At 43.5% G+C, this 104,337-nt stretch overlaps 3 protein-coding genes across 3 annotated transcripts in view; 2 read left to right on the top strand and 1 right to left on the bottom strand.

Annotated features, from left to right (window-relative positions):
• The first annotated feature begins 7,070 nt into the window (after positions 1-7,070).
• On the top strand, positions 7,071-67,299 carry Ubtd2 (ubiquitin domain containing 2). Its single transcript, XM_038326531.2, has 3 exons — positions 7,071-7,239; positions 51,910-52,146; positions 64,938-67,299. The coding sequence occupies exons 1-3, from the start codon at positions 7,170-7,172 to the stop codon at positions 65,333-65,335; spliced, it is 705 nt and encodes a 234-aa protein (XP_038182459.1). The 5' UTR covers positions 7,071-7,169; the 3' UTR covers positions 65,336-67,299.
• A 6,097-nt stretch (positions 67,300-73,396) lies between these two features.
• Efcab9 (EF-hand calcium binding domain 9) lies at positions 73,397-80,346 on the bottom strand. The gene is made up of 4 exons (XM_038324572.1): positions 80,211-80,346; positions 75,380-75,528; positions 74,118-74,294; positions 73,397-73,588 (listed from the first exon to the last, which is right to left on the bottom strand). Exons 1-4 carry the CDS (start codon positions 80,344-80,346, stop codon positions 73,397-73,399), a joined length of 654 nt encoding a protein of 217 aa, XP_038180500.1.
• A 5,490-nt stretch (positions 80,347-85,836) lies between these two features.
• Positions 85,837-104,337, top strand: part of Stk10 (serine/threonine kinase 10) — a 99,751-nt gene continuing 81,250 nt past the window's right edge. Inside the window, 1 exon segment of the mRNA XM_038326235.2 lies at positions 85,837-86,097. Within this exon segment, the coding sequence (XP_038182163.1) occupies positions 85,942-86,097 (156 nt within the window). The 5' untranslated portion in view covers positions 85,837-85,941.

Raw genomic sequence — 104,337 nt, 5'->3', positions numbered from 1 at the left:
AATCACTGAGTCATTGCTACAGTCCCTGATTTGCATTTTTCTAACAACAAATGATGTTGAATAATTGTCCAAATGTTTACTGACATTTTTTCAGAGAAGTATTTATTAATTAAATTAAATAATTTACATTCAGTATTTGGGAGGGAAAAGTGGGAAGATCAGAAGTTTGCCTACATAGAGAATTTGAGGTTAGGCTAGGCCACATGGAACCCTACCTTAAAAACAGAATAAAATCCTTCAATATTTCAATTATGGGTTTTTTTGTAGAAATTCTTTATCTATTATGGTTATCAAATCTTCATTGCCTATACAGTTTGCATGTTTTCTCCTACTGTGTTACAACTCACCATTTTTTGTATATGTGTATGATGTATGTACGTACTCATGTAGATGCTGGCTCCAATGCATATATGTGATTATGTGTGCGCAGGCCAGAGATCAACACTGAGTGTCTTCCTTTTTGTTGTTGTTTTTCCAGATAGGTTTTCTCTGTCTAACACCCCTGGCAGTCTGGAATTGGCTTTGTAGACCAGGCTGGCCTCAAACTCATAGAGATCACTTACCTCTGACTCCAAAGTGCTGGGATTAAAGGCATGTGCCACCACCGCCCAACTTCTTCCTTAATTTCTCTCCACAATACTTTTTGAGGCAGCGTGCATGATGGCCTATTGTCCTGTTTTGTTGTCGCCAGTTTATCTGGTTTTGTTGTTGTTGTTGTTTGCTGTTTTAAGTCCTTTCTGCGTTTTCCCCTTCTTTTCACTGGGCAGGTGAACCTACGGTTCCGCTTGCTGCTTAAGTGGGGTCTAAGACCCAGCCCTGGGTCATAAGGAGTGATCCCTTTGGTTTCATCTAAGACTCCTATAGTTTTAGCCTTTATTTTTAGATCTTTGATTCATTTTGGATTAAATTTTTTCTCTAGTGTGATACAGGAACTCAACTTCATTCTTTTGCATAAGGAAATCCAATTATCCTTCTGTTGTTTGTTGAAAAGGCTATTCATTCCCCCACTGAATTGTCTTGGCTCCTTTGTGGATGCTCAATTGACCACAAACAACAGAGCTTTCTTCTTGGCATTCAGCTGTTAGTGTAGTTTTAATTAACTTGTATTTCTTTCATTTGAGTTATATGTTTTTTAAAGCTTATTTTAGTTTTGTTGTGTATGTGAGTTGTCTGATTGCTGCTTTTTGCCAAACTTTTAACAGGATGTCTTTGGAGCTTTCTTCTGAGTTTTTGAAGGTTTTCAAATATTAGAAAATTCATCCTTTGTGACTCAAAGTCCAAGTAGTTTCTCCCTGTGGGTCACATATCTTTTGATTTGGATTGTGATGTGTTTCAGTCATGTGAAAAGTTTTTATTCTTTGTAGTCAAGTGAGTCTGTTATTTTTGCTCTCCCTGGTTTTGAGGTAGCTATCGGTACCATTTCCCTGCACCCGAGCTGCAGAATAATTCAGCCGTCCTATCATATAGTCCTGGCCAGACATCTAGTTTTTGTTTGTTTGTTTGTTTTCGAGACAGGCTTTCTCTGTAGCTTTGGAGCCTGTCCTGGAACTAGTTCTTGTAGGCCAGGCTGGCCTCGAACTCACAGAGATCCACCTGCCTCTGCCTCCTGAGTGTTGGGATTAAAGGCATGTGCCACTACTGCCCAGCTGACATCTAGTTTTATATTTTATTTTGTTACTAAAACTGTCATCCAATTGGAATTTGTCCTTATTTGTGAGGTTAGGAGTGAATCTAATTTTAGAATTTTTTCAAATGGTTTTCCACTTATCCCAATATTATTAAAAATTTCACCTTTGGCCGGGCAGTGGTGGCGCACGCCTTTAATTCCAGCAGTTGGGAGGCAGAGGCAGGTGAATCTCAATGAGTTCAAGGTAGCCTCTTCTACAGAGTGAGTTCTAGGATAGTCAGGGCTACACAGAGAACCCTATCTTTTTTTTTTTTTTTTTGGTTTTTCGAGACAGGGTTTCTCTGTAGCTTTGGAGCCTGTCCTGGAACTAGCTCTTGTAGACCAGGCTGGTCTCGAACTCAGAGATACGCCTGCCTCTGCCTCCCGAGTGCTGGGATTAAAGGCGTGCGCCACCGCCGCCCGGCGAGAACCCCTATCTTGAAAACAAAACAAAACAACAACAACAAAAAATTTCACCTTTGGTGCAATCTCTGGTAGATCAACCATACTCTAGTGGGTGGCCTTACACCCAAGACGGTATGAGCAGCACAAATCAGACAGGACAGACCATTACAGCTATAAAAAGATAAAAAGAGGACATGAAGTTGGGAGGGGTAGAGCGTGGATCTGGGAGGAAATTCTCAATACACAAGGAGTGTGAGGTGTACCGTTTTAAATTTTTCTGGTTGAAAAAATATACCAGCTATCAAATTATTGCAACTTGGGTCACAATTCCTGCTCTGTGGAAATGGACATGTTTAGCTTTGACAGTAGAGGGCACTAAAGAGACACTGCAGGAGGCTGTCCCCTTGGCTCACTTTCTAGCTTCTCTGTCGCCAAGTTCCTGGATGTGGATAGCCTCTCCCGAGATTGCCTAGTGGTTGAGAGAGTTTCTTTGGTGAGCAGTCAATGTGGCTGCTCCAGCTCTAGCTCTTCAGTGCTCAAAAGCAACACCATGGAACAACCAGCGACTTGGCGTAGGTCATCTCATAACCAAAAGATTCATTCCGGTGAAGCCTATCCTACCAACAGCGGCTCCGTGGAGGTAGATCTCCAGCCAATCCCAAGTGATGGATTTCCAGCAACATTCACTAATGCAGCTGGAACACCAGGAACTCCTCCGCTACTCAGCAGGCCGTGTTCTTTCTAAGTCTAGATCTCCTCACAGAAGGCTCCTTGTCATGATGTCTCAGACCTACAGTGACTGCTTATTCTCTGCCATTCCTGCTATTTAGAAGTCCCTTTGTCTTCCATAAAGTCAAAACATTGAGGAAGAGGCAGGAGAGGGTCCAGGAGCTAGTCAGAACAAATGGAGATGTGGCGTGTGTTCTATGAATAGACGAAGGGGCCTTGACCGTGGCTTGAGTGTATGTGAGAAAGGACAAAGATGGAGAAAATGGCCTGCAACTTGTAGATTTGGGGCTTATGGAAATGAACGAATAGTGAAGAGAAAAATGTCTCAAGCAAAACACAGCTTGGCGTGGAAGGCGAAGGCTAAAGTTTGTTCTGGACAAAAAGTCCATCTGTGGACCAAACTCCAACAGGAAATGCCTGCTGTGTGGGTTAAAAACAGTGGTTCCTGGGATCCACTCCAGACCAACTGAATCAGAACCTCTGGGAAAAAGGATTGTCACAGGCTTCCCACGAAATTGACTCCATTCCAAGGCTTGCCACTATGGCACCTCATTCCCTCTTCCTTTCTTTCCTTCTTCCACCGCCCCCCCCCCCCCATCTTCTTTCTGGTTCTCCCTGGAAATGGCTGAATAAAGATGGCATTGGGGACATTGCAATCTTAAACACATCACAACACAGATGCCCCAAATACACGAAGCAAAGATGACTAGAATAAGTGAGTTCTGCCACACTGCAATATCCATAACCAAAATGCAAAATCAATCATATTTCTGTACATTTGGCATGAATGATCTGTACAAGAAGATGACAGATCCATTTACGGCAGCATGGCAAAGGGAATTTAGAAGTAAATTTAACAAAAATCAAGACTTGACAGTGAAAACTACAGTTATGGAAAAGAATTTAAGACACAAGTAAGTGGGAAAACATCCACATTCCAAACTGAAGGCTTAACTCCGTTAAAATGGCAGTACTCGGGCACTCCCCATCTAGAGACTCAACACATTTCCCATCAAAATCGCAGCTGCTGTTTTTCCAGAAATGGGCAAGTTGATCCTAAAATTCATACAGAAATCCAAGGCACCCAGAATAAACAAAACAATCTTGGAAAAGAGCAAGCCATGTGCAGTGGCAAATATAAGTAGCTCCAGCTCCTCTGGAGGCTGGGGTGGGAGTGATTTAAGCATGGGAATTTGAGGTTAGCCTGGAAAACATGAGACTGGGAGGTCCTCATCTGAAGGAAAGAAAGAAAGAGAGAGAGAGAGAGAGAGAGAGAGAGAGAGAGAGAGAGAGAGAGAGAGAGGAAAAAATGAAAAGGAACAAAATCAAAACTTATTATAAAGCTACAGCAGCCAAGCTTATTGCACTTAAATAATTATGGCATAAAGACCAGGAGAGAGTTCAGGACTGGTGGTGGGCTACATGGTAAGATGGGATCTCAAAATAGCAACAATACAGAGTTCATAAATAAACTTTAATACATATGGCCAATGAATTTAATTTTCAACATTTTATTACTTTAAAAAATTGTGGGGGGAGTATATTGTTGTGTGTTTACTTATTAGTGTGGTGTATGCCTGTGTGCATTGTTTGTGCATGTGAAGGACAGAGGTTGATATTGGGTGTCTTCCCTCCATTGCTCCTTTTGAGACTGGGCCTCAAGGTAGAGAGAGATTGAGGAAGGCACACTATCAATCTCTGGCCCTTATAGGCACTCACACACGTATCCACACAAACAAAAGCCAAGGCAGACTATCCTTAAGGGATGACACCCAGTTGTTTCCCAGTCTCCACAGACATTCACATACACACATGCACGTAAGCACATGCTTGCACACAGACACACACACACATACACACATAGTTGGGCATGATGGTCCATTAATCCCAGCACTCAAGAGGCAGAGGTAGGCAGATCTCTGTGAATGTGAGGTCAGCCAAGGCTACACAGTGAGACCCTGTCTCAGAAAAAAAAAATAAGAGTATATATACCAGTCATTTATCTACAGAGAATCATGTACCCACAGAGATATAAATGTATATACGTGTTTCTTAGGTATTGATTGGTTTGGGCCAGGCAATGAGTTCAGATGGGTGATGTTAGATATGAAGTAAACAGAAGAGTTTATAGAGTGTCCCTACAGGGCCTGGAGCATTATTATTGGCCCATTTTTACAGGCAAGGAATCTGGGTTTTATGGAAAGTTAAAATCATACAGAGAGTACAAAATGGAAGCCAGATTCCAACCCAGGAAGTTAATCGCAGAGCTGGGCCGTGTTGCGGTTACATGACTCCGCTCCTGGAAACATGTGTCTCTGTTCTAAGAGGCAGGCAGGATGGCGAGCAAGCATTGCTAAGAATCTTTCCACAAGATTGCTCTCTCTTGCTGGTGCCAGTGCACTGCTCAGCAGAAAGCCCTTGGCATTTGGGTGCCTACCATCTGTTTAATAGACATCGTAGACATCATGGTTGCTGTAATGTCGGGAGTGAAATTCAGGACAAAGCAATCTCTTCGCAAATACTCAGGCAGCCGCTCTCCTTTGGGGAAGAGATAAAGTGACAAGTGTCTGACAAGGCAAACATCCAGCAGAGAATGATCAGATAGATGGCTTTGTGACACAGGCCCCGGTGGAAAAGCAAGCTTTGAAAATCCATGACAGCATTCAACTGTATACAGCTTTACAACTTTTTTCCTTTTCTTTCCTTTCCTTTTCTTTGTGTGTGTGTGTGTGTGTGTGTGTGTATGTGTGCGCACACAATGAGGGTAAAGGTAATTCTTCAGCGTTAAGTCCAAAATAGTGGACTTCTATTTCTGAGACATTTCTGTTTTACGCTTTCATATAAATTTAGGGGTTTGTTTTTTTAACCTTCATTTTTGCCTGCCTATCAAATGAAAACCAGGCCCCATATCTTCTTATTTTGGACTCTTTCTGTGAGCTAGATTTCCCAGATGTGAAAAATCCCCACTCAGATGGTATGAACATTTTTAAAGCTGCTGATTGGCATTGCCAAACCTTTGCAAAAAAGATTGAACCAATTTACACTCCCACCAGCAGTGCACGAGAATATATTTAAATGCAAATCCCAAGAAGCAGAATGTTTCTTTCTTAGGTATTTCTCTTAAAAAAATTTTTTTTAATGCTAAGCAAAAGCTGACCCAGGGTTTTATAAAAGGAAAGTCTGGCATAAAAGTGGAGCATAGTTAAAACAGCTTAGGCCAAAAAAAAAAAAAAAAAAAAAAAAAGCTTTAAAGAGCCAAGCAGGCCGATAAAAATGTTAAGGCGCCACAGCAAGAAGCACAACTCCAAAGGGGCCATTAACAGTTTGGCTTAGGTTGGGATGGTAACCGCCAAGAATCTTGGGCGTGGTCGATGTACCAAATTCTAGTTAATAAAAAGCAGAATATTAATACTTCACTTTGTTCTAAAAGACGACTTAGGATGTCTAACGTCAGGATCTAGAGAAGTAGTATTGTCTGTAAAATGAAGCTTGTGGGAACGACACACATCAGTGCCCATTCGCTCCGGGCACGGGACAGCAGGCCTGCGAAAATCTCAGAACATCTCTACCAAGCGGGTACCGTGATGGCAGGGGCTGCGGACCGGGAGGCAAGGGAAGCCCACGCTCGGTGGCCAGCCCGCTGCGTCCACAAATTCAAGGAGAGTAGCAGGGACTTGCTGTCAGGCCGACCCCTTTAATCACACCCCAGTCCGTCCACAACTCAAGTCTCGCACGACTCCTTCTCTATACCCTCTCCCACCCGCCGCACCAAAAGGAGCCCCACCTCTGCGCGGGCCACTTTGTCCTCACTTGGGTTCCTCCCCTTCTTTCCGGCCCTCCTCCACGCGCCCCCTACCATCCCGACCTCGGGTACTCGGCTCCACTCGGCTCCGCTCGGAACGCCCCGCCCCCGCGGCGCCTGTAGCCAATCAGAGAGTGGTCACGCCCCTCGCGGCCGTTCTAGGCGGGCCGGCCGAGCGCAGGCCGAGCCGGGCTGAGGGCGGCGCCGCGGGCGGGGGTGATGGGGCCTGGCTGCCGGGCGGCGGCGGCGGGGTTCGCCTAGATTCGTGGGCGCGGGGAGGCGAGAGGCGAGTGGGTGCTGCGGCCCACCCGGGATGGGCCAAGCCCGGCCTGGCGGGGCCGAGCGGGAGCCGAAGGCGGCACGCGGGCCGGGCCTGCGGACCGGGCGGCCCGGGGGCTGAGGTAGTAGAGGTGGGCGCGGAGGAAGGGGCCGGGCAAGGCGGTGGGAGGAGCGGCGAGGGGGCGGAGGCTGGGCGGTGAGAAAGCGGCGCCTGGCCCGAGGCGGCGGCGCCGGAGCAGGCTGAGGCGGCGGCCGGGACGAGCGCCCTGAGGTGGCGGCCGCGGCCCCATGGGCGGGTGCGTGGGCGCCCAACACGACTCCTCGGGCAGCCTCAACGAGAACTCGGACGGCACTGGAGGTAGGTGGCGCCAGGGGGCAGCCGCGGCCCCCCATTGTTCGCGGCGGCGGCCACCTGTCCCGACCCCGCGCCCCTTTGTGGTTCGTGCTCCGCGTCGGCCCCGCCACGCGCTCCGGGCCCCACGCGGGACCGCGGGCCTAGGCCCGGCTAGGGGCACTCCAGCCCGGAGAAATACTCGGCGGTAGGATGGCGGCTCTCGGGGCCGGGGAGGGGCGGCCGCCCCGAGTGCCCCCCGACGGGCCCCGCCGCACCCCCGGCCCTTCCCGCGTCGGCAGAGTTGGCCGGGCTCAGCTTTCCCGGGTTTCAGATGACAGCTGCCCCGGTTGGTTCCAGTTTCTGGAGCTGGGCTGGGGAAGTCTCAAGTGGCCATGGGCAGTGTTTTAAGGAGGAGGGGGAGACGATCGGCCCGAGGAAAACGTGGCTTGTTGCGGCTGCCAGGGGCGTTAGCCCAGTGTGCCGTCGGGGCGCACTAGTCAAATTCCGATGTGTCTTACGTAAAAGGGAAACGTGCAGGATAAAAGTACCCCAGCATAAGATTAGTGCTTTGAGTAAAAGTTTTCCTGCGCGGATCGCGCTTCTCGGTTACAGTAACCATGATGAGAAGTCTCTTGGACTTAGTAGTTGTAGAGGGGTAGAACAGTAAGATTAATTCTACTTTTAAGTGACCTTAAAAGTGCCGAGCCCATTCAGAATGTGTAGAAGTTAGAACGCTGAAGAAAAGAGCCACCGGAGATGCCAAAGTGAACTTGATTTGATACGGACCTGATAACTGGGTGCCTTCAAGTCGGGTGCTTATTTTTAAGTTACTGAGTTGCTTGGGAATAGGCGGGGTCACACCTTTCCACACCTTAGGACCAGGTGGCCTGCCCTGTCGCTTAAGCTTTGCCCTTGAATCCTGTGCACCCATCTTTGTCGTAGACATTTCCTGGTTTACTTGATGTTTAGCTATGCCACTTTACTAAAATCTCTTCGTGTTCCTTGTCACTAAATGTTGGACAAATAATTTGAGAATTCAGTTTTCGTCTTGAAAAAGTCCATGGACTGCTCCTTTGTAGCGAATTTCATGTCAGAGCCTATTTACTTGGTGAGGTCCTCTGTGACAACAAAGCCAAAGTATATAAAGGGAGTGATTAAAAACACTGGGTAAAGGGCAGATTGGTGGTCAGATGGTGCTAGTTAAGTATGCTACAACTTACTAGCATTCAGTTTAATTAACTTTCACATATGTTACAATTATAATATTTCTCTTTTCTGTACTCAGATTGAACCAGTTTAGCCCATTTGGCAGTGCAATTTAGGATCCACTCACATTACTAGCATGGGCTTTTAGAAGCATGCAATCCTAGCTTTAGATAATTAGTACCAGAGGCATCCAATTAGATAGCTATAGTATCAGTTTCTTTCAGGACTTAAGTTTTCTGGACCATAAACTGCTATGGTTTTGTACAGAAAAGTTTTTAAAAGGGGAGTACCTTCTTTTTTCTTTGGGGAGAGGGCATGGGATAGCTTTGATGTAGCTGGAAGAAGAAGAGTCTGTCTGGGACAAAAGAATTCTTCTGGAATTTAATTTTGGAATTTAATTTTGGAAGTCTTTATTCTCCATTCCTGTCATTAGAGGTGAGAGCTCACTGTGGAGCCAGAAACTTGGGAGGCTGGAGGCTCTTAAGTTCGGTCCAGGCCAGTCTGGACTACATAGCAAAACCTTGTCTCCAAAAACAACAAAAATTTCATGTGGTGTGTGTTGCAGGGTTACATGTTAGCAGTTCTTTTTTGTTGTTTGTTTGAAAGGGAATGACTCTCCTAAGGGTGTTGGCAAAGATCCTTAGCTTTTCAAACACTAGTAGTTTTAATCTGAATGTACTGAGTTACAACATTTTCGTCAACCTGAAGTATATAATGCAGCCTTCAGATATGTTTCATGGCAGTTTATGTTCACAGTGCTATGTGAGCATCACCATTGTGGAATGACAGCTGGTTTGTAATAAATATGATTTTAAATATTTGGATATTGTACTTTCCTTTTTCTTCTGGATCCAGTTTTTTTAATATAGATATTAATTTAGTTTTTGGTTTTTGAGGTAGGATTTCTCTGTAGCCCTGACTGTCCTGGAACTAACTCTGTAAACTAGTTTGGCCTTGAACTTAGATCACCCTGCCTCTGCCTCAGAAGTGCTCCTGCGCCACCACCACCTAGCTGAATCCAAATATTTTTACTATGAGTATATAAATATCAGAAAAACTTACTAGGTAGGTTACTTCTGTGAAGAAATTTGGAGAAGTCTTAAAAAACATTATAAAACTAAGGAGATGGCTTAATTCACATACTAATGTTTGTATTATTGTTTGACTATTGATATTATTTATAGTTCTTTTTCTGGGCTACTTTGTCTAGAATTCAGGCTTGAGATTTAAGCTACTCATGGCTTTTAAAAAATGCTTTATTTTAAACAAGACTTCTACTATGGATTCAAGATTATTTAATAGCTTTCATTCTCCTTTAGTCTGCTATTGTTGGGACTTTCTTTTTTAATGGCATATTCTCTATGATTCTCTGCTTTTTTATGATGACATTGTGAAGCTGGACTTGATACTTAGGACCTGTAGACAAGGGTGTGTGTGTGTTTTTTGGTTTTTCTCTGTAGTTTTGGATCCTGTCCTGGAACTAGCTCTCGTAGACCAGGCTGGCCTCGAACTCACAGAAATCCACCTGCCTCTACCTTCTGAGTGCTGGGATTAAAGACATTCACCACCACTGCCCGGCTGTGTGTGTGTATGTTTGTGTGTATGTGTGTTGCACACATACATGGTGGACATCAAGACTTCTGGTTCTCTCCTTCCACCATGTTGGTCCTAGGGATAGAACTCAGAATCTTTATTCTGCCCCTTTGTGATTTTTTAAAGTAAGTATTTATGGAGACCATCAATGCAATTAATTTGAAGACAGCAAGTGTGCTTGTTTTTTTAGTTCATCTCTTTAGTGAGCTCTTCAGTGATATGCAAAGAGAACTGATCGTCGTGTCTGCAGATTCCTAGGGTCACAAGAAGCCAGCCAAATGCTGGACACGTGTTGTTTTAATCATTACTTCAGAATGTCTAAGCATCATCAAGGAGTTCTTTCAGACACCCATTTATAGCAGCCTTACAGACACCTACTCAATGAGTAACAAAGACTTTGGTATAATAAAATCTACCATTTATCTGGTGTTTATTATGTAATAAGTCCTGTGCTAAGGGATTAATAGATGCATTGAGTCCACAATTCTTTGAGTTGGATGTCAGTCAACTCTATATTGAAGGTGAAGATTGAAGCCCAAAGAAACTAAATAATGTCCTTGACGTCATATAACTTATAAAAGCAGTGAGACCAAAGCTACAGAGAAACCCTGTCTCGAAAAACCAAAAAAAAAAAAAAAAGCAGTGAGAATTTTTTATTCATGGCTAAAATTAAAGAGCCTCCATTCCTCTTTTTTTGTTTTATTTAAGATAATTACCATATAGTATAGCACAAAAGAGGTGTTATTGACCATTCATTCATTCATTCATTTAGGTTTTTCAAGATAAGGTCTCTCTGTGTAGCCCTGGCTATCCAGGAACTCACTCTGTAGACCAGGCTGTGTTCAGACTCAGAGATCCTCCTGCCTCTGCCTCCTGAGTACTGGGAATAAAGGCATGTGCCATCACACTTGGCATTTTGAGTGCAGTTTGCATTGTTATATAGCTTTTATCACTATCCACATCTACATTTTTTTCTTAAGGTAGTATGTCCCTCTTTTTTCAATTTCTGATAATGATTAACAATGTAAACATTGTACAGTGAAGCACAATTAATAAAAACTCAGACAGAAATGGGGGTTCAACCTGAAGACCAGAAAAGCAAAGCAGCCAGCCACTGGCTCTTACCTCGACCTCAGTCCGAAAAATGGTAATTTTTCCTCCAGGAAACCTCAGGATCAGACTGAGACTGAGAGCTGTCTCCTCCTCTAATCCTCTCTAATTCTGGGATTAAGAGCATGTACCACTACCACCTGATTTCTATGGCAAACTAGTGTGGCTACTGGGATTAAAGGTGTGTGTCACCACAGCCTGGTCTGTAAGGCTGCCCAGTGTGGCTGTTTTACTTTTCTGATCTTCAGAAAGCTTTATTTATTAAAATACAAATGAAATGCCACTGCAGTGTACATTATTTTTGTGGCCTTACCTGTTTGGGATGTTTCATATAAATGGAATCTCATAATATTCTTTCCTTTGTGGTTTATTTCACTTAGCATTCTCTTTCCTGGGTTCATCTTGTGTCAGGTGTGTGTGTGTGTGTGTGTGTGTGTGTGTGTGTGAATATATAATTTTTAATAATTGAATAATATATGTATATATGTACGCATTTACCCAGCCATTTATTGGTTTGTATTTTAGTTTCTACATTTTGATGCAAACAATGCATTTGTGAACTTAAATTGCATAAATATCTATTTTTATTTCCTTTTTAAAGAAGTGGAGCTATTGGGGGATTATGACAATTCTATTTATCTTTTTGAGGACCTGCCAGACCTTTTTATGGAGGCCATACTATTTTTCATTCCTACTTGGAATCTTTCTGCAATTTTTCTCCCTCTTCATCAGCACTTTTTATTTTCCATTTTTTTAAAAAAAGAACACAAATCTTGAATTTGTGAAGTGCTATGTCCTTGAGGTGTAGCTTATATTCCCTGATTTCTCTTATTTAGTATCTTTTTATGTACTTGATGACCATTTGCATATTTTGGGGGGGATATGTCTATTCAAGTCCTTTGCCTCTGTGATGCTGGGATATTTATGTAAGATACATCTGTGCAAATATTTTTCCCATTCAGTAGCTAAATTTTTTCATTTGCTGAATAGTGTCTTTTTTCTACAAATATCTGTAATTTTAATAAAGTCTGATTTATTCTTTCATTGCCAATGCTTCTACTTTGAGTTTTAAATATACATCTGTCCCATGATTGTGTGAAATAAATACATAGGTCTGTATGCAGTAATTCATTAGTCCATCAAGGAACATTTACCTTTCTTGTTTGTTGGGTTTTTGTTTTGTTTTGTTTTTTTGAGAAAGGGTTTCTCTGTAGCTTTGGAGCCTGTCCTGAAACTCGCTCTTGTAGACCAGGCTGGTATTGAACTCAGAGATCTGCCTGCCTCTGCCTCCCAAGTGCTGGGATTAAAGGCTTGCACTACCACTGCCCGGCAAACATTTACCTTCTTAGTTAGGAGTAGAAAACCCTCTCAGGCTTACTCCCTTTGATCTGGAAGACTATTAGTAGTGCAGTTCTTTGAGTAACTCACTTCAGCTATTTTCCTCTCAGTGCACTATTGTCTTGCTCATGCTGAGTAAGCTCTATCACTGAACTAGTCTCCAGCACTGGCTGTTTTGAGACAGGGTTTGTTTTTGTAGCCCAGGCTGACCTTGAACTGAAGAGCCTCCTGCACAACCTGAATGTCTGGACTAGAAGCGTAAGTCATCCTCTCCTGGCTTCACTTCAGCTTCTTTAAAAAATACTATTTTTCCTTGCTATGTTTGAGTGTTTTGCCTGCATATATATATATATATATATATATATATATATATATATATATATATATGCATTGCATGTGTGCCTGGTTCTGGTGAAGGCCAGAAAGGGCCTAAATTATCACTGGAACTTGAGTTAATAGACAGATATAAGCCGCCATGTAGCTTAAGTACTGAGCCATCTTTACAGTTCCACTTCAGCTTCTTGATCAAGAGATGAGATGATGGTTATGTTTTCTGGCATCAACAAAAGCATTGGTTCAAAAAGGAATCATGATCTTTTTCTTGAATATTTCAAAAGCCCTTTTTAGGAAAGTACAATATACAGACATGAAACAACTGTGATGTAATGTAGTCAGATATTGTAACTGTCCAGTGACCGCAAGTGGTGAGGGAATGGCAGGGAAACAGAGTGATCTCCGCAGCATGGGGGTGAGAAGAGAAGCTGTTTAAGTGGTCAGAAGTTAGGTGTGGTAGCACACACCTATAATCCCAGTACTTGGGGAGTGGATGGGAAATGATGGCGAGACTGAAACAGTAGTGTGTAGGGGGCTTCTCTGGACTCCTGGGAAGGGCTCACTGTCATCTGACTACTGTGTAGTTACCATTAAGTATTAACTGAACCACTTACTGAGATCACAGCAAGGAAGTCTGCCCGGGGAAGAATTTATGTTCTAATACTTTGTTGCTCAAAAAGTTTGATCTCTGGACCAACAGCATTGGCATTACCTGAGAACATGTTAGACATAGAGTGGAGCATGCTCACATTCCAGGCTACTGGAAAGACTGAGGCAAGATTGCAAGTTGGGGCCAACTTGGACAATTTAGCAAAATTATACCGAAGTCAGGCTCAGGTCTTTATTTTTTGTTTATTTATTGATTTGGGTTTTGGGGTTTTTTTTTGTTTTGTTTTGTTTTGTTTTTTTCCTGAGACAGGGTTTCTCTGTAGCTTTGGAGCCTGTCCTGGAACTAGCTCTTGTAGAGCAGGATGGACTCAAACTCACAGAGATCCGCCTGCCTCTGCCTCCCCAGTGTTGGAATTAAAAGCGTGTGCCACCACCACCCAGCTATTTTTTAATTTATTTTAGGTTATGAAAGGGATTAAATGGAAGGGCTACCAAACATCCTACCACTGAGCCACCCCAGCCCAACTGGTTTTCTAGTCTACTTTTGAATTTAGGAACCTATTAACAGGAGTTCTGATCCACTGGGAATGATAGGTGTGTGTGTTCCTCACTTCGACTGTGTCTATGCTTGCTTTTTTCTTTTGGATGGATCTTTATGGAGGGACTTTTAGTTGAATCTTGGTTTTCCTGCTGTAAGTACAAAGCTCTCATAGCTTGTTCTGGAAGCACTTTACTCATGTAGTAGTTAATGAGAATGATTATTGAGTACTAATCACTAGTAATAAACTTCTGCATTACAGATTAATGAATTAGCTATCTCTTTTGGCTTTAGGCAGTGTGAATTCTTGAAGAGTTGGGTTGATTTAGGTTAAGGAAAATATAGTCAAATTAGTTAGACATGATCAGTTTAGTGATTCATTTTTTGTTTTTTTCTTACCACAGACCATCTGTGTGGTTTGATCTTCATTTGATGATCAAACACCCAATCCTTTGCTGTCGCCTCACTATTCTTGCATGTTTCTGCTTATTGGGCAGTACTACCACCAAGTCCTTAAGATTGACTGATAGTTCACAGACCATAGGTTGACAATTTCTAATGCAGTTGTGCTTAAAAGGTGCATAGATGTTGGCCAAGAGCAGTCAGCATGTGTTATTCTTACATTAGCTACTTGACAAGAATTATGTTATTCATCTATGTGTCTGTCTGTCTGTCTATTTATATATCTATTATTGTGTGGGGGGTGATGTGGAGGTCAGAGGACAACTTCATAGAGTCAGCTTTCTCTGTATTTATGTGGGTTCTATGAAATGAACTCAGGTTGTTTAGACTTGTCAAGTGGTAAACAGCCTTTCCCACTGAGCTAATCTTGCTGGCCCCAAGGTTTTGTTTTGTTTTGTTTTGTTTTTTAAATATATTGACATTAAGCAGAGAGAGGCTAATGTTGAATTTGCATTCGTGTTGTAATACAAAATACCATATTTTTGCATGTGTACAATTTTTAAAAAAATTATATCATAGCTCTCATATCAGTTACTTTTGCATTGCTGTGACATAACTTTGGGGAGGTAGGATTCATTTTGACGGTTGGCTGTTCTGTTACTTTGGATATGAGGTGAGAGTGAACAGCTTTTCTAATGAGATGGTGTAAAGGAAGCTGTTTGCTTCATGGCAGACAGGAAGCAGAGAGGGGAATGGGAAGAAGTGACCTATTGCCACATGCCTCTTAGCCCCATCTCCTGAAGTTTCCACCGCCTCTCAAAATAGGAACACCAGCTGGGACCAAGCATTTATCATAAACCTATAGGGGCATTTCATATTCAAGCCATAAGAGCTGCTTTCAGAAATGGAATTTCTGTTAAGTTAGACATACAAGGAAACCAAAGTATTTAACTGTATGAGCCAGACTTGAGTGTGGAATCTTATTATAAACACTTCCTCACGACTTGGTCCAGGGATATTTTTGTTTTGTGGTGCTGGAGATTCATGACAGGGCCTTGTGCATATGAGGTAAGCATTTTCCAGCTGAAATATAGCTCCAACCTGTGAATGAATGCTAATGGAATGATTTGGGCCTTTTCTGATTGAGTGCTTACCATCCCAGACAAATGGATAGATGACTGACTTTGTGTTTATTGTAAACTGAACGTGAGATCTGCCTTGGCACACTGCTTTGATTGGCTCACAATAGCACCCATACTTATAGGTTATATCTAGTTTATTTAGTTGTGAGTATGTCCTTCACTTAGGGTAGATACTTTATTTCCTAGGAGAGTTACTATGCTTCTTTCAGAATCTCCTGTTTTAGCAAAGACATTGTACACTGCTCAGACTGATAACTAACTCTACTGGCATGTGTCACCACCATTCCTGACTTTTCCTGAAAGTTTTAAGTAAAATAGCAGGCCTCCATTATTCTGACTCTGTGTACATGAAACTATCTGTGTAACCATCTCAGTAATAATCAAGTAGTTTGTGGCTACTGGAGGAGGCATTCATTTAAATGATTAAGGTTTTTAAAATCTCCACAGCAATGAAAACAGTATTAGGAAAGTGCAAAGAATATCAGGAAGCAGGGTCAGAAGGCTTCAAAACAGAGGTGGTATAAGAAGTTGTTATTTTAATGCCAGATGTGATGGAACATACCTTTGATCCTAGCATTCATGAGGTAAAGGCCAGGAATTTGAGACCAACCAGGGTTACATAGTGAGACCCTGTCTTTAAAAAAAAAAAAAAAAAAGAAAAAAAGAAAGTTGGTTTTTAAAGGGGTTTCCATGAGGAAATGGCAGAATGATATTATATTCTCTATGCAGAGGAGACTGATCTAAGGAAAGAATAAGGCATTTTAGGAGAGTTCAGCGCTTGCAAGGGGAGAAATAAATACCTCTTATTTTTTGAAACTCTGTTGCTAAATTTACTGTTAGCTGGTTTGACTAGACTAACTGGCCAGCAAGCCCAAGGGATCCTCCTGTCTCCACCTGCCCAAGGCTGGGATTTTAGAAGTGTGCAGCTTATCTGCTTTTGTGAGTCCAATTCAGGACTTCATGCTTGAACTTTATGTGTTTACTGACTGAGCCATGTCTCCAGTCAAATTTTTATAAAAGACAGTATCTATTTCAACAAATACTTCCTGTTTACAACCTAGATTAAACAAATTATGAATTGTATTTCTTTGGGGAGTATAGGGGTCTTGTTGCCCAGCCTGGTTGTGACTTGATGTGTCATTGAGGATAACCTTGAACTTCTAACACTCCTGTCTCTCTTTTCTGACTGTTGGTGTACCACAACGTTTCATACAGTACTGGGTTTTCAAACCCAGGGCTATGAGCATGCTAGGCAAGCACTACCAACTGAACTACATCCTCATCTCTTTGTATTTCTTTTGTATGGCTTGCATTTTTCCCCTTTTCATTTAAGTGTATGAAAGTAAGCAAGACATGGCACTCCCAACATGCACCTCTGAACAATAAAGTTTCTGCCATGGTACACACCTAAAACTTGGAACTATTTATTTTTGTGTTTTCCAAGATCTAGTCCATAATTAGACTCTCCAGTTTCTCTCCAAATACTTACATATAATTTTTGATTCTCAGTGTTTGATCTGCCTACCTCTGCCTTCTGAGTGCTAGGATTAAAGGTGTGCACCACTATGTCTGGCAGCATTATCTTTTTTAGTCTTACAGATGGGCCACAGTCTGGAATTGTCTGTGACCCTGGTTTTCATTTTCTTGTGCTCTAGGCTCTGTAATTTTCCTTAATGTAGAAATTAGGTAGATCTGATTTTGATAGAGGATTATTAACCTTTTTTGGGGGGGGGGTTTCAAGACAGGGTTTCTGTGGCTTTGGAGCCTGTCCTGGAACTAGCTCTTGTAGACCAGGCTGGCCTTGAACTCACAGAGATCCACCTACTTCTGCCTCCCAAGTGCTGGGATTAAAGGCCTGTGCCACCACCACCTGGGTTTTTAATATTGTTAATGATTAATAAAATCTTGAAATTAGGTAGATCTAATTTTAACAGAAGATTATAATATACTCAGGCTATAGTGGATTCACATTCTTCCCATTTTATCTGTTGTCTTCAGCATTAGGTAAAAAGAAATGATTTAGTTTCATATAAAGTTTAGATCACCCTCATTATGAGATGTATTCAACAGTTGAAATATATGTGGCAGACCATATAGCATCTTGTTTTCCCTGAGCACTGTTTGTTTTCTTGCAGTGTTGGTGCGAGCATAGACTGAGCAGGTGCCTCCGAGCTTTTGGTGGCATTTGATGGAACTTAGATGCTCAAGTGCTGTGTTAGTGTGCTCCCTTGTACAGCCTTACATGTGTGGGTAATTATGTACCACGTTATGATAAGTCATTATAATCAGGAGCATGTTCGCAAAGTTCCCTAAGTTTCACATGTAGAGGTAAAAGAAGCCTTCACTCCAGCTACCCACCTCATGGTGGCTTTTTGTTTGAAGTTCGACTTTGTGGAACTTTGTACTGCAGCCCTGGAGAGTCAGAGGCAGGCAGATCTCTGAGTTCCATAGAGCCGGGTCTACATAGAAAGACCTTGTCTCAAAAAAAGGAAGGAAGGAAGGAAGGAAGGAAGGAAGGAAGGAAGGAAGGAAAAAAAGAACAGTCTTTCAGGCCATGTTGAGGAGCTCTTGCGAGGCTTTTGTTGTTGTTGCCGTTCCCTTGAATTCTTTGGAGTCAGTTTTAAAAAATCAGAACAAGATCTTGGAAAAAAATTTCACATAATTTCAGTTTTTCTTTATTCTGAGGTTGGTATATATAATTAATAAGTTGGATGTTTTATTATATGTTCAGAGTCTCTTAGAATGACTGAATAGTAGTAGGTTAGTTAAGTTTACTCAATTTAGAGAAACATGCTACCATATTTATTTCGATTCTAAGAAGACTGATACTGAGCAAACAAAGGAAAGACTAACACATTAAAATTAGCCATGAGTGGCTATACCATTAAACAGTCTTCTTACAGATTCTGGAAGCTTCTTTACTCCTTTTTCACCCCTGCCCTCAGTTCACTTTCCCCAGGACTTTTGTGAGCAGATAAGGAACAAGCTTTCAGACCTTCTTTTTCTTCCAGAGCAACTTTGGCTTCGTAATGTATTTCGTAAAGTGCAGTTACTTCATTATTCATGGTGTGAACTGGAATGCAACTTGACACTAGGAGACTTATTCTCTCTACCTCTTCCCTGGCTTCGCTCTTCTCAGATGTAAAGTTTTCTAGTTCTTTGCCTATTGAGGAAAATGCTTGTACTACATTTGCCCTCAGAAAGTTCAGACAACTTGTACTTCATGGAAAGGTCCTCATGGATTAGAGGCCTATGACATATTTGTCTGTAGCATAGAGGGGAGGACCAGAGCTAGAAATGTAGCTCAGCGGTAGAGTGCTTACTTAGTATGCTTAAGACCCTGGGTTTAATTCTTAGCACTGAGGACAGAATCAGATGCAATTCCAGAGGTTTTATGGCTGCCATGTTTGCTAAAACCCAGCCATGACTTTTTTTTTTTAAGGGATAATAACTTTATTCCTATATACCTTCTTTTTCAGTTATGTGCACAGTGAACAGATATGTTTATTATTCTTTGCTAAACTTAGCATTTTAACATTATTAAAAATATGAGCATGTAACTCAGAATTGCAGTTTGTTTTTTTTCTCATTTTTTTTATTAAAAATTTCCATCTCCTCCCCTCCTCCTCCCCCTTTCCCTCCCCTCCCTTCCACCCATACCCCCACTCCGCCCCTCTCCAAGACAAAGAGCCATCAGGGTTCCCTTCACTATGTTAAGTCCAAGGTCCTCCCAGCTCCCCCTAAGTCCAGGAAGGTGAGCAACCAAACTGACAAGGCTCACAGTGAGCCCATCCATGCTGTAGAGTTCATCAGCCATGACTTCTGAAGGGTGGGTAAGACTTCAGTGAAACAAAGAAATGTCAGAGGTATGTAGTTGAGATCTCCACCTTCTAACAAGTAAGGAATGGCTTTTTCTTCTCAAGACATTTGTCATTTTGCTTGGAATAGAAATGATGTGGTGCCTTGATTCCCATTCATTTTAGGGTTTTTTTTTGTTTTGTGTTTTGTTTTTGTTGTTGTTTTGAAGCAGGCTACTCACTACGTAGCCTTTGTTGTCTTGGAACTCACTGTATATCAGACTGGTCCCAAACTCATAAAGATCACCTGCTTCTACCTCAAGAGTGCTGAAACTAAAGGGGTGCACACCTGTTTTGGTGTTCCTTTTTTGAGGGTGGGGGTTTGAGACAGGGTCTCACTATATAGCCTTAGTTGGCCTAGAACTCAGATCTGCCTGCCTATGCCACTGACCACACCCAACCCATTGTCCTTATTACATTTATTTCACTGGGCAGGTATAATACTAGCATTCAGAAGGCAGAGGAGAGAAAGATTAAAATTTAAGGCTGACCTGGTTTATATAGTTCACTTTAGGTCAGCTATAACAACATAGCAAGACTGCCTCAAAGCAACAAAAAGCATGTCTCTATGATATATTTTATTTTTTTAATTACATTTTTTGTGTTGTGTAGGAGTGTGTGCATGTGTGTTTTTGTGTTTGCATTTGTATATCTGTGTATGTGTACGAAGATCAGAGAATAGCTTGGTAGAATCCATTCTCTCCTACCATGTGAATCCTGGGCATTGAACTCAGGTCAACTTGGCAACAAGTGTCTTTACCCATTGAGCCTTTTTGCTGTCCTCCCCAAATATATTTTAATTGATTTTTAAAAATACTTATTTCAGGGATATAGTTTAGGGATATAAAGTCCTTACCTAACATGCACAGAGCCCGGTGTAATAGATGTAATAAGGACAGTGCACAAAACTGGGTTTGGTGACGCTGCCTGTAATCCCAGTACTCAGGAGGTGAAAACAAGAGGAGACAGAAGTTGAAGATCATCCTAAGCTATATATTGAGTTTGAGCAGCCTGAGCTACATGAGACCTTGTCTCAAAAAATACATACTCATTTTCCCCAAGAATCCTAGAATCTCTATACGGTTAGCACTTTGCCCTATTTATTGTTTCCCTCATTTCTTTAGGCTCTAGAATAGCTGTATTGAATATATAGGTAATGTAACAGGTGGACAGTTGTGACTTTATTATTTGGGAAAGGAAAAGCCTTCTACTTGGCTTTATTTCATTTGGGTTTTGAAATTATTTTCCTAATTGGCTCTTGAGTTCTTTAGATACCCTCCTCACAGTAATTAAGTCTGGGATAAGTTTGCCCATTTGATGAAGGAAGCAGTGATCGAATTTGCTTAAAGTCTCTCTACTTATTTTATGTTCTGTCTTATATTATCCCGTCTCCTTAGTAAACCTAATGATGATTTGACTTGCTTTAGCTATGATTAGAAAATTAATTGTACTTGTAGCCCACATAGTTCAATGGAGAGGTGGACTCTAGTTAGCTGCCTTTCAGCCAACTCGGTGCTTATGTTAAATGGAGTAGAAATTCAGGCTTCTTATGTACCCTATGCTGAGTATTGTGTAAATAACAATTATGAAAGCACTGCTCAGTAATTCTGAGGCTGAGGATATACCTTAGGTGGTAGAGTGCTCAGTTACCTTGCACAAAGCTCTGGGTTTGATTCCCAAAACCTGACCACTGCATAAAATTGGGTGTGGTAGCACATAATGATAATCTCAGCACTGAGGAGATAGGCAGGAGGCCCAGAAGTTCAAAGTCATCCTCGGTTACATCAGGAGTTGGAGGCCAGCCCAGGATACATGAGACTATTTTTAAGAATAGTTCTCTGAATTTTTATATATTCTTCCATATATTACATATTCACAGACATTTTATGAATACTGGAGATGGGTAGAATCAGGGTAAGTTCTCTTTTGGGAATGGTCTTTTGACATTCTTTACTAAAAAGTCATTTAACTTAGGGAACAGAGCTGGGTTTTTTTTCCCCATTACTTAGTTTATTGATGCAGTGCTGGGAATTCAGCTGTGGCCTCATGTGTGCTTGTCAACTGCTTTACAATGAGCTACATCCCTGACTTCACTTATTTATTTATTTAGGGTTTTTTGAGGTAGGATCTTGTTTGTAGTTCAGGATTGCCAAAGTTTGTGTGTCCAGCCTTCTAACCCCTCAGTGCAAGGATGGGGGCACGTAAAATCAAGCTTGGCCAGCCCTTTTCATTTTAAGTCACATTCTTTCATGTAAGTAGAGAATTGTTTTAAGGGGAAATGTATACAAATAAGACTATATAATATAACTTAGGATTCATAACACTCTAACATACTGTATGATACTTAGTAATATATGTCACAACTTTTGTACTGTTCTTACTTTAAATCTCCTATCTTGCCTATGATTTGCCCAGCAGATACATTGCGTTCACCCATAACACACTTAATGATTTATAAGTAGTAGATACCTGATATTTACTAAGTGAGTGGTTCTTACTGAAGTTATTATTAATACATGCCTTTTTATTGCTTTCTAATATAATTAACAAATATGTGAGATGTGCATTTTGATTTTTCATGTGCAGTCTCTTTTTTTTTTTTACTTTGCCTCTAAGAAAGGTTGATTTCTGTTGCCATCTTATAGGGGAGGAAACTAAGGCATGGAGAAGTTTTGATCTGAAAAAGGAATAATAACATGAATATCTCACATTACCATATAAAAGTACCTCGAGCTGCCTGACCTAGCCCCTGGAGCCCCATGTAGTCCAGTTATAAGTTCTGCTTTTTTTTTTTTTTTGTCTAAGTGTTCTTCCTATATATGGTGGAAATTGGGTTGTCTTTGTTGCTTACAGCAGAAGTATGAGCTTTTTCCTTTGTCACAGTTTACAGTTGAATTGAAGTTAATAAGATATAGATTTTAATGACTCTTCTGCTTACTGTCAGTAGTGGACAGTTGTCTTTAATCTTAAAAACTATTTTTTAAAAAATATTTATTCATTTATTTATTATGTATACAATATTCTGACTACATGTGTGCCTGTAGGCCAGAAGAGGGCACCAGACCTCATTACAGATGGTTGTGAGCCACCATGTGGTTGCTGGGAATTGAACTCAGGACCTTTGGAAGGGCAGGCAATGTTCTTAACCACTGAGCCATTTCTCCAGCCCCCAAAAAACTATTTTCATAAGGTAGAAACTTTGAACTGGGACTGGTGAAATGGCTCAGCAGGTAAAGGCACTTTCTGCCAAACTTATGACTTGTGTTTGGTCTCTGAGACCCACGTGGTAGAAGGAGAGAACTGACTCCCTCAAGTTGTCCCATGAACTTCACATACAACTTGTAGCATGCCCCTCTCTTTTAAAAAAATAATTTAATTAATACAATTTTTAAAATAAAATTTGAACTGAGCAGGTATAGTGGTGCATGACTATAATCACAGTGCTTGAGTGTGGCAGGAGCAGGAGTTTGAGGCCAGCTTTATTACCTAGTTGGAGGCTCGCCTGGGCTACATGAGACTCCATTAAAAAATTAATTTTGAACTGAGATCCAAAGTATATAACTGGATCACATAGAAAGCAGTTCTAATCTTCATCTGCTTTATTCAAGTATTTTTCCTACCATGTCTGCCTTCTGCTGTCACACATAAAATGTTTCCAACTTAAAACTCAATTGATTCAAGTTTGTCTTGAACTGTTGAGGGTGTGTAAATTTACTTAGAACCTTAAAGTATTGTTTAGTCCTTAAGGCTTTATTTAATCTGAAGAAAGTCTTCAAGACTGACTTGTCTCTTTTCATAGAGCAGTAGGATCTCAGGAAGTGGTTTTGTCCTAAGGGAGAAGTGGGAGGAGATGTGCTGGGAGCTTCTGCACCACCCCTGGGCATGTGGATGTTAGGAACTGCCTTCTGATGTCACAGCTGACAAAGAGCAGGGTTATCCTGCTTACTGGAGTTTCTCATGTAGGAGTAGGAGCACAGAGGTCCCTATTGATTCTATGATGTCATAGCTTGTGCTCTATATGCCAGTAACCAATTAGTTTAGTTTCTGCCTGGACCAGTTGCCTGGAAATTTTTTTTTTATTTATTTTTTTCCTTTTGAGACAGGGTCTCATGTATCTCAGATTGGCCTAGAACTCACGCTGTTGCTGAAGATGATCTTAAACTCCTGCCCTTACTTCCCAAGCTGGGCTTATAAACCTGTGCCATGCCTGGAGGCTACCCTGGTCTATTTCTACACAGGTTTATTTCACCTGATACTCATTAGAAAGTTTCTAAGTGTCTGGTTGTCATTATATAGGCCAATTGGACAATCTCTGCTGTGGATCTGGTTTTTCCTCTTTTGTTTTTGTAGTGGTTGCATCATGCCTCAGGTAGATGACTTTCTTAGTGACTCAGAGCAGGTTTTATACACTTTAAATTTCCCTAATTTTAAAATGTAAAGTTAGTATGTGCCTTGCATGTAACAGAATGTCACAGTGAAAAGGAACTTGAGAAAGAAAAGGAACTGGCTGCTTAGGGCCTTGAATAAGTACCAAGTAAGCGGGTAAGTTCTATCAGGAGCTCTTTATGGGAAGGTGGCTCATCTCTTAATGGAATGAATTGAAATAGGGACTATTTGGATGGCACATCAGTTAGCACTGACTACTTTTGCAGGGGAGCTGAGTTCAGTTCCCAGCACCCACATGACAGCTCACAGCTGTAACTACACAGTTATACATCTGTGACTCCACTTCCAGGGAACTCCTTGGATACTAGAAATGCACGCAGTACACATACACACATGCAGGTAAACCCTCATATACATAAAATACAAGTAAATCTTTAAAAAGTGTTTGAAGCTAGGAGACTTCTACACTGGAGCTGGCTGTTGTTAGTGTAGAAAATGGAATCATATCTGTTTGCTTTCCACTTACTAACACTAAAGGTACTGGCGAAAGTTATGCTATAACTTGAATAAGGCAAACAAATAACTGAAAATAACCTTCCTATAGTATATGATCCTTCATCATTCCAAAAAAGAAAATAGAGCAACATAATTTGTACTCTGGTGAAGGTAGACTTTAAAGCTTGGGACAAGAATGAATACTAGAAGTAGTAGATGTAGGACATTTTACTACTTACCAGCATACAGGGGAAGATAAATTTTCAGATAAAATATTTAGAAGAGAAAATTAGAAGAACAAAATCCATTTCCTATACAGAGTTCTGATTTAGTAATAAGTAGGAAATATAAAGCAGTCGGTAGGTTATTTTTGTAGGAAATTTCAGAATGCAATATATAGCATTTTAATTTTTTAATTTTTTAAAAATTTTAATTTTTTCGTGTGTATGGGCATGTATGTACTATAGCACTCATGTGGAAGTCAGAGGATAACTTCATAATTTCATGGAGCCAGTTCTCTTTCCACCTTTATATGGGTTCTAGAGATTGAGTAGGTTGTCAGGCTTGCATGGCAAGCACTTTACCGGCTGAACTATCTTGCCAGCCTGAGTGCTATAAATTTTTAATAGGAAAGTATTGATTAATGATGTCTTTGCATTTACTCTTGATATAGCCTAGAAGCTTATTATAATGTTGCTAAATTAAATCAATACTTGGTAAGATATTCACACTGAACCACTTGCAAGATCATTTTTCTTTTTAGATAAAGAATAATTGAAACTTTGATCCCAATATATAGATACAACATACTATTTATATATAGAGAGAATGCATATAATATAAAATTACCTGTAACCTCTTTCCCTGCTTTATATAAGAACTTCAGGCTAATGTTTTATTGTCATCTTAGGGATTTATTTTATATCTTGGGGGATCTGACACAAAGCCTTCTATTTGCTAAGCAAGCATTCTACCACTGCACTTAGAAACCCATTTCAGAAGGACTGACAAGTGAATACAACATCAAGTAAATGTATTTACCTGTGTTTTTGTTAGGACTCTAATGGACATTGGAATTTCATCTGAAACATAGGAAAAGTTCAGATTCAAGAGCTTTGTAAACTTGCAATGTTTATCTTAGGAAACAATTAGAATTTTTTTTCCTCGGTGGGCTCAGTACAAGTTCTTGGTAATTGGCATGAGCTGTTTGGACAGCAGTTTGTGGTTAGGTCATTTCTAGGTTCCTGTGCCAACCTTAGCATCAGTTGCTGCCTTAAAAACTTAATGGATCTCTGAGACCTTGCAGATGAATTGATAATGCAGGTTTACTTGGGGAGGGTGAATAGAAGTTATCTAAGTCTATAAAACATTTATTCTCGTAAATTTATTCATTTATATGTGTATCTGTGAGGCAGCATAATCTAACAAACTGAACTTTGGAACTCAGATTAAGTCAATCTCATTTAGCTTTGTGGTTCTTAAAAAATTCTTAAAATTTAATGGGACTGTTGGGAGTGTTACTCAGTCAGTAAAGTGCTTTCCTTGCAAGCATGAGATCTAAATTCAGTTCCAAAACGTATAAAAATGCTGTCCGTGTGGTGCTTTCTTGTGATCCTAACTGGAGAGATGGAGATAGGAGGACCCCTGGAACCTGATGGGCTACCCAGTCTAGCCTAGTTGGTTAACTCCAGAATAAAAGATCATCTCAAAGGAGATGCACATGTTCCTGAGGACAACTAAGGTCCTCTAGCCTATTGTACACAGTGTGTAGAGTCTAAAAAAGTTTGATGGACTTTATGTGTTGCTTTTTAAATGTTGGGCACTGTTCTAATAGTTTGAAACACTGCCTCATGCACATCTATAATCTAGCACTTGTGAGGCTGAGATATGAGGATTGCCAGTTGAAATCAACAAAGACAATTGTGTTTGAAGCTGTAATGTCCCTACAGGTTCATGTATTTGATTACCTCCTACTCATTTGGCAGTGCTGTTTGGAGTTTTGTGGAGCCTGACTTGCAGAGGTGGGTCACAGGGCAGGAGGCTTTAAGTCTTATAATCTAGCCCCATTTCTTGTGGCTGCTGCTGCTACTCCCTCCCTCCCTCCCTCCCTCCCTCCCTCCCTCCCTCCCTCCCTCCCTCCCTCCCTCCCTCCCTCCCTCCCCTTCTCTTTCTCTTCTGAGACAGGGTTTCCACAGTTTCTCAGGGTGACCTGGAACTTGCTGTGTAGCCCAGACTAGCTTCTGATTCATGGAAGTCCTCCTGTCTCAGCCTCCCAAGTGCTGGGAATTACAGGCATGAGTCAGCAAACCCAAACTAGTCTCTGTACCTTAATTTTCTATGATTTTATAAGCACTTTGCATATTTCAGCATCTCCAACAGCCATGAATTCCTTCTCATGATGGATTGATAGATGGGCCCAGAAACTGAACCAAAACAAACCTCTTCTCTCTTAAGATGCTCTGTTGGGTATTTTTTCATATCACAAGAAAAGTAACAATTGTATTAAATAATTGTAACAATCCTGTGAAATATGTCTTTGTTCTCACCCCTGCCCAAGTACTTTATATCTTTTAATTTGTTCCCAAAGTTAATCATCTCGCAATAATTTTTTTAGTTCATTTTTGTTTTTTGTTTTGTTTTTCTGAGACAGGGTTTCTCTGTGGAGACCAGGTTGGCTTCTAACTCACAGATACCTGCCTGCCTCTGCCTCCCAAGTGCTGGAACTAAAAGGCATGCACCACTACCACCCAGTGTGTTCGCTTATTTTTAAATGGAAGTCACAGTAAGAATATCATGGGATTTAGTTAGATGGTAATAGCATTCTGCTTAGTAAGTATTCTCTGTTGGATGTTAATTTTTTTGAGAAAACCAAAAATTTGTGGCAAGCTACTACTTATCCATGATGTAATAACTAGAGCACTAAGGGATGTTCCCTTTGGAGCATCCTGCTTATTTCTGAAGAGCTTAGGGTGGTTCAGAGAAGCCAGGCAGACTCAGCACTTTTCAGAATGAGACATGAGTTCTCGTAGTCACTCATCTGTATTTCAGTCTACAGCTAAGGGATTATTGAAAGGTCACAAGTCATCATTTAGAAAAGATATATCTATGTATATATGTGTGAGTTTATGTGCACTGCATATGTGCAGGAGCCCATAGAGGCCAGAAAAGGGTATTGGTTTTCTCCTTCCACCAAGGGATTTCTGGGAATCAAAGTCAGTTTGTCAGCAAACTTGGCAGCAAGGAACTTCACCTGCTGAGCCATCTTAGAACTCAGAATTGCTTTACTGTTGTTGTTTTGATGTTTCCACTCCTCTCCATGCATTTTCTCACTTTCCCCTTGGTTTATTTTACCTATTGTCACAATAGGGTACAGTTTGAGTTTCGTCCCACAAGGGTTCATGTGTTAGGAGTTTGGTCCCAAGTTTGGTGGGACTTTTAAAAGGTAGGGTGTAGTAGGGGGTTGTTATGTGGATTCTGCCCTAGAAAGGGAATGTGGTTTCCCACACAAATTTGTCAAAAAAAAATTGTAAGTAAGTAAATAAATAAATTAATTTTGAAAAAAAGGCCCTGGATTTGTTCTCTGGCTTTTCCAGTATGGTTTCTTTTATGTGCTCCTGCTTTTGACAATTTAAACTGTGATACCAATTCTTTACTTTTGAATCTCCCAAACTGAGTTAAATAAACTTTTTTTCTTTTTCTTTTGTGGCAGGGTGTTATTATGTAGCCCAGGCTATCCTTTAAACTTATTATGTAAATTAGACTAGCCTTGAACTTGTGGTGATCCTCTTTTGTCTCTGCCTTCTGAATTTACAGGTATGAGTTATCATTCCCTGGTAAATAAACTTCTTATAAAGTTAGTTTGCCCCAGGTGTTTTATTATGATGATAAAATGGGTTCATGTGATTATATGTTTAATTTTTTAAAAAGATCTTATTTTTATGTGTATGGGTGTTTTCCTACATGAATATAAGCACCAGATGTGTGCAGTGCCCTCAGAGGTCAGAAGAGGACTTTGAAGCCCCTGGAGCTAGACTTGTACATGGTTGTGGGTTGCCATGTGAGTGCTGGGAGCCAAACCTAGGTCCTCTTGCAAGAACTGCAAGTGCTCTTAACTGCTGAGCCATTGCTCTAGCCTCTGTATGTTTAATTTTGGTGTTTACAAGTTCTCTGTTTTTCTTCCTGTTGATTCTTATTCTATAAATATAGTTTACTGAAATATTTCAAGATATTCCATCCTGGAATATTTCAGTGGGTAGACTAAAAACACCTATTTTGTTGTATGATAGAATGTGCTGTCTTTTAGGTCTTGTCAATTTTTGATGTTTAGATTCTATTTCCTTATTAGTAAATACTATTTTGACATATTAAAATATTAAGAATAGAAGAATAGCCAGGTGTGATGGCACATGCCTTTTATCCTAGCACTTGGGAGGCAGCAGCCAGCAGATCTCTGTTTCAGACCAGCCTGGTCTACATAGTGAGTTCCAGTGCTTATGTCATAGTGAGACCCTTTGTCTCCCTCCCGTCACCACCACCCCTCCAAAAAGAATTATTGAACCCGCCAGCCCTGTTGTAAAGCTGCTTTTCCAGTAAGCAGGTTCACTGACTCACATCTGAATACTAAGGACTTGAGGCAGAGCAGGAGGATCATCACAAATTTGAGGCCTGCCTGGGCTACTTAGTGAGATTAGGCCAGCCAGAACTGCCTAGAGAGACCATATCTCAAAAAAGAACAAAGGAAAACAACATGAAACTATTTTTCTGATGTGGGATTCCCCTCTGTATGCTATGAATATGTTTTATTGCCATTGGTTAATAAAGAAGCTTTTGGCCAGTGGCTTAGCAGAATATAGCCAGACTGGAAAAGATATATAAAGAGAGTAGACAGAGTCAGAGAGAAGCCATGTAGCTGCTGAAGGTGACAGATGTCTGAAACCTTACCAGTAAACCACAAGCCTCTTGGTAAAATACAAAATAATGGAAATGGGTTAATTTAAGATATAAGAGCTAGCTAGCAATATGCTTAAGTGATTGGCCAAGCAGTGTTTTAATTAATACAGTTTCTTTGTGATTATTTTGGGTCTGGGCAGCTGGGAACGAATGAGAGCCTCCGTCTACATTTTTGTCTACAAATATATTGGTATTTTATACTTATTTTTAGTAAGTTTGTCTTAAAGTATTTTTATCTACTGTAAGTGTAGGTGTTGTATCTTTCATTTGATGACTTCATGTATTATATAGTTTCCACCTTCTGTTTTCATATGTATATAAAAAGTGTACCTCTTGTGGATATTATAGGAAGGTATGGTTATCTTGGATGTATAATTTTGGATATGTTGGTTTTTGAGACAGGGTTTTTCTGTAGCCCCGACTGTCCTGGAACTTGCTCTGTAGACCAGACTGGTTTACAATTCAGAGATCTGTTTGCCTCTGCCTCCTGAGTGCTGGGATTAAAAGTATATGCCACCGCCACCCAGTGAAGAGAGGAGCTGCGGGCAGGCCTGCTTCTCATCCCGCCCGGCTCCCGGCTACCTGGCTAGCTTTACATCCAAAATAACAACACACAAATTGTATTCTTTTAAACACTGCCTGGCCCATTAGCTCTAGCTTCTTACTGGATAACTCTCACATTTTGATTAACCCATATTTAGTAATGTGTGTAGCACCACGAGGGGTGGCTTACTGGGAAGATTCTAGCCTACGTCCATCTTTGGTCGGAGCTTCATTGCATCTGACTCACTTCCCTTCTTCCCAGTATTCTGTTCTGTCTACTCCACCCACCTATGTTCTGACCTATCAGGCCAAGCAGTTTCTTTATTAATTAACCAATGAAATCATCAGATAGATAGAAGGCACACCTAAATCAACCCAGCATAATTTGGAATTTGTACTACTTATATTTCATGTAATTGCAGCTCTTCATGTTGTAATGATCCCCAACCATAAAACTATTTTGTTGCCACTTCATAACTGTAATTTTGCTACTGTTATGAATCACAGTGTAACTATCTGATATATAGGATATCTGATATTTGACCCCTCACAAGGGGTCAAGACCCACAGGTTGAGAACCAGAAATACAGCTTGTCTTCTAGCCCCTGATATTTTGTCTTATTCTTGATCTATTTTGTTGGTGAAGCTTTCTACTGTTTCAGATTGGTTGTTAAGCTTTTTACTTCTCAAGTTTCAGTTTGTTTTTATATCAGCAGTATTTTTTGAATTGAAATTTTTGACCATGGGGCCCAGTGAGCTGGGGCATGTATTCAGTAGATAAATCCTTAGTTTATATACTCCCACCATTCTGGGAGTAGAAAATTAACTACAAAAAGTAGATTTGGGCCAATTGAGCAAATATTGTGACAGTTAAAAGTCACCTTGCCTATGTTAACTGATGCAGTATAAAAACCTGTTTACAGCCAGGCAGTGGTGGCACATGCCTTTAATCCCAGCACTTGGGAGGCAGAGGCAGGCGGATCTCTGTGAGTTCGAGGCCAGCCTGGTCTACAAGAGCTAGTTCCAGGACAGGCTCCAAAGCCACAGAGAAACCCTGTCTCGAAAAACCAAAAAAAACAAACAAACAAACAAACAAACAAAAAAAAACAACACTGTTTACTAGATTCCGGTGGGAACTACTAAGGATAGGAATGGAAGGAAGAGAGTCTGAGTGAGGATAGGTATAGTACTATATCATCCAAGCAGAAAACATCACAGAGGGAAGTAGATGCAGGTAAAATAGCGGTATTGTTAAGATTTAGCTAAAACTATGGAGTGTTTAAAAACCCAAAGTGGAGGGAATTGGGAAGAGTGGGAGAGTAGAGAGGAAACGAGGTAGAAATGAAAGGGAAGCATAAGGGTTGTGGAGAGCAAGGATAGTAGAATACACATTAGCACGGGCACAGAAACAAATACAAAACTTAAGCAATATAAAAATGAAGCTAAAACCTTAGAGACATTTATGCGGGGTTGGAAGTTTTAAACCTTTTCAGAAGGTAAAATAGTAATAAATAAAGGCATATCATAGCATTGGCCAGTAGTTCTTCCTTGGTGGGATGGGTTTTTAATTTTTCCTCTCCCTCCCTGTATGCTCCATGAAGGGAACTGTGCTGATGGAGAAAGTGCAACTTGCAGTCCCAGTTTAAGCTCAAACTTTTTTTGTGGATTTCCAGTGTCCCAGTGGAGTTCAAGTACCTTTTGGATTGAGTTTGTATTTGGTTACCAGTAGGTGTCAGCCCTTGCTTGAGTTTCCCCCAGCCCTCAGCATGGCTTTTGTTGTTTTGAGGAGGGGGCTGTATTTTCCCACCCTCTTATTATTCAACACGTGCTGGATGGTGTCACATTTTTTGCCTAGAATCTAAGTCTAAGGTGCTGATATAAAGATACCAATGGTACCTTCTGGACTGGACATGTTCATCTTGTTAAAGATGTCTGTTGGCTCTGTCTTCACATAGTTAAAGATCAGGCCAATTCATGTGTGATAATTGTAGTTCAGGAACATCAGAAATCAATAGTGTTCCATTCTTTTTCTCTCATTTAATGAAAAACTCTCAGTTACTATTGAGCTGCAACCTTTAAAATTTTGGTAATTTAGAACTACCTTAGATCTTAATTCCTACTTTCTTTGAGTTTTAATACTAGCCCTCTAGAGATAGAAGCTTACAGCTTTCTCTGCTCTTTGCTGAATGTCTGTATAGTCCTGGGTGTACACTGTGTTTGGCCTTTTAGAGTCCCACATAGAAGTTTAGGTTTTCTGGATATATCATTTCCTGGTGTTAATTTGGTTTTGTTGTTGTTCTATTTTGTTTTTTTTTTTTCCTTTTTTTTTTTTTGTTTTTTTTTTTTTTTTTTTTTGTTTTTTCGAGACAGGGTTTCCCTGTAGTTTCTAGAGCCTGTCCTGGAACTAGCTCTTGTAGACCAGGCTGGCCTCGAACTCACAGAGATCCGCCTGCCTCTGCCTCCCGAGTGCTGGGATTAAAGGCGTGCACCACCACCGCCCGTTCTATTTTGTTTTTATTCTTTAAAGACAGTCTGGCTATGCAAGCTCAAGCAGGCCTCAAAGTTAATGTCATCCTGCCTCACAGTTGAATGCAGGGATTACAGATGTACACCACTATGCCTGCCAGCTGGCTTCTTATTTGGCCTAAATGTTTCACTATCTCCAACAGGTGCAGTGTTAAACAACTGTTGCATTTTTGTTTCTGAACCTAAGACTTCACACATGTAAGGCAAGTGTTCTATGCTTTTAGCTTCTGCTTATTTTTGACAAATGTCTCCAGAGAAAAAGCTGCTCATACAGGAGTATCTCGGGAAAGACACTAAAGAGATTTCATGAATAGCATTTTCCAAAGAACTTCCAGATAGGCCAAATAATGCCAATTCTGCAAATAGGGCCTAGAAAGAAGTCCAGTCTTGTGGTTCACACCTGTTACCACAGTTTTGATGCAGAGAGTGAGAAGAGGCAGTGAAGGACATGCATGAGACTTGTACCACAGTGCCCACTGACTCAGCTGCTCTGATAAGAAGGACGAAATGTAGTGCAAGCCTCTGGCTGGTCCACTAGTACTGGTTTATTTTGACAGCTTTGCCACTGTCTTCATTGTGTTTATGGAGCAGGGGATTTCTGGAAGTCATTTTATTTTCCTGATATCCCTTAATTGTACTCTAGGGAGATTTAGATACTGATTTATTTATTTTTGTTTTATGATGATGTGTTTGTCTGCATATATGTTATGTATGGTCCAGTGCCCGTAGAGACCAGTAGAGGGTGTCAGATCCTCTGGAATTGCCTGGAGTTAACAGGCAATTCAGCCACTGTAAGATGCCCAATTAACTGCCAAACCTGAGTTCTTCTCAAGAGCAATCATTGCTCTTGAATGCCTAACCCACCTCTTTAGTCTCTAGATAGTGACTTAAAACACCTTGTATATGTGCTTATATCATTAACTACTTATTATGCTCTGCACTCGTTTGTAGAGTTGGACAGCTGTTATTTTCCTTCAGTTTAGTGTTTGTAGTGGTATACATCTATATAGTTAGTCCTCTCAGCTTCTGTGTGTCTGGCAAAGTTTTATTTTCTCTTTGAATCTGTGTTTGTATTATTTATAGTTGTAACATTTGCTTTGTGTTGTTAGTGTAATGCTGTCCTTAGAAATTGAATTGGGAAGGTTTCTTGCTTGTTTTCTAAAAGTGACTGATGGATTGGCATGATTTCTTCCTTACAAAGAGATAAAGTCTACATAGAAATAGATATAATTGTATATCTATATGCCAATAAATATTTACTTATATTTAATTATTTTAAATGTATGAGTGTGCATGTTTGCCTGCATGCAAGAAGAGGGCATCAGACCCCATTATAGATGGTTGTGAGACACCATATGGTTGCTGGGAATAGAACTCAGCACCTCTGGAAGAGCAGCCAGTGGTCTTAACCACTGAGCCATCTCTCTAGCCCGCCTTTAAATAAATATTTATGTATTAAGAGTTTAATCTGGATGGGGTAGCCCGTTCAGGTCTGAAATCCAAGCACTTGAGAGACTGAGGCAGAAGGACTGCCTTGGTAAAGACTAGCCTAGGTTTCATAGTAATTTCTAGGCCATCCCAAACTACAGTTTGAGACCTGTCTCAAAGAAGAAGAAAAACTGAGAAAGGACTGGCAAGAAGGTTTAGTTAGTAAAGTGTTCTTTTGTAAGCATGAGGGCCTGTGTTTACATTCTCAGCACCCATGTAAAAAAGCCAAGCATACAGTACACATCTGTATTCCCATTGCTAGGGAGACAAAGAGGGAGATCCCAAGCTCACTGGGCAGCTAATTTCGCTGTGTCATTGAGCTCCAGGTTTAGTGTGAGATCCTGTCTCTAAAAAATAAGATGGAGCCAGGAGGTGGTTGTGCACACCTTTAATCCCAGCACTTGGGAGGCAGAGACAGGTGGATCTTTGTGAATTCAAGGCCAGCCTGGTCTACACAAGCTAGTTCCAGGACAGGCTCCAAAAACTACAGAAAAACCCTGTATCGAAAAACCAAAAACAAAATAAGATGGGGAGTAACTTAAGAAAGTCACACAATGCCCACCTCTGGCTACCTACCACATGTACACAAACTAGTTAGTATGCTTGAAAGACCTGAGTTTGATCCCTGGCACCCATGCCAAAAGAAGCTGGACATAGTGGTGGCACATTTTTTTAATGCCAACACCAGAAAGGTGGAGACAGATGGATCCTTGGAACTCTGCCCAGCCAGATTGGTCTACTTGTGAGTTCATACCAGAACTGAGAAACTTGGTCTCTGGAAAGAAAGGAGGGAAGGATGAAAAGTTTGTGAATGGTGCCCAAGGAATGGCACCCAAGGTTGTCCTATGGCCACGTGTATGTAGACAGACAGACAGACACACACACACACACACACACACACATACACACATGGTGAAATGTGGGGCCTACTAGGGGTCAAACCAAGGGCCTCTTGCATAGTGCTGAGGACAGAATTGAAGACTTTGGTGCTAGTGCCAGGGAAGTGTTTTAGCACTGAATTATACCAACTGTAGAAGGAACGGCGGGGTTGCATCCCGCTACCCGGCTAGCTTTACCCAAAATAATTACACGGAAACTGTATTCTTTTAAAACACTGCCTGGCCCATAGTTTCAACCTCTTATTGGTTAATTCTCACATCTTCCTTTAACCCATATTTAGTAATCCGTGTAGCACCACGAGGTGTGGCTTACCAGGAGAGATCTTAACCTGCGTCCATCTCAGAGAGGAGAATCATGGCGACTCACTATGGCGACTCACTATGGCGACTGCCTGAAGTGTCTCCCCACTGCCTGCTACCCCCTTTCCCACAATTCTGTTCTGTCTACTCCGCCTACCTAATTTTCTGTCTCTTAAAGGGCCAAAGCAGTTTTCTTTATTAATTAACCAATGAAAGTAACATAGACAGATAACTCTCCTCCATCAACCAACCTAAACTTATTATCTTTTCATTTCAATAGGATCTGTAGTGACACCACGTCTAACATTTCTAGTACTGGCAGTTTTGTCCTAGTCAGCCCAGCAGTTTGTTGACTCTATAAATATTTTTAAAGAATTAGTTTTTGGTTTTATTGATTTTTCATCTATTGATTTTTCTGATTTCTGTTTATTACTTTCTTGTTTAAGCTTGCTTTTAATTTAATTTGCTGTAGTTTTGTTTTTTCTTTTTTTTGTAGTGGTGTGGATCAAATCTAGACTGTATATGAAGGCAAATGTTCTACCTCTGAATTATTTACATAGCTTTAGGCTCTATTACTAATTTGACACTGTTTTGGGGAGCATACCTACATTTTTGGTCTCTTGTAGTTTCATTTTCTTTCCTTCCCACACATTTAAAGATTTTCCTTTAACGTATGGTTAAAATGTATTTGGAACTTTTCCAGGTAACTTTTTTTTTTTTTTTTTTTTTGAGACAAGATCTCCTGTAACTCGGACTGACCTTGAACTTGGTATGTACCCAAAGCTGGCCTTGAACTCCTGATTCTTCTGCTTTTGCTTCCCAGATGCTGGGGCTATAGGTGTATATGCCCAGTTGCAGATACTGTCATTATCAATGTCTAACAGTTCTGTTCTGGCTGTAGAACATATAAGTTGTATGATTTCCACTTTAGTGTTTGACTCAGGGAGGGATCTGTGTTGGTGAATCTATGCCCATGTGATAGGAATTTAGGTTCTCTTGGGTATGGTGGTATGCATGCTTATAATCCAAGCATTTGGGAAGTAGAGACAGGAGGAGGATCTGGAATTCAAGGTCATCCATCCTCTTCTGCACAGCAAATTTTAAGCTGGCCTGGGCTGCATGAGAAGACCCTGCCTGTCTCAACAAACAAAAATCCCTAAGCCCCATAACCAAAAAGAATTCTTATTTTGTAGTTATGTGGAATAATGCTCTATAATGTTGGTTAATAATGTTCCTATTACTGGTTGAGAATACTAGGGTCTCTAAGTATGACTGTGGAATGATCTGTTCCTCCTACCTTAGTTCTGCTGGCTTATCTATGCTAGGTGATATATTTATGACTGTTTGTGTTCTTGATGAATAGACTCAACATTTATCTCTGTAGTGCTCCCTTGCTTTAAGATCTACGTCAGCTGTTAATATAGCCACACTTACACTCTTTTGTTCCCCTAGTGTCAGCATATTTACAGGAGATTCTTGTAGACGGTGTGCAGTATCACATTTATTTCATTCTTATTGGTTTCCTTAAACCATAAACATTTCTTAAATTGATTCTTCCCCCCATTTAAAAAAAAAAACAACAGGACAGTTATTTATTGTTGCGCCACCATGGTGCACTTGTTGTGGAGGTCAGAGGACTTTTTTCAGGAATTGGTTCTTTTTATGGGTTCTAGAAGTCAAGCTTAAGTCACTAGCTTTGGTCACATGTGCTAAGCCTTCTTGTCAGTCCATTTTCCTTTTTTTTTTTTTAAATCTCTGTCTGTCTCTGTCTCTCTCTCTCTCTGTCTCTCTCTCTCTCTCTCTCTCTCTCTCTCTCTGTGTGTGTGTGTGTGTGTGTGTGTGTGTGTGTGTGTGAGTGTGATGCATGCTTGGAGGCCAGAAGAGCACAGCACATTATATCCCTTTAGTGGGGTTGCCAACTTGTTGACCAAAGTGGAGAAGAAAGGGCAGGACCCTCAGTGCCCTGACCACTTTCCAATGACCCAACCTCATAAAGAACACACCACTACTTCAATATCCCATAGCAGGGACACTAGCTGCTCATCCACCATGACTTACACAGCATTGTTAATTTTGCTTTTTACAGTCATATCTATTTTAAGAGTCAGAGGAGAATTTCATTTTTATTTTCTCATGTAATTTGGTTTAACTACTTGTCCTTCGTTTCTGAGCCCTCTGCTGTCATTGTCCATCAGGTCTCAGAACTTTCCTTAACATTTTTTATTGTTGTATTGTTTTGCATCTGTTCTGCTAATAAATTCTCCTAGTTTTCCATCATTTTTGTTTTTCAGCCTGGGACATAAATTTATTTTTATTTTAATTTGAGGTTGACAGTTTGATACTTAGCTATTTAACATTGTCTTACCTTCTGCCCTCTGGTTTCTAAACAAAGTCCACTGACACTTGAGTCATGCTTCAGTATGTAATACAAGACTTTGCTCTGATTGCTTCACAGTCTCTTCAGTTTTGATTTTCAGAAATTTGACTATGCTGTATGTGTTTGCGAGTTTTGAAAAAATTGTATCTATTTATGTGTGTCTGTGCATCAGCCACATGTGTGCCTCGTGCTTATGGAGGCCAGGAAAGGGTGTTATACCCTAGGAAGTTACATACGGTTGTTAGACACCATGTGGTGCTCTGAAGAGCAACCAGTGCTCTTAGCTGCTCAACATCTCCTCAGCCCTACTTGTGATTTTTCAGCTTTCCCTTTGGGGTTAAGTGAGCTTTTTGAAACTAAATGTGTCTCACACATGAGAGATCTCAGCTCACACATGCACAGACATCTTTAAATACTAGTATTGTCTTTTCTGTCTGAATTTCCAGTGCTGTACATTCAGGACTCTTCCCCTATCCCCTGTCCTGTGGCTCAAACCTAACACCTTGTACATGTTAGAAGAGCTTTCTACTACTGAACTACAACCCCAGGTCTTAAAGTGTTCAGTATGCGCGCGCACGCGCGCGCGCGCGTGTGTGTGTGTGTGTGTGTGTGTGTGTGTGTGTGTGTGTGAAGTACAATCCCAAGTCAAAGTTTTTGGTGTGTTTGTGCATGTTCCACCACAGCACATGTATGGAAGGCAGAGGACAGCATTGTGCAGTTGGTTCTCTCCATCCATTGTCATATGGATTCTGGGGGTCAAACTCAGATTGTTAAGTCTGGCAGCAAGTGCTTTTACTTGCTGACTTTTCTCGATGGCCTTTTCCTCCCTCCCTCCCTCCCTCCCTCCCTCCCTCCCTCCCTCCCTCCTCTCCTTTCCCTCCCTCCCTCCCTCCTCTCCTTTCCCTCCTTCCTTCTTTCCTTGTCTGTCTGTCTGCCTGTCTCTCTGTCTCTCTGTCTGTCAGAATCTCACTGAACTCCGTGTAGAGCAGGCTGGTTTCAGATTCACAGGGATCCACCTGTGTTTCTGCTTCCGGAGTGCTGCAATTAAAGGTGTGTGCCACCATACCCAGCCATCCATCAACTTCCCTTGTTCCCATTCCCTTTAAACTACCTCTCCTCTAACTGTTTTCTACTTTATGTGGTAATTTAAATGTCATATAACATGTGCTAGCATGTTTTTTAAAACAAAGATACAGATTGAAAACAGTGATATTTGGATTAACAGTTCTTAACTAGGAAAGAATTTCAGTGATTTTTTTGTTTGTTTTTGTTTTGGCTTGGTTTGGTTTTTTGAGACAGGGTTACCCAGTAGCTGTGGAGCCAGTCCTGGAACCCACTCTGTAGATGAGGCTGGCTTCAAACTTAGAGATCCTCCTGCCTCTGTCTTCCAAATTCTGGGATTAAAGGCATGTGTGCACCACCATCACTCACTAGATTTCAGAATTTAAGAATAACTGAAGTATACTTTGTGAAGTTGGTGAGATGGTGACACCTATGTCTCTCTGTCTCTGTCTCTCTCTCTCTCTCTCTCTCACACACACACACACACACACACACACACACACACACACACAAATGTACACCCAGATACATGGTGATTCTGGTGCATGTTGATAGGCAAGTTCTGAGCATAAAGTTCTACAAGTCTTAGAAGCAGTAAGTTTTCCTTGCCTATACGGTACCATGGGCAATATAAAACCAAGTTCTTTCATAGTGCCTGAATGCTGCTGCTGTGGGCTTCTGTAAGTTGTAGGGAAGCTGAGACATTTCCCTTTGAATAGGACTACACCAGACAGTGTCTCAAGGAGTTTGTTGATGTCATTGTGGCCATCCTTGTTGGAATGGATGTTTTGGACAAGGTCACAGATGCAGTGATAAGTAATGCCAGTGTTCACATGAGAGCTGAGTGTCTCCCAAGACTCCCTAAATTCATCCAATGAGATGAACCTCAGATGATGGATGTCTTTGATCCAAAAAATAATCCAGATTAATTGATTTTTTATAGTGTCCCCCTACCCCAAATTTGACTACTGTATAGTCTCCTGAATTAGTGGTTCTGTGGCTGAGTCCTCCAGCCAGGACTTGTGTCATTGTCTGCTGTGCTGTTCACTGCCTGTGATGTTAGCATCCACTATGACAGTTTGAGAAGCAGTAGACTCCACAGTGGCTACCTACTCAAACGTGGTGTGATCAAATAAGTTTTCTCCTCTTAAATACCAAAGAGGTCTGAGCAGGTAACTTCCCATCCATGGAGCTCTCAGCTAATTACTCTTCCTTGCTAATCCTTTGCCTCAGTGTATGGGTTGCCGTGCTGGTTTGATGGTACTCCATGGTCTGTGCTGACCCCAGTTTGGTGTAGACTCTTCTATTACTGACAAACAGTAACTGGAGGTAGAAAAGATGTCTAATACATTGTGGTTGTGGCAGAATGCATAGCTTGGCTCAGGGGTTGCAGCTTATGTTTGACTAGCAACTGTTTTATCACCTCAGGCCTAAAGCTATAGCCTTCTCAAATAGTGTTGACCTGGAAGCTCTCCATAGCCATGAGATCAGTCCACAGGATGTCTACACCGCCTGCACTCTTCAGGGGTTTTCCAATAGCTCTCTACCATTAGGGGCTGTTTTTGATACCAAGGTTTCCCAATCACTAAGAAACTGGCTTACTCCTGACAGTGTGCTAGTTAGGTCCAGGAAGGACAGTATCTTCCAGTCAAAGGAGTGATGGAGGGGATACTGAAAGCTGCTGACTTTTTGGACTTGTTATAGCTGAGATGAAAAGGCAAAAGATACAGGGAGTATTGGGAAAAAGAATCAGGTAAGTGTCCACGCAGGTTGTCAGAGGAGTTCTCGTCACCTGTTTCTCTGTGTTTCATTACACCCCCTATTACAGTGTTATGATGGTCTAGTTTACCAAAAGCTTCACATCAGTCCTAGCAAATTACCCCATCAGGAAACAGGACTTTCTTATTAGCCAGAGGAAACCAACAAAGTGCATCTTGAAGAGTTCTTATGTTTTCTAGGTTTATTTATTTATTATGTATACAGTGTTCTGTCTGCATGTATGCCTGCAGTCCAGAAGAGGGAGACAGATCTCATACAGAGAGTTGTGAGCCACCATGTGGTTGCTGGGAATTGAACTTAGGACCTTTGGAAGAACAGCCAGTGCTCTTAACCGATGAGCCATCTTTCCAGCATCTCTCTTACGTTTTCTTAATGCTCATCTGATATTTATGCATCACTCCCCATATGCCTTCATGGTGTCATTAAGATGGAACTCTGGAGTATAAAGGTAAAAAGAACCCCCAAGATTTGTTTGTTTGTTTCAAGACAGTTTCTCTGAATAGTTCTGACTGTCCTGGAATTTTCTCTATAGACCAGGCTAACCTCAAACTCAAAGATGAACCCCCCCCAAGATTTCTATCTAAGCCTTGCCTTGAACCATGAAGTTACTGTTGAACTACATATGATTATTCTGATAACTGGAGGACATTCTTACAGAATATAAAATTAAGTAATCCAACTGACTATGTAGGTATTCAAATGCTGATCTCTATGCTTAACAGGTCAAGACCTAGTTGGTGTTTAGCAACTGTGCCAGGTGTTTCCCTGGTCTCGTAACAAATGTTTGAAGATGTAGCATGGAGCTGACTTCAGCCTGCATGCTTCACTCTGATCAGGAGGGAATGGGATGGAGCATTGTAGCCTACACCTGTAAGGATTCTTTCAACTGTGCTCATCCAGTTAAGCCCATCTCTTCTTTCTAGGGGTGATCATAACGCTTAAGTACTATTATTTTTCATTTCCAGATTTATTTATTTGTTTGATTGCTTGTTTGTTTATTGAAACAGGGTCTCACTGTGTAGCCCTGGCTGGTCTCAGACTTGGAGATCTACCTGCCTCTTCCTCCTGAGTGCTAGGATTTAAGGCATGCACCACCACATCTGGCCTCATTTCTAGAATTTATGTAACATGAGGGTTGGCTGTGGGGATTTCTGTTCTGCCCGGTTCCCACATCTGGCAAGTCCCAAAGAAAATCACACAGAGATATCAGTAAGTTATAAAACTAATTGGCCCATTAGCTCGGTCTTCTTATTAGCTCTTATAGCTTATATTAACCCATTATTCTTATCTATGATAGCCACATGGCTCGGTACCTTTCAGCTGGGCAGGTTACATCTTGCTTCTCGGTGGTCTGGGTGGTTTGGGCAGGAGTGCAAGCGGGAGCTTCCTGCTTCCCAGAATACTCCTGTTCTCTTTTTTTCCACCTCTACTTCCTATCTGGTTTTCCCGCCTATACTTCCTGCCTGGCCAATCAGCATTTTATTAAAATACACGATTGACAGAATACAGACAATTCTCCCGCACCAAATTTACATTTGTTTGTTGATGGTAATTTGTTCTCTTCTAAGAACTTTTGGTGCTAGGCATGGTGGCATGTGCCTGTATTCCTAGTTTGATGCAGGAGGATGGTGAGTTCAAGATGGTCTGATATATGTAGTGAGACCTATCTCAAAAAGCCAAAAGAAAGGGGCTGGAGAGATGGCTCAGTGGTTAAGAGCACTGACTGTTCTTCCAGAGGTCGTAAGTTCAATTCCCAGCAACCACATGGTGGCTCACAACCATCTGTAATGAGATCTGGCACCCTCTTCTGGCATGTGGGCATACATGGAGACAGAATGTTGTATACATAATAAATAAGTCTTAAAAAAAACAAACAACAACAAAAAAAACAAAAGAAAGCAGGGAAAAGAGGAAAGGACTTTTCAGTTTGTTTTTAATCTTATAAAACATGATTGTAACTTTTAAAGTCTTTGATCATTTCAACATCTGGATCATCTCAAAACTTTCCATTTGTTTATCGTCTTTTCTCTTGAAAATTGGCCACATATTTCTTTTGTATTGAGCAATACTGGATTGTTTCCTGGACATCTTGAACATTTGAGAGTCTAGGTCTTTATTAAATTTCCTGAAGACTATCCGTTTGCTTTGCTTTGTTTCACAGTTTAACCCTCAACCTAGTTGCTTCAGACTGAGTTCTTTGTGTGTTAGTGGTTCTGATGTATGTCCATTTGCTTTTCAAAGCGTTTGTTAGCTTAATAGCAGCAAATCCTAGTAATTGCTGGTTTGTTTAGATCAGAGCCATTACTGTGCTGCTTTATGGCCAGTGCTCGCAGATCATTGGTGAATCGGAGATCAGGCTTAGTTCACACACAGAATTTTAGGCTGTTCTCCAGCTATTTGTTCTGTGGAATACTGTTGTCTATCTGTCCATCCATTCATCTCTCCACTCCAAAGGCCATTGTTCTGTACCTTTTAACTGGAAAGAGATTCCTCTCAGCTGTTTAGAGCACTACCCTATGCTCCCACTTAACCAACATGGCCTTTTAAGATAACACCATGAAAAAAAGTGATGAAAAGGATAGAGAAGAAACAAACTCACTCTCTTTATGTTGTATTAACTTTTTTCTTTTTCCCGGTTACTTTGTCTCAAAACCAGGTTTTCTCACTTAAGTTTTGGTGACCAACCCTTTGGTGCCTGAACCAGGGTGCAGTGTGTATAAGGCCAGAGGTTGACTTAATCTTATTTTATGATAGGGTCTCTGGCTGGGAGGTGTAACTCGTTTGGAAGAGTACTTATCTAGCATTAACAAAACCCTGGGTTTAATTCCCAGCACTGCACAAACCAGGTATGGTGCTGGACACTTGTAATCCCAGCATTCAGGAGATACAGGCAGGAGAATCAGAAGTTTAAGGTCATCTTTGACAACATAACAAGTTACAGGCCAACCTAGGCTATGTGGGACCCTGTCTTGAAAATGGAAAAGATGGGTTGTCTTACTGAATCTGGGGCTCCCTGTTTTTGCCAAGCTAGCTGCCAGTGTACCCCTGGATCTGCCTGTCTCAGCCCTCCAAGAATTGAGGTTACAGAGGCATACCCCAAACTCTTAAATGGGTGCTGGGGATCCAAATTTAGGTCTTACTCTTGTTCTGAGCCATCTTGCCAGCCCCTCATTTCTTTTTCTAAGAATTCCTTTTTCTGCATTTCCATACTGAAACTGCCAGAGATAAAATCTGAGAGAAAAAAAAATATTTAAAAAAATGGAAGAATGGTTAGCTCAGTGAGAATGATCCTTTATGTTTGGCTTCTGCCTGCCACTCTGATTAGCTTTTCAGAACCTTCAGTTAATTGTGTTTTGCATTTTGTCCCAGATTTCTGCTACAGTCAGTGAGAAAGATGGACTTCAGTATCTTACATTTTGGCCTATACCAAATGTCCAAGGTTATTTTAACAGTAAGAACTGGGAGGAAGAAAAAGTAATCTTGCAATTTGCCAAGTGAAATTAAGCACCCTTTGAAGTATTGTTATTAAGTTATTTAGTCTTTGTTCTAAATAAGCTCCATTGCACAGAGTTTCCCCACAGTTCTCTTCTGTTGCTGGTCTCTTACTGTTGGCCTGTTAGTTTTACTGCTCATTGAACATGAAACTATGTAGGAGCTAAAAACATACATAAATAGAAACATGAAACTGCTTAGAGGTTAGCTGCCTGGCCTGTTGAAAGTTGAACTGTTGTATATGTGCCCTGCCCCCATTTGTTTTGTAATATGCGTGCTGAGTGCAGTGACTTTTGTAAATCCTTTGAGTTCTGACCCCTTTTTGCTGAAAACTTGTGTCCTCACTCTCTCTCCCTACCTTTTACTACTTACTGTCAAAGGAGACCAAGCTGCTCCTTCAGCGCTGGCCTGAGAAGTGGCTTTAGCTCACAGATATGTCATCATCTTAGTTAAAGAACCAGTTCACTGCTCCCACAGAACACTGAAGTGTAAACACAGTTCAGCCAGGTTTTTGCCTCTTTATAACAAGGATCACCTTGTTCCATCCAGTTCAGTAACATTCGTTGTTTCTATCTGAGTTGTCATTTCAGTGGTTTTCACTTTCCATGTTTCTTTCACCATCCTTTTTATGACTATTCATCCTCTCTCTAGAACATAAAGGATTTTGGATTTTCTTTTCTTTTAAAAATTTTATTACATTTATTCTCTCTGTCCCCTCCCTCTCTCTCTTTCTGTCTGTCTGTCTCTCTCTCTCTCTGTACACTTTACACAACTCATTTGTGGAGGTCAGAGGACAAGTTCCAGGAGTCAGTCCTATCTTTCTACCATATGGGTCCCAAGTATCGAACTCAAGTTAGTAGGTTTAGTGATAAATCACCTTTTACCTGCTTAGCCGTCTCATCAGCCTTTCTTGCCTTTAACAATCTCTTCTCAGGAACATTGGCTTTTTCTAGCATACACATACCTCAAAAATCTTTGCTGTAGTTTAGAACTTGAATGTCTTTCTTTAAGTCCCTTATCTTAAAGACTTGAATCCCAGGATGGTGTTTGGGGGAGGTTCTAGGACCTCAAAACCTTTAGGTCTTTCAGGACTTTGATGGCAATAATGAGACCCTGGCAGTCTCCTTATTCTCCTTGCTTCTTTGCTCAGTTAACATCAGCCATGTTTTTCTACCATTGTGGGTCTTCACAGGCACAAAGGATCTAGGCGGAAACCTCCAAAAGTATGAGCTCAAATACCTATTTCTTCATTATCTGTTGATTTTCTTAGGTGTTTTATTACGGTGGCATTGCTGGGTCACCCTCTTCCAGCCGCTACTTGCACAGCCATTTCTACCCTTTTAGGTATTCATTACAATGCCCTGCTTCTTGGTGACAGTATATTTTAGTCAGGTCAGGTCGCTGTAACAGTACTGTAGACTGGGTGACTTCTGAAATTTTTCTCACAATTCTGAAAGTTGGGATCTCTAATATTGAGGTGGTGATTGAGTTGATGTTTAGTAAGGTCCCATTTGGTACCCACTTGGCTGCCTTTTATCTGTCCTCTCATGGTAGTGTTTTCTCTTTCTCCTAATCCCATCCTAGAGTGTCCTGCCTGCATAAACTCATTACCTCCCAAAGACTCTTCCTCCAGATACCAAGCTTTGGGTATTGTGGCTTGACATAGGAATTCGAGGGGATACAAACAGCTGATAACACTAAAGTTATCATTGAGTTGTCACAACCTGGTTTAGTTTTCTGTAGTCCGTGCCTAAAAACAGATGTTTCTGTAAAGCAGTGGTTCTCAGCCTTCATAATGCTGCAACCCTCATGTTGTGATATCCCCCAACCATAAAATTATTTCGTTGTTGCTTCATAACTGTAGTATTGCTACTGTTATGAATCGTAATGTAAATATCTGATATGCAAGATATCTGTGACCATCTCTTCATGTTGAGAACTACTGCTCTAAGAAGCTGTGTCTCCTTTAAATTGGGATTTTCACTTAGAACTAAGCTCTGGAGCTCAGTTATTACCTAGCTCTGCTAAGTTGTCACTCTAGGCATCTAGTTAAAAAGATATAAAATATTTTTGAGCATTTGTAGGTCGTAAGTTTATATTGACATTACCAATCCAGAGTTAATAAGGTTTTCTGTTTTTATGTTTTTTCCTTTCTTTAACTGAAAGTCTTCATCTATAATAACATTAATAAAAACAGCAACAGTTTCATATTCATTGAAGTCTATCTTGAGGAGACTCTGAAACTAGCTTTTCTGGTCTATTGTCGGATTGAGTAAGAAATTTTGTTCAAGGTCCCTCCCCTCTTAGAGACCTATGGACTTGTAGGTTCGTTTCTGCTAGCTCTGGGAGGGCCACAAAATCTGCTGTCAGAGTTCTGCACTGTCCCCTTAGCTTTGAAGTGACTAGAAGGTTTTCCTTCTGTTTTTAATGCCTTTAGTCAGTAGCAGATAGGGTGAATTTTCTGTCCTGGTTCTTACTGCTTTAGATAATTGAAAATTGCTTGAGACTGTAATGTGTCTTTTGATGGTGGTCTCTTTTGTCCTCCCCACCCCCAGGCATTGTACTAGGGAAGCTGATGCTTTCCCCAGGCTTCTGTTTGTTACAGCTAATATTGTCATGGTCATATCTTGGCTTTTTTTTAATTTTGTTTTTTGGAGACAGGGGTTTTCTGTGTAACAGTTCTAGCTATCCTGGAACTCTGTAGATCAGGCTGGCCCCAAACTCACAGATCTGCCTGCCTCTGCCCCCAGTTGCTGGGATTAAAGGAGTCTGCCACCGTCACTCATCTTAATCTTGGTATTTTTATTTTGCCTTTGTATTCTGACCTTTCCTTTCTTTATCTGAGGAGTCCCAAACATTAAGTCAGGAATTTTCAAAGAAAGACCAAAAGGAAGAAAAGATTTCACAATCATGAGGCACTTTTTAAAGATCTGTCTGGGGGGAGGAGAAGGGACATACAGAGGCCACCCTCAGATGTCATTCCTCTGGCCTGGGCTTGCTACGTAGGTCAGCTTGACTGGCTGGTAAGCCCGTCTGTCTCTACCTCTCCAGCACTAGAATTACAAGGATATTATGTTGGTCGTAGCTTTTTATGTGGGCTCTCCATCGAACTCAGGTCCTCGTGTTTGCATAGCAAGGGCTTTACTAACTGACCCATCTTCCAGAATGTCTAAATGAATTTGTGATAAAAATGTTTTTAAAGTCATATGCTACTTAGTTCCATCTGAAAAGCAAGCCTTTAGCTTTTTAGTATTAAATCTGTTACAGAGTGAGGAAACAGTGTTTAACCTTTACAAGGAAAGGGGCTGGAGAAATAGCGTAGCAGTTAAGAACACTTGCTCTTGCAGAGGACCCAGGTTCTGTCCTTAATCACCCAAGTCATTTTCATGTTTCAATGAGATGATAGCTTGAATTAATTTGCCAAAATAGCTTATTTTTTCCAGTTTATTTAACTAAAGATAAGTTGGGCAGTAACTCTGACTTAAGTTATCATGAAGCCTTTTTTGACTTGTTTTGGTACTCTGTTGAACCCAACATGAAACTTTTAAGGTCAGATAGTGGAGTGACTTATATATTAGGACTGGAGAGATAGCTGTATGGTTAAGGACACTGGATCTTCAGCCAGAGGACCTGAGTTCAATTCCCAGTACCTACATGGGAACTCACAACTGTCTGTAACTTCAGTGTCAGGGGTTCCAACACTCTGTTCTAGCCTCTGTGGGTATTGCTCATATGTGATGCACATACATGCAAGCAAAACACTCACATGTGTAAAAATTAAAAAAAAATTAAATCTGACTTTCCACTGGGTGGTGGTGGTGTATGCCTTTAATCCCAGCACTCAGGAGGCAGAGGCAGGTGGATCTCTGTGAGTTCAAGGCCAACTTTGTCTGCAGAGTGAGTTCCAGGACAGCCTGGGCTATTACACAGAGAAACCTGGTCTCAAAAAAATACCACCTCAACCCCCCCCAAAAAACTATGACTTTTCAAATAGTAATGTTTGCCACAGAGATTTGGTCATTTTAATAATGGATGTTCTACACTCAGATGATACATACTATATATGTTTAAGATTCAGAAACCTAGACAGAAATAAGATGAGCCTATTTCATGTCTTTAGGGTGAATACTCATTTTTGTTTTGTTTACTCATGCAAAGGAATTATCATGGAACTCTTGACAGGATATGGTTTAAAACACATTCAGAATGATGATTACCTTAACCAACATAAATGTGTTGTGTGTGTGTGTGTGTGTGTGTGAGAGAGAGAGAGAGAGAGAGAGAGAGAGAGAGAGAGAGAGAGAGAGGAGAGAGACTCTGATACTATGTGAGCAGAAGAAATAAAGCTATCTCACATAGGTAAGGAGGGTAATTCACATACGAAAAGGGTGTTTTTACTTTTTTGTGTTTTTGTTGTTGTTTTTGTATTTGAAAACTGTTGTTTTGGTTTTTTGATTTTGTTTTGTTTTTTGGGTTTTTTTTTTTTTTTTTTTTTTTTGAGACAGGGTTTTGTAGATGGAAGTTTCTGTCCTGCCTGGTCCTGCAGCCATTCAGTCCCAAAGAAATACATAGAGGCTTATAGTAATTATAAGTTCTTTGGCCTGTTAGCTCAAGCTTATTATTAACTAGTGCTTACAAGTTAAGTTAACCCATAATTCTTGTCTGTGTTATGTGGCTTGGTACCTTTTATCAGTGCAGCATTCTTACCTTGCTTCATCCATGCCTGGGTGGCAACTGTGTCTGGCCTTTCCAGAATTTTCTTAGTCTGGTTGTCCCGCCTATACTTCCTGTCTGGCTACTGGCCAATCAGCATTTTATTAAACCAATACAAGTGACAAATCTTTACAGTGTACAAAAGTTTTATCCCACAGCAGTTTCTCAGTGTCACCCTAGCTGTTCTGGAACTTGCTCTGTAGACTAGGGTGGCCTCACTTGTCTCTGCCTCCTGAGTGCTTGGGATTAAAGGTGTGCACCATCATGCCGCATGTCTGGCTAGAGCTTCCTTTTTGAAATGGGGTCTTGCTGTGTTGCTTAGGCTAGACTCAAATTTGCCATCCTCCTGCCTCAGCCTCTTGGGTAATTAGAATTGTATGTAGGTACCACCATACCCAATTTGAGGTTCTTTTTGAATTGCTCATATCAGATAGTGATACTGTAGAGGTTTTGTTGTTGATCTCACAATAACAAGAAACTGCACCAAGTTAGATGCTTAGAATATTTAAAATATATGAGAGTCTAGAACTGCTCAGGTCAACACATTATCCAAGTAGATGGCACAGAATCTGCTCACTTGTTACCATGCCTTTCTTTTTACTTAGGCTCAATGACTGAGATTGAGTATAGATTTTCTACTCAAGTAGAGGCTAATATAGCTGAAAATGAAATCTGCCTTTTCATTTCACCTTGGTGGAACCAGTGGTCAGTCATGGTTATTGGACATATTTTGGACATTCTATTGAGAATGGTGCTTTAATTTTGTCAGTATGTAGCAGAAAGCTATTACTACAGGTTGAATTGTTCACATTTGAATCAAACCTCATAGACACAGATATAATGTTACCCTAAGTAGGCAGTACCTATTTGTTGATTACATATGGAGACTTGGATTCTGTTTCCAGCTATGCTGCCAGATGGATGTGTCCCCTGCTCTGTTATACTTGTCCTTTTAAAACTTGCTTGCTTTGCATTTAATTTAGGGAAGTAAAACATCATCACATATCAGTACTAAAGGTTTATGTGAAAGACTGAAGAGACCAGGGACGTTTGACCTTGAAATCAATGGTCAGACCTAGTAAAATGAATTTATTTCAATTCAGATGTCAAACCAAATGTACTTTACCATATTAGTTAGCCCCATCATAAAGGAATGTAGGCTGGAACAGTGCTTTTTTTTGTTTGTTTTTTGTTTTTCAAGACAGGGTTTCACTGTAGCTTTGGAGCCTGTCCTAGAACTAGCTCTTGTAGACCAGGCTGGCCTTGAACTCACAGCAATCCGCCTGCCTCTGCCTCCCAAGTGCTGGGATTAAAGGTGTGCGCCACCACCACCCTGCTGAAACAGTGAATTTTGATGCATGCCTTCTCTGCTTTCTATCTGCACTGTCATTTATCCCCCTAATCTTTCCCAATATTCTTTATCTTTTCATCATAGTTTAATATCCTGTTTACTTCTGTCTATTAAGCTTTATTATGCCTGGTACTAGAGATAGACCAGAGGTAAAAAGGCAGTAGAAATCAGTATGATCCATAGAAAATAGATCAGTGATTATGTAGGCTGTGGAAATATCTGAGTACAGAGGCTACCTGAGATTTGTTTTAATTCTGTTGCTGTGTAGCATTCTCTTAAGGAGATATATGCCTCTTTCCCTTTTCTTCTTCTTGGGGTCGGCACTAGAATACAGCATTGCTGTAATTGTTGTTTGTGGCTAAGAGCTTATCCATTGACCCAGTATTTACTTGTTTGATTCCTTGTTCCTCAAAGGAAAAAAAAAAGTGAATTGTGAATTTCATCCCTTTGCACCACTTCTTTCTGAACTAGCTCTTGCATGAGTTTTCAGAGAAAGGTATTCCAAGCTCTCTGAGGGGAAGTTGGAGGAAGCATTCCACTAACTTTCTTTCTGAGTTGGGTGTTCTGGTTTGCCTTCTTGGACACAGAAAAGTAGGCTTTTTGGATTTGCTCAGTTTTGACTTCCTGTTTTTTTTTTAATGTCCGAAGATCCTGAGATTCAAGCTATTTCACACTATTTACTTTCCCTTGAGTCTCTGCTGCAGCATTTGTCACTCATTCTGCCCTTGTTGGTTGATAAAACACTTCCTACGCTTCTTGGCTTCTGGTATATGTGTATGTATGTTTATATGTTTTAATGAACAGAATGGAACTTTTATTCAGAAAATTCCCATATTTTCCTGGAGTCGTATGTATGTATATATGTTTTAATGAACAGAATGGAACTTTTATTCAGAAAATTCCCATATTTTCCTGGAGTCGTTCATAGTTACCCATTGTAAACATTTCTTACCAGAATGGTACATTTGTTACAGTTACATTTTGTTGTTGTGTGGGGTTTGTTTTGAGACATGATCTCTTTGTAGTCCTGGCTATCCTGGAACTCTGTTCTGCAGACCAGGCTGGCCTCAACAGAGATTCACCTGCGTCTGCCTCCCAAATGCTGAGATTACAAGCATGTGCCACTACTCTCAGTTTGCAATTATAACCCTCCTTGTAGCTATGGGGAGTGTGTGTGTGTCAATATGCTTGTGTGTATGCATGTTTATGGGGGTAGTGGTGCACATGTGTGCTTGTGGAGGCCACTTGGTCTGCCTCAGGAACCATCTATCTTGCTTTTCTGGGCTAGGTCTCTCATTAGTTTAGAACTCACCAAGTAGACTAGGATAGCTAGCCAGCCAATCCTGAGGGTTTGCTTGTTTCTACCTCCTCAGATCTGGGATCGTAAACATGTGTTGCCCACACCAACTGAGCTATGTTCCCAACCCGCAGTTTAATTCTTTGTCAATGTGTGTGTGTGTGTGTGTGCGCATATGAAGGGAGAGGTCACTGTTGGTGTCTTCCTCAGTTACTCGTCACTTGATTTTTTTTTTTTTTTTTTTTTGAGACAGGGTTTCTCTGTGGCTTTGGAGCCTGTCCTGGAACTAGCCCTTGTAGACCAGGCTGGTCTCGAACTCACAGAGATCCGCCTGTCTCTGCCTCCCGAGTGCTGGGATTAAAGGCGTGCACCACCACCGCCTGGCTCGTCACTTGATTTTTATTTTTTTTTTAAATTGGATCTCATATGGAGTTAACTGCTTTGTCTGAATTGGATGGCCAACTGAGTTCCAGGAATCTGCCTGTCTCTGTCTCCTGCTTGAACCACAGGCATTTTACTGACTAAACCACCTCCTTAGCCCCTTATGACTGTTTTAAATCATCCTTTGGAAATACACTGAATGGAAGAGAGCTATTGACTTACTGAAAATTACGCAGCCTGCTACAGTGGCTCATACCTGTAATCCTAGCACTCAGGAGGCTGAAGCAGGAAGATTGCTCTGAGTTGGAAGGAAGAAAAAATGCAGAAAAGGAAATTTTGCGTCTAGTTATCTCCAGTTGCTCTAGATTGGTTAATAGAATTTCAGCAGAAATCAGTAAAATCAGAAAATAGGCATCTAGCTGTAATTGTGGTAAAAGATCCAAAATGAGAATATAACCACATAACTTTTCTTACAGAAAATAAGGATTTTTTAAATGAATATTGATGTCAGCCTTGTCTCCTTTCAGTTGCTCTAGGTCGTAACCAGCCTTTGAAAAAGGAGAAACCAAAATGGAAAAGCGATTATCCCATGACAGATGGACAACTGCGCAGCAAGAGGGATGAATTTTGGGACACGGCACCAGCCTTTGAAGGGCGGAAAGAGATCTGGGATGCCTTGAAGGCTGCAGCACATGCTTTTGAAAGCAATGATCATGAACTGGCACAGGCAATCATTGATGGTGCAAACATAACACTACCACATGGTAGGTTTGGTGTCCTGATGACAAAGGGGCACAGCCACCTGGGAGGGAGTTTCTTGTTTTTCTTATACATGTTACTCTAATTCTTTTTATTATAGTAAAAGATAGCACTCCTCTTTTTCTCTTCTTTTTATATCTTTCAGCTAGTGACAGTTTGTGTCTTGGTTCATTTTATGTTTCTTAATCTCAGAAAAGAGAACATTTGATAGAGTATTTCTAGTTTCTGTATGACTTAGTTTTCTCTAGACACAAGCCCCTTTCTCTATACAGTATACATCCCTGCCCAGCAGCAGTTGTTGCTGCTGCCTTAACCTCTTTCCTGCCAGAGCTGGGGAGTCTCAATTTAGGTTTTATAAAATGTGGAGACTTCATGGATGCCCCTTTGTCATCCTGCTTTCCCATCATTTAATATAAGCAGACCTAAACTTTGAAGTTTATTATTTTTTTAATTGTTATTTGCAAGAGGGAAGGGCCATAGGAGAGATGGCTCAGTGGTTGCTGCTCTTTCAGAGGATCTGGGTTCAGTTTCCAACCAACCATTTGTCGTTCACAAGTATCTGTAATTTCAGCTCCAGGGAAATCTGATTCCCTCTTCTGGCTTCTGCAAGTAGGTAATACATGTATATGGTGCATAACATGCTTTCATATATAATTACATATGTTTAGGGAAGTACTCATACATATAAAAATAAAATAGAAATCTCTCTCTTTTTTTGTATTTTCAAGACAGGATTTCTCTGTAGCTTTGGAACCTGTCCTAGAACTCGCTCTGTAGACTAGGCTGGCCTTGAACTCACAGAATTCTACCTGTCTCTTCCTTCCGAATGCTGGAATTAAAGGCATGCAGCACCACTACCCGGCTGATGTATTTATTTTTATTTTCCTTGTATGGGTATTTTTGCCAGGTGGGTGCTGGGAAACAAGCCCATGTCTTCTCTAAGATCAGCAACAGCTCTTAACTGCTGAGCCACCTTTTCTGCCCCAGCTTCAAAGTTTTTAAGGGTAGTTTGCTGTGACTGTAGCCATGAGCCTTATAAGAAACCTTTCTTGCTGTAGGAGAGTGACTAAGAACCACCAAAATTTATATGTATCCAGGGACACATAGATGCTAGACTTAATGCACATATCCTTGTATGGTCTCCTTGATTGAAGTATTAAATATTTCATGCTGAGGTTTAGGTATTAGTTTTATATATGTACTCTTTGTCTTTTACTTTGGTGTTTTTCTCTTTAACTTTACAAGTTAGTATCTTTCTAGGTTTTTTTTTTTCTGACCTATATAAGGGATAACCATCAACATTTACTGTTCTCTGTTCATTTTTATGCCACTGTCATTTTCCCCAATGTCTTTTTGTCTTTTTTACTTGTGTCATCTGCAGAATGTCCTTTGACTCTTTGTCCAGTGCGGAATGTTTTACTCATGAGCCTTGCCAACTTTCCAAATCCCCATTATACTCTAATTAGCCATGCTTCTAAAAAGCATTCCTTGTTTTATGACTATCCATTATTTATTATGAGCACTTGTTAGCATGGGCTTATATCACTTAACATTTATCTAACACCCACTTCTCCCACACATGTAAAAACGATCACTTCTATATTTGAAGTGTCTGAGTAGAGTGCCATTTCAACATGTCCACTTAGTCCTAGTTTTCATGGCTATTGCTTAAATTCTTTACTTCCTCCATAACTGCAAATTAGGAGGTGGTGACGTGATCTGCCCCTTCAGCTACCCTATTGTGACAGAGAATGAAGGTTCTATTTTCACTAAGTTATGTTACTTATTTCTGATGCATAATTCCCAAGCAGCATCTGTTGTGTAGGCCTGCAAGTGGCTGTATGGAGAGTCTTATTTATGTATATGATTGATTTAATCCAGAGCCCCAGAACTTTGACTTCCTCATTTTATACTTAACATAGTTACCTATAGCTAATTATGTTCTCCAAATTGTAGCTTCATTTAAAAGTTCATGGAAGGCTGCAGAAATGGCTCAGAGATTAAGAGCACTGGCAGCTCTTCCCAAGGTCCAGAGTTCAATTCCCAGCACCTATATGGAGGCTCACAATCATCTCTAATGAGATCTGGTGCCCTCCTCTGGCATGCAGGCATACATGCAAGCAGAGTATTGCATAGTAAATAAATAAATAAATAAATAAATAAATAAATAAAATCTTTTTTTAAAAAGTACTCCAAGATGGTTTAGCAGGTAAAGGTGTTTATCTGTTTATCATTAAGCTTGATGACATGTGAGTTCATTTCTAGGAACCAATTCAGTGGAAGGAAAGAGAACCAACTACCTCAGGTTGTCTTCTGATATCCATATGTGTGTTGTGGCATAAACACACACAATAAATGTATTAAGTAAATTTATCCGGGCAATGGTGGCGCACGCCTGTAATCCCAGCACTCAGGAAGCAGAGGGAGGTGGATCTCTGTGAGTTCCGCAGCCTCCAAAGCTACAGAGAAACCTGTCTCAAAAACAAAACAACAACAGCAAAAATGTATTAAGTACATTTAATAAATATTTTAAAATGCTTTTGAGTTCATAAAGGCAAGCATCTCTGTTTCTTGTACAGGCACAGTCTGTGCATATCCTATTGAGTGTAGATTTAAATCTGATTTCTTCTTATCTATGTGAACTGTCAAGAAGAGTGTTACTATGCCACATGTGGTGTACACTGCTTTAATCCCAGCACTCAGGCAGAGGCAAGTAGATCTCTGCGAGTATGAGGCCAGCCCCATCTACAGAGTGAGTCCAGTAAATCCAGGGCTACACAGAGAAACCCTGTCTCGAAAAAACAAAAGAAAGAAAGATGCATTCTGCATAAGCATGGAGGAACCATGCTGATGTCTGAGTATTCCTCTCTCAAATGATTTATAACAGACTTGAAGATAATACTGCTTTGTTATTGGTACCCTTGAGTGTTTCCTTGTTTTTCTCTGAAGTTTATCAGTGACAATTCTTGGGTGGACCTGTCAATTATGCCGTCATATATCCCTAATTTACTGTCGGGTACAATTGAGCCATTTAATTGAATGTTTTTAGACCTGCTCAGTGGTAGGTTTGACGTCACTTGTGCTTCTCTAGTAATTAAAGCTATGTGACTTTAAGCAAATCATTTCTGTAACCCTCAGTTCTCTTTGTTATATTGGACTGTGGTAACCATCTGTCTGGTTGAGTTGTTGCATTGGCTCAGTGTGATGTTACTTGTGAGTTGTTTACTGTAATACCTGATCTACCAAAGACTCAATAAACACCAGGACTGATGAGTTTAGTTTTTCACACTGGAAACTAATAGATAAATTCCCTGAACCAACCTTGACTTACAGATCCTAACTTGGCTGTACCCACTGTGGCCTGTTTGCTTTTAGAGGACTCTACTCTTGGCCACACCCCTTCTCATAACCTAGTCCTTTCCCCATAGTTTTTACAGCATTTATTCTAAAAATTGCCTTAAATGCTTTTTTTGTTCTCATGGTTTGCTATTTTGCCATTATATAAAAATTCTAAAAACTTGGCCTTTTTTTTTTAAGTTGTAAGGTAGGTGGGTAGGTGAGTGAACTCATGCTTGAAAGAAAAAATCAGTAGCAATTCCTAGTTTACTCATGAGAAAACTGAAGCAAGGAGAGATTATGACTTTACAGGATAAATCATGGAACTGAGATTTGAACTAGGAGTAACAAAAGCATCTTTGATTCACACTCAGTACACAGTTTCAACTCTTTGAATTTGTAAAGCCATTACGCAAGTCCTCTTCTTTGATATTTTACAAGATTACACAAGTCTAATATTTTTGGTACCTTGTATATTGCCTAAAATACTTGCCTAAAACAAAAGACTTTTAACTAATACTAAAGGGAAAAAGTACATTTTTTAAAAATATACAAATGAACAGGAAATACATGTGTATAGGCCTTTCTGTTTCTCTTAGTTATCTCAGAAGGCCATTAAAAACAGGCAGGGATGCTGACAGTGGTGACATATGCTCTTTTAATCTCAGTGCTCATCAGGCATAAGCAGGTGAATCTCTTGAGTTAAAAGTCAGCCTGGTCAGCCGGGCGGTGGTGGCGCACGCCTTTAATCCCAGCACTCGGGAGGCAGAGGCAGGCGGATCTCTGTGAGTTCGAGGCCAGCCTGGTCTACAAGAGCTAGTTCCAGGACAGGCTCTAAAAAAGCTGCAGAGAAACCCTGTCTCGGAAAAAAAAAAAAAAAAAAAAAAAAAAGTCAGCCTGGTCAACATAGTGAGACGTGAGACTCAGGCCAGCCAAGGCTACATAGAGAGACCCTGTCTCAAAAAGAAAGGTAGGCCATAGGGTTCAGTGGTTAAGAGCACTGGATGTTTTTCCAGAGGACTTTAGTTCAATTTCTCAGTACTCACATGGTGCCTCACAATGCCAACACTCTCTTCTGGCCTCTGTGGACAATGTACACACATGGTAGACCAGCATACATGTAGGTAAAACACCTATACACATAAAATAATAATGAGTAATTTTTAAGGCAATCTAGAGGGACCAAGGGGATGGCTCTTGTTGGCAAGCCCGATGACCTGACTTTGATCCTTGGAGCCCTTGTTAAAGCCAAATGTAGTGGCACACTTCTAGCCTGAATTCTACTTTGGAACAGCAGGAACAAGTGACCCTGCCTTAAAACAAGGTGGAAGGCAAGAAGTGACTCTTTTGAAAGTTGTCCTCTGACCTACACACACACTCAAAATATTTTTTAAATTAAAAACAGAGCAAAAAAGACCCTCCCCCAACATCAAGAAATAGACAAGGGCTAGATGTGATGCATGCCTATAATCCTGGTACTTGGGAGGCTGAAGCAAGAGGATCACTTGTTGAAGGCCAGCCTGAGCTACATAGCAAGAACCTATCTTTAAAAAAAAATCCAGGAAATTTGGTTGCTTTAAAGGTCTAAGGAATAAATGCACAACTATAATACAGATAGTTATTTTTTACACAGATGATTTTTGCTTGGCTGTTGTTGTGTTTAGAAATGAAACAAGCCCTTAATAAGGAGCCTGGTGACTAATTAATCACAAATGTTACATCATTTCTTCTTTCTGTCTTGAAAAAGGACAAAGATGGCTGGCTTAGAGTTACAGAATGTGAATGTGTCTGTTCCTCTGCTGCCATCATTCTTTTTCTTGAATTAGAGTGATAAAGTCTGAAAATAGCTATGTGGGAGGTTGTTACTGAGCCAGGAGGCTTGTCTCTGAAGAACCCTCCTTTCTGTATTGTTCTGGGGTGGGACTGGAGGAAGCAGGGTTTCTCACACCCCAAGGTGCAGCTGTATCAACTACCACTTCCTTAAGGCCTACTGGACTTTCAGTAGATACCAGATCCAAGTGCTTCTATGATATTCCTCTGCCCACTTAACGAAATGAAACCCTGGAACTAAAGATTAACTGTTCCCTGTAGCAGTTCAGCAAAGTGTTAATGTTTAATGCTGTTTTTGACTATCACATGACTCCAGCTCTAGGTGTTCAACTAAGCCACTTTCACCCCTGCTGACTAGGAGTGATGCTAAGCTTGGTTCCTCTAGTTGTCACAGTCCTGCTGGCTGAGTCAGTGGATGACAGAGTTGCTAGGTCTTCTAGAGCCAGGCTCAGTGGATTCCCAGCACCGTGTTTCCGGAGAGAAAACCTGTAGTTTGTTAGCAGCCTTAGAGTCCTAAAGACTGCTCCCAAGGGCTCCTTGAGGTAGATGGCTGAAACTTTATAAAACTGTGATCCATTTACTACACTGTTGTTTGTGAAACACTCTCCCAAGTGCATAATTTTCAAATTTAAAACCCATGGGAGAGAACCAACATTATTGAACATTTTCCATGGACTTTTATATGTATTAGGCAATTTCACATGTTTAGTTAATTTAATCCTTGCAGCAACCTTGTAAAAGTAGGTACTGTAATCTCCATGGAGATAATTATCAGCATGTCCCAAATTAGGCTCTACATCCAGTCTTGGGTATGAGCAGAGACCCTGTCCCTCATCAAATTTCACTACACTTTCAGTTCTTGGTACCCCTCAGGCTCCTGTGTGTATGATCTGAGCCTCTTTGCTTTATATCCTTATTTTAATTCTATGGTTTTGATGTTCTTATCTTTTTAGTCCACTTCACTTAACTGTTGAGGCTTTTCTTGGACATAGAAAGTAGTGGTTATTGAAAAGTAGAATTCCAGCCTCTTGGAGTCCATTAGAACAGAGAAGTTAAAAGTGAGGATATGAATAAAACCCTTGGTGATAGGAGAAAAAAAAAGTTTTTGGAGTTATAAAATGTTGCCCCCCTTATTTACTTTGGGAAGGATAGTTCTTCATGCTATGAGTGTGATATAAATATTTACATTTTTAAACATTATTGAGAACTTACATTAAATGGGGATGATTCATTGTCATGCACATACTATGAAACCATCACTTTCAAAATCAAAACACTTTCTTGTTCTTACACATTGCTTTTATTATCTGCGGGTGGTGTGTGTATGTGTGTGTTACAGTGCGTGTGGAGGTCAAAGGACTTTCAGGAGTTGGTTATTTCCTTCAGCCTGTGGGACCTGCTGATCAGGTTTGGGTTATCAGGCTAGCACGTGCAGTATCTGCCTAGCCATCTGCTCACTCACAGACACTGGTTTTTAACTTTTGAGTGTAACTATGCAAGTCTCAGGTGATGAAAATCTTAACACTGAACCCCCACTCTTACGTGGAAGTGAGAGCGTAAAGGCACTCAGCGAGGACTTTCTTTATAAGGTTGTTGTTCAGCCTCAGGACTCCTGAAACACTAAAGTCTTATACCTAATGGCATATATTAAAGCTACTTTTATTGTTTGGCAACCAGGTTAGTTCATCTTTACAAATTTTTAGAGGCCTGTTTGTCTGTTTGTTTTGGTCTTTTTGAGACAGTCTCATGTAATCCAGACAGATCTTAGATTCAACATCTAAAGGGCTGGCCTGTCTCCACTTATCAAGGGCTAGGATTACAGAGGTAAACCATCATGCCTTGCTGGAATGAAAGCATCCAGAGAAAACAGTTGACCGGGGAAAATAAAACACCTTAACTAATCATCTAGATAAAATGTAAAAACATTCTCAGGAAATTATGTAAGTGATAACAACAAAGTGATGATTTGGCAGCCCTCTGCCTACCATGGGGAGCCTTCAGGGTTTCCTGGCTTGGCGAAATGATGCCTGCCCCTCAGGTATTTATCCTGATGGCCGTCTGTCTCTGCCAGCTCCTACAGTGACTTTGTGAGAGGAAAAAGAAAAGTCTGCAGTGGTTATTAGGTAGTAATGCAAGCGAGCCTGGCTGGAACTTCGGAAATAGTGAGGAATTGCTAAGTGAACTGAGTTTCAATGCCAGAGAATAGTGATTCAAACCTTCTATAAGTTTCTAATGTAGCCAGGCTAATTTTGCCAAGGTGGTAAATCCCCACAACTGTCAACTTTTGGAAAGGTGCCTTCCTCTTAAGCATAAATACACTGGCCTTCTGTAGGAACAGATAGTTGTGTGTGTGTGCATGTGCATATGTAGGTGGAGGCCTAAGGTGTGTCTGTGTTGAATGCCCACCAGTGGTCCCTTCTAGCTTCCTGGATTCTCTAGGAGCTCCAAGTCAAACACACAGCTAAAGATCTAACACTGAAGTTCACATAGGAGGGAGAACATGTGACCTTTGTCTTTCTGGGTGTGGGTCTAATATTTTTCAGTTCCATGCAGATCTACACTTCATATTTTATCTTTTCTTGTTTTTTTGGGGGTTTTTTTTTTGTTTGTTTTTTTTTTTTTTGGTTTTTTTTTTTTTTTTTTTTTTTTTTTTTTTTTTTTTTTTTTTTTTTTTTTTTTTTTTTTTTGGTTTTTCGAGACAGGGTTTCTCTATGGCTTTGGAACCTGTCCTGGAACTAGCTCTTGTAGACCAGGCTGGCCACAAACTCACAGAGATCCACCTGCCTCTGCCTCCTGAGTGCGGGATTAAAGGTGTGCCACCATTGCCCAGCTCGATTTTATCTTTCTTTGCAGTTTTATAGGTACCACACTTTCATTATCCATTCATCAACTGATGGACATCTAGGCTGATTCATGGTCCAATTCTTGGAAATAGAGCAGTGATGAAAATGGATGGGGATGTGTATCTCTTAGTAGGAAATGGACTCCTTTGGGTACATACCAAGCAATGGTCTGTCTGGGACCTGAGGAACCACTGAACTAATTTGCACAGTCAACCCAACTTTTTACATGGGTTCTGGGGATCAAAACTCAGGTCCTTGTGCTTGTGAAACAGGTACTTCACCAACTGGCCATCTTTTCAGCCCTGCACTGGGTTTCTTTAAGCAAACTTTTCCATCTTCCATTGCTTCATTTTTTTGTATTTAACTTCCAATTTTTGTAGACCAGACAGTGACAGAGTGACAGAATATGTTTGCAGCCTTAAAGCACTAAAGCTTCTTTCAGAGAACTTTTGGAGTGCTGTGGGGCTATTGCTGTCACCGCTGTAGGCTTTGACTCACTGGCAAATAGTGTCATGTTATTAGACTGCTTAGCACGCTAGCTTCTTATTTGTCATGGCTTTCATTTTCCTCTAAGTTCATTTATTCCATTTAACTATCTCATTAACATAATACTAAGCTGTGTGTTCTTATCTTTATGTTACAAATTTATTTCTTCAGGAATCCTATTACTGATTATGTCATTGTTGTTTACTAGCTGTGTAACCCTAAGCAAAACTTAATTCATCATCTGTTTCCCCATCTGTAAAATATGTATAGTAAGTAGTCTTACTTTCTGCTCTAGTTGTAAGGATTAAGTATGTGTGTGTAGTTACATATATAACATACTTAGGGATAGGACTGGTAAGCATTTGAAGCATTTTGTGTTTAGTGTATAGATTAAAATTGGCTGCGCAATGACAGCATGGTTGAACATGCTTCTGTGAAAGGGGGAAATCAGGGGCCCCACCCCATGCAAACATCTGTTGATTGCTGAGAGAAGGAGAGTTATAGAATTAGAACCTTCCCTATGATCAGCCCTGAAATCTATAATACAACACTAAAGGTTGAATTTATATATTTATGGGTAATTAAATGAAGGGGGAATATGGAAGGGGTAGGAAAGAGGAAATGATGTGATTATATTTTAATTGTCCTACTAAGAGCCAAGAAACTTAACTATACTATCTGTGGTTGGGTAACTGCCTTCCAGCTACATCCTGTGGTCGCAAAGTATAGATTTTGGACAAACATCTACATATTTCAAAATGATTAATTGAATGGTATTTTTCCATAAAATATATACTGATATATGCTGACCTTATTTTTCATTTAGAAGTAGATTATTTTAATGCCAAAATTGCGTCATAATTTTGCTAAAATTCTCTACCCTTCGGGACCCTGAGAGTACTGTTTCATGCTAAGCAATGATGGCACAGACCTTTAATCCCAGATCTCTGTGAGATTGAGACCAACCTGGTCTACAAAGTAAGTTCCTGAACAGACAGGGCTACACAGAGAAACTCTATCTGAAAAAATTAAAAACAACAACAACAAAAAAAACCAAACAAATAACAAACACAAAGAGCACTGTTTCATTCAACAACAAGAACAATAAACCAAATGTTTTTCAGTACCCTGTCATTTAATCTTTACAAATAGCTTTACTTACGCAGAAAGTAACATATGTGCTAATGCTTTAAAAGTGTATGTATTGGAGGTTAGTGCAGATTGGAGATTACTGCAGATTGGGGTTTATTGCAGATGGGGGTTAGTGCATATTGGAGATTATTGCAGATTAGAGGTTACTGCAGATTGGAGGTTGCTGTAGGTTAGGATTAGTGCAGATAAGGGGTTATTGCAGATTGGGAGTTACTGTTTTCTAAACTTGTCCCTTTCTGCTTCTTCAGTTAGTGCAGATCAGTCAGTCTCCCCAGCCTCGGTATTGTTTGAACTCTGGACTTCAGGCATTGTAGTGTGGCCCATTGTTTAATGAGTGGTGTGGTGTATGTAGCACATCTTTTCATCAGCTTGTCTTTCATCTGCTCATCTTCTTTTTTGGGAGAGTCTTACAAAGGTATTTTAACTTGCTTTTCTGGGTTTTTTGTTTGTATTTGTTGTTTTTACCCTGAAACAAGGTTTCTCTGTGTAGCCCTGACCATCCAGGAACCTTGTAGATAGGGCTGATTTGAAGTCAGAGATCCACCTGCATCTGTTTCCCAAGAGCTGGGATTAAAAGGTGGGCAGTGACATCAACACCTGTCAAGAGTTCTGTGTTTGTATAGCAGTCCTTTGTCAGATATGTCTTGAAATTTTTCTTGCAGTTTGTGTCTTTTTATTCTCTTGATAGTGTCTTTAGCAAAGTCTAAATTTCTAATTCTGATGATTGTACATTTGGTGACATACCTCACAGGTCATTGCCAAAGCAGCAGTGTTTAGATTTTCTTCTTTTGCCTTCTAGGAGTTTATAGTTTTGTGTTTTATATTTAAGTTTGTGTACACTTTTTTGGTGGTGGTAGGATGGGCTCATGTGTGCAATGACAAGGGTAAATTCTGTATTGAGATTAATTTTTTGATGTCTCATTAACCCGGCAGCCTTTGTTGGAAAGCCTGTCGCCTGTCTTTTCTATCCACTCTTCCTTTTGTTTCTTTTACACAGATCAGTTGATGGTGTTTGTGTGAGTTTTATTTCTGGAATTTCAACTGTTTTCATTCATTACGTTTATGTTTGAGTGTTGTTTCTTTTTTTAGGTTTTTTGAGATACCCTGGACAATACACACACACACACACACACACACACACACACACACACACACACATGTACGCACACATTCTAGTCTTAAATTATGGCAATCTTTCACTCTTCCAAGTGTTGGGACTACAGTATGAACTACCCTGCCCAATTGTATGCTATCTTGGTTACTATAAGATTAGCATAAGCCAGTCCTTGTAAGTTAATTTTTTACCTTATGTACAGTTTAGTTTGTCCAGTATCTAGAAAAAAACTCTGAAATTTTTATTGGAGTTGCATTAAAATTGGAAGAACTGGCTGGCATTCCAACAATATTTTCTCAGTGCATAGACTGTCTCAATTTAGTTCTTTGGTTTAACATTTTTTTTACTTTTTGAGACAGGGTTTCTCTGTAGCTTTGGAGCCTGTCCTGGAACTAGCTCTTGTAGACCAGGCTGGTCTCGAACTCACAAAGATCCACCTGCCTCTGCCTCCCGAGTGCTGGGATTAAAGGCGTGCGCCACCACCGCCCGGCTTTGGTTTAACATTTTGTCATTTTCTTATAGGTCTTACACATTTGTTGAGTTTAGCTCTACATGTTTCACTCTGGGTGTGCTAATACATGTGGTTTTGTAATGTCAGATACCACCTGTTGACTTCCATATATGGAACAGTGGTTTTTATGCATTAACCTTAGTGTGAATGCTTATTGCATCCGACATCATTTTTCTTTTTTTAAAAATATTTTATTATGTATACAATATTCTGTCTGTGTGTATGCCTGCAGGCCAGAAGAGGGCACCAGACCCCATTACAGATGGTTGTGAGCCACCATGTGGTTGCTGGGAATTGAACTCAGGACCTTTGGAAGAGCAGGCAATGCTCTTAACCTCTGAGCCATCTCTCCAGCCCCCGACATCATTTTCTTGATTCTTCAGATTTTCTGCATAGATAGTTGTATTAATTATAAGTAAAAACACTTCTTTCTTTCCCAATTTGTAGATATTTTCTTTGTGTTTTCGCAGTGGTAAGAGGTGCTGTCCTACCTAGTTCCTAATCTTAATGGGAAACTACACATTTGTTTCCTTTAAGTTTAGTGTTTTAGAGTTGTTTTTAAATTAGTCTTTATGAAGCAAAGGAATTATCCCTCTAATAGTATTGAGACTTTTTTTTTTTAAATTCTTTTGTAGCCTAAGCTGGCCTTGAACTCGTGATCCTCCCGCCTCTGCCTCCTTCAACAAATCCCACCGGTGTACGCCACCACAACCGGCATATTGAGAGTTTTTATTAGGAAAAAGTACTAGGTCTTGACAAATGGTTTTTCCTCATCTGATATGACTATATGATTTTTCTTGCTTACCCTGATGATGTAAATTAGTTAATATCTGAAGGTTGAATCAGTTTTGAAAACCTAGAATGAATTCTGCCTTGGAGAGTGTTATATAATTCTTTTTCTAGAGTGTTATATTTGATTTACCTAATATTTTTTCTTTCTTTAGCAGTAAGGTAATGTTTGCTCCATAGAATGCATTATGAAGTTTCTCTTCAGTCTTGTGAAAATAGAAGATTGTTATAATTTCTTACTTACATGTTCAGCAGAATTTACTGTTGAGCCCATCAGGAGTTGGTGCTTTTTGTTTTAAAAGGTTATTAGTTATTGATTCAGTTTTTATAGATAAGGCCTATTTGGATTATCTCTCTGTTCTTAAGCTTCGGTACATAATGTGTTTCAGAGAATTGGTCTGTTTCTTCTAGTAGATCAAATTTGTAGGCACGGGGTGTTCATAGTACCCTTACTATTCTTTTAATGGCGAGACGTGTAGCTACACCTGATGCAGTCCCTCAAGTATGGTTTCTTTTGTTCCCACTGCTACAAGCACTGGAGTTTTCCTCTTGATGTTTGCCCTGAGAAAGTGGAGATAACAATGATAAACCCAGCTCTGACAGGTCCTCTTAGCGTTGTCTCTGCACTTCCCTGTAACAGATGGAGGTGAGAGTGCTGTCTGGGTGTGAGACTGGTGGTGCCCTGTGAGCAGAAGCACACTCACTGACACTGTCCCTATCGCCCCTTCTCTGCAGGTGCGCTGACGGAGTGCTACGATGAGCTGGGGAACCGATACCAGCTGCCAGTCTATTGCTTGGCTCCACCAATCAACATGATAGAGGAAAAGAGTGACATAGAGACTCTGGATATCCCTGAGCCACCTCCCAATTCCGGACACGAGTCTCAGCTCCGTCTGCGCCTCTCCACAGGCAAAGACCTCAAGCTCGTGGTGCGCAGCACGGACACGGTATTCCACATGAAGAGGCGCTTACATGCTACAGAGGGGGTGGAGCCAGGCAGCCAGCGGTGGTTCTTCTCTGGCAGGCCTCTCACTGATAAGATGAAACTGGAGGAGCTGAAGATCCCAAAGGACTATGTGGTACAGGTTATCGTGAGCCAGCCTGTGCAAAACCCAACACCAGTGGAGAACTGAGCTGGGCTTGCCTGCGTCCCAGATCCCTTGGCTCCTTTTTATTATCATTTCCTACTCTATGACGTGAAATTTATTTTCACTGCTCTGAATTCCCTATGAATGGATTTAGTTCTGAGGAATTACCAGTGAAAAATTCCATCTGTGATGGAGACCAACAAAAATAATAAAACACACAGAGCCAGCCTCTGGAACTCCTGTAATTACAATTTCTAATTTGAGAGGCAGTTAAGAAATAGATAACCGTTTATTTTAAAACATTTATCAACTATGTAATGGCTGTATTTAAATAATTTGGAATGTACACAGACACCAGACCCATTAAGAACAGCACCAAGCACCTTTTGGATACAGAATTTTTAAAATGTATATGTCAAGTTATATTTCCAGAACATCAATAATTAATAACAGTTACAAAACTTAAACCTTTGTTTTTATTTTTGTTTTAGTAGAACCTAAAAGAGCAGAGGGGATTGTTTCTCTTCTGGGTTTGTATTCTTATTCCACCAGGAAGCAGTGGAGATTGGGAGTTTGTCAATGTTGCCTCCCCTCCCTGAAGTCATGCTCCGTTTCTGGAGCTGACTGACCCCATCTATATTTCTGGGCCATATAACATGGAAATGGAGTGTAGCTGCTTCCATTCCAGAATAAAAAGCAATCCTTTCTTCCTCACCTTGCAGAGGGTGGAAGTTAAATCTTCTCTGCCTGTTCCTGGGAAAACTGTGCCTCTTCTCAGCCTTGGAGAAAACTCCAACTCAAAATTTTCAAGTGTGAAGGTTTACTGGTGTCACTTAACTGATACTGGTGAGAACAAATGGTGGCACCTGGCGCTAGACCTGAGTGCTTTTCACTTCACTCTGATTCTCGTCATCGTGGGCAGCAGTGTTCTTCCTGCACCTTCCCACAAAGTGGTGAATCAACCACCTTATCTGCACATGAGGCTGAGGGACTGGAGCACAGTGAGCCAGCCTTACCTCCTGGAGAAGGCTGGAGAAAGCTACCAAGGGTTGTATTTAATCTGGAGCCTCTTAAAAGCCGATTCTACCAGGCATGGTTGTTGCATGCATTTAATCCCAAACTTGGGAGCAAAAGTAGGCAGATCTCAGAATTTGAGATTAATCTGGAATACAAAGCTAGTTCTAGACCAGCCAGAGCTGCATAATGAAACCCTGTCTTGGGGGGGCGGGGGGAAGGTTGATTCCATGAGCTAATGTGACCGCACTGTATCTTTGGAGTCTGAACTGTGTACAGTAGATGAAAGAGGGCGCTATGCTGTCTCAGTAGGGAAATGCCAAACCTTCAACATCTATTTGGATATAAACACCATGATTTATGTGACAAAATGAAACTGCTAAGGAGTTTAAAATGTAATGTTTAAAGTGGTGTTAAATTTCCTATAGCCTGTTTAAATATATCTATAATTGAACTTACATTTCTGAGAACTTTTAACCATTTCCCTAATTCTGTTCATAAGTTTAAAGTTTGTGACTGCACCTAATTTAGACTTGATGGGGATTGAGTCTAAATTTAGGAGAAGCACACAGCTTTAACAATGAGGAAGGTGCTCACATTCCTGTGTGGAGGCTCCAGGACATCGGAGTGCATCGGCCTACCATCAGAGGGTTGATTCATTTGCCACATTGAGTAACAGTATCTCAAAGTCCATCAACTGGAAAAGAGTGTTTTAAAAATTATTTTTCTAAAGGAAATTTGATGGTGTCATCAATAATCTATGTTTGGTAAAGGTCTTGTTTGTTTCTTGAGGGTTGACCTCTCTAAGAGTTTTTTATTTTAAAGGAACATATACTTTGAATAACGATCCTCCAGGCGTGTTTAACCTAGGTGAGAAAAAAAACATGGTGCTGGTAATTGTCAATAGATTGATGTAAGATTGGATCAATACTTGATGTGTATAATTTTAGTATGTAGGGGTTTTGTGCTTTTTTTAAAAAAAAAGTTCAACTTTTCTCTTTGTCTTTGCCTTTATTCTGAGTAGTTCCTTTTTTTGTTGTTACTTTTTTGTTGTTTGTTGTTGTTCTGTTTTGTTTTTTTCAAGGCAGGGTTTCTGTGTAGACCAGGCTGGCTTTGAACTCACAGAGATCCGCCTGCTTCTACCTCTCGTGGCGTGAGTTTCTAACCATTCCTCTATACAATGGCAGTCTCCCACATCCTATAGGGGAGTGGGAGACTTCTTCCTCTGAAACCGGTAATGAGATCATGACCACCAAACCTAAGATCTGCTGCACCACATACTGCAGGTTACCTAGAGGTGTGCGACTCAGGGAGGGTGACGCACAGTGGTGCTTGTGTGCTGTTGAGGTGATAAGACCAGCTGTGGTTGCACACACCTCTAATCCCAGCACTGGGAGGTAGAGGAGACTCAGTTGGAGGGCAGCTTGGTGTACCTAGTGAGTTCCCGTCTTCAACAACAACAAAATCTGTTCACCTTTATGTCCTCTGCGTTTCTTTGAAGGGCCTTTTGCATTCGGTGGGACACCAGCCTCTCCATTAGTTTTCTCTCGCTACTTCATTGTTATCTGGAGCTTCTGTGTGTGAAAAGAACAGAGCAGGCAATGGCCCCTTTTCCTGAAGATAACTTGGAAATTTTTATTCCTCTTTCTCCATGGTAGGGGGAAGGTAGCCCTCCTAGCAAATAGGCATCACTCAGTTGATTGGGTCCTGTGATGTATTTTACTTAGAAAAGGAATCCAGCTGATCACATCTTCAGAGATAGCTAGTGTCCTATGACTGTTTTGGGGGTCTCTTGTCATGTGGCCTGTTAGCCTGTCGTCTGTTTCTGTAGCGAGCCTGAGTGAGTCCATCAAAGGTTGAACATAGTTGAGTTGGCCTTGCCTAGCCTGAGGCTTGAGGCCTTGGAAGGTATGGAGATGTGAGCTCCAAGCCCTGGGTTAAGAGGTGACTACTTGCCCGGAGGTGGTAGTGGCGCACGCCTTTAATCCCAGCACTCGGGAGGCAGAGGCAGGCGGATCTCTGAGTTCGAGGCCAGCCTGGTCTATAAGAGCTCTAGAAGGACAGGCTCTAGAAACCACAGGGAAACCCTGTCTCGAAAAACAAACAAAAAACAAAAACAAGTGGTGACACCTTGCTCACTTAGTGCCTCTCACAGCTCCTTCCAGCTGACAGTAGTGTGGAGGAATCTGCCTGTGGCCCTGGTCTGAACCCTTCACAGCCAGTGTCTCCACCCATAGTCTACCTGTTTCTCCCCATCACCTGTGCCCTTAGAACACTTGTAGTAGGAACTGGCAGTACAATATGAAAACCACAGACTGGAAAGCTTTGACACACAGGATGGAACCCAGAACCTCACACATGTCATTCTCTTATTGTTGAATCACATACCAGGCCCTGTGTACTCTTAAATGTTTAAAACTAAATTGGGGGGGAGGGGCTGGAGAGATGACTCAGCAGTTGAAAGCACTTGTTCTTGCAGAGGACCCAGGTTTGATTCCCAGCTCACAACTCCATAACTCCAGTTTCAATGCCCTTTTCTGACCTCTGAAGGCAGCAGGCACCCACAAGGTGCTTACACATACACATAAGCAAAACACTCAGGCACTTGAAATAAATCTAAAAACACCCCAAAGCAAAGCAGGCTCAGATTGGTTAGTTTCTTACATGCCTAGTTCCAACACAGTATATAAGTTTACTAATTTGTTTGAATTTTGATTTTTACACAGAATCTCACTTACCAATTAAATAATTCTCAATGCCCTTCCAGTCCTCCCACCTCAGGCCATGGGTGCTGCAAAACTTGTGCTGCTGACCCACAGGAACCTCCAGTTGATGAAGATGCTTTAAAAAGGAATTCTAGCCGGGCGGTGGTGGCGCACGCCTTTAATCCCAGCACTCGGGAGGCAGAGGCAGGCGGATCTCTGTGAGTTCGAGGCCAGCCTGGTCTATAAGAGCTAGTTCCAGGACAGGCTCTAAAAAAGCTGCAGAGAAACCCTGTCTCGAAAAACAAAAAAAAGGAATTCTAAAATCTGATGGGATGTCAGGATAGCTCAGCAGGTACCTAGCCTAAGCGAGTTTGATCCCTAAAATAAGGTGAAGGATCAGCACCAACTACAAATTGTCCTCCGACCTCCACATGTGTGCTGTAACACACAGTGATGTTAAAAAATCCAATGTTCTTCCCAGCACTCGGGAGGCAGAGGCAGGCGGATCTCTGTGAGTTCGAGACCAGCCTGGTCTACAAGAGCTAGTTCCAGGACAGGCTCCAAAGCCACAGAGAAACCCTGTCTCGAAAAACCAAAAAAAAAAAAAAAAAAAAAAAAACAATGTTCTGTTCATTGTACCTTTATAGTGCCCTTGGACTCCCATGGGAGGAAGGACAGGTTAGTAGCTACCTGCTCTCTTTGGCTGTCCTCCCTGTTTAAGTAAAGAACTTGATACTGCGTCTGCTCCAAGAGTTATTTCCCTTTAGACAGCTCAAGAGCATCTCTAGGAGCAGAGACCTCTGGAGTGCCTTCCCAGAATCTAAAGCTGCTGTCTGACAAAAGCCACCTAGGCTATCTCAAAAGAGACCCGCACCTGTAAAGATGAGTTCAGTGGTGAGAGGACCTTTGTCTTGGCCTTTCTCTAGATGCCATTTTTTCACTTTGGAGTGCCTGCCTGCACACTGCATAGTGTCCCTGTCTGCCCGATGCAAACACTGTAGTAATCACAGACTTCTAAAGTTGGAAGGGCTTGGGGAGTGATGAGATTTGCTTGCAATTCCATCAAAGCAGTGCCTTTATCTCTATAGACTGGACTGAAGATGCAGGAGAGATGACTCAGCAGTTAAGAGCACTGACTGCTCTAGAGGACCTAGGTTCAATTCCCAGCACCCTCACGGCATCTTACAACCGTCTATAACTGCAGTTCCCAGGAACCTAACACCCATAGCAAAACAAAAAAAAAAAAAAATGCATATAAAAAAAAGGATTGAAGTGAAATGACCAGTTCTACCTGGGGTTTGGTTTTGCAGGTCCCATTCCCACTGTGTTATCGCACCATGGGGTGTATTTATGACTAGTTGCATTAATCGTGCTCAAAAGCTTGTTAGCCAAATCTCCCATTTGTTAATGATGTTTCACAATAATGGGTTTCATAATCCCCAGTCTGACTTGCAGATAAGGATCTTAGGTAAGCAGTATTCTTGTACATTGATTGAAGGGATTCTCGCCAGCTCTAGCAGGCCTTGCCCTTCCCCCCATTCCCTCTCCCTTGCTGTAAACCCTTAAATTACATTCCTAAAGCTAGCCACCAAGGTCTGTTCCCTTATTTGGTCACTTCTTCCTGAGGCTGACTACCAAAGTCCAGCTATCAAGGTATTGAATAAGTCTAGCAATCAAAAGCTCCCTTTGGCTGTCCTAACACACCCAATCAGAATTAAGTACCTCATTCTAATGCAGGATTTGCCCTTGTACCTTTACAAACCAGCCATCTGTCTATGTGCCATATCTGTCTCCTCTATCCAGAGGCAGTCCTTTGTCCCCTAGGAGAAATACCCCTTACCCCTCTCTCTTGTTCCCTTTCCCTTCTCCCTTGTCGTTTTTGTTTCTTATTCCCTGCCTTCTGTCCCTCTGGAGCAAATAAACCATGATTCTGTGCACTTGGTCTTGTGCAGATTCTAGTCTCTTCATTGGTGGCATAATATCAGTCATTTTGGGGACCCTCAGACCCACTGGTTGCCTTCAGATCAGTTAGAATCCTTAAATCTTGGGTATATGTGATAAATGATTTATATTTTTTTCAGTCTCCAACTGTGTCTCTCAGAAACTTACAATGAGAGATATAGTAATAAAAACATTAAACAGGAGGGATTTCTAAGCCAATTGAATTTGTTAGCTTAAAACTTAAAGAGAAGTCTGATGTAGCATGCCTGATTCCCACATCCAACACATAGGTGCTGAAGCAGGAGCATCACAGGTTGGAGGCCTGCCTGGGCTGGAGAGATGGCTCAGCAGTTAAAAGCACTGACTGCTCTTCCAGGGAATCCAGGTTCAGTTCTCAGCACCCACATGGCAGTTCACAACTATCTTTAACTCCAGGATCCAACACCCTCACAAGACATACATACAGGTAAACCACCAATAAAGTAAATTTTAAAAAAACTACCAAAATCCAGTGAGTTTAGACCCAGGCTGTGAGTACCAACATCCTGGTCCTACTACCTGTGTGATATGTTTGATTAAATTTCTTAATTTCTCTGGGACTCAGTTTCCTCTTTTGTAAACAAAATAGCCTTAACCTTTGACAGGATTAAAGGCATAAATTGTGTGTCTTAAATCACTGCCTCACCTGCACCAAGCACATGATTGTGATGACTTCCCAGACACAATGCAAGCCAATACAAAGCCCTCCAGCGGCTACACTGTTCTCGGGATTCCAGGGTGGACCTGAGTCTTTCTCAATGAGAGCTATTAAGCGCACGCGCACACACACACACACACATACACACACACAAATGTTCTGGCTTGACAGTTAATAAAAAAACAGCCAGAAACAGAATTATAAAAGACAAAATGCAAGATTAGTACATTTAGAGACTTTCCCAGAACTATGGACTTTGATGGATTAGGTCATTGTTTTCATTTTTGGCTGGTGGTGCTGCCTACTTTTGGAGTTTTACAGCCCATATGGTACTTCTATCATGGACTCAATTATGTTAAGGTCTGGGACCCTGTCACAGTTGCTACAATGATGATACAGTCCCTTTGGGTGTGGAGTTCACAAATCTCATGCCAAAGAATCTTTAGATCATTCAAGGTATTGATGTATTGATCTCTATATGGTCTCTACATAGCCCTGGCTGTCCTGGAAGTCATTATGTAGATGAGACTGCCTTCATGTTCACAGAGATCCTTCTGCCTCTGCCTTCCAAGTGCTGGGTGTGTGCCACTTTGCCTGGTTCATGAAAAGTTAAAATGGAAGTGGGCACATAATATTTTGTCCTAGTTAGTTTTCTAAGCATTTCACATGTTGGAGTAATTCGGGCTCTAAGGAACACACAGCCTGAACTGAAGACAGTGAACTCCTGCAGTCCCAGTTAACCCAAGGCTGAGGCAGGAGGATCATTTCATCCTACAAGTTGGAGATCAGCCTGGGTAATAGTGAGTCTCAATGAAGCATAGTCTCAAAGGAAAAGACAGCTTCCATATCCTTTAAAGTCAACTTACCTTGTCACCTTTGGCCCATGAGTCTGGCATCCAGGTGGGCTTAGCCTAGACAGGATCCAAGAGCACTGAGCTGTGGAATATCTCTGAGCACGGCCTGCTAAAAAGCAGAAGCAAAACTGGACCGCATGGATAGAATGGCTGCTCAGACAGAAGTGTAGCTCAGGTATAGAAACTGTTTTGAAAGCTGGGCGGTGGTGGCACACGCCTTTAATTCCAGCAGTTGGGAGACAGAGGCAGGTGGATCTCTGTGAGTTCAAGGCCAGACTAAGCTAGTTCCAGGACAGGCTTTAGAACTACAGCAAAACCCTATCTCAAGAAACGAAAAAAAAAAAAAGTTTTGATAGCTGGGCATAGTAGCACACACCTAGCCGGGCTGTGGTGGCACATAACCTCCCAGCACTTGGGATGCAGAAGCAGGCAGATCTCTGAGTTTGAGGCCAGCCTTGTCTACAGAGCAAGTTCCAGGACAGGGTCCAAAGCTACAAAGAAACTTTGTCTCAGAAAACAAAACAAAAAAGCAGAAACACATACCCTGTAATCCCAGCACTTGGAAGACGGAGGTAGGAGGATTAGAAGCTCAAAGTCATCTTCAACTATATAGTAAATTTGAGGCCAGCCTGGGCTACATGAGACACTGTCTCAAAAGACACTGGGTATGAATGGTGCAAACCTAAATTAAATCCTAGCACTCAGGAGGCAAGATCTCTGTGAGTTTGAGGCTAGCCTGGTCTACATAGCAGTTACAGGCCAGCTAGGTCTACACTGTGATACCCTGTCTCAATGAATAAATAAATAAATGAATGAACAATACAGACATACACAAAGATGTGTATTTTGGTGTTCTTCATTGTGGCCATGTTAATTAGTCACGCTCACTTCTGTATCAAAGGAGACTTCGACTCCTCTGGTTCAGCCCGGTCGAATACATCTTCTTTAGATGCTGGTAATACTTCTCTTTATCTTTCCCTTTCTCTCGCTCTCTCTCTTCCTCTCTCTGTTTCCTCCTTTTCTTCCTGTCAATGGATTTTTCAGTGCAGAAGATTGTGTAGAGCTTAAATTCCTTGTAATTAAGCAACTTTTATTAGGGGAAGAAGAGAAAAAATTATAAAGAAGTTTAGCAAGGTGGTAATCATGTGTTACACGGAGTCTTGGAAACTTAGAGGCATAGGAGTTAGTTACAGGCTGGTTAGTACCCAGGAACAGTGATGTCTGCTGCAGACCATCATGGGAACAGGGTCACCTTGTCACATTCCCATGTCATCCTCCCACTGTGGTCACCTGCTTTCCTTTACACAGGCATAAGTTGCCATCTTCCCTGGAGCTTTTTCAGGATTTTTTCTCACTTAGTTCTATCATAGAGTTTCTTCCTTTCTGCTTATTCAAATCTGTAAACACTTCTCTTGACCCCCATGTTATCCCCACCTTAGTCTGCCTCGATAGTTGTGTGTCTGTGCCACATGCTGTGACAGCTGGTCCTGTCTCTGCCAGGGCACTTGTCTCAGTTGTTTTCCCAGTCCCGGTCCGCTGCCAGCCTCCTCCACACCATCCCTACCAGTGGTACAGGATATGGCCCTCTGCCCCATGATTCTTAAATCTGCACTTACTCGGTCACCTGTGATGTCAAACTCATGGAAAACCTCCCGGAGTTCCTGCTTTTTAATATTGAAGAGAAATCTGTACATTTCAAAATCGGATCCATCTATTTTCAACTCGCCTTTCAAGTCGAGCAAGTCAAAAACTGGCCGGGAATGGCGGTACATGAACTGATCTTCCAGATGGCTCTATTTGGAAAGAAATGTGTAAGAATATTGGTGCTACCCTGCATGGTGTTACACTAAGATTTATATAGCGGGGGAGTGAAGAGACGACTCAAAGGTTAAGAGCATTGACCGCTCTTCCGGAGGTTCTGAGTTCAATTCCCAGCAACCACATGGTGGCTCACAACTGTCTATAATGAGATCCAGTGCCCTCTTCTGGCATGCAGGCACACATGTAGATAGAACATTATATACATAATAATCTTTTTTAAAAAAGATAAGCCGGGTGGTGGCAGCGCATGCCTTTAATCTCAGCACTCAGGAGGCAGAGGCAGGCAGATCTCCATGAGTTCGAGGCCAGCCTGGTCTACAAGAGTTAGTGCTAGGACAGGCTCCAAAGCTACACAGAGAAACCCTGTCTCGAAAAAAAAAAAAAAAAAAAAAATATATATATATATATATATATATATATATATAGTTACCAGCCATTCCCTAGAGAGCTCAAAGTAAAAAGCAAACTCCAAACTCGGGAAAGGACTGTGAAGATGAACAAGGCCCATAGGAGTCCCCATGTTCAAGGGAACCTTCTGTGGTGTCAGTTCTGCTTCACGAACAACCCTGGCTGCCACCGTGCGCTGATGATCTCGGGAAGCTTTGGCCTTGGTGTTCACACAAGGTCTGTTTCCTCAGCAGAAGCTAGCAAATGCATGACTAGTGTTCCATGGCGAGGGTATGGCCCAGAGAACAACGCCCCCTTCCCTTTCTTTTGGCCTCCACAGAAAAGTCTCTGAACCCAAGGATCAGGGCAAGAATGAGTGAGGTACTTGGGATGGAGGACGGGCAGGCCAAGAAAGGTGGGCATGTGGGCAGGGGCAACGTTTTCCTGACAAGGAGAGGCAACGTGGGAGGACTGGAGATGGACTGAGAGAAGCTGGGGTGGCACTAGAATGCCCAGGTTGATTCGGGAACCACAAATGAAGTTCACACTTATTTCCCATCCATCCATGTGTAGTGACAGAAGAGTGTCCCTCGTGCTCTCACTTCAGTGTCACTTTAACAAGACTGGGAACAGCAGCCCTCTCCTCCCCACCCCCAGCCCTGGTACCCACCTGATGCGACAGCACTATGCAAACCAACACATAGAACTGGTCAAAACCAATCTCTCCCATAGCCGTCCAGTCCAGCATGTCGAATATCTTCCTGATATGTGTGATTTTCATGTTAGTCACGTGGTGGAGGAAATGGAAGAATAGCACATCTGGGGGAGAGAGGACCAGATGGGTTGTTCTAGAACAGTCCCAAAATGCTAAACCGAGAGCCACATAAAAAAAATGCAGAAGTGGGGGGCTGGAGAGATGGCTCAGAGGTTAAGAGCACTGACTGCTCTTCCAGAGGTCGTGCGTTCAATTCCCAGCAACCACATGGTGGCTCACAACCATCTGTAATGAGATCTGGTGCCCTCTTCTGGCATGCAAGCATACAGGGGAGGAATGTTGTATACATAATAAATAAATGAATTTTTAAAAAAATGCAGACGTGCCAGAAGCGTACAGTGCTGGAAGGAGAATGGCAACATTTTGTTTCTGGCTTCACACTGAACCTTCCACAATTCCACAAGGATTTAATTGCCCTTGCTGTGGAGACGCAGAGTGCCAAGTCATGGAAGCTGCATGACCATTTGTCATCCACGCCCAGACAATATGGTGGTCAGTGCTTGGCTCCTGACCCCAGTTACGGACGATTTTGCACACACTGCCAGTGACCGACAAGCTGCTGATGAAGAGGTGCTCTTTGTTTGAGGAAGGACAGCTTCATTTTTGCTGTGTTAAAGATGTTGGGCAGGAGAGATGGCTCAGAGGTTAAGAGCACTGGTTGCTCTTCCAGAGGTCCTGAGTTCAATTTCCAGCAACCTCACGGTGGCTCACAACCAACTGTAATGAGATCCGGTGCCCTCTCTGGCCTGCAGGCAAACGTGCAAGCAGAACACTGTGTACATAATAAATAAATAAAATTTAAAAAAGGAATGTTAACACGTGGGTGGGAGAGATGGCTGTCAATAAAGACATTTTTCATGTAAGCCTGGAGACCTGAGTTTGATCTCCAGAACTTATATAAAAGTATAAGGAGAGAATGAACTCCCCAGAGTTGCCCTTTGCACATGTGCGCACACACACACACACACACACACACACACATACACATCATGCACATATAGATACACACATAAAATATTTTTTCAAAGATCCCGCTGTTCTCCTCAGCCTTTCCCATGATTCCTTTCATCAGAATGGTTAGTTTAAAAATCATCCCTCTCCTATGAGAGTCCCTAGAATTTTCATGCTTACTTGGAACAAAGGCTTTCTGACTGTGGAGGAAGGGAGCCTTCTCCATGTGGAGCACTTCTTGAATGCGACATCTCAGCAAACCCTGAGACCCCGACAGGAAAGTGGTAGCCCACCCCCACGGCCAGCACATTAGCTCCTTAGTGATCTCGTCAAACTGCAGCTCCTGTTCTGGGGAATGTGGCCTAGGACAGACTCCACATTGTTCCCAGCTCTGGTGTGATATGGCTGCTGCTGGTCTGTGGTCACTTTTGGGTGGCAGGGTTGGGGCTCATATGTGGGCCAACCTGATGGCAGCTGTGCACTTATTACTATGAAGCCACATCTATTGTGCATTCGTTAACACATATTCAAGCAGAAACATCCAGGGAAAGTACTGTAACTTAAAGAACAGGAAGGTTCTTGTCAGCCCACTTACCAGCCATTACAGCCAGTGTAAGGCGGGAGCAGCACAGTGATGGCTTGTGACCTGGGAATGTAAATCAAATAAGCCCTTTTCTCTTTCCAGTTGAAAGATAGCCTATTGGTACCATGAATGGCAGACACAGGAGCACACACCTGCACCCACATTTATTTCTGTTTTTTCTTTTATAATGTGTCTGCAGTTGCATTTCTGTTATTTCGGTTGTTCCAGAAGCAAAATTGAAATTTTACATGACAATTGAGCATGACAGTAGTGGCACACACCTTTAATCCCAGAACTTTAGAGTCAGAGGCAGGCAGATCTCTGAGTGTGAGGCCAGCCTGGTCTACCAATCCAGTTTCGGGACAGCCAAGGACACAGAGAAACCCTGTCTCAAAAAATAAATAAATAACAAAATAAAGGAGAGGAAAAAAGGGGGGGAGAAAGGAAGGATGAAAGGAAGAAAAAGATCTAGCTATGGGATTTTCAAGTGTGTTTTCCCCTCTATTGTTTGGTTGGTTGGTTTTGTTTTGCTGTTGATATGGGATCTCACTGATGGCCGGCCTAGAATTCTATGGAGAAGACCACGTTGGACTCCGATATGCAGCCATCCTGCCCACCAGCTTCCCCTTTGCCTCTAGATTACCAAAACTATTTCCAGATTTGGGTGCGGCAGCTCATGCCAGTAATCTCCACACTCCTGAGACTGAGGCAGAAGGATCGCTGCCAGTGCAAACCCAGCTTGTTCTACTGAGTCAGACTCTGTCTCAAAACACAAACGGGCTGGAAAGATGGATCAGAAGTTAAGAGCACTGACTATTCTTTCAGAGGATCCAAGTTCAATTCCCAGCACCCACATGGTGGCTCACAATTGTTATAACTTCAGTTCCAGAGGGTCTGATATTCTTTTTTGGTGTCCATGGGTACCAGGCATACATGCAGCCAAACATACACATAAAATATTGTTTTAATTATTTTTATTTTATGTGCATTGGTGTTTTGCCTGCATGTATGTCTGTATGAGGATGTCAGATTTTGGAGTTACAGACAGGTCTGAACTGTCATGTGAGTGCTGGAAATTGAATTCAGGTCTTCTGGAAGAACAGTCAATACCCTTAACCACTAAGCTATCTGTCCAACCCCAACACATAAAATTTTTGAAAATGTTTTAATAAAAAAAACTATCTCTGGGCTCCACTGAGTATATAAAACACTTGGTGGGGCTGGAGAGATGGCTCAGAGATTAAGAGCACTGGCTGCTCTTTCAGAGGTCTCGAGTTCAATTCCCAGAAACCACATAGTGGCTCACACCATCTGTAATGAGATCTGGTGCCCTCTTCTGGTATGCAGGCAAACACGCAGACAGAATATTGTATACATAATAAATAAATAAATTTTTTAAAAAAGCAAAAACACTTCATCAATATGATTTGGAATCCCAGCAGGAAGCAGCCAGGAGCACAATGAGCCTGGGGACACAATGTCGGCTTTGGTCTGTTGACCACTTGGTGGACCCTTCTGTGTGCTCCACCAGGTGTGAACACTCGGAGCAATATCCTATATCCACACAGTGATGGCAGAGTGTCCTGCGGGACATTGTAGCTATGGGATCAATGCTGTCTTGCAGCAAGATGACTCTGGTCGGTCACCCAGGTACCCGAGGCTTACAGTTCTTCTCCCAGGAAGCAAGCCATCAGGCTGTACCGTCCCCCTTTCAGGTCACCGTCCCTACCCTTGATGATCAGAAAGCAGGCTCGGACCTCCCAGTACTGTGTCGTGGTGGGGAGGGGGTTATTTGGTTACTAGAGAGATGAGACTCTTTTCCACGAATGTCCCAGGGAGGCTGTGTGGCTTAGCTTTCTGAGGGACAGCTTGGTGCCCTGCAGCTGTCTTATCTGGGCCAGGGAGGACCGGTATTGCATTTCATGCTAATCTGCATGCACAGAGGAAAGCACGGCACCACACTGTGTAGAAAAGAAGGGTCTTCAGGTCGCTGTTTGCTTTCATTCTTTTCGGTGCTGGGACCTAAGTCCATGCTAAAAATGTCTACTACTGAGCTACAGACTCTCCCCCTCCCCAATACTGTTCATTTGTTTTTGTTTTTGTTTTTTACTGACAGGGTTTCTCTGTGTTGCTTTGGAGCAAGTCCTGGAACTAGCTCTTGTAGACCAGGCTGGCCTCGAACTCACAGAGATTCTCCTGCCTCTGCCTCCCGAGTGCTGGGATTAAAGGCGTGCGCCACCACCACCCAGTTGTTCATTTGTTTTTTAAGACAAGAATTTAAGTGCACACCTTTAACCTCAGCATTCAGGAGGTAGAGGTAGAAGGGTCGCTGTGAGTGCCAAGCTAGGCAAGGATACATAGTGAGACATGTCTCAAAAACAAAACAAACAAACAAACAAAAAGTGTTCTTACTCCACTGTGATATTTTCCTTGTGACATTTTCCTCTGTGAGGTGACAGCAATGGTTGGATTTGTTGAAAGTCTTATTTATAGTGAGGCTTAAAAAGAACCCAGGCTGTTTCACCTGGACTTCTGTTAGCGTGTGGTCTCGGTAACAGAGCTAATGGACATTTTTGGTAACTCACAAACATAGACACAGACAACCCTGCTTAAAACCAGTGAGTCTCAAAACACAACAAAATGACCTGAATGTGGGAGAGGACCCTGTGGGGAGGAGGGGGATGACGGGGGTGGAGAGGACCCTGTGGGGAGGAGGGGGATGATGGGGGGTGGAAGAGGACCCTGTGGGGAGGAGGGGGATGACGGGGGTGGAGAGGACCCTGTGGGGAGGAGGGGGATGACGGGGGTGGAGAGGACCCTGTGGGAGGAGAGGGGTTGACAGGTGGGAGAGGACCCTGTGGGAGGAGGGGGATGACGGGGGTGGAAGAGGACCCTGTGGGGAGGAGAGGGGTTGACGGTTGGGAGAGGACCCTGTGGGAGGAGGGGGATGACGAGTGGGAGAGACATGAGAAGGTAGAAGAAGGAACTGAGCCTCAAGTAGGAGACAACATGCTCATCAAACCACCAAGGAATTGTGGGTAGAGCCCAGCCTGACCCCAGAACCTGTGGTTTCATCCTCTGCACTGAACTGCCATCAGTCTCAGCTGTTGGCAGGTTCTCTCCGGGCATCCTTGACAAGATGAAATAAATGTTAAGGAGATCGTTTTGGGTTCTGTGTGGGAAAGAACTGACCATTCAAAGTGTTCCTTCGGTGTGCGTCCAGAAGGTGAAAATACTCCATCAAGGCCTTCACATTTCTCAAAGACAACAAGCAGTAGATTTTGTCCAGGTAAAGGTACCACAGAAAAGACCCTTGCTTCACTTTCATCTCGGCAGCTTTCAGCCAGAGGGAAGCTCCGGCCACCTAACGCGGAACGGAGAGTTCTGCCTCAGAACTAGAATGTTGGACAGCGTTCCTGAGATGACCCAGCAGGCCTAGAGGAGACAATGGGAGGGAATGAAATGGCTTCTCACAGTTCTCTGCCTTTGACGTGGGTGTTTCCTGGCTGACCTCTAGGGGCCACAGAGCCCAGGGCCAAAGCGGCTCCCAGAGCCACCCTGGACAATATGTGCATGTTAGGAAAGAAAATGGAAGTGCATACAGAGTACTGAAAGAGCCTCGAACAAGTATACTCATATAAAGCCAAAGGGAAGGGATTTGTGTCCACATAAATGTTTAGGTTATATAATATACATATATATGTATATGTATAGTGGTATACTTGTCATACATACACACACATATATGTGTATGAGTGTGTATATATATATATATTATATGGAGAGAGAGACTGTCTTTACTATCAACATCCTAGCCCACCTGGTGTTCACTATGTAGATCAGGATGACCTTGAACTCACAAGATCTGCTTGCCTCTGCCACCCAAAAGTTGGGATTAAAGGCACATACCGCCACTGCCTAGCTAAGGAGTTTTTGTTTGCTTGCTTGTTGTTTTCTGTTTTTCAAAGACAAGGTTTCTCTGTGTAGCTTTGACTGTCCTGGAATTCGCTCTGTAGACTAGGCTGGCCTCGAAATCACAGATCCACCCACCTCTGCCTCTGCCTCTCGGGTGCTGGGATTAAAGACCTGTGCCACCACCACTCAGCTATCTTTTGGTTTTTGAGACAGGGTCTTGCTGTGCCTCAGGCTGCCTGGAGCTCACTGTGTGGCTCAGGCTTTGCTTCCTGGATGCTGGGATTACAGGAGAGCACCATCACGACTGTTGTTGTCTGTGGATGGGCATATTCATAAGGAAACACAGACTCAAAGATATAGGTGCAATTGTGTGATGTTAAGACTTAGTGAAGAAGCCGGGCGGAGGTGTCGCACGCCTTTAATCCCAGCACTCGGGAGGCAGAGGCAGGCGGATCTCTGTGAGTTCGAGACCAGCCTGGTCTACAAGAGCTAGCTCCAGGACAGGCTCTAAAGCTGCAGAGAAACCCTGTCTCGAAAAACAACAAAAAACAAACAAACAAAAGACTTAGTGAAGAACAGAAACTCATTTGTAGGGAGTGTGGCTGGAGGACAGAGAGGATTACCAGATGGTTTTAAGGGATCGGTTGAGTAGATTCTCAGCTTTTATCCCTTTAAACATCCTATTAAAGCTTTTATCCTTCCCTTCAAAGATGGGGGAGGGACCCGCTGAGCGAAGTTCAACAAAGCGACATATTTTGAGGTCATATATCCTGAGCGCCATCATTTCCATGCAGACTCTAACACCACATGTTTGTGTCAGCTTTATTAATAGTAACCAGATGGGTAGAACCCAACACCCACTGTCCCTCATAATTGAATGTATTTATGACGATGGTCTATCCATACAGTGCAATACTACCCGACAATGAAGATGAATGAGCCATGAATACAACCAACACGATGAATCTCGGAAACATGCTGAGTTCAAAGAATCTAAACCCAGGTCAGTGTGTGGTCAGTGTATGAGGCACTTGCCTGGCACGCACGAGGGCCTGGGTTTAATCTCCACCACTGGAATAAAAGTTTGAAAGGCGTGGGATGAGAATTGCCTAAAGAGGCAATGGAGATGTTCTTTGCCCGGACTGTGACAGCCTTACAGTTGCCTTTATATTTAATGTAGATTAAATCTCAATAAACTTTATTCTTGTTCTTCTTTTGTTTGTTGTTTCTCTTGAAGACAAGGTTTCTTTGTGTAACAGCTCTGGCTGTCCTGGAACTCAGTCTGTAGATCAGGCTGACCTCGAACTCACGGATATCTGCCTGCCTCTGCCTCCCATGTGCTGGGATTAAAGGCATGCGACACCTCCACCCGGCTTTGTTGTTATTTTGGTTTGGTTTGGTTTTTGGCTTTTTAAGATAGGGTTTCGCTGTTTAGCTTTGGAGCCTGTCCTGGCACTTGATCTGTAGACCAGGATAGCCTCAGACTCACAGAGATCCTCCTAAATGCTGGGATTAAGGGACAGCACCACCATGTCTGGCCTAAATTGATGTTTTGAGTGCTTTGCCTGCATGTGTGCCTAGAAAGGCCAGAAGAGGGTGTCATCACATGGAACAGGAGTACCAGATGCCTTCATTGCTGTGTGGGTGCTGGGAATTGAACCTGGGTCTTCTGGAAGAGCAGTCAGCGTTATTAACCTCTGAGCCATCTCTCCAGTCCCTTAAGTTGATTTTTTTCCAAGTTAAAAAATATAGGCCACTTGGTGGTATAGTTCTGTCAGAGATATTTCCTATGTACAAGGTCCAGGGCTTAGTCCTCCGTGGCAGGGAAATACCCACACATGAAGATAAAAGCAGATTTCATTTTATCAATATTATTCATACTTGCCCCACAAAAGATACCAGGAGCAAAGTTAGCATATGGATGAAAGGTTGAGAGGAAACATTTTCAAGATCTAAACCCAACAAGATAGTATTTTAAAAAATTCAGGTACAATGAGATGGCCCAGTGGGGCCTGGGGGCGGGGGCTGAGGACCTGAGTTAATCCTCAGGACCCACATGGTGGAAGGAGAGAACTAACTCATATATATATATGGAGAGATGGTTCAGTGGTTAAAAGCTTTGCCTGCTCTTCCAAAGGTCCTGAGTTCAACTCCCAGCAACTACATGGTGGCTCACAACCATCTGTAGTGAGATTTGGTGCCCTCTTCTGGCCTGCAGGGTTACATGCAGGCAGAATACTGTATATATAATAAATAAATAAAACTTAAAAAAGGAATGCCTTTTAAAAATCTATTTTTATTTTCCCAATAATTTATTTATTTTTATTTTATTTGCATTGGTGTCTTTACCTGCGTGTATGTCTGTGTGAGGGTGTCAGATCTTGGAGTTACAGACAGCTGTTAGCTGCCATGTGGGTGCTGGGAACTTACCTGGGTCCTCTGGAAGAGTAGTCAGCGCTCTTAACTGCAGAGACATCTCTCCAGCCCTGAGAACCAACTCTTTTTTTTTTAAATATTTATTTATTTATTTATTTATTATGTATACAATATTCTGTCTGTGTGTATGCCTGCACGGCAGAAGAGGGCACCAGACCCCATTACAGATGGTTGTGAGCCACCATGTGGTTGCTGGGAATTGAACTCAGGACCTTTGGAAGAGCAGGCAATGCTCTTAACCTCTGAGCCATCTCTCCAGCCCCCGAGAACCAACTCTTGAAAGTGTCCTCTGGCCTCCACATATGTATACATACCCTTGCCCACTCTCACATATACACATGCTTGCATGCACACACATCATCACGAATGCACACACAAATAAATAATAAAATTCCTAGAACAAAAAAGATAGGAAATCTGATTTTTTATAAAATGTGTAGAGTGGAGCATGGTGGCACACACCTTTAATCCCAGCAGTTTTGAGGTAGAGGCAGGCAGATCTCTTGAGTATGAGGTCAGCCTGGTCTACAAAGTGAGTTCCAGAACAGTCAGGGTTGTCTCACAGAGGAACCCTTTCTCAAAAACGAACAAACAAAACTCTGCAAAACTCAGACTCATTAATTGAGATAAACACATTGAAGCACTATTTATCAAACTTATCAGGAATCAATAATTTCTATTTTAAGTTGTTCCAGAAAGTAGGGTGGGGGAAGGGCACAACCCTCCATCTCTCTTCATTCATCACTAGGTCACTGTGCGGCCCCTTAGCCAGAGACAGATGAAGAAGGGAAGGAAACCCTATTTAACATAAGTTTCAAAGTAACTTGGCTCTCCTGAGCCTCCTTTTTATTGCTTCGTTTTTTATATATAATTTACATACCCCGCCCCAACACCTTACAAAAACAAAAGTCACTCTAGTGACGTGGGACAAGTTTCCTGAGTTGCGGAACTGTCACCGTAGTTCTGTTTCCGGTCATTTTCATCACCCCTGTGAGATTCTGCATGGCTCTTTCCAGCCAGTCCACGTCTGGAAAGCCAACCCTCCTTAACCGGCTTTCCACAGCTTTGCCTTTTCTGGTGCGGTCATATAAATGCGGTCATAGCTCATGCAGTCCTTTGGGTCTGGTTTCCTTCAAGTGTCATGACGTTTTTTTGAGAGGACCGTTCTATTTTTATTCTCACTTTGTTTTCTTCTGGAACTCCCGGGACTGGTCAGCGCGTTCTGACCCTCTACCTACCCGGTATAGCTTGCACAGACTTCAGCGGGTCCCATTGAACCCAGTGACACAGACCTGCCCTTTGGCTCGTTCACAGGCTGACTTAAAGAGAGCAATTTTGCGTGACATTTCCTTCTTTTGATGATAAAATTTCCTCGCACTCATTCAGTGGCGGGAATAATCGGAATTGGGGCAGCCTTTATTCAGGGCGCCCTTTGCACTAATCCTTGAGGCATCGGATTCACTCTCCAGCCGACTTTCCTAATGGGAAACTACACTCGGTGCTTGTGCGCGGCTCCAGGGATATTTTCGAACAGAGTCCCGAGGAAAGGGAGTGGCAATCTAAAGGCTTTCTCGAGGTGAGGGTACCCAAGGGTCAGACTCACTTGTTCGGGGGAGTGGGGGAGGGTCACCATCACAGGCCTTGCGGCTCTTCAGCCCGCAGAACTGCTCTAGAACCCACGTCCTGATACCAGGGAAAGGTGCTGTGCAATCTGCCGGTTGCCAGCAGATAAGGTAGAGCGACGAGGGTCCCGCCGCCAGGATGGAGGACGGTTCCCGAGATGTCTCCGGTTTTATCTCTAATGGGCTTTTTTTTAATTGGTAAAAGAACTAGAAAGTTTTACTTAATAAGGAATATATCTGCTAACCTACCACGAAGCCTAATAGGTCCTAAAGGGACTCTTATGTTTCTTGTCCTGAGTCCTGGCCCAAAGTGGCTGGCGGGGGCAGGAAAAAAACTGGATTGGGGGGCGCGCAGCCGCGGGGCTCTGACTTCTGCGCGCTTGGAGGCAGCACCGCTCTTGAGACCCACGTAGGAAGCGGGGTGAAGGGACCCTGGGACTTGCGTGAACCCTGGGGCGAGGAGCACCAAGGACAGGCGTGAACCCCGGGGCGAAGGGCGCAGGCGTCCCGCGCGGGAAAGGGGCGAGCCAGTCCGCTGTTGGCACATTCTGCTCGCTGATGCACCAGCTTGGCACCGACGACGACGATAGCAGGACACCAGCCGAACCCCGAAGGTTTCGGGTTCCGGGAGGCACTGCGGGCCCGCGGGCCGGCCATCCGGCGGACTACAGTCTCCAGAGTGCCCCGCGGCGCGGGCGGAACCGGGAGCTCCCGCAGCCAATTGAGGGGTCTCGGGGCGCCGCGGAGCAGGTGGAGCCGGCGGGGACTGGCGTGCGCGCGGGTGCCGGGCGTCCTGCGGGCGGGTCCAGGAGGGGGCGGGGCGCAGCGGGGCGGGGCGGGCCGCGGTTCCGGCAGCTCCCGGCAGCGGTGGACGCACTCGGCCGGCTCTGCGCTGTGGGGAGGGCGGCTCTGCGAAGCCGCAAGTTCTCCGGTCGCGCTCCGGACCCAGCATGGCTTTCGCCAATTTCCGCCGCATCTTGCGCTTATCCACCTTCGAGAAGAGAAAGTCCCGTGAATATGAGCACGTCCGCCGGGACCTGGACCCCAACGACGTGTGGGAGATTGTGGGCGAGCTGGGCGATGGCGCCTTCGGCAAAGTCTACAAGGTGAGGGTCCCGTTGGCTGCGCCTGCCGGGTCCTGAGAGCCCCTGACCCCCGCGCAGCTGCTTTTGAGCACTTCCTGTGTGCCCCGCACTGGACACAAAGGGACGTTTGTAGGACCTCAGCATCCCAGGGGGGCTACCCGAGGCGCCCCCGGGAACACGGTGATGGTGATACATCTTTTAAAGCGGGACTATACCGATGTTATGGGACAGTTAAGGCTCAGGGCTGTACCTGGAAGGGTTGGGAGTTAGGGACACTCCTGAAGATGAGCCTAAAGACAAGGCACTCAGGGTGGACAGAGGGACCTTGGAGTGAGCGAGGACAGGCTGCGGCTGGAGGGCTCAACGGAAGGCGAGGACAGGGTCCTGTGACTGCAGCTGCAGGGCACAGATTTGGCTTCTGGACGCCTGAGTCACCGGAGGCTCCCTGTCTGCAGTTACCTCTCCCCTGGAGGAAGACAGGGCAGAGGCTGTGCGGAGGAGTGGGTGGGGCAGGGATGATTCCATTTAGACACGTGTGCAGAGGACAGCTCCTGGGGTTTGGTCCTTTGAGCAAGTTCTGAGTGCCTGGGTTGTTGTTTAAGGTACCTAACTAGTCCATCTTGATTCCACCCTTTTTCATTTCCTTCAGGAAAAAGCCCCCCCATCCCCCATGATGGAGTCTTGTTATGTTTCTCAGGCTGGTCTCCCAACTTGAGGTCAGCGTGCCTCCGTCTCTGGAGTAGCTTGTTCTGTAGGCTTGGCCACTGCAGGCTGGCATCCCCTACTTTTATTGGGAGAGTCCCATAGTCCAGCTGCTGTTAGCTGCCCACCTAAGCTGTAAGTCACTGTCCTTGGAGCTTCTGTAGTTAGAGGGCTCACTGACCCTAGGATTGCCCTTTCAGGATGCTGAACTCCAGAAAGGGCTTCTCCAGCTCCCCAAATTGAGGCTTTCTCACTTTGACTTGAAATTGGTTGGCTAGAGCCTCACTGCAGATGTCTGCTCCCTGGGAGAGGTGCATTAGCATCATTAGAGGCTCTTTAGAAGCTAAGACTCTGCAGCTGGGTGTGGTGGCACACATCTTTAATCACAGAAGAGGCAGGCAGATCGCTGAGTTTGCGGACAGCCTGGTCTACAGAGGGAGTTTCAGGACAGCCAGGGCTACACAGAGAAACCCTGTCTCGAGAAAACAAAAACAAAACAAAAAGAAAGAAACCAAGACTCTCAGGCCTCAGCACATCCGAGTGTCCCAGAGGCTTGGAGCAGTGGCAGTTGGGAGGCCAGTCAGACCCATGGAGACCTCCTCTCTGAACTGCACTTCCTGTCAGAGCTGAGGAACCCCCACTAGAGCAAAGTTCCCTGGTGGGAGAGTCAGGCAGAGGTCATCTGGCATTCCAGCTGAATGAATTTGCTGCCCTTTGGCTGAGGGATTTGTCCTTGTTTGAGGGTTACCAGGCCATCCCACCCTTACCTCTGTGCTCACTGTTCTCTCTTCTGCTACATTGTGGCTTCCTAGTGGCATTAGGAAATGGTCCCTAGCTTCTCAGCTCTCCCTCTTGTCTGCTCCTGCAGAGGTGTCCTGCGCACTGTCAGGGCTGCTGACTTGGATCAGCCCCCACCTGAGTCACGGTCTCTGATGTCCAGCTGGTTTTTAGTGCATGCTCTGGGTTCACCATGTTTTTTTTTTGTCTCTTAGAGACTTTCAGTCACTTTCTTGTGTACCTACTATGCGATGCTCTCTATCATTACTTTGGAGCACACTTGAACTTTTTTTTTTTTTAATTTATTTATTATGTATGCAGTATTCTGTCTGTGTGTATGCCTGCAGGCCAGAAGAGGGCACCAGACCCCATTACAGATGGTCATGAGCCACCATGTGGTTGCTGGGAATTGAACTCAGGACCTTTGGAAGAGCAGGTAATGCTCTTAACCTCTGAGCCATCTCTCCAGCCCCACACTTGAACTTTTTAAAGTTTCCTGGTAACGTGTCCTGCTATGCTGGTGGAACCTCATCTGTCTGTACTTTGCCCTTTGTCCCCAAGGGTCCTATTCTGGTTTTATATGGCTCATTTTTATTTAAACTCAAATGCAAACTTTGCTTTCCAGAGACTAAGAGTTTCCCATGTCATTTCTGCTTGCTGAGTAAAACTCCACTATTTTCAGGCAGTTCTGACTAAGGAACTCTCTGATCACTCAGTGTTTTGTTGCTCCCTGGGTCTCCACAGCATATAAACCCCTTTGAGGCGTGACCCTGGTCCCCAAAGCTGGGAGATGACTCTATGGCAAGACAAGGGGAAGGGAGACTGAGACGGGCATCTGGTCATCATACCTGGATAGTTTGTCAGGGTTAGTGATGGATTGAACGACCCCATGCATGACACTCAAAGCGCTGAAACCCTCCAGTTACCCAGTGCCATACCTTGCATGCAACACATTCCTCTCATGCTTGGGGTGACACTGACATAGCAAACCTGCGCCTCATGCATATAGAAATGTGGCATGCAGGAGGGCTTACCGTGCCAGATAGTTGATGAGAATAACAGGTCACTGTGTGTACCTTCTATGTGATGTGCTTTGTTACTCCAAAGTATACTTCAATTTCGAAAAGGTCCTTCAAAGTGTCCTGCAAGGCTGGCAGAACCTCGCCTGTCTCTAGTTTGCCCTGTCTCTTGATAACTATCATTTTGTGTTGTGTTTAGGGTTTTTTTTTGTGTGTGTGTGGGTGGGTGCACGTGCACCCCCATATGTGCAGGTGCCCATGAACATGTGTGTACTTGTGTATGGAGGATAGAGATCGACACTGGGTTTCTTCCTGAATCGACCTCCACTGTATTTCTTGAGACAGGGTCTTTATTGAGTCTGGAGCCCACTAATTTAGCTAGATTGGCTGGTCAGCAGCCCCAGGTATCCTCCTGCCTCTGCCTCCTCAGCCTTGGGACTGGATTCCCACACCTGACCTTTTCATGTGGGTGTGGGGACCTGAACACAGGGTCTTTCTTATGCGACAAGCCCCTACTGATGGAGCCCTTGATTGTGCTGTTTTGTTCACTGTGACCCTGGATGCAATAGCTATACTATTGTCATGTGTATATGATATCCACATAGACACACTGTGGAGCCCAGGGAAAGGAAGCCATGCCCTGTTGCATGTGTGAGGATTGTGTAAACACATGCTGTACCTCCCGCGTTGGTGAAGTCACCCGGTGAAGCATTTGTCAGAACGTGTCCCCATTATTGAGTGACACATGTCTGTGTTGTCTCACATGGCATGACCTTAGTGTATGACATGCCATTCTAACTGAAGTTTATGTGTGTGTGATTGCTAGATTCCAGAGGGTAGCAGGGAGTAGAACCCACAATGCTAGGCCTTACTTGAACATTTTTTACTTGGTATTCAACTCGGGGAGCCATGCCCTGGTCACAGTGCCCTGTCACCAGTCTGCCTGTGCTGTCCTGCGGAGCTGCCGCTTCCTTGGCCGTAGCCTTTCCCAGAGCACTGATATAGGCCTTATTTAAAAAAAAAAAAACAAAAACAAAAACAAAAAACTAATACCTTCTAATCTAGGGCCATGACCTCTATCACTTCCTGGTTCTTTGGCCCGGTCTCTGAGGCAGTATTAGACAGAAATTCCTTCTTGGTTAAATGGCTGGGACCAGCTATTGCTGGTTGGCATGGCACTGGGAAAGCAGTTGGCTATGGGAGGGGAAAGATGTCCATTCCCAGCCTATCCTCTAAAGAACAGAGCTTCTGTCCATAGCCTCCATGGTAGGGACCTTCTTGGGGCTTCCCTAGCCTGCGAAGTCTTGGGAGGCTCCGTTCCTCAGTATGGTGAGGAGAGGATTCCCATGGACTCGTGAGAGTGGGAGCATCCGATGTCTCCAAGATGGGGAGCCCCTTTCTCCCTCAACTTTCTGATCAGCCTCAGGAGACAAAGGGAGGACTGATTTAGGTCACCGTCAAGGCCATTCTTGACACATTATCACATTCCTGAGACAGAAAGTTGGTTCTGAAAGAAAGTCATTTCTAGTTCATTGCTCGAATTCAAAATAAGGCGTATGGGTGGCACGTTTTCAGAGTTCTTATCATGGGCAACCATCTCCTCTAAGGTGGGGTAGGGAGGAGAGGAAGTGTTTAGTCTCTGCAGTGGAAAGCACTGCCCTCAGCAGAGACTGATGCTGAGTGCTGCCGGCTAATCCTGTGCCCCGTTCTTCGAGGGCCGCTGAGTATAGGACCCAAAGGGACAGCGTTGTGGTTGAGGTCACTTCTTTGCTTTCTGGAGATTGCTCTGGCTTTGAGCGTTTGTCTTTAAACTTCTACTCAGGCATGGTGATGCATACCTTTAGTCCCAGCAGAGGCAGGCGAATCTCTGAGTTTGAGTCCAGCCTGCTCTACAGAGAGAGTTCCAGCACAGCCAGGGCTACGCGGAGAAACCCTGTCTGGAAAAACCAAACCAACCAACCAACCAGACAAACAAACAGGTTAATTTTTAAAATCAAGATGGTGGGAGGGGGAGTAGAAGAACTAAAAAAAGGTAAAGTCACCCTAAGTCCCATAGTTCACTGTGTTTATAGCCTTCAGTGCTATGTCCAGGTGTGCACACGAGACAAACATCCTACAATGATCTGGTCCCCTAGCCTGGACTTTTTTTGTGTCCCTTTTTAGTTTTTTGAAAGAGGGTCTTACTGTGCTTCCAAGACTGGCCCCAAATTCCTTCCTGTCCTCAAGCAATCTTCCTTCCCCAGCCCCTTATGTGGCTGGTAATATAGACATGGACCATTGTGTCTGGCTGTCTTTTTCGTATTATTTATTTATTGTTTGTTTGTTTATATTGAGGCAGGGTTTCTTGTAGCCCTGGCTATCCTGAAACTCACTCTGTAGACCAGGCTGGCCTTGAACTCACAGAGATCTATTTGCTTGTCTTCCTCCTGACTGCTGGGATTAAAGGCGTGCACCATCACCGCCCGGCTTCATTTTATTTTTAAACTACTAACAAATTAAATTGGTCGGTTCTTGTCCTGTCAGGTTTGTAGTGGGCACTTTGCATATTCTGTAATGTAAGACGCACACCCTCAGAAGCCCAGATCTGTGCAGGCTGACCTGGTGTGGGTAGGAAATCTATGACAGTAAGCAGGAGATGCAGGAGGGCACAGCTTGGAGATAGCTGGGGGTTGGGGTTGTCTGGTCCACAGTGTGTTTGGAGGTGTCCTCATGCATTTTGCACTCCTTGGGTTTGCTCTGATCTACTGTTATCTGCCATTTTTTGCCTGACACTTGAGCCAGGTTGACTTAGTTAGCATTAGGATAAAATTGCTCTCTGGCGTGTCAATGGCCTTGCAACAAAATGGCACTTTTCAAAGTTAACATTATAGCAGATCTGACTAGCTCCGTGAGCAGCTTGTTTGGAGAATTCTATGTTTTAAATGCGTTTTTAGGCCAGATTCCCAGATAGGAATGAATGGGTCAGAGGGTATGCCTGGCTTGAGGGTGATTTTGAAAATACAATGAGTTAAATTTGTGGAAGGCCCTTTGCTGCCTTCTCTTGCTAACAGCCAACCCCAGAGTCTTTGCGGCTCCCCAGAGAGTGAGGGGCCTTTGGCAGCTGTGCCCAGACCTCAGGTGCCCTCAGCTCTGCTGGCTTTGGGAGCTGTTTTTGCCGGGCTAGGCAAAGCCAGGCAGGCAGTGCTGGAGGCCTCCACCCCTCCAGGCCAGGCCTTCCCTTCTTTCCCCTTGCTGCTCCTCAGAGTTGGAAAGCCTGGGTTTCCGCCTGACTCCCCTGGGGCTGTAGCAGGGCCTCCTGTATCCTCCTCCTCTTCCTCCTCCTCCCCTACTGCCCTCTTCTACTCCTACTCCGGAAAGAGATCCTGCCCCTAGGCTGTAACCTTGTTTCCTCTCAGCCTAGTATTTTTAAAGTCTAATCCAAGCTATTGTGAAGCCATTCCTTACTTGTCAGAGTACTCTGTCCCTCAAGGGCACCAGGCAAGGGGCTGCTACTGCTAATCCCTCTGCATTGCTGCTGGCCTTGGTCATCTCTTGTCACACAGGGCATCTTCCAGTCACCTCAGAATAGGCCATGGTAGGTGTGAGTATGGCTAGATGAAAGGAACACTAACCTCACACAGTCCCTGTCCCTTGAGGTTACCTAGGTGAGGAAGAAACCCCCAGGGCCAGCCTCTGCGTGCACCTTAGGGCAGCAGCTGTGGAGGGCAGTAGAATCTATGTCCCATAGTGGCCCCATTTGTTTCCCAAGCCAGTGACTTCCGCTGAGCCTCAGCTGTCTGTGAGGAGGCGCCCACAGTGCAGAGGAGGTGTCCACAGTGAGGAATAGCTTTCCTCCTGGTGCCCTCGGGACAGTGCCAGGATTGTGTAAGATTGTTGACACTCTGGGTGCTGCTTCTGCAAAGGTCTTGACCCTGCCACTTTACTAGGAACAAGGCAGAAAGGCTGTGGCGCCTGCAGCTTAGCTGTGGTCCCTGGGCCCGGGCACTGTTCACTATGTCAACACAAAAACCCTGTTCTCACTTCAGAGATGAGTCAGTCCTAGGACCAAATACGAGTGCTGGTCCCAGAACGCAGACCCAGGTTTCCCATGTACTGTGTTCCACTGTGGAAGTGGGTCACGTGAGATTTTTATTAGTTGCAGAACAAAGTCAGTCATAATCGATGTGTAGGTGGGGCCGAGAGTAGGAGAGCCACGACAAAACACTCTGCTGTGGCCTTCAGGTGCTTTCTGAGGACGCTCTTGGCTTTGGTAGTGGCAGGGATGTTAGGTCTGAACAGGGATGGGCAGTGGATAGTTTCTCAAAGGAACACAAAGTAGCCCATGATAATTCCTCTTTTGTCTGCAACATTTTAATTCTCCCTAATCTTCAAGCTTAGTCGTTTGGCCCTGTAAAATGGTTAACGCAGGCATAACCTGCCCTTCCCTCCCTCCTATTTCTTCTGTCCCCCCTTCCCCCACCCCCCCCCCTCTCCTGAGAACCTCAGTTCACAATCTTGGGCTCAGCACCCCCAGCTTGTGTCCCCTCTCCTCCAGATGCCAGTGAACCCCCACCTAAGTTGTGGCCGCCAAGATTATCCTCAACACTGGTCCCCTGCTCTGGGGTATGAGAAAGGAGGCAGAGCCCTCCAACTAATCAGAGGGTCGTAGCTGTATGTAGTTCAGCTGTCAGTAAAGTCGCCTCCACCGTCCTGGAGAATTGGTCCCAGAACTCCCCTTGGACACCTGCACCCGAGCGTGCTCTATTTTGTCCTATGAAGTGGGAACAGTATCGACACAGCCTCCCATCTGCCCCCCCATCATCTTGGGATAACTTTTAAGCCTGCAGCACTGAAGTTGCTGAGTGAGTCACTGCACTGCATCCATCACTGGGGACAAGGACCAGAAAGATCTGTACACGTTCAGTACAGATGCAGTTACCTCCTCCCCAACAAAGTTTTTAACCCTAGGTTGGGTGTGGAAGCCACAGATGTGGAGGGCTTGCTGCATCTGTCACCTCCTTGTGTTAGGTAAGAAAAAAAAAATTGAACCTTGACGTGGGGGAGATGAACATTCAAATCTTGGCTGCCCCACGTAGCCACCGTGTGGTGAGAGGAGTGAGTGGCTTTAGCCCCTGTGTGAGTAGAGCTGATAAGGTAGCCACCCTCAGAGCTGTCAGGAGAGTTTGGGCACCAAAGGGCAGCAGGAGGTCTGAGTAGGCGCTCAGAAGACAGCAGCTTTGGGCAGTCACTATGGGCTGGGGGCTGCCCATCAAGAGCTTGTACAGGGACCAACGGAGAGCCATGGTGAGTGGGCGCTGCCGAAGGGCAGGGCAGCCAGGTGGTAATGAGAAGGCAGAGGGAAGGATGCCGGGCAGGTAAGTGGGTAGGCATAGACACCCAGGTTGCCCACTCCCAGCTTTTGAGCTTGGTTGTCCGAGAGTGGGTTCATGTGGCTTCCCCCGGGTTAAACCCAGTGCCACTCAACCTTGGCATTTGAAACCAGGAAATCGCTCCCAGAAGACCAGTGGTGTGGCTCCTCTGGAAGCGTCTCATTGGCTGACAGCTTCTAGTCTGTGTTCTTGAAGGGCGTCTCATTGGCTGACAGCTTCTAGTCTGTGTTCTTGAAGGGCGTCTCATTGGCTGACAGCTTCCAGTCTGTGTTCTTGAAGGAACATCTGTAGGAGCAGGGGAACCTGGCTGTTATGCCTGGAAATGTCCTACAGACGACCCCAGGAGCTGCTCAGGGCTGCTAGAAAGAGTTACTTTGTAGTACAGTGTCATTTTAGCATCTGACAAATGTCGTCAGAGAGACATTTTGTTTTCTTCTGAAGTCCCTGTGCACAAGTACACGTCTGTGCAGGCCCACTGCACAGTACTTTCTGTGTTGAGCATCACAGAGCTGGCCTGGCCCTGTGTCCCTTCATCTCTGGTCCACCCTGCTCATGTCTCCTCTTCTCTGCCCAGTTTGAGCTGGGCATACCAGGGTGCTGTCAGGGCAAGGTTCTATCTGCTAGTCTGTTGGTCTGGATAGCTGTATACGGTAGCTGTATACAATGCAGACGATCGCAGTGTTGGGAAGGCCAAGACTCTCATAGACTTGGTGTTTGGTAAGGATCTGCCCAAAGCCCTTGGGTCTGTTTCTCCTATCCAGACTCATCCTATTCACAAACGTCCGTCTTTATAACCCAATCGCCACGTCAAAGGCCCCATCTTCTGAGGCTGTCATCTTGGGGTTAGGATTTCCACATACAGATTTTTGAGGGGGATGTAGACTTTCAGATCCTTGTCGGAACTGAGTCAAGAGGGCCTTGACTGACAAACTGAGGAAGTTCGTATGGCAGTTTTAATCTTAAATAATGTCCTTTTTCTCACCAGTCTTTGAATCAGCCTCCATCATGTCAGAAAGGACCTCTGTGGGCGGGAGAAAGCGGACAAGGCCATGTCCAGAGAAGGACAATAACTTGCTTGAGGATGCAGCCAGGGCCTGTGTCTCAACTGTGGTTGCCCAGGAAGAATGAAGGCTGGATCAGACTGGCCCCTGTATGGAGGCCGGAGCAGCCAGATGGGGTGGGGGAATTCCCACTGGAGGTGTGGTGGGACCCAAAATCAGGGGCGGAGAAAGGAGAGCAGAGAGGATGAGATGGGGATTTGGGGTGTGGCCAGGACTTTTGTCAGGGATTGAAGATGGTGCGGGAGCTTGGGTGAGTAGCGGGCTCTGCTCGTCCTGGGTGGTGTGAGGCTGAGAAGATGGCTCTCCTCTCTCTGCTTTGTACACACTGCAAAGGCAGCAGGAACGATGTAACTAGACAGGGTCCTTGCAGGATGAACTATGATAGCCTGTGTGTTCAGTTTTCAGTGTCTGGGACACTATTAGAGCTCAAGCCAGTGCCATCTCTAGAGTAGTTTCCTGACCTCATGTGGGCATCAAGCCCTGCAGGCCTCCTTGGGAGGGCTGGCTGTTACTTAGTTGTTACTCTCCTCCATTTTTTCTTCTCTTCTCCCTCAGAAAAGCAGGGGCTAATCCCCTCATTCTATGCACGCTGGGGCAGAGGCCCAGAGATGTCCAGTGACTTCTTTAGTGTCACACAGCCTTTCTGTAGCAGGACTGGTACTTAATCCTGGGTCTTTCTGGCCAGGGGCCTGTCCCTTTCTCCTACAGAGACCAGAAGGAAAACCAAAGGTCGTCTTAGAGAAGGTGGCTTCCCTGTGATGCCTCCTCATGGCCTCATGGGTTCAGTGTCTAGAAACATGACCTTGTTTTGGAGCCTGCTTCAAGTGGATGTTGCTGGTGGCCTCCACTGCAGAGGAAGTGGTGTTGGGCAGGATGGTAGAGGAAGTGGCTGGGGCCTCTGAGGGCAGAAGATGAGGAAGGTTCTGTCACCCTCCTGGGCCCTGGTGGGTGGGTGGGGTGGCTGGGAGGCAGGATCTGTCATGGGGAGATGATACACCCCAAGGGGCCTCCTGCCCTCCCTCCACAGGCTCCTCCCACTTCTGCCCTCTCCCTTCCCTTTTCGCTTCTGCTTCCCCTTGTTGCGCTTTTTCTTTTCTCTTCCTCCATAGCTCTGTGGTTCTTTTGTTTAAGCCAACAGCTCCTTATCATGGCCAGAATAAGGGGGAGGTGGAGAGGTGGGACTTTGAGCTGGTGACTACAGGGTTGACTCTGTGGGGGGGGGGGGCGGACAGAGACAGAGGAGATGAAGGTGGAGGAGATGGGGGACTTCCGGCCTCCAGGAAGTTTACTGAAGCACGCGGGACCCTTGCAGGGGGTTCCCCTGTTACTGCAGCAGGCATGGGTGCTCCGCCAGCTCCTCCCATCCTGGGTTTCAACTCACTGTTCCTCAGAGTGGCCAGCACTGTGTTCCCTTCTCACCTCAGTCAGGGCTCTCCCCTTCAGAATTCAGAGCCACACCAGGCTCCCTTGGACGTTTCCTATGTCCTTTCGCCCTCCCTAGTAGGTGTAAAGCCCCTGGGCGGAGCAGGTCGGCTGGAGAGAGGGTAGTTAATTGGACAGGATGCAGTTGGAATCAAGGAATGACATCTCTGCCTGAAGATCGGCGGACTGGCCATGGTGGCTGATGTCGCTAGTGTATCTCAGAGCCGTTTGTAGAGAGGCTTTCTAACACACACACACACACACACACACACACACACACACACACACACACGAGTGATGCTCAGGTAGCAACTACAGTGAATGATAGAGCAGATGCCACACAGCCTGGATTCAGGGTTCAGCTCTTGCCTTTCCTTTGCTTTTTTTTCCCCTTGCTGTGTTTGTGACCTTGTATAAGCCACCTCACCCAGTCTCTGTTTAAGATTGACTTCAATTATTATTCAAGACATTTTTTAGTCTTATTTATTTACTTTATGTGTATGAATGTTTTGCCTGCTTGTCTGTATATGTACCACCTGCATGCCTGTTAGACCCCCCTGGAACTGGGATTATGAGTGAAAGCACTAAGTGGGTGCTGGGATCTGAACCTGGGTTCTCTGCAAGAGCAACAAATGCTCTTAATCCCTGAACAATCTCTCTAGCCCCTATATTTTTATTACATTTTAAGTGTGTACGTTTGTGTGCGTGCACGCACGCGTGTGCGCCTGTGAGTGCATGCGCTGGAGGAGGCCAGAAGAGGACACTGAGTCCCCTGGAGCCTGGGAACTGAACTTGTAACCCTGCAAGAGCAGTACATGTTCTGAACCGCTGAGCCATTTTCACAGCCCTTCAGCCGCAGTTCTTTGAGCTGTGAACTCTAAATTAGAGCAGGACTTGCCTCTTGTGGCGCAACGGGGCCAGCCTGGCAGCTGCTGCCAGCATTGAGAAAGCCAGGTTGGCAACTCTTGTTGCCCATGCTTGGCCCTTTAACGTGGGTACTTCTGTCCAGGTTGGTGTGTTCTGATGTGGTGGCCCTTCTGCACCGACATGCCACCCTGTTTGTCCTCAGGAGTCTTCCCACCTTTGCTCTGCGTCTTGGTCTCTTTCTGAAGGATTTCGCCTGAGTCTGGGCCTAGACTTCAGAAGATTGTGGATTCCTGGGGAGTGACAGGGACATTCCCTGAAAGTCCCTCATGGATTGTCCTCACTTGTGCTAAAGCTGCTCTGACTAGAAGGTTCCTGGGGTCAGCGTGTGTTTACTGCTCTCTGTGGTGTGGAGATAAACACCATTTAATGGAGATAAAGAAGGCCACCCTGGAGCCGGGGTGTGCATGAGTCCTAAGTTTCTGTCCCCAGTGCAACGAACAGCCTAAACCAGAAGGCCACCAGAGCCTTAGGGATGCAAGACTTCTGTAGGCTTTCCAGGGCTCTAGATCTGTGGCTGCCCCATGCTGGGACAATCTAGGGTGACGGAGGACACCCTGAGTATCAGAGAGGCACCTCAACTATCCTGGAAGAGGAACCAGTGTTGGGTCTTGCTTGTTTCTGTTTTATTTTCTGGACAGCTCTAGATTGCCTTTTCTGGGATCCCAAACCCTCTCTAGGCCTTTTTAGTGGGTGCTGCTTGCTGTTCAGGCTGGTGTGTGCTTCTGGCATGGTGGCCGCTCTGCACCAGCATGCTACACTGTTTGTCCTGGGCATGTCACCCTCCTTGCCTTTGCTCTGAGTCTTGGTCTCTTTCTGAAGGATTTCTCCTCCAGGGCCCCACTGACCTTACAAGGCAACAGGAAACCATGGCTGAGAGTTACTGTTAGTGAGGTACTTAGAGCCCTGGGTGCCCGCATTGACCTAGTCCACAGAATCTGGCCACTGTCCCGTAGAGTAGCTAGCCGCTGTTGGGATGACACTGGGAGTACTTTGTGCTCCGAGATCATAGGTGATGTGACATGTGAACACTGGAGGACTTGCTCTCATTGAATGAGAGCGAAGGATGCTAGTTACCTGTACCCGGGATCCTGGGAACTCTCCCCCAGGCAGAGTTGGCGAATGGGTATAGAGAGGCCAGATAGAAGAACCAGCATGTAATGTTGTACAGCTGTGGTGGAGGTGGAAAACGATGTTCGTGTGTGTGTGTGTGTGTGTGTGTGTGTGTGTGTGTGCAGTGCCATTCTAGTTTTTTAAGATTCTTTTTCTTGAATGTGTATTCATTTTAGAATATCAAAACCCAGCAGTGTCACTCTGTAGCCTAGGCTAGCCTCAGAACTCACCACAGTCTTGCTACCTGCCTTGCCCAGTGCTGGGAGTACAAGCAGCACCGTGCTTGCTGTACAATTTAAAGTAGCCATAGAGCGATTTTAATTAATTAATAATAATTTAATTAATTGGTTTTTCAAGACAGGGTTTCTCTACGTAGCCCTGGCTGTCCTGCAACTCTCTTTAAAACCAGGTTGACCTTGACTTCAGAGAGATCCACCTGCCTCTGCCTCCCAGATTAAAGACTGGGATTAAAGGCTTGTACCGCCACACCTGGTGAGTGTTTTCGTTTATTTGTTTTGGTGGAGTCTAACTTTATAATACTTGGCTGGCCTGGAACTCTCTTTGTAGATCCGGCTGGCTTTGAACTCAGATTCACCTGCGCCTGCCGCCTGGGTGCTGGGTTTAAAGGCCTGGGCTGCAATACCTGGCTCCGTAGAGGACTTTTCAATGTTGCCAGTACACCGCAGTGGTCAGTGGCCGGGACTGACACACACACTGCAGGGTTGTCACATACTGTACATGTACTGAGAGGTTTCACTAAACCCTGTGATACATAAAATAATTGTGCGCTAATTAAAATGCAGAGGAGTTAGAGTGTGCCCTTGAATCCTCTTTTATTAACTGGGCTGGGCCTGTCCTAAGCTCTGTCCTCAGGGTAGCTCAGTGGATACTCTCAGGCAGGAGCTCTTTCTGCCCTCACTGCAGAGGGGTAGCAAGTGAGGCACACAGGGCCCACTCCAGTGGCTGCAGTCACACAGCTGGCTCTGTCAGCCTGGAACGCGGTGCCGTGGAGGGCCGCGTAGAAGCGATCACACAAGATGCAGTGAGCAGCGTCTCTGAGATGCTGTAATTTTGATTTTCCTTTTTGTGCCATTCTATTTTTGAGGTTTTTTTTCATGTACATGTTATTTTTAGAATAATAGAAACTCACATGGAAAGAACTGTTGGTAAAAAAAACAGCGATGGACTGACTGTAGCTCTGAGGTCTGGGATGGGAAGGGTGAGTCGAAGAATCGCTGAGTTATAGGGATCAGATGAGATGTTATTATAAAGTACGTTCTTCCTTCAGGCAGGAGGCAGCCTGGCAAAGATGGGAGCGGCAGAGCCCGTGCCACCTTACCCTCCATTACCAATGATATCTTGGGGCTGGACTCCTTGCCATGTTTGAAAAGCTGGGATCCAAAGGTTCCCACATGTGTGGCCAAGTTGGACTGGTTGCCTTGCTCCTCGTCCAAGGCCACGGCTTGGTATCTTTGAGGCCGATCTTGTTTGGGTTTGGTCCCAAGCCAAAAAGGCTCGGAGGCTTAGCATTTCCTGGCTGTGCCGGGATGGCCCACCAGGCTCTCTTCTGAGGCAGTGTTAAATGTGCGTCTGTGGGCCTGTCACCCCTCTGCTTTTGTGCCGCGGAATCTTTGCTGTCCTCAAGTGTCACTTTTGAAACTTGGCCGCCTCGTTTGTCAGCGAGTTAAAGCTTGGCAGGGCACTTACTGATCGGGAAGTGGTTCTCTGCTTGGCAGGACTGGTTAACTGTGTATGTCCTGGCACAGCAGGGGCTTTGGCTCCTCTCAGGCAAATGGGTGCCATCTTCCAAAACTAGAACAGGACGAATGGAGAGCCAGGAAGACATGGACTCTTGTCAGTTTCTGATCTTAAATGGACCGTCTCATTTTTCTGTAGGAAATGAAGACACACTCTTCCTCCTTCCCATCTACTCACCTACCTGTCTGCTTAGCCACCCTCCTGCCTGTCTGTCTGCTTAGCCACCCTCCTGTCCGTCTGTCTGCTTAGCCACCCTCCTACCCACCTGTCTGTTTAGCCACCCTCCTGCCCACCTGTCTGCTTAGCCATTCTCATACCCACCTGTCTGCTTAGCCACTCTCATACTCACCTGTCTGCTTAGCCACCCTCCTGCCCACCTGTCTGCTTAGCCACCCTCCTACCCACCTGTCTTGGCTATTTTTCTATTTCTATGAAGAGACACATTGACCAAGGCCACTTACAAAAGAAGAGATTTGTCAGGGACTTACGATTGCAGGGGCTTAGAGTCAGTGACCATCACAGCAGAAACATGGCCACAGGCAGGCGGCATACTGCTGAAGCAATAGCTAAGAGCCTGCATCTGATCCACAAGCATGAGGCAGAGCTAGAGGGAGATAACTGGGAATGGCATGGACTTTTGAAACCTTGAAGCCCACCCCCAGTGACACACCTCCTCCAACAAGGCCACACCTCCTAATCCTTCCCGAATAGTTCCACTTACTGGGGACCAGGCATTCAAATGTGTGAGCCTGTAAGGGCCATTCTCATCCAAACCACCACACCACTCATTCGCATCCACCCTCCCACCCACTCATCCACCCACCCATCCATCCATCTTCCCTCACGTCTGTCTTCAAGGCTCCCTCCCTGTTCTCCCCGCCCCATTCCTGGATGTTCTGTGCCAGGCTCTGTGGGGAATCAGACGTGGGCTTGGCCTTTCAGAGCTCACAGCAAGCTCAGGTCTTGGTTGCACGTGTCCATGGCACCAGCAGCCTGTACTAGCAGCACTAACAAGGGCTGGGGGCTGAAGTGCTGGCCAGGGAGCTCAGGCTGTTTCTGTTGGCTTCAGGGAGCCCCTGAGGCTTCACCCTTAGTGTTTGTGCTTGTGGGCAGTGAGGCAGGAGATGAAGGGGACTGGGGTCCAGTGCCATTGGGATAGAGACCCTGGAGGTGGTTGCCTATTAAGGTAAAGACCTGGGCAGAGAGCCAGACCTGAGTTCAAGTCCCGACAGCCACTTTCTAGCTCTGTGACCTGGGAAAGGTCTCTTGCTCTCTCTGGTCATTCCTTTTCTCTCCCACAGAAGGAGGCAATTTACATCTGTCTCTCTTGAGCCTGTGTTGGGCCAAGGCCAATGCTCAGTGTCCTGCCTCTGAAGACCTACTGTGGGACTTATCCTGAGGCCATAAGGCTGCCACTCCCAGATGGCAGAGCCCTTGGGTGTTTTCCCCTGCCTACTCCCAGCTGCTGGGCTTGCAGTCTCTCTCCTGGCCCCCCTCTGCTGTACACTAGCCTCTAGGATCCCTGAACCCTGGTTCAGACCCCTCTCCCCACTCTCTGAACAAAAGCCCTCCTGTGATTGGCAGCACTCAGTACCGTTTCCTATACCCTGTGTATGACACAGACCAAGACACGGAGGTTCCAGTGGCCTGAACCTCCTTTGATGCATGCCCAACACAACCATTGAGCATCCAGAGACAGGAAAGTTGAAACCTTCAACCTTGCCTGCTCCAGATTTGAGCCATTACCCACACATAGACTTTCCTGGACAGGTCAGCTGGAATCCATCCTTTCCTTACACCCTGAGGCTTAGCCAGGTTGCTAGAAGATCTCAGCAATGGCTGTGTGTCTAGGGATGGGAATGTCTGGACCAACTCTATCTCCTTTTCTCTTTCTGGAAAAGAAGCCTTTTCTGGGATGTTGAAGAGATTCTCTCACCTCCGAGAGGACATTTTCTACCTCAAAGGGATGGGAGGTCAAGCCTGCGTGTAGTATCTACCAGAACTTTCTGCAGATGTGAAGCAGCTCTGCTCGTCTGCTGTGTTCAGTACGGCAGCCACCTCTTCTCGGTCAGGAATCACTCGGCACATGGCAAGTGCCACCGAGGAACTCAAGTTTCACTTCGCTTTATTCCTATCATTTAGACCTCCCTAGGTAGTGAGCACAGCCATCTGGACAGCGCAGCTCTGGCTGGCTGCCTCTGCCAGCCTATAAGACCAGGCACAGCCAGGTCCGGGCAAGTGCTCACCTGTGCAGGAGCTGCCTTTCTACGCTCTGACCCTCAGCGGGACTCCTGTGTGTGACTGCCAACTGGTATCGGAGGGAAACCACTTGTTCTCCAGTCTGTACTCAGCTCCTCTCTGTCTGTAGGCATGCACGCTTCCCAAGGGCAATTTCATTCCCCTGTTGTGTTACTCTGATGGCTTAGCTGGTTTTCCTCATTGCTGGATTGTTCACTTACTGTGCTAAAGGGTTGCTAATGTCCCATTAAAGCAATTTAATAGTTTTCTCACCATTAAGCATTTAGGCCGCTCCTACCTCATTTCCGTTGTTATGGGCTACGAGTGTGATCCTGTATGGCTCTTTTGTTGTCTTTCTTGAATTATTTCTTGGCGCTAAATTCCCAGAAATGAGGGATAATAGGCTTAAAGGGTATTTTAAACCTGTCTCAAACACAACAAAACAAAACAGAGCAGCTGTGGCCAGTTCTTGCCTTTGAAAGACCGAAGCTGTTTATATGTAATGAGGAGTGCTATACTACCCAGTCGCCGGCATCTGGTCATTATTGCCTGTTTTTGCTAATTTAATACATGTACAGGGCATTCTTAATTCTTTAATACGTGTATAGAGGATTCTTTTGGCAGGACAGTCCATGGTTTCAGTTTCCCTGTGGTCTTGGTCATACTTGCCACGTTGGTCCCCAGATCTCAGGTCTCTTGGGCATCTTCTGAATGTCCCTCTCTGGTCAGGGTGGCAGTGGAGATGGCCCTCGTTACACGTGTGGTTGGTGCCGAAACCCTTCTATAATGCCTGCTCTCTGTGGGAACATCCCTGGATGGGAGACTCATTTCCCTTTTGGTAGAAAATGACAACCTAAGAGTAGCACCATGGGGAGCTGGCTCTGGTGTTGTAACCCTCCGAACTCTGACTCCTCCCTCTGTGGGCCCCGCTTCTGCCTTGTCTTTACCCTCTGGTGGACTGCAGAAGTGACAAGGTGGACTCTCCTGCATGAGGATAGCTCGATGGTAGGATGCTTGCCTAGAATGTGGAGGCCTCGGATTCAATCCCCAGCATCAATAATGAATAATAAATTCAGGCTGGAGAGATGGCTCAGTGTAAGCACTCTGTAAGCCTGGCGATCAGAGTTTGGTTCACACCACTCATGGAAAAGCCCGTAATCCCAACCTATGGGAGTTGGAGCCAGGCAGTCCCATGGGCCAAACTGGCTAGATTAGCCAAAGCCATGAGCTCTGAGTGATGTAGAAAGACAGCCAACATCAACCTCAGGCTTTTGTGTGCATGTACAAACAAACATACACATGCAAACACATGCAGACACACCATACACACATACACATGCCAAAAACCGAAACCCACCTTAGACTGGTTAAAATGCAGGACTAGGGATGTAATTCAGTGTAGAGCCCTTGTCTAGCATGCATTAACCTTAGGTCTGATCCTTAGCACAGGAGCCAGGAAGGTGGGGGCAATACCCACAATTCCCCACCCTTCCACTCTGCCAGTGTAGCTACCCCAGAGAAAGAGAAAGCTGCTTTGCTGGTAATCTTAAGAAAATGCAAATAATAATAATAATAATGATGATGATGATGATGATGATGATGATGATAATAATAATGATAATGAAAAATCCCAAAACAGACAAGAAAGCATTCAGGGACAGTTTGCCTGTCTTGGGTCATATGCCCAACCCTGAACCTGTAGCTGTGACAAAGCTTGCCTCTGACTACTTGGGCCTGGATGTGCAGCTAAACCAGGGAGGGGTCAGCCCTTCTGGATTCTTGGACTGAGAGTGAAGTAGTTCCCAGAGACAGTAGAGTTTTGCATGAACAGTGGGAATGGGGTGCCCCAGGATCCTTGCAGGCAGCTGCAGAGGCTCT

The sequence above is a fragment of the Arvicola amphibius genome, chromosome 4, assembly GCF_903992535.2.
Source record: "Arvicola amphibius chromosome 4, mArvAmp1.2, whole genome shotgun sequence".
Lineage (NCBI taxonomy): Eukaryota > Metazoa > Chordata > Mammalia > Rodentia > Cricetidae > Arvicola > Arvicola amphibius.
Note: the sequence above shows the minus strand (reverse complement) of the source record. Positions and strands in the feature narration are given on the sequence as shown.

Bases quoted from the DNA above. Each gene is read 5' to 3' on its own strand.
- Efcab9 (XM_038324572.1), bottom strand. From the start codon at position 80,346: ATGAAAGTGAAGCAAGGGTCTTTTCTGTGGTACCTTTACCTGGACAAA. The intron at 75,529-80,210 runs GTCAGTTCTTTC...TCTCTCCCCCAG, and splicing joins CCGAAGGAACACTTTGAATG to ATGTGCTATTCTTCCATTTC. The intron at 74,295-75,379 runs GTGGGTACCAGG...CTTTCCAAATAG, and splicing joins GCATAGTGCTGTCGCATCAG to AGCCATCTGGAAGATCAGTT.
- Ubtd2 (XM_038326531.2), top strand. From the start codon at position 7,170: ATGGGCGGGTGCGTGGGCGCCCAACACGACTCCTCGGGCAGCCTCAAC. The intron at 7,240-51,909 runs GTAGGTGGCGCC...GTCTCCTTTCAG, and splicing joins GAACTCGGACGGCACTGGAG to TTGCTCTAGGTCGTAACCAG. The intron at 52,147-64,937 runs GTAGGTTTGGTG...CCTTCTCTGCAG, and splicing joins AAACATAACACTACCACATG to GTGCGCTGACGGAGTGCTAC.